This window comes from Salvia splendens, chromosome 20 (genome assembly GCF_004379255.2).
Source record: "Salvia splendens isolate huo1 chromosome 20, SspV2, whole genome shotgun sequence".
NCBI classification, from domain to species: Eukaryota; Viridiplantae; Streptophyta; class Magnoliopsida; order Lamiales; family Lamiaceae; genus Salvia; species Salvia splendens.
Window position 1 is genome coordinate 3,455,312 of NC_056051.1, and position 108,359 is coordinate 3,563,670.

Genomic DNA, 108,359 nt, shown 5'->3' on the forward strand with positions numbered 1-108,359 from the left:
TTTTAAAAGTTAGAAATTAGAATAAAATGGATGAGTTCGATCATATTACATTTATTACTTTATACAGAATTAAAAGGTTAGTGTGTGAAACCAGTAAGATTCAAAGATGTTTTTTAAATCGCAAAAATTGACAAGTTCAAGCCACTAAGATTCAAAGATTTATCATACTACAATTAGGATTAGCACGTCGTCTTTTAACGAAATACTACATAATAAAATATATATTCTGAAAAAAGTCTACTTATTATAAGCTTCTTAACTATATTTACCCAATTAATTAATTAACTTAGTAGTGCTTTTTAAAAAATTATACCTTTGTAATAAATGAACATGCATTATGCTGCAAATGCAGCCACTCAAGATTAAGAACAGCTAGGTATAGTACTATTAGGAAACAATCAATTACTTGCCAAACCATTAATTAAGGCTAATTAATAGTGCCAATGTTTCATACATAGTTCATAGTTAGACACAAATTAATTTCTCTTAGAAATGTTAATACTTACTACTTTGAATTGGTTCAACCGATAGTTTTTCCATTCCAAAACGGCCCAATTGTTCAATGATTTAAAACATTGGGTAGCACAACATAGTATAATTGATATAGTCAATTAAAGTTGTTCACTTTTAGAGTTACGATTATTTTGTGCCTAAAAATATAGGTCTAATTATCCGAACTGAGTTTTATATATGGATGAATGTCAATTAGGCCATTACATGTGACACAATTCTTTTGTGTACATGTTTTTAGGTAGTGTAGTTTAGTTGTTAAATGAAGAGATAATAAAGTAAGAGTGGTAAAAATGTATAGAAAAAAATAGAATGGATGATAAAGTAAGAGAGAAATAGAGTGTTGTTTTATTGTATTGTCATAAAAGGAAGTGTGTCACTTATAGTGAGACGGCCCGAAAAGGAATACGTCTTACTTATAATGGAACCGGGGGAGTACTCCACATTATAATAGAATAGTTCAATTATGAAGCACCGGTATGCAACTAAATTACTTTATTAATCCTTAAATGTGCAAACAATTCATTCCCCTTGAATTTTAAAAATTTACACCATTGTAATTTCGATCCAAAAGGACTAAATGTGCAATAAAATGCCAAGATAGGGATAAATAGATAACATAACCACAATTAGAGGACTGATTACCTTTTAATACCTAGTTTGTGACGGATAAAGATTAAAGCTTAGGTACATATTCAACTAAAAAAACTTAGGTGTATATATTCAAATAAAAAAATCCTTAGGATATACTCAAACCAAAACAAACAATCCTAGGATATATCTAACGAGATGGTATCGGGATCAATATTTGATTAATTTAATTTGTATCGTTATTAATTAGTATAATGTGGATCTATTTTGTCAACAATTTGTCTTTGAAATTGGGGGTCAACTAAAACTTTATTGAAAGAACAGTTGTCTTTTTGTGCTGGATCTGTCGGAAAGTTTTCATTTTTCTTCATATATACCCAAATAATTTCAATTTTATAAGTGTCCATAATTAGTTCAAGAGTCTTTATCAGAAAAACTTTCGATTTTAGCTTTTATATATGTTTCTAGAAGAAAGACACATTCGTTTAATTAATGTTAGAAAACTACTATGAAGTGGAGTAATTTTTATTTGTCTCTCTGAGTCGTGTTTATCGAGTTGGTTCTTCACATTTATCTTACTGAATGTTGGAATCTAAGCCCATATAAAATCATAGTTTGATCAGGTCGTACAAATGACGAAATATTCTTATATAATCAATTTAAATTTTAAATAATGATTGTGATATATTTATTTTCTTAAACCGATTCTCAGTAAGTATGAAATACTATATTAAAGTGTGCCATAGTAATATGGAGTTATAAGATTAATTACTTAATCCTACATTGGACACACAAGCCAAAACAAAACATGTGGCAAATAATTCGTGGCTTCACACATAACGGTCCATGTGTTCACATAATCACATTGATCGGGTTGTCCAGATACATCTCTGATATGAACAACTATGTGAGAAGTGTCTAAATACATTCATACAAATCCATATTCCACGATATACGTTTGTAATATTTGTAACATCCGACCGATATAAACCAACATTAATGGGCAAAGTTGACTATGCATGATTCCATAGCCTCCACATATAGCAAGCTTGGACTATATAAATAGGGAGACATACTCATGGATTCTCTACAGCAGTAGAAACCAAAACACACTTGAAATCTCACATGCATTAGCATAAGATATCTCTCTCTCTTGGCATTCTTCATTTGTCGAAGCTTTGCTCTCACCTTCGTCCGGTAAGCCAGAGCTCTGCTGTTAGCGGTGCTGCTACTTCAGAAACGACACACCAATCCGAGAACATTACATGGGTGTATCTCATATTATGGAAAGATGACTACTCGACTTGGCTTATTTTATCCTCCATCAATCTCATAAAAATTGAAACATTTGAGAGATCATAAGTTTGAACGTATAATTAGTAAAATTATAAAAATATAGCAAGAAAAATGTTAGTGAAAAATGTGGCTCATCTCGTTAAAAAAAATGATAAGAAGAACAATATTTGAAAATGTACGTGTCAATGAGATCAAGCTAATTTCAATTTATTTAATTTCTAAAAAAACAATTTATTTAGTTAATGGGTAAAATTGGGTTAAAATGGGCCTTAATAATTGAGTTCAGATCAGCCTACTACGTAAATAAGTAAATGGGCCTAAATAATTACTTCAATTAGTAATTAAACTTTTATTTGTACTAAAACTGAATTTATAATCGAGATTATGTTATTCATAATATAAAAAAATTGATTTTTCTTTACAATTATACTCACTGTAATAAAAAAATAGAAACATTTGAAATAATACGGGTTTTAATGCACAATTGGTAAAGTAAGTGAGAAAAATTGGTAACGTAAGAGAGCGGAAAAGAAAAAATGAGTAAAGTAAGAGAGGGGAAGGGAAAAAGTAGTGAAAGTAGAGTTAGTGGATTGTGAGGTTCATGTTCTACAATAAAAAAATTCTAAAGTTTCTATTTTTAAGGAATGACCTAAAATGGAAATAGTTGTTATTTTTAAAAGAGAGAACATCATTTTTGGTCCACGAACTTTGCCAAAGTATCATTTTAGGTCCGTGAACTTTGAAAATATCATTTTAGGTCCGTGAACTTTGAGTTAGTATCATTTGATGTACTTTTTACTATTTCCAGGTTTTTTTGGACGAAAATACCCTCAATACCTTAAAGTGTATATATTTTTAATAAATTTATCATATATTCATATTTTTTTATAAATATCTTTACAATATATTTTTGACAAATTTTCTAAATATAATTTGACCTTAAATATTAGAGTGAACTACATCAAATATCCCTAACGTTTCCGAAAGTTTCGTTGCAGACCCCTAACAAAAAAAATATCTCCACATAACCCTAACCTTGAAGGTAATCACAAATCATGTTTTTGTAGCCAATTTTTGGACCATTTTGCCCAAATTCCTTCAGGGGCTTTTTAGTAAACTTCCACATAATAGGGGGACATGCACCGCAGATCTAATCTGGCGTTGCAGGGCTACCCTATGTACTACCACTGTTCACAATCATTTCATTCCCACCATTCGACCTATACATCTGTAATGCACAAATAGTATGATTCTTAATTCCCCATTTTCACTCCTGCACTCATTCACTCATTGTTGCACTCTTTCCTTCAGGCATCCATATCGCTGAGTTTGACATCGTAATTTTTAGGTGAGTTATTCCACTGTTCTGTGACCGGTTAAAATGTAGGATGTTTTTAGTTCACATTTGGGGGTTTTTTGTTCAATTGGCGGCTGATTTCGGTTTTGTTCAATTGGGGTTTTTTTCCCTATCGCTGAGTTTCACGTCGCAATTTAGGTAATTTATTGGGTTGTGACCGACCGGTAAAAGGTAGAGTGTTTTTAGTGAGTTCATGCGGCTGATTTTGGTTTTTTTTCAATTGGGGTATTTTTTCCCTATCGCTGAGTTTCACATCGCAATTTAGATAATGTATTTCCTTGTGACCGGTAAAAGGTATGGTGTTTTTTGCGAGTTCATGCGGCTGACGTTGGTTGTGTCTTAGGGTGTGTGTCATTCCAATTTTTGGGCATTCGTTTGTCAAACATTGTTGGTTACTGAGGTGTGACAACATTGTTGGTTAACATTTTCAAATCAGGTCCTTACTGCAATGTCTGCCTCTAGTTCACAATCTTTCGGCTCAAGTTTCAATTGGGATTGGCCGCGTCCTCAGACTGTGTACTGTCAGCATGATCTTGAGGCTGAGCTTGTGATATCAAGGTCGGCTGCTAATCCTGGGCGACGTTACTATCGTTGTCCAATATGGAAGGAAGACGATTGCAGATTCTTTCGTTGGTTTGATTCGGGTCTATCGCCAAGCCAGGACACGTACTTTCAAAGAATCAAGCACGAACGAGACAGGTTTGAAGAACAACTCTGATGCAAGAATAATGAGGTGTGTGATCTTGAAGAAAAGGTGCGCAAGAATAGTGAGGAATGTGAAGAGTTGAAGTTAACTTTGAGCATGAAGACTGAGGAGTGTCAACGTGTTAGTGTAGAAGTTGTTAAAATCACCAAAATGTGTCGAAAAATGAAGATCTTAATATTGGTTTTATGTGTTGTAATTTTTTTCCTAATGTAATGGTACCACTTGTGCATCACCGAACTTATAAGGGGAATTTTGATAAGAGATTATTGTACACGATTGAAGTAGGTTCCCACTTGAAATTTAAATTATAATAACAACTTACGTACCCCGCTTTTTCGTTAAATACCACCGTAAGTACCCAGCTTTTGTTGAATACCACCCGATGGACAAAACTTCCTATGAAATAACATTTTGGGTACATAGTTAGACTATATGCAGTACTCAATCAATTACTCTTTTTCGCGAAATACCACCGTAAGTACCCTGCTTTTGTTGAATACCACCCGATGGACAAAACTTCCTATGAAATAACATTTTGGGTACATAGTTAGACTACATGCAGTACTCAATCAATTACTGAACACAGAAGAAGGTTCTAAACCAAAAGCATACACAAAAGTATACACTGAATTAATAGAACAAAAATACTGCTTGTAAAAAACAACCATACTTGATCCCACAGTTAAACCAACACTTAAACCATACTGTTTGTCAAAACAACCACACTTAAACTAACACCATTTTGAGACATTTCAGGTTCCCACACTTGATCCCCGCTAACATTCAATCCCGATCCCCGCGACGGCCACATCGTTGCGGCTGAGTCGTAGCGCGACGTGTGTTGGCCCTTGTACCAGTGGGATTGCTCTGCAACCAACAACAACACGATCAAATTGACTACCAATGGATAGGAAACGAAAAGCGAAAAATTGATAATGGAAACTACCTCTTGGGTTGGACGCGTAGACTGACGTGTGCGAGGTCGTCCCCGACGAGGTTGATTGGTCTGTAACAAACAAGCCATTAACATACATGGCAACGGTTAGGGCATTAATATAACTAACGACATAATTGTACCTCTTGGTTTGCACAATATGTCACATCGCCGGCGAACCCAACCATCTCCTACATCAGCCACAGTGACCGTGACAGCAGGGCAGCCCAGGCTCATGTCAGCCAATGGACCCTTTAAGGCCTAAAGGGAAATATAGTCACAAAAAACACGATTTGTGATTACCTTGAAGGTTAGGGTTATGTGGAGATATTTTTTTTTGTTAGGGGCCTGCAACGAAACTTTCGGAAACGTTAGGGATATTTGATGTAGTTCACTCTAAATATTATCACTTAATTTTGTGATATGCAAGTCAAATTGCTTCTTCAATTTTTCATATTAATTTTTTTTTAAAATTGAATAGAGAACTTTCTTTAATAATAAAAAATTGAATAAAGATCTTTTTATAAATATCTTTAAAATATATTTTTGATAAATTTTTTAAATATAATTTGACCTTCAATATTATCATTTAATTTTGTGACATGCAAGAAAAGATCTTTATTCAATTTTTTATTATTAAAGAAAAGTTCTTTATTCAATTTAAAAAAAATTAATATAAAAAATTGAAGAAGCAATTTTACTTGCATGTCACAAAATTAAGTGATAATATTTAAGGTCAAATTATATTTAGAAAATTTGTCAAAAATATATTGTAAAGATATTTATAAAAAAATATGAATATATGATAAATTTATTAAAAATATATACACTTTAAGGTATTGAGGGTATTTTCGTCCAAAAAACTTGGAAATAGTAAAAGTACATCAAATGATACTAACTCAAAGTTCACGGACCTAAAATGATACTTTCAAAGTTCACGGACCTAAAATGATACTTTGGTAAAGTTCGTGGACCAAAAATGATGTTTCCTCTTTTTAAAATAACGGATGGAGTATAAAATTATAGTATAAAAAATAATGAAAAGTAAAAATAATTAAATTGGGGCTGACATGGGCTGAAATATAGATATTCTTAATGCAGAAACTCTAGGTAAAAATTGGGAGTAGATAATTTGACAGATGAAAAATGAAATACTATAATCTAGTTATGTGGATATTATAAACCCACGAAAACAAGAAAGAATATCGGATCCAATAAGTTTGACTGGATCTTGCTTCATTGGAATTTGTCTTATAAGTCATATGGGTCTATTTGTGCATTGCATAGGGTGAACTGTCAAGACTATGTCAAAAATAGTTCAAACAGCATTTTGAAATAATGAAACAAGAGTCAAACGACTTTGTAATCTAACTACAAATTTTAATGTTCATATTATCTCCAAATCAACATTCAAACGACTTTGTAATCTACTAGAAATTTGAACTTTCGAACATGGTTGATTACTAATTAGAGGAGCCTGAGTGGTTCCCTTTTTCATTGGGCAGAAAAAAGGAACAAAAATACTTTGTTTGACGGTCTATATTAATGGCTTTTGTAAGTAGTACTAGTATGAGTTCTATATAAATGAGGACAAAATATGAGGATGACAAAGTATATTTGCAAATAAATAATCTGAATTAGTATCTTATCATCGCAGTATAAAAGGTGATTCCGTCGCCTTGGCAGTCCCCACACTCTGACCGGACATTATGTGAGGGAGTTCAATCAGGATACGCAGTAATCCATTAAAGGGGAGGCGTAACCCACTGGCTACCAGAAGCTCATTTCCCAAGGCCTCATACTATTTGTAGTATCATATATATGTATTCAAATTTAAATTTTATTAAATTTATGTGTTTATACTTTAAAAATAAAGTTCACATGTATATAGCCAAATAACTCTTTTATATAGATATAGATATAGATTATTAGATTGCCAATTTTCATTTCATTTGACTGTATTAGTAGATTATTTTAAAAGGGATTATAATTATTTAGATCATGATTTTTGATCAAATTCTAGAGCTTCCTCCGTCCAACTAAGTTGAGTCAAAAAATTTTAGGCACGGAGATTAATAAATTGTATTGAAAAGTAGGAGAAATGAATAAAGTAGAAAAATAAAGAGAGAGTAAGGTAGGTGATGAAATAAAGTAAGAGTGATTGTATGTTTTATTTTTTATCAAAAAAGGAAATGACTCAACTTAGTTGAGACATCCCAAAAAAGAATATGACTCAAATAATTAGAATATTAAATTATCATATTTAATTTTTTTTTCTCAATTGTACCATCTCTGCACTAAGTCGTCTTTTTTAGTGATATTAATATATTCAGTAATATATGAAAAAAGAAAATGAAAATAAAGAATATTCAACAAATCAACGAATTATACTACTAAGTACTATGTAAGTATTGGCTATTGCCATTCGCCTTTATTTTTCTATTTGCTAAAACGCCAAATTACTAAATTAATTTATTATACGAATTTTTTAAATTTCAATTTTTTTCCATGCCACGTAGTTGCGGTCTAGTTATGGAGTTCATGAGTACTAGACTTGTACGACTACCTCGACAAGTCCTTATCTTGTTTTATTCAGAAGAAGAAGAAAAATCTACACAAAATTTAGTACTACCCTCTCATTCCATGGTACTGGGGTCATTTTATCATTTTGGTACATTCCATAATAATAGAGTCATTTTTTTTCTAATAAAAGTCAATACATTTCTTTTCACTTACTTTACTCTCCTTTCATCTCTCTACCTTTTTCATTTTCTACTCTATTCTTCAATTATTTAACTCACTTAACACAATTTTTCTTAATCTTCATGTCGGAAAGAAATGTTTCCATTATTATGAAACTGAGGGAATAAACTTATTAATAACCTGTGTGCACAAAATAAAAGTTGTATTGTTAAATGGTTGATGGCCTATCAATATTTGATTAGTAGTAAGTAAACACGTGAGAAGAAAAAATATTGAATATATACCAGAAAAAAGAATGTTCTAAAGAACAGTAGTCTAGAAGAGTTTTGGTCATTGTATATCTGAAGAAAATAAGATAATATTCCCTCCTTCATCAAATCCTCAATATGAGTTTTAAAAAATATAGAAAAAATGAATGAAATAAATAGTGATTGTAAATCTATGAATATGACCTATTTATTATTTTTAATAAAATTAAACCGGGACTCTTAATGGTGAATATAATAAAATGACAAATCAGAGCTCGTAATCGTGGACGAATGAATTAGTATAGTGAACAAACTTTTTTCTTGACAAATATAATCAGCCCATTTGAATTAACCCGCTATAAGGGCCGAGCCTCGTTGAATTAGCCCATTTGAATTAGTAAGCTTATCAATCGACTAAAATTAAGAGAAGATAAAATTGGCCTAAAATTAGTAAGCTTATAAATTAACCTATATTTATACCGGGCCCGAATTGTAGCCCACTTAATTGTCGGCCCAACTAAGGAGTGGAGATAAAGCCCACTATGGTAGGGGCACAAAAGACGATAGAATTCTCTATTTTATTTTCGTATTCTTTTTTAAATCAAAATATCATATTATTTGATACAATAAAAAAATAAAAAAGTAAAAAAACTATCTTTATTTATTATTTATCATATATATCCCGCGGCGTCGTCTCTGTTGCATTTCATATTTCGTATACTTTAACATGCAATCACGGATTTATAAAAAATATTAGTTAAAATTTAAAATTAAAATGAAAATAAACAATAGGAAAAGCCGTACAAATATTTTTTCGATATTCAATTAATGCACGTACATGTACGGATAAACCAAAGAAAAGGCGAGAAGATGTAAAAAGTTGATGAAAATGATAGTTTCCCTAATGATGAAAATGAGATTTCGCAGATAAGATAAGCATGCTTTCATAGCTAAAGTTGGAATTGCGCACACGGTGCTTACACTCTCATTATGCATTAATTAATTAACTACATTGCTAAAATAGTAAGCTCCTAATCAAGAACCAATCATTTTCCACCACTAAGAGGGTATGTTTATAAAACTCATATTTTTTTAAAGTTGCAAACATGTACTAATATCTTATTATTTTATAAATTCCCAAAATGTTTAAGTATTTATTTATACATTATATTGAAAAGTGATATTTTTTATTAATAACAAAAAGCGGAGATTGCAAAAATCATTATTATTATGAATAAAAACGATATTTTTCATGAACAACGATAAATTATTAAATGTTCCAAATAATAAATTTTAACTCCTCTCGTGATTAAAAGTGGTATAAAAAATAATTGCTGTTATCGATTTTCAATTATAATGCGCGTGCAGGCATGTTTGTCTCAATTTAAGCATATAAGTTATATAAAGACTTGTCAAATGGGTCGGTCCGACCCGGCCTAGCTTGACACAAGTCCCGTATGAGTTGTCCTTGGACCGGCACTAGAGATAAACATAAAAAGCTTGATCTAGACTCATCAATTATAGTAGACTCTAATTGATTTTTTTTTCATAAGTATTAGATCTAGTCTAATACAGTACTAATCTCTTACGGGGTGTTCGGTTGGCAAGATTAAATCTCATGATTAAATATGTATCATGTTTGGTTCATAAGATTGAACCCTTCAACTTAATCCTAGATGGATAGTCTCATGATAATTAGTCATAGCCTCCCCCTCCAAGTAAAATAATCCCTCAACTTAATCCTAGATGGATAGTCTCATGATATTAGTCATGGCAACCGAACGCCACCTACATGTACAATTACACTGAGTCTTCATATTTTTTACTTTCTAAAGTTACACAAAGATAGGTTAAAATTCAACAATTAGCACATCTCAGTCATGCCCAACCCACTTCAGACATGGGTTAGGTCTAGTCGGGTTTCAACCTGGCCGAGCCTCACCTGACCTAGCCGATCTAAGCCCACTTGACAAGTTATATATAGAGGGAAAAATTACTGTAGGATTATTTTTGTGCATTAATAATTATTGCTTATAACATTATGTAAGAATAAGACGAGAAGAAGTAATTATATCTTTAAATTTTAAAAATAGTGTCTCGGATAACTCAAACCTAAAACCTTAGTCTAGTATATCAATAACTTTACCTCTAGGTGAATTTACTCATACGTAACTATAACTTTGATTTTGAGCTTATACACTATTTGTGAACTTATTAGCACGTTCATGTACGTAAATGGAATGTGTGGAAGTGGTGACACCAATTTAAGGTAAGTGAAGGCATCAAATATCTGTTTCTTTGCTTGTAGCAAACTGTACTTTGCCGTTGATGCAAAGAAACCCCTCAATTGTCTTCTTTCACACCAAAGATTGTAATATTTCTCTAATTATGAAATTGTCAGATGTCAATATAGGTTGTATAGTACTATGATATGACTGTGGTGAACTACAAACTCCTATGCAAGAAAATGTGGTTTGGCATTTCTCATTAAATTATGTATTGTCTATTTATAAAGGTGCTTCCAAGAATCTGATGGAAGATTTTCAATCACGCGTCGTTGTACAATTTAGGGTACATGTTTCTTTATTTCTCGAGATGTCTATTTTTCACTGTTTTGAAATTGGAAGATATGAGATAGAGACCATCACTTATAAATTATACTCCATCGTGGGCGCTTTTAATATTACAAGACCAAAAAAAAAACTGCATTGAACTCTATTATAATAACATCGCTGGCTCGCCAAATGCCCCTCCACGTCCTCCAGAAACTCCACGAGACGAGCCTGGTGCAATGTGGTCTTGCCATAGCTCGTCTCGCCAAGACGAGACTGAGCGAGACGCATTGCGCATGCCCTGTCCAAATAATTAACTGAAGAAAACCTAAAACACCTCTATTACTCTCTCCGTCCACCAAGTGTCTCATTTTGTCATTTTCGTCCGTCCACCAATAAATATCTCATTTGTATTTTTATTAGTTTTGTAATGGATCTCACATTCAACTAACTTTATTTCACTCACATTTCATCATAAAACTAATACTCCATTAACTTTTTTCCGCTCACTTTCTATGATACGACCCTACGTCGTATCCCCTTTCTCCGGCGTCCTAGCGAAGGATCGGCGGTAGCAAGAACCGGCTGTGCGCGGGAGTTCCTCTCCGTCGGGCAGCACGAGATCTTAGCAAAAGATAATTCTCAACACGTTTGTTGGGCAAAATATTGATTTTCATTCATTCATTGATTGATTCATTCCATAAAATGATAACAATCTATCCTATATATAATACTAAACCCTAACTAACAAGAAAGATTTGGTGAATCAAAGATTACTAAATAATTGTTCCTAAGATATGGGATCGTATCAACTCCCCCACGGTTGAAATCCGCCTTGTCCTCAAGGTGGAAATTACGAAGCAACGACGATAGTCGGAAGCAAAAGCTTTGGTGAGGCGTCTCCTCCTGGATCGAACACACGCCAAATAGGCAAACGTCTCCTGACATAGTAATCCCCATCAAATTCCTGAACATTCGTGAAGACAACATGATTTGCCGGCATGTTTAGCCCGATGTTAAATGTCTTTGTGGCTAGCAAGCACTTCATAAATCCTCCATGTGGCAACTCCTTATTATCATCCGATTTCCCCTCCTCCAGAGATTTCACAATCTGCTTCCTCAGCTCCTTCTGCTCGTGCGAATAACTCTTCAAATTATTGTTCTCTCCATCATCCCCACTTCCATCCTCTTCATCACTTAGCTCTGGACCCGCCTTAATCAATTGCTTCGAAACGACGTCTTTCAAATACATTGGCTTCCCTTTCTTCATACTTGCAGTATCCTCCTCTTCATCACTATCCTCGTAATCGGATTCGAACAATTTCGCATCTTGCTCCCTCACAATCGGGTCTTGATTTTTCACCTTAATCAATACCTCAAAAAAATTGGCGTCAGTCTTCTTACTCGGTTTCTTCAACTCCTCCTCCCCAGACGACGATTCCTCTGAATCCGAGGCCGACGAGTCGACTCTGCCCTGCTTCTTGAGCGCTTCGTACCTATGCAGTTCCTCTCGCTTCTTGTTTTTGGCAAATTCATGGTTGATTTCAATTTTGGACAGGTCGTCGTCTGAAGAAATGTCGTCGCTGTCGAAAAGCTTCAAACGATCCATTTCTGGGGGATTTCGTGGTGGTACGTCCGACGAATAGGTGGGTTGCCTAATAGTCGAGGTCTTGTATTGCCTCGGTGGTACATATGAGGAATCCCTGTTGGTGAAGTACGACTACCCATATATTGATGAGGACTCCACGTTGGTGAAGCGCGGCTGCCACGGCGGTACATATGAGGAGTCTGAATATTCTCGCGATGCACGGCGAGGCGGTGGTTCCCAACAAGGGGGCCTCTGTGACTGTGGTGGGTCGTACAACTGGCAACTCGGCCGTGGTCGATCACCGGGAGGATACCAACAGGTGGGGCGACGGGTTTGGACCGATCCCATGTGGTGATTACTATTCCAATTACGTTTGCGACGATAATCCTCATACTCCCATTCATCGTCGTCATCGCAGGAAAGCGGCTGGCTGAACACGCGCGGGATTGCAAGTTCTAAATCCTCAAACCGCCGGTCCGTCTCCTCTCTCCAAGCATCTAATTTTTCCATCCTATCCATCAATCGATCCAGTTTGTTGCCAACCGAATCATCGGGACGCATCTCGTCCATGGGTCTACTCTCGAATTCACTTTCGTCAAACTGCTGGCGTTGGTAATTGGTGGGATCGCGGCAACCAACAGGGTGTTGGCGACGGGAAGATCCGTTCGGGAAGGTATCCGGGCGAGAAGCACCCCAGCGCTCCCTTCCGTTGTTGTTAAATCGTTTCATGAGTTACACAGGATGAAAGCACCAGATGATACGACCCTACGTCGTATCCCCTTTCTCCGGCGTCCTAGCGAAGGATCGACGGTAGCAAGAACCGGCTGTGCGCGGGAGTTCCTCTCCGTCGGGCAGCACGAGATCTTAGCAAAAGATAATTCTCAACACGTTTGTTGGGCAAAAGATTGATTTTCATTCATTCATTGATTGATTCATTCCATAAAATGATAACAATCTATCCTATATATAATACTAAACCCTAACTAACAAGAAAGATTTGGTGAATCAAAGATTACTAAATAATTGTTCCTAAGATATGGGATCGTATCATTCTACTCCCTCAATCCCCAAATAGTATAAACTTTGGTTTCGGCACGAGTTTTAATAAATGATGAGAACATTAAGAGAGAGAGAAAGGGTAGTAGAAATAATGGTCTAAGTTGTAAATAAAATAATGTGTAGAGGTAGTATGTTGTTTGATTTTTTTTAAAATTAGAAAGTTCATACTCTTTAGGAACGGAGGAAAAAGAAAATAATTCATATTTTTTGGAGACGGGGAGAGTATTACATTTCTTAAAATTCGTGTCCGTTTAAATTGGCCTTGTATTGATGGAGAGAACTAATTTGACAAATTATTTTTACATGATCTGCATTCGTGGATCCCTAAGTACTCATCTCGTTTAACTTATTAAAGATTTAGTGTCCAAAATATGTACAGTGGCAATAATACGACAAATGGGGATGAAAAATATGGCATTCACAATTTCACATCACACACGTTGTTGTGGACTTTGTTAATTAATTTTTATGTTTTCAAATATGTCATGCAAAATAGTAAAAAAAACACCACAATTTAAGTGAAATCCTACATTACTTAATTTTTTTAAAAAATTACAACGGTGGAAATAAAAAATAAGTTCAGTACACATAAAAAACCTGGTCTAAAGCATTCCCAACTTGCGGCGCAGATCATCGATCATCTACTTGAGGTATTCGGCTTCACCCGGGTCCTCGCACTGCATGAGGGCATTGTGCGTGTCCAACAACGTCCTCCGGTTGGCGGCCGCCACCAACTCCCCGTAGGCATGAGCCGCAGCCGAAGTCAGGGTCTGGGTCGCGGTCGGGGCCGGGTTCTGTGAGGACGTCGCCTTCGCCTTGCCCTTGTTCTTGGCAGCCTTGTTGCCAATGGGACGCCGGGAAGACATCGATGTGCCCGAACTCTCATCCTCGTACATCGGCTGGTTGAGGTCCATCGGAGGGGCGCCGCTGTCGCTGCTCGTATAATCACCGGCGGCGGTGTTCTTCGTCCTCTTCGACGCAGACGATATGGGCAGAATCCCTCCTTGGAACTTCTGTTTGTCCTTCACGATCAACCAGGAGGAGTAGCGCTTGAACTTGCCGTGCAATGAAATGTATGACGCAAGCGCTCTATCACGCACATCAGTCAAACTCTCGCCGCTGCCTTGCTCCCTCAAGCACCTCTCGTACTCCACCGAGAACAAATTGAGCTGCTTCTTCATCTGATCCCAGTGCTTGCGGAGCTGCTCCCTATGGCGCTTGTAGGTCGCCGCCGGCTTGGCCTTGTTGTAGCGTTCAGTGATGTGCTCCTAGTACGCGACTTGCTTTTAGTTGTTGGCAAACACCGGGTCCTCTGAAATATCAACCCAACACTTCGTCAGGAGAATGCTTTCTTCCTGGCCGTAGTTCGTTCTCCCTGGGACGAATTCTTCATTCTTCTCTAGAGGCGGCAACTTCTGGGCTCTTTGCATGTTCCTCTTCTTCCTAGTGACGGAGCCTGAGGCGACGGCGGCGGTGGAGGCAGAGGCACGGCCGCGGTGTGGGGGGGTGGGGGAGGGGGAGGGGCAGGTGGGTGACGGCTCCATGTCTGACGCCACCATCCGCGGACGATGTATAGGGCGCGGACGATGCATCGGACATTGTCAGCAGGGCAACAGTGGCGGACGATAGCCCGCCCGATGCATTGGGCGGACGTGGATGCTCTTATATTGAAAGTAAGAGTTACTTTTACGATGCTTGGTTGAGGATTTTAAAATGTTTATGGGCCATTTCGCAATTTCCATATTGAAAAGGATCGTATACAAAAAAACATGACACCTACGTGCAACTAACTGCATGGAAGTGATCGTAGATAACATTGTCGAAAATATTGATTATTGCTAAATTCAACTTCGTTTGTTCCCAAAACGTATAAACATTTAATTGACACTAAGTTTAATGAATAAATAGTAAATAAAAGAAATAGAAAAAATAGTGGAAATAGTATTAATGCAAGTGAAGTCTACATCATTAATAGTGTAGTTGGGATTTACAAAATTAAAAAAGTTTATACTTTAATGGGAATTGATTGGATGCATATTTATAACAAAATAGAGTTCTCACTACAACAAAAAGAAAGAATAAATGCACTTTTTAATGCTATTAGGAACGTTAATTTGTGTATCTAGTTATAGCACCAACATTTCATAAAGTGTTCTTATTGCTGGTGTCCTAGCTAAAACTAGGGGACACAAATAGAAGCGTAAAAAAAAAGATTAAGATAATATGTCCTCAACTTAGGGGACGCTTTCTTTTGCACCCTAAAATCATGGTTATTTTTCCAAATTTCCAAATGTTTGTAATTGCGTTTTAATTTTTGTGTCTTTAAAAGATAAGTTTTTTGTAGTGTCTCTTCTCAATCGAGATGAAATATTTTAGTGGCGCGACGAGTGGTCAGCATGGAGTTTAGTGACGGATGCAGAAATATTTTGAGGAAACGTTTTTTATGCATAATGAACATGCATGAATGATTGACATATTCCGATTGCAGCAAGCTATATAAGTGCAAATTTTCGAATAGTGACAAATTTGTAATTGTAGAAAACAAAAAAATAATACTCCCTCATTAAATGTCTTATATTTCTTTATTTGGACGGTTCTCAATAAATGCCGCATTTCACTTTTACCGTTTTTAGTAGTTGACCCTACATTCTAGTAACTCATTTTCATTCATATTTTATTATAAAACTAATACTCCACCGTCCTATCTCAAATCCTTGCTGCTTTTCTGCACGTGTGTTTAAGGAAAATGATACTATAATAAATAGTTAACGACATGAAATAAGTGTTTACAGAATAAAGTAGTAAAGTAGAGTAAAAATAACTATTATCCATTGCGAAAAAAAGAGTCAAGCACGTACTAATGACATGAAATAACGATTGAATATTATACAGAAGAAATTAAGTGTTTACTGGAACTGTTTCCTACTAATAAAGATAAAGATAAAGATAAAATCCACAGATTAAAAAAATACAAAAAATGTTGAAAAAAATGGTCTATATCTATTAACCAAAACTGGTTAAGGTTCATCATTCTGCGCACAACTGCTTCTCATTTAGTCTTTGTATTAGCTCTCTATCTTAGTCTTGTACTAGTATTTAATTTCAATATCTCTTTACTTCTGAATTAATACTCATCAACTTTTCTTCTTGGCAAATGCAGCTCAAATCTTGAACTTCTCCAAGCAATGGAGGAGACACCATCAGCTCTTGACTTGCCCGAAAACTTGGCCAAGATCAACGTTTTCCAAGCTAATGCAAAACACGATGAATCGAAGAAGCTCATGTTAGCTGATGAAGACAACTGCATGAGTAAAACTAGAAACTCTAAGATCAAAAGGAGAAGCCTTGATCTGATCAGAAACAACAATACCTCAAAAATCAAACACCTGTGCAAAGCTAAGTCGTTTAGCTCTCATTTCGTCGCAGAAACATGTGATGAACAATGCTTGGAGAATCCTCCCACCAATGAGAAAAGAGGACTCCACTCACTTTATCAGTCTAATTCATCCTCATCCCTTCATGGCCTTCCTGATGTAACAATATCAGGCAAGTTCTTATTGTTTGTTAAGTACTTTTTTTTAATCGAAAAACTATGTTTAGTGTGGTGTTTGTGATGATCAGATACAATTGAGGCAGCATTGGGAATTTCTCTCAAGGTAAATTGTAGTACTAATACAGTTGATGTTTTGTGGTTCAAGTAATTAATTCCTTGCATTTTTTGTAGTTTAAAAATGTGGATTACAATGTGAGGTTGAATAGCTCAAAGGTAGTTGAGAAACACATTGTGCAAGGTGTGAGTGGTTCGGTTTTTCCAGGCGAAGTTCTTGCTCTGATGGGGCCTTCTGGATGTGGCAAAACTACTCTGCTGAATCTGCTGAGTGGGAGAGTGAAATCAGATGGTGGAGTCATAACTTATAACGATCGGTTATACACTAAATCGTTGAAACAAAGGTAGCTCCGTGTGCATTATGTGGTTGTATAGTTGACTAAGCATTCATGAATGTGATCTTTATCTTTGCTTGTTTTGTGAGTGAAAAAGGATTGGATTTGTGCTGCAAGATGACACTGTGTTCCCACACCTAACTGTGAAGGAGACGCTGACTTACTCTGCGTTGCTTCGCCTTCCCAACTCACTGTCGAGCCAGCAGAAAACTGAGAGAGCAATGGATGTGCTCTCACAGCTTGGCCTAGAGAAGTATGTATTACTTTTTCTTTTTATGGTTGTTGTGTTTGCGAAGTTGATTTGTGTTGATTAAACCATGAAATTAGGTGCCAAAACACAATGGTTGGTGGGAATAAGTCTGTGAGAGGGGTGTCAGGAGGTGAGAAAAAGAGAGTGTGCATTGGCAATGAGATTCTTCTCAATCCATCACTTCTGTTCCTGGATGAGCCTACGTCCGGATTAGACTCCACGACCGCCCTTCGTATCGTTCAGATGCTCCAAGTCATTGCTCAGGTAAAAATTTAGTACTACTAACATTTTGAAGAAAAATATTAATGGTTGCATTGCATAGGGTGGGAAGACAGTGGTTACCACAATCCATCAGCCCTCGAGCCGGTTATTTAGCATATTCGACAAGCTGATACTGCTCAGCAACGGGTGCTCGTTGTACTTTGGGAAGGCGTCCGATGCAATGAGGTACTTCTCGTCCATTGGGTGCTTGCCACTTATCGCGATGAATCCAGCCGAATTCTTGATTGATCTTGCAAGTGGCAATGTCAAGGATAAATCCCTTCCTTCAGAACTACAACACAAGCTCCTCCCTTCTGATGTGCATAAGGTCATCAACACACCAAACCAAAAATGAAAACATTTTGGAATCATCATCTCAAATAGTTTCTTGATTTGCAGTATCTATTAGGGGCTTATGAGTCAAGAGCCTCATCCACAATGGAGAAGATGATGAAACTAGACGAGATCACAATGCTCAACCAAAAGCCCGGGAGGCGCAGCAGCATGACTGATGCAGGGGAATGCGGGGCATCTTGGATTGCACAGTTTTGCATTCTCTTCCGAAGAGGCCTGAAGGAGAGGCGACACGAGTACTTGAGCAGCCTCCGCGTGATTCAAGTCATATCCACAGCTGTTATCACAGGCTCAATCTGGTGGAATTCTAATGCAACAACAACATCTTCTACTTCCAATAGGCCTCAAGATCAGGCAGGGCTGTTGTTCTTCATCTCTGTGTATTGGGCCTTCTTCCCTGTATTCACAGCCATTTTCACATTCCCACTCGAAAGGGCAATGCTGTCGAAGGAGAGATCAGTGGGGATGTACAAGGTGAGCGCGTATTTAGTAGCTAGGAACGCGAGTGATCTGCCTCTGGACCTCCTCCTGCCCGTTGTGTTCCTCGCGATAGTCTACTTCATGGTGGGACTCAAGCACACCTTCGCCTCGTTCTCACTAACTCTCCTCTCCTTGTTCCTCAGCATCATTGCTGCTCAGGTAAATTTACATCACCATTTAAAGAAAAAGTTGGAAACAAGAAGTCATGAACATGTAGCATATGTTTGTAGGGGCTAGGACTAAGTATTGGTGCAGCATTCATGGATGTGAAGAAGGCAACAACTTTGGCTTCTGTCACAGTTATGACATTCATGCTGTCTGGTGGCTTCTTCATCACTGTATGTTACTATATCATATCAACACTTGAGATTATTTTTATTTTTATGTATGAAGAGTGATTAACTTAATTAGGTGGTGTTGGTGTGCAGAGAGTCCCGAGGTTCATGCGTTGGGTACGATACATGTCGTTGAATTATCACACGTATAAGCTGCTGCTGAAGATACAGTATGGGAGTGGTGGGGAAGGAGGAGGAGGAATGGAGGTTGGAGCAATGGTGGTGATGATTATAGGATACAGATTGCTAACTTATGTTTTGCTTAGGAGAAAGAGTTTAGCACCTACTTAATTAATTATATAGTATCTCCTATTTTGCTTTTAAGAGTTGTGATGATCTATCTAATTTTTCCCAATGTCATTTCACATTTTCCCCATCAATAAACACAGAAAATAAGAGAACAACTAATGGCTATATTTGGCTTGCTTGCTTGATTGATTGTTTCTCTTGATGACAAAATATTAGTAATATGAAATAAAATTAGTGATCTTTAAAGTAAATTGCCCTGCAATATTGTTCTCTGTCAAATGTCATGAATTGCAATATGATGTTTTTGTAATTGATATTATTAAAGGTTTTGATTTGGCCAGTTAACGAACGAGGTTTTATGCATCAAAATCAGGAGAAATAATACTACATACATATAACATATATGAGCACCCTCTCATATGCATGTACCTTTATTAATCTTCTTTTATATACTAAGATTTGATATTAAATTTTCAAAATTGTTATCAATATTAGTATTTTATTTATTTATTTAAAATTTTATAGAAAATATATTAATCAATCTAAATTCGTTAGGAATAAAATGTATGTGAACTAAACAAGAGCGGTGTTTTTAAGTCTAGTTGTTTGATTTGAGATGTTGCAGTTTGTTGTTTTAGTGGGAATGTGAAGTTTCTGATTTTGAGGAGTGTAGGTTGGGAGTTGTAGGTGTTACTGTTAGTATTGTTGTGTTATTTCTTCCTTTTGTTTGGTCTTTCGTTTTTTGACGGACTTATCATTTTCATCACCGTTAAAACTCTTAAATCTTGTCCCACATCGATTTAGTGATGATCCTAACTCCTTTATATAAGTATGGATAACCCTCCCCTTATAAAATATTTTAAGGGGTGAGTGACTCATTTCTAATAATCATTTTTGTTGAATTGAGCATATCTCTCTAATATTTCCGAAACCAAAATCTAATCTATATCCTTAATTTTGTAATTTTGAAAAATTAATTCATACCGTTAACCATGCATACTGTCGGGATGATTTCGGTATATATAATTTGCCAATTGATTTTAATTAGCTCAATAGCGCATTCAATATTAAAAATAATTAAAAATATAAATATGATCATCCAAATTGTTTTTTGATCACATGATTACCTAATTGCAAGTATATAGTTAATGATGTAGGTAGATGATAGAAATGGCACCCTCGAATTAGGGACACACCCAAATTAGACCAACATCTCCCACATGCTAACCATTTCTAAATCTTTATTCCATCAACACACATCATGAGTTCTATTGCAATCCCTACACCTTCCAACGTTCCCACCATTCTATAACAATATCTAATTTCGTATTTTAAATCACAATTAAATTAATTAATACTGTCTTCATTCCTGCATCGTTCATGGTTAATTATGCGTCTATCGTGTGTGTATATATACTACAGTCTACACATGAAAAAAACACATCCATGTACAACGCAATATTGTTTTACACTTGTTATTCGATGCGCATAGTAGGAGGGAAAGTAGAGTAATTATTCGATCCGTGGAAGGAATTGTGTGTTGATCAATTTCTTGTTGCACATCTCATACACGAAAATGACCCAAAACACCCACATGAATTGCCCACTGCCTACTTAAGACTTTTGCAACTACTTGAAAATATTTGACCATACCTTCTTCAATTTTGTACTTTTTACTTTTCTTTTATATTGTCAAGAATTCGAGGGATATGGAGATGATCAAGTTTGCCCATAAACCAGCTGGCGTTCAGCTCATTCCTCAACATTACACGGAATTTCATATGGATTTTAGATGAAAGGGGAAGATTGAGAAGCCAAATAGATATGAATGCATATGTTTATTTTCAAATTGAATGATATATAATATGTTATTGCTCTTATGATATTTAAGTATTCATTTTTCAAAATTTGTTGAAATAGTATTATGCATGAAGACTTAAGCTGTTTGAAAGCTACTAATACATATGCATTCCTGATAAATGACAATATGATTACAAAAAATATGCATATCAATATATCAATCTGATGAAACATGCATACATAGTATTAGGGAGTGGTTGTTGTGATAATTTTTTTTAAATGAGAGCTCTGATAATTGAAAATCATATCAGTTTTCTGATATCAGTTGACATTATAAAACATCGCAGTTTTTAGTATTGAGTCAAAATATTCATGGATTAGTGAACTAATAATGACTTAAAAATTGATTTGTTTTATGATGCTAACTGATAATAATGTAGTATTTATGAACAGATATAGTCAGGTGTTCTGACTTTAAAAAAAGTTATGCCATGATTCATCTTTCATAGTAGTAGTATAACATCGATTTTTAAAAATTCAAGTACCTAATATATAGTACTCCATCTGTTCCACATAATTTGACCCAGTTTTCTATTTTGGGCCGTCCCACATAATTTGACCAATTTCACTTTTACCATTTTTGGTAATGGACCTCACATTCCACTAACTCATTCCTACTCACATTTAATTATAAAACTAATATATAAAAGTGGGACCCACATTCCACTAATTTTTTCAACTCACTTTTCATTACATTTCTTAAAACCCGTGCCCGGTCAAAATGTCCCAAATTATGTGGGACGGAGGGAGTATAATGTAAATAAGACGGTGAAATAAATAAAATATTGTTATACATTGCTTGAGCACTAGAAAAAGTCAGAAAATCTTCGAATGAATAGCATTAAATGATCGGTTGTTTTGACTCAAATCGTTCAGCATAAGGACATGAACCCTCCACGAGGTTTTGAGCCTTTTAACGATAAATTATTTAAATTTCTTAATGTTGTGATAAGAAAAGGGTTCACTTTAAATTGAAGTCGCAATTAATTGAGGAACTAAATCAGGGGGGAATGAAGTACTGAATTCAACAAAGTACTAGATCACATTTTAGGGGCTTTTTTTACTGTCATTTTTAAATGATTAAACAAAGCAATTTTAATGTAATCGTGTAATTAATAAATCAATTCTTTACCGATCCCTAAGTTATTAAAGTTGCCAACACATGTGACTAAAAATATTTTGGACGGGTGATTAAAAAATAAAGAAAAAGGATTGAGTTAGTAGGTGAATTTTATAGATTTGAGTTTTTGTTTAGTTTGACACTTGAAGCCGTGAAAGAACTTCAAAAGAATGTATGTACTACTACTACAAATTTTTAGCATTACTTTTTATTTGCCTTCAACTGTGGCTTTTGCCTTTTTTTTATAACTATACGTCGTCAAAATATTAAATAGCCATGTTCATCTAATAGAATAAAATGTCAACTAATGAACAAAAAAACAAAAAACAAAGTTTTGTACCCCACGCAATTTCATATACTTCATTACTTGTACTTATGATAAATTAATTATTTCAATTCAATAATATAGAAAAAACTAGGTTAAAATCATAAAGTTCTTGAAATAGTATAGTTTTTTGGATAAATTATTCAAATTAAGCTACTTTACTTCCTACTTTAACTCTACTTCCTAAATATCAACTGAACTTCTTAAAAAATTAGAGAGCGCAAATATTTTGAAAAATAATTAATTCTGCTTTAATATTGTAGCTGTAATATAATGCAATAACTCACCGATGCAATATATTTGGACATAATCCAGCATGTGTACAAGATATGTTGGTTTCTGGGATTACAAGATAACAAAACCGGGCGTAATACAACCCAAAAGAAAGAAAAGGAGAAACTGAACTAAAGAGATTACAATAGAAATCGAAACAACTAAACCAGTATGATTAGCCGAGTCGAGGAGGCCTCTTCCCGCAAGACGAGATACGCCCCGGTAGTGCTCTTCGGTTTGGCGTGTCGTCCCCAAAGGTAAAACGGCTACGTCTCTATTGATGCAGCACCGCAATCAGCAGAGCTCCGGCGAACTGGATGGAGGAGAGGGCAGAGCTTCGACAGAAAAACTATGCAGGAAGAGGGAGAGAGCTTATGATGCAGAATGCTTTTTGAATTGTGTAGTGATGCATGGAATGGCTGGCCTATTTATAGGCTCAGTCCACTGCAGGGGGTCAACAGCCATGATGGCTGTCATCATGGCAATTCGTAACCGACGTCGGTTACAGACGTGTGGCAGGAGTGTGCCATCCGTGTGTGGAGCGTGTGGATTTCTCACGTGGCACCCGTGACTGTGCCTCGCTTGACGACGTGTCAAGCCACTTGGATTGCTGACTCGGCGGTGGTCCAAAAAGAATAGTTTGGGCCAAGCACCAAGCCCAAAGACCAATTGCCAAGATCCAAGTCCAAGTCCAAGATCGGGATCGGGCTCGGGCTCGGGCTCGGGCCCGAGGCCCGCGACCACGAGCACGGGCACGGGCTCGGGCTCGGGCGGGGGGCGGCGGCGGCGGCGGCGGCGCGCGCGTGCGCGCGCTTGTGGGCTCTTTCACCCATCTTGGTCCACTATAATTATTAAGTAACATAAAGTCACTTAATTTATACACATTAAAGACGTGTTAATCCTCCAATGTGGGATAATTAACACTTAGTTAATTATTCCCTAAGCTCCAACTCTAAGCTTTAATTAAAAGCTAATTATGCCCAACTTTAATCCACTATTTCTCACTCACCGGAAATCGGATTTGAGAAAGTGAATATACTACATTTACCTACGTAAAATGTAGAACGACGCTATGTCATTTAATTTCACAAAATTAAATGTCTCGTCACATTTATTATTTGGTCAAAATCCATTGACCGGGCATATTTAATCCATGATTTTTACAAGATATTAGTTCAAATTAGCGTCGGATTTTGAATTGTGAGATTAGAAAAAGTAAAAAGGCCGTTGCTGGCATCGGAAGACCGAGACGATACAACAACAACCGTAGCTAGTAATGATGTGCATATGAAGAATAGAAGTGACTCCTATTTAGAAGGATTAGAATTGTAATAGCATTTTGGGTCAGCCATAGCTTTAAGTTTGAATTCAATAAAATTTTCCCACTTAATAGCTAGCGATGCAATCGATCAACTCTCAGTATAATTATTCAAATCGAAAGCAATTCAAAGACAGAAGAAAATGCATAATAATGGCATTTGGAATTTGCAAGCGATGTAGAATAATAGATGTGGAAATATTACTGAAAAGAAACAAGATTGTTGATGAGAATAGTGAGTGAGTCGAAAATGAAACTGCAGCATAAAAAATGGTAAAATTGGGGAGGATGGCATTGACCAATGGCATCAATCGCGGTCATCAACAACCAATGGGGAAATGCCACATTACCCAAACGTAAACTATTTGCCACACAATAAAAACATGATAATGTCTTAGCATATCATTTTCCCTCACATGGCTCACTAACCGCCCACGCCATCATTTTTTCCATATACTTTTATTTTCATTATATCATTTTTAAGTTAAACGAATATAAATTTAAAAATTACACTAGAAAAACTTAAATCTGAGACCTTTGGCCTCAGACATTATTAACCTATCTACTACTTGGCCAACTCATACACAGTTAAGGTCATCATATAGCCACACTTAGAGGTCAATTTAGCCAAACCTAATAGACTAACCAGAATAGACCACTAAATTTACAGGATTATAGCTGAAAATCTATAAACCGATAGTAAATCGGGCTAGGCCGATCATGCTGCCGGGTTAGCCCATCGAGCTATACATAAAAACCTTCAAAATTAAATGTGTGAGTCTTAAAAAACCATACTCCTATGTAGACGGTCGGAGTTGGCCCGCACAGGGTTAGCCGACCTGACCGTCGATCCACGAGTATCGAAAATTTTAAATAAAAATCAGTCTTTTTTGAGTCGCTATCGATCCCACTTCTTGCAACTTCGGTGTGAGTCGCTATCGATCCCACTTCTTGCAACTTCGAAGTTCGGTCTCAGTGTGTTTTATTTTCTATATCTATCACTAGGATAAATTTATATATTAACTTTTAATTTGAACAAAAAATTTAATAATCACTTCATATCTTTCTATATTATGGCATTGACTACAAATCACCATTGAATTTAACCCATTGAGTACAAAATACGGAGCCATGCCGCTGCACTTTCGATAGGATATTTAAGTTTCCATTTTGAATTTTAAACTTCGTAAAATAAGTACTAGCTACGTCAGTCAATAAAATAGTAAAATCTTTTATTTTTATATTCCTAGTATAATTTTTTATAGAAATTTGAATAGAATGAGTTAGTATAGTAACGAATATTCTTAAAATTATATGTGATGATATTTATCGGCGGCCGATATGAGCATCAGTAATATGGAGTACCTTTTCATCTTTAAAAATAAAAACTAGTAGTATTTTATTTTGTTGCGTTTCTGAAAAATATTAACTTTTTATTTTAGAAATATAAATGAAACTAGTACCATTAATATTTTAATCACTTTTCTTTTTTTATCTCTTTTTTATTTTATTAATTTTACATCAAAACTTGTGTTGTTTTAAAAGTTATTATTTTTCGAGGACGAATAGAGTAAAATATTATACTCCCTCCGTAGCAGAAGAATATGCACTCTTTTCTTTCTAGTCCGTCCCACAAGAATATGCACTTTCTTATTAGGGAAAGTCTTTTTTCTCTAATGAGGTGGGACCCATTCTCCACTAACAATACATTAATTAGTTTTTCTCTCTACCCCTCTCTTAGAGCATCTCCAATGCCCGGATGTCCCACTCGGACATCCACTAGGACTTTCCAAAAACACCTCATGCCACGTCACTAGGACTTCCCATCCCACTGTCACGTCACTAGGACTTCCCCTGCACAATCCGCCCTTCCATCGCCCTTCCCACTAGGACTTCCCGCAATAAAAAAAATCACAAATTCACAAATAAAATAATTTACGTTTACGGAAATAAAATTTCAACACGAATACGAACGGGAAAAATTTACGTATATATAGAGTTTTTTTTTTTTTTAAATTAAATACCGGACGTCTGACCCACGCCACAATGGGTACGTTCACCCACCCGTCGCCCGCACGTCCGAGGACATAACCGACTTGCCACGCCACAATGGCGGACGTCCTAGTCGCCCGTCGCGGATGTCCGACCGGACGTCCGCCATTGGAGATGCTCTTACTTTATCAATTTTATATTAAAACTCGTGTCGACCCCAAAATGCATATTCTTCAGGGACAGAGGGAGTACTACCTGTCCATAAAAAAATAGATATAGTTGTGTATGACACGGATTTTAATGTGCAATTAGTAAAGTAAGAGAGAAGGGGAAAAAGTAAGCGAGAAGTAATGTTAGTGGATTGTGGGGTCCGCATTATTTGTGATATTTCAATGTTTAAAAATTTTTATATTTAGAAATTGATCTAATTTTGGTGAAATGTTAAAATTAGTCTATTTTTTGTGGACGGACGTAATAATAAAATACTCCTATCATTATATGGGTATGAAAAGCATCTACAACCATGCTCTTGGCAAAGAGCATGGATGTAGGTCCGACCCCATATTTATTAATTTTTTACTCCATGCTCTTCCATCATCCATGCTCTTCTGCAAGGACATGCTCAAGGGTCCCACCATTCTATTATCCACAATATTAAAATGCATTAAAAATATCCAAAATACTATTACTAATTACTAAAAAATTAAAAATTACATAATTAAAAGCTTAAAAATTAAAATTTTCATAATAAAGTCTAAAAAATAAAAATTATATTATTTAAATCCTAAAAATTAAAAATTACATAATTAAATTCATAAAAATTAAAAAAAAACCACTACTCGTTGCCGAATTTCACCCAAATGTGTTTGACTAAGTCATTTTGTAGTTCAGTGTGAGTTTTGGTATCGCGTATTGTGTGTCTTGTTTGGATCCTCTCGCGCACCTTCGTATGCATACCTCGGCCGGGGGGAGACCTTGCGGTTGAGCTTCCGGCTTCATCCTCGTCGTTAAAGTTAGCCGTCATCGGTCCTTCGTTGGCTATAATCATGTTGTGCAAGATAATACACGTGCACATGATGTCGGCAATATTCTTAACGTACCACAACCGAGACGGGGCACTCACAATGTTGAATCGGCCTTGAAGGACCCCAAAAGCTCTTTCGACGTCTTTTCGAGCAGCCACTTGACGCTGCGCATAAAGAACCCGTCTCGGGTCTTGCGGATTGTTGAGCGTTTTCACTAAAGTCGACCACCTTGGGTAGATACCATCGGCGAGATAGTAACCCATCTGGTATGGATTTCTGTTGACGGTGAAATCGATCACCGGTGCCACACCATTCAATACATCATTGAAGAGTGGTGAAGAATAGAGCACGTTCAAGTCGTTGTTGGATCCGGCAACACCAAAATATGCATGCCAAATCCATAGGCGGTAATCGGCGACCGCTTCAAGGATAAACGTTGGGCCGCCGCCTTTGTGGCCGCTCAAGTGTTGCCCCTTCCAAGCATTCGGACAATTCTTCTACTTCCAATGCATGCAATCAATGCTGCCAAGCATACCGGGAAATCCGTTGACTGTTTCGTGAAGATGAAACAATCGTTGACAATCTTCGGTGGTAGGTGTCCGAAAGAATTCCTCACCAAAAGCAGAACAAACGTCGTCGCAAAAATTTTTGAGTCATTCGATTCCAGTTGACTCACCCACATGCAAATACTCATCGAAGAGGTCAGTCGTTTGCCTTGTAGCAAGTTGTCGGATGGCACAAGTACACTTCTGCAATGCCGAGAGACTTTGCCGACCGGTTGCGTCTCTGCGTGATTGAAAGTATTAAACACGGGCGGACAATGTGTTGACAATACGCATAAACAACCGTTTTGACATGCGAAAATGGTGCCAGAAGTAATCTTCCAGAAACCGCGGCTCGTCGGAAAAATAGTCGGCAACGGGCCTTTCGTGGGCTCCCTCCCGGTCACGAGGGATGTAGCGGCGATTTGATCTAGTTGGTCGAGGAGGAGGGGCGGGGGTAGCGGCGGCGACATAGGCTTCATAGGCGGCATGGTATTTTTCATAGTATTCTTAATTTTCGCGGTCTGCTTTCGCAATGATATCGCTAAAATCCATTTTTGAATTTAGAGAGGGTATGAGTGAGATAGGAAGATGTAGATTAGTTGTATGAAAAAATATGAATGAGATAATTTGATGTGAAAAATGGATGATGAATGTGTGTATTTATAGATGATTTTGGGATTAAAAAAATTCAAAAAAAGGGTAATAAAATGACTATATTTTTGGGAATCCAAAAATATATTTTTTAAAATTTTTAATATTATTTTCAATTTTTTTAAAATAAATAAATAAATAGAAATTGCAACAGCTAAGCCGTTGGCCAATTGTGTGCTGTCACGTCGCCCTGCTCAGCGGCACGGACGTGCTCGATGTATTGAGCAAGTCCCGTGCCGTCGGCAAGAGTGCAACGGCGGATAGGAGGGTGCCGCACCGTCGGCACGGACGCGGTCCTTCAGCAAGAGCACCGTTGGGATGCTCTCAAGTCTAGTAGTTTGCTTTAACAGTTGCTATATATATACACCCCCTCTTCACCTAAACTATTCCCCTGTCTTCATTTTTAAACTATTCCCCTCTCTCATTTTGTGATCTCATTCTTGATCCTCACTCTCTTTCTCAAGACAATTAAAAAAAAAGTTTAATAATGTTCTCAACTTCCACAGCCACTAGCGACTACTCCAATTCAATGGGCTTCATCCGGCCCATTGCATTGGACAGCGCCGCCGCCGCCAAATGGAAATACACCACCACCGCCGCGGAAATCGCCCCCAACTGCCCCCGCTGCGCCTCCGCCAACACCAAATTCTGCTACTACAACAACTACAGCCTCTCCCAGCCCCGCTACTTCTGCAAGGCCTGCCGCCGCTACTGGACCAAAGGCGGCTCCCTCCGCAACGTCCCCGTCGGCGGCGGCTGCCGCAAATCCCGCCGCGCCCGCGCCGCCGCCGCCATCCGCCACCCCACCCCCTCTCCCTCTCCCTCCCCCGCAGGAGCCTGCATTGACGTCGGCGGCGCTGGCGGAGACGATTCGTCGTCGGAAAACGCTCAGGCGAGCGCGTTTGGGGAGGCTACGGCGGCGCTTGAGTATGAGACGCCGCTGGAATTGGTTGGAGGCGATCAGATGCAGCAGCAGGGGATGCCGCAGATGTCCATGTGTCAGGATGTGAGTGGCCAGCAGTTTTTGTTTGAGATGGGGGAGGATATGTTGTGGGAGGAAGGTACAACTCTGCCGAGCTTTGCGTACCCAGCGGTGCAGGTTGATGACTGTGGGGTGTTCGTACCGGATAATTGGAGTTCTTTTGATCTCTCTGCGTATGAATTTTAAATTTTAATCCGCCCCTTGATTTATTAACTATATTAATTTAATTTCTAATTATTTTTCTTGATTCTTGGAAGTTAACTGTCACAATTCCGTGAAAGAGACTATTGGCAAAATATGTTGATGTCTATAAACATATAATATCATACTTTATGAGAAAATAATGAAATTTTGTCCTATTTCTTCATTACTTGCCACTCTTTTCTCACACGCCAAATAAATGAATAATTATGGCACATGGAGTTACTAATTGCAATTTATTTCTGATCTCTTTTTTCTTTTTCTTTTTCTTTTTCTTTTTCGTCTTCGCTTTTTGTTGGGTTGAATTGATTATTATTCTGGTAGGTGGATGGTGATGCACATAATGTTGATTGAGCTTCAGCATAGGTATATTTAAAAATTATATTTACTCGTGAGAAATTTACAAATCACTACAATTATATTCTCTCTGTTCCATAAAAGTACGTACTTTTTCCTTTTTAATTCCTTTCGTAGGAGTGTATACTTTTTAATTTTGGAAACTATTTTCTCTCTATTAAGGTGGAACCGATTAATAATACTTTAATTACTTTTTTCTTTCTATTTCTTTCTTACTTTATCAATTGTGCATTAAAATCCGCGTTCAACCAAAAGTGCATACTCTTGTGAGACGGAGGGAGTATTACTTTTATCTCAAGTTAGTGAGACTAGACATGCCCAAGGTCCCGGAACCGCTGATTCCGGTTCCGAAAACTCTCTAACCAGAACCGAACCTTGAGCGTATCAATAGAATGTAAATTGTAGTAAATGATACTATATATTCCACACACATGTATGTGTGTGTGCATGTCCCGTTTGTTAAGTCGACTAGGATATATGACACATGCAATATGAGTCATATGACCAATCTCTCTGAACATATACATCAGCGGTATCAGATTCTTAACATTGAGGGTTCAATGAGATATTTCATAGCTTCATAGGTAAGTCTTTTTTGAATCAAAATAAAAATTAAAACCACAACGTAAAATATTTTGTAAATATTGAAAAGTCTTCCCTTGTGAATTAATTGCCTATATAAATATACATAGTACACCAAGATTTTGATTTTTAACCAATAGTACTATAATTTTTGGTAGAAAAGTAGTTGAATTCTTAGAATTTCGTAAGCTGACATTAGTCCAAATTGCATTAGCCAGCAAGTTAATATTTCTATGTGAAACTCGAATGTATTATCAAAATCTCTCGACAATACATTTGTAATGGCATGTGGAACAACTCCATCAAGAAAGATTCAAACTTCCCTTGTGGAACACTTGGACAGTCTATCCTTTTGATTTGTCACTTCAAAGCAAGTGACAAATTGTTTCGAGCCATCACCGGACCAACTTCACTCTTGGCTAAGCTCTATGAGTGATGGTTTTTCAATCTAATTTCTCACTTGAATGAATATGACGATAATCAATGGGAAAATACCATACAAACTCTCATCTATTTTATATTTTTTATTATATTCATTTTGCTAAGCTAAAAAGAAAGAGTGGTTGTAGAAACAGGAAGAATAAGGGACCATTATACTCCCTCCGTCCCATGCTACTCGCACTTTTCATTTTAGGCCGTAAATTTGGGATTGATTTTTTTGTGTAATTAAAAAAGAATTTTAGGTGTAATGAGACATCACTTAATAAAAGAGCTCTTAACTTAAACTAACATATTAATTAAATGCATTAATTCTAACTTAAATTATAAATAGTGTAAGGACTTTGTGACGAGCCGAAAAGCAAACGTGCGAGTAGCACGGGGACGGAGGGAGTATTAGGGTAGGGTGAATTTATTGCATAATTGACTTGTTGCAAGTTGTAGCTAGGTAGTTGCGATTCAAATAAATAAGAGACAAACACCTAATTAGGTAGTTCACAATATTTTTAAGTGTGTGATCAAATACTAACTTTTTATAGTAATAACTAATAACTAAATATCAATTTTGTATGTTAAAAATATCAACAGACATAAATTTATCAATCTTTTTATGTTGATAAACTTATGTCTTGTGTTGATATTTAAATTTACATATTGTATTAATATAATTATATCTTTGTGTTCATATTTAAAATACACAGAATTGAAAGTTATTAGTTATTACTGTAAATTAGTTAGCACACTAACACAACACTATTTGTAAGTCCTTAAATAGTAATATCACCCGACCTTATCTACTAGTAATGATTATTAAATACACACTTAATAGCTGAATGCTATTGGAATGCTGTGCTACTTAGATGAACATATTATACTGTTCACCTTAAATACAAAAAAATGCACAATACAATGCAACAACGTGTACAAATTCATAATCATAATAATACAAACATATCGTTTTATTTTTCTATGTTACTTACAACACTATTGGACGTCAAACAAAACAACACCACATCATAGGCAGCAAAATGGTGTTGTTTTATACCAAATTGAATGCTCATTTGTTTTACTATCTTCCATCTCGCTTTTTCATCTTCCCCCTTCCATCTCATTCTTTCTTAATGTAAATTCAATTTCAACTAATGAAATTATTTAATTTTGTATGATACTACATCATTTTGCTACCTAAAGTGTGACATCATTCAAACTATGTCAACGTCAAACTTTTGGATGATTGCGGAATCAGAATAAATCTATAGTTGGACAATTTGGATGCAGATTTTAAAGATGTTATGCGAAAGTAAAATTTGGCTAAGTATAGAAATTTAAAGGCAGAATACGATAATGTGATCAATTTATCACGTGAATATGTGCAAGCACGTCAACCATAATATTAGACAAAATTCTGTAAAACAAGCACCACCTAGAAGCACTTGAAAAAGGCATGCTGGTACAACACATAGTAGAGCAAAATATAGCATACAGACTATTATGGAAGAAGTAAATATGAAAATAGAGCTACCTCTGGCCATTTTGAAGTTGAATACTGGAAATGAACAAATGATCGAGCGTTTTTCCCGTGCTAGGTAATCAGATGGTAGTCAGCCATCAGACTATAATCCCAGCAAGACTGGCAAAGGCATATTCTGAAGGGCAATGGAATTTCGAAGGTCAAAATAAATACATGTATTTATGTCTCAACCTTCAGGCTTCCACTTTATACTGCATCCGACGCTGGTGATAAAGAAATTGCAAGAGCTTGGTCTCAGTCATGTAACAGAATATCATCTGTAAACAACAAGAGAAATAACAAATGGCAGATTGAATAGAAACAGTACCTAGGCTTCTGAACAGACGATACTGGTTGTCCACTTAACACATTGTCTATCGCTAAGCTCAAGTCCCTACATTACGCATCACTTATAATTTGTTAGGAACACATGAAGAAGCCTGAGTACATGACTTTGTCTCGTTGTTATATTTCTAAAATTTTACAAGTGCAGAAGTAACCTTCCAGTGATGCGCATATTATTGCTCGGCCGTGAATCATCAAACTGCCCATGATATACTAACTCAAATGGCCTACGACCGTCCTGTCACCAGAATAGCGAATCAGATCACAACCAATCCAAAATGAAACCCAAAGATATTTCAGAACATAGCTAAGCTCTCTGAGCAAATGAGTTCAGAGAGCTAGTGTTCACGGATCTAATAATTACCTTTTTAAACAAGAAAAACTCGGGTGTACAAACAGCTCCAAAGCTTCTTGCGACATCTTGGGACTGTAAATTCATGTAGAGCTAACTAATCAGTTGTTGTTTTGTGTGAAGCAATATCTTCAAATTGTCATCTTGGGAATACTCGACAACAACTAGTATAAGGAACTCTCCAACATCAAGCGCCTCAAAATATAAAAATGCTTACCTCATCATAGAGATAGGGAAAAGGATACTTAAATATCTTAGCATCCTCAGCCATAAAGTCTGGTCCATCCTGTGAGGAATATATTAAAGGTGGAGGAATCATTCAATGGCTTCAACACTGCTCAATTTGAAGATACAAGGTCATCTGAACCTGTGGATGAGTAGTAACAGAGTTTGAAGAAATTGCAACCACCGCAAGTCCTTTCTGCCCCATAAACAATACACACATAAATAACAATTAACGAGTTTTCATTTGCATAAATGTTGGTAAGGGTGCTATTCAAAATACTGATAGTGACAGAAATAAACAAGATCATAGCTTTACCTTCATATAGAAGTTTGAGAGTTTTACAATATCATGCTTCAAGTGTTTGACAAAAGGGCAATGGTTGCAGATGAACATCACCTGCAAAGATCAGAATGTTTAAAATAAGTTTCCAGGGGCACACGCTCCCCTGATAGGGAAGTTGTATACTTTCTGTGGATGCTAAATAACGCGATTGTGGTATACATTTCGTCAACGAAGCGAGTATTATTCATGCATTCACTAAGCATTTTGTAACTCTATCTCCCATGCCTCCTTTGTTTTTGTTCAATTGATGTGATATGAACTGTTAAAGATCGTGTGCTAGCATATAGAAACTCGTGTTTCTGAAGTACATTCACATATTAACATGTCGTACATGATTTCATAGCATCCAAGTAAAACCAGGGACGGATCCAGCTACTAGTTAGCATGGGCAAATGCCCCACCTCAAATTTCATCACATATAAATAAATTATACATTATAAAATATATTTGTTTTAATTTCTCACTAATTGCCCCTCTTAAATCTCTTAAATTTTGTTTATGTAAATTTTTGCCCCTCTTCATATAAATTCCTGGATCCGTCCCTGAGTAAAACATTCTAAGTTTTTAATCAACCAAGGATGAAATAGTGCATTATGCGATGTTAATGAATATTGATGTGGGATTTCATGTTAAAATAATTTTGGTAAGAAGAGTGTGTGTGGCTACAGCTGATGCTCGATCCAATACTCACCTAACTAGCTGTTGGGGTTAGTTATTCATAGCAAAGGTTTCGGTAAAAAGCAGTTTAAGACTTTTGAGCTGCATGCATTGACGTCGAGTCTATAAATAGCCATACAATGATGGCAGTTAACTACTTCTACATAATTCAATTGTTGAGAACTAGCCGAGAGATCAGTATATTGAGAGAAAAGATAGGAAATACTATTCTCGTTCCAGTCGAGTATTCTGTGAATAGAGTAGTTGTTTAACTTGTTTTGTGTTGCATTGTAATTGTACATTCCTTGTGAGTATTATTCAATAAAATAAAGTAAAGTCATCTTCTCCATGGATGTAGATCGAAATATCGAACCACATATTGCATTTTTGTTCTTGATCATTCATTTTCAATAACATGATATTTACTGTAAATTAACTTCGAAATCGACCTGCCACTGACTAAGTGCCTCCAGGCTCCAATTCTCCAAATAACAAAACAGGATTATGCTTCTTTGATTCAAGTCATACTAACATATAACCAATCAGGAAAATGAATAATTACCAGCAATGCAGGGTAGGAGTCAAAGTCGTCCAGCTTCCACACTTTTCCAGTAAGAGGTTCCGGAAGCTAAAACTCAAACACAGCAAATCCAAAATTCAGGTCACAATAAATTCAAACAGAACTCATTTTCTCTCAATTTCCAGAAATTCTATGTTTACCTCGAATTCCGGTGGTCTGAATCCAAGAGAAACCCCTTCGGACTCGACCCTGGCAGCTCGAATCACGAGTTTTCTGGAGGGGAGCACCGCGGTCCTGCGCCGCAGGGGATTCCAGCCCCCGATCGAGTAGCATTTCGAAGATGAAGTAGACGAAGGCAGATATTTCGTCGCCGGAAGCGAGCGCTCGACGGCGAGAAGCCGCCGACAGACGGCGGCTGATGACGCGGCGACCGTTGGAACACCCGCCATTGTCAATGAAAATTCTGGTTTCCGATATTCCTCATATTCCCACTTCGTTATCTAAAACAAGGGTATGCTTGTCATTTTGATTCTTTGAATTGGGCTTATTGAATTATTAACTGGGCCGAGTTTTTGGACCCAGAAATCTTCTTTTAAAATAGATTTGGAACTTCTATAGCAAACTAATAATTCTATGTCGTTGATTTTATTATATGCATATGTTCTGGATTATTATTACTTAGTGGCAGAGCTAAGAATTTAATTCTGCGGCCCAAATTACTAGTATTAAAATATGGTGAATTTTTTGCGGCACTAACGATGTGAAAATGGCTCGGACATGATAGTAGAAAGTTGCGATATTGAAATTAAAAGATGGGTAATGGAAATAATTAAAGAACTCAGTTTCAATACTACTATCATTGATATCATAAATATAAGATTAGTACCACGTACGCGTCAAACCTTTCACTATTGCCTAGCGTGATTGTAGCACAACAAATGTCAGCTCAACATTCTTCCTCGCATCCTATTGTCTTTTAGCAAATAAAACTCCATTCTCATCAGTCAGACATATAATTGACTTCATAAACACAAGTCACTTTGGGTAGATGTCATCTGCCAAGTAATAGTACCTCATATGATTTTGTCAGCTGTTGGCTGTGAATTCGATGTCCGGGGCTCTACCAGCACACAAAATCCTTGAAAATGAGTGATTGGTTCAAGACATTGATGTCGTTGTTAGACCTTGTTAGACCTGGTCGCATCGAAGAAAGCATGTCATATCCAAAGCCATTGGTCGACAACAACTTCATGGACCAGGGTCAGGTGTTTGCCCTTGAAGCCACTCGTTAATGTAGTCGGATAGTTTTCCCAAACCCAATGCATACAATCAATGTTTCTCAACATACCAGGGAAGTCATGAGTTATGTCATGTAAATTCATCAGTGATTAGGCATCAGTGGCAGACATACATCGTAGTATGATAAATGGGGATCCACTGAATCCCAAACAATTTTAACATTTATGAGTGTGTATAATCTAAAAAATTATGCTCTAGTATCAGTGCATATGGATTTGTAATTGGTCTTAGAAAGCTTCTAGTTTAGTTGCCTAAGTTCGAGGATGGACCTTCGCAAATATGTGTCGTGGAACGCCTCCACAACTCCTCGACAAAACGTTCACACACATTTGTCTACACTACAATGCCATTGTTTATTCATATATCGGTGAATTGTATTTTACATTCTAGGTTTACTCCTAGTTAATAGAAGTAGAATTCTATGTACATAGGGAAAGTATCACTACTAAAATTACAATGATTCTAGGACTCCAAAATTGACGCGATTGTGAATGAATTGATTCTTATGATTTCTCCCTTATGTTAACAATTGTGAATGCCCTAAGAGGCCCTATATCCCACTGTCGCTCCGCCAGTTATAGAAAAAAATACTACTGCTCTTTTTGTCCAATATAAAAAATTCACAAAAACTCAAGTTGTTAGCTTGACTTTTTGATATAGAAAAAATTGAGTCTTTTTAGATCGGAAAATAAAATGTATACCAGAGGCGGACATACGTTATAGGATGGGGGATCCTTGGGACCCCCAACTATTTGCATTTCGAGTGTATATTATATATGAGTATGATATATTATATATTCATTCACTTGCTCAGTTGGTTATGGAAGTCGACTGGGAACCATGAGAACATGGGATCGAATCCCTCTTGCCCCCATATCTAGTGCATTATCTACTTATTTCTTAAGATAAAAATATTTTGGTGGAATGTAGTTCATTATCTAATACTTCATAAGATGATACTATTTTGGTGGACGGATGAAAATGAAAAGATGAAACTATTTTTTATGGATGGAAAAGATAAGACGAAGTAGTAATTTGGACCCAGATTATGGGTTTTTAGTATAACAGAACTTCATATCTAGTTCATTATCTAATATTTACTTCATAAGATGAGACTATTTTTGTGGACAGATGAAAATGAAAAGATAAGACTATTTTTTGTGGATGAAAAAGATAAGACGGAGTAGTAATTTGGACCCCAATGTCAAAATCTTGCGTCCGCCACTGATGTATACAATATATCAAAATTGATAGTTTGTCCTAAATCTGAACATTAAAAGAAAATTAAGTTTCAAGGTGCAATTTTTTATATTTACTTGCATCAAAGTATAAATAACATAATACTAGTACTTACTAGTGATCCACTTGCGTATTTACAAGAAATTGAAGTTTGTTACGACAAACGACATTTATACAATTCCAAACGACATTTTTTTTTCACGTTTACCCATTGATCGAAGATAATAAAACTCAAAATTTATACATCGTCCTTTTTTTAAAAAGGCGTGTAACTTTTTCTTTTACCAAAACACATGAGGTTTGGCTTTTCTGCGTAATACACTTTTGGATTTTTGGGACCATATTTAAAAAAAAAAGATTCCTTCATATTTCTTTGATGGAAATATGAATTGAATTATCATGGACACGATTAAGATTAAAAGTTCAACCTTTAGGAATAAAAAGAGAAAAAGGAAAAATAATGCATAAAGTGGTCATATATTATTGAACCATTGCTAGTTTGCTAGTAGTTTGCTACTAGGATTAACGATTGATAGCTGACGCCAGTTGACAAATATAAGACGAGTAATTGTAAATTTTGCTATAAACTTTTTTTTCATAAAAATTAATCATTATTGTCAATTTAATACTATGTCCTACAAAATTAGTTACTTTCTTATTTTTAAAGATCTTTTCACCCTATATTATATTATTAATTAGATATCTTCATTATTCATTAACGATATTTTAATTATTTTTCTATTTAACTCTCATACTTTATGAATTTTGCATTAATATATAGATATACTCCCTCCATCCCGGCCTAAGCGAGATGTTTCAATTTTGGCACAAGAATTTAGGTAGTAGTGTTTAGTGAATTAAATTATTAATAGTAAAGTAAGAAAGAGAAAGAGAGAATAAAAGAAAGAGAGAATAAAGTAAGAGATAAGATAAAGTACGAATGAGAAACAGAGAATAAAGTAGGAGAGAGAAGTGAGTTGATTGTTGCCAAAAAAAGAAACGTCTCACTTAGGTTAGAACGTACCAAAAAGGAATACGTCTCACTTAGGTTGCGACGGAGGGAGTACATTCATACATCTTTCAAAATTTACTGATTGTATCAAAGAAAGTAGAACAAATCATTATAATTAAAATTCACATATAATGCTATAATTTGGTGTGAATAGGTTAAATAGGTTATCCGGCTCAATAGGTCAAACCCTCAAACAACATACACACTTAACATCCAACGGCCGAGCGACAAGATCTACATAGAGGTGCTAGGTGGCGGCCATCGGGAGCACACGGGTGAAGCCAGCTTGAATCAGTCATTGGGCCACTCACACACATTTTGGGCCGAATCCAAGAGAGAAATAAATGAACAAGGCCCGATCGAAAGTTAATACTTGTATTTCCATTAACTTTAGAAAGTTAATCAAAACAAAATTTTTTAATTAGCAATAACATAAATGATAAATCCACGATCATTCATTTATTTTCTATTCAATTTTGAATAAATTCCTCAACAAAACATCTACAAATAGGTCCCCGCATTAGATCCCATCTCAAGAAGAACCAACATCAACCGATTCTTCTCTATTTAGGGTTTAAATAGAGAGTGATTTTGATTCATTTAGGGCATGTTGTTTATGTGATTATTTGTATTATCATTTTTTTGTGTAACGTTTGATTTCAGTATGTATAAACGATACATTAAAATGTGTGCAGTATTTATTTCCTATTGTGGGAATATGATAATAATAACAATATATGCTAGGATTGGCAATTTTTGGCCCGACACGATAACGCGACACGAATTCGCATGAAATTAATGGGTTTGGGTCAGAGCTTATTGGGTTCGTGTCCTTATCAGGTCGACCCGTTAAGAACACAAAAATTTTGTGTCGTGTTCGTGTTACCCATTAAAAAATAATATTATTATATTATTAATTTTTATTATTTTAAAAATGATGTTTTTTGTTAGATTTCGGTGGATTTTGTTGCTACGAATCTATTGATATTATTGTTCATCAAATCAAATTGTGTAATTAGATTTTAGATTTTAATTGGATTTTTAACGATCAGATTCAAGGTTTTGTAACTTTTGTTAATCATGAGTAGTTGTTAACAGGTTCTTACCGTGTTATGGGTTCTAATAGTGTTATCATGTTGTGTTGCTATAGTGTCGTGTCATGTACGTGTTGTTATTGTGTCGTGTTGACCCAAGATGGTTCGTGTCATTAATGGGTTCGTGTCGTGTTCGGGTTTAAGGGTAGCAGGCCGTGTTCATGTTCGGGTTTGGGGTTTTCTTAATGGGTCGTGTTCGTATTTGTTCTTGTTGGGTCGTGTCGTTAACAGGCTAACCCGATAACGACCCAACTCGCACGATTTGTCAAGCCTAAATTATATGCCATATTGTGAATGATGTTTCCTATTGTTGCTGCATGGAATTTTACAAAAATCGGTCTTTCCTAATTTTTTTGGCGATTGAATTAACATAGGATGGTATGGTATATATTCAGTATTAGTATATTAATTTTAAATAAAAATATGAGTGAAATATAATAGTGGAATCAAAGATTACTAGTACTACCTATATTGTATTACTAATCGTCAGATGACACATTTAATAGTGGAAGGATAAAAACATATTGAACATTTGGCAATGAAATAATTGAAAAAAAACACTATTTTCATTACTCCATCCGTGGTTCAGTCCCACAAGAATATGCACTTTTGGTTGGGCACAAATTTTAATGCACAATAGGTAAAGTAAGAGAGATAGAAAGAAAAAATTAAATAAAATATTGTACTACATGATTATATAAAAAATAATTATACAGATTTATACATGTATAAAAATGACATATTATGATGGATAGGTTGATATTCAACTAATTATAGAAACATACGAAAAACTGTGGTAAATCTTAAATGTTGAGCTTGTTGATTTACTAGTATACATAGTCAAATACAGATAATATGCAGTAATCCAATTCTAGCGACAAAGAAGTAACTTTAAATTTGCACGATACATATTCTCTTATTTTAAATTGAAGAATACAAGACTAATCTTGATTGACAAATTTATTCAATAACAAACATAACACAAAGGCATTCCCTACATATCTTACAAAACCAGACAGCAAACAGATCACTTCCCTCTCACTTTCATGATCAAGCCATGACGGGGCAGACGGAGGGCGTTGCAGGTTCGGCCTTGATGAGGGCCGCCAGCAGCTCACCGCGGTCATGGAAGATCTCAACCTTCACAATCTTTGATTCTTCATTCAACTGTTTGCAAATTGTACAATTGTCAACAACACATACAAAAAATACAAAGAAATGATAAGATAATTCCTAACCTCAAAAATGGCTATTCCAAACACCTCGATCAACTCCCCTGTTGGAGGGATGTCTTTGTAAGAGCCCTCCATGTAACCCCAGTGCCTGTACTTGTATACAATCACCGGTGGCCCCGAGTAAACTTGAATGACTTCAAGGGCGAATCCTCGAGGGAAAACTTGCCTGAATGCAGCCATGGAAGACTCATTTGTCTCCTGATCGGGGTTGTACACCCTCAATTTTGGTGGCAATGATGTTTGGAGAAACATATTGTAGCCTCCCCCAATCTTCCCAACTTCCTCCAAAGTCAAGCACTTTTTGCCTGCAATTTACTTGTTAGCGCTCACTGATAGGGGCAGACGCACGAAAAAAATGTTGGTATAGACTTTTTTTGAGTTTTTTTCTTATCTTAAAATATAGGGATATTGGCTTCTAATATCATGGAACTTTCAAATAGTTGAGTTTTTCCCACGAACTTTAAACTTAAAAATCATGCTCCCACCAACGAAAAAATTTCGGCTATATTAATGGATTGGAAAACAATTTTGGAGGTTGTACTTCAAGAAAAATGTTAAGGATAATCTCCTTAACTTGATTCAATTCCTTCGTGGAGTCGCGGGAATCTTTGCCCGACGATCAACAACGATAAGAATTAGGGTTTCTTTGTGAAGAAGACAGAAAAAATAGCGTAAAAATATCTTATTTCGTAAAGAGTGAAATAAAATACACGCATATTTATACTAGGACCCTAGAGTTGATTCGACCTACGATCCGGGAAAGAATCAACGAAGAAAACCCTGAAAGGAGCTTATAATTCGCTCGACGCAAAATAATTTAAATAAATCCGAAAAATACTAATGACAATAAAATAAGGAAAAATAATAAAAGAACTGCTAAAGTCTTCCTCATGGTTTGGTCACGTCGGCTAGGCGAGCCGGCGGCCGTCTCTGCCGACGAGTGCGATCTCTGGCAATGCTTCTCTCTGTCTCCTTGATTCCTCTCTCTCTCTCTCTCTCGTGTTCCCTTCCAATTCTTCTATCAACTCGTCGTGAAAGGTCTCCTCTGGGCGATCAGACGAATGCTCCGTAACAAAAACTATCCTAAAAGATTGAAGAACTTGAGGCCCTCGAAGTTGTTGTCGAGAAATTAGGGAAAAAATCCGCATCATGATATTATTTGCCATAATTTTTTTGCATGTTGGAAATAACAAACTCGGGTAAAGTTCGTGATATTATTTGCCAAGTTTAAAGTTCGTGGGAAAAAACCCAACTTTTTTAAAGCTCCATGATTTTAGGAGCCAATATCCCTAAAATATAATAGGACAAGGTTAACCAAAAGTAGGAAAAATAAAGTGGAACAATTAACAAGGGTCGAACCAAAAACCTATAGTTGGGTCCTACTTCTACATCAAACCTCTACTAATTAGGTATTCAGTAACGTCTACTTAGCAATGGATAGTGATATCTTTCAAGCAATTTCTACAATTTCAACACAAAAAAATAAGTTGGTAGGGCCTTACATGTGAATATGCATATGCTCACAGATTGGCATATCGTCTCAAAACACAAAAGGTCTCACTCACCAAAAATCAATTTGGTGAAAACAGATATACAACGATTATCTCAATCAATCCTAGCTACACTAGGAATTAAAGAATCAACCACCACAAAACCATTTTTATAGCATGAAAATAAAAGGGAAATGCATGTACCATTGACACCAAGAACACAATTTTTGTGATCAAAAGTTTTGTATTGATCTGGATTGGCCTTGTGCACCAACTCCATCTCCCATGTCTTGACAAGATTCTGAACATACTCTTCCAAGGATTCAGCTGGCCACACCTGCGAAACGACGAAGATAACTCAATCTTGAATGCAAGAAAGGAGGGTTATGGTTTCATGTAAGCATACTTTAGTTCTTCCCTCTTCGAAGAACTTGTCGATGATGGTGTAATCGGGAGGTCCGGCTATCCATTCGGTGGCCTCGATATCCTCTGGCGTCAAGTATGACCGGTATTTGTTGCCACCAACGTTGGAAGTTGCCATGTTTTATGTCGAATAGGACTGAGCTTATGCTGCTATAAGTGAGATGTATTTCGTTGAAAGCATTGAAATGCAATGTCATTTATAAGAAGAAACGGACTCGGAAATTTCCATCCAATTGCAAGTGTCAATTCGTTTGCTTATTCATTGCAAGAAAGGTTAAATTTTTTTTATAAAGTGTGGTTAACCATGCAAAATAACAACTACTAGTATTCTAATGATCGAACACACCAACAATCCATAGAAAAGTAGATATAAAAATAATAATTTCTCGGCTCTACTCATATTGAACTGTTTAGGGTGATTGGTCATTATTTTTAGTCAGCGTTATTATGTTTAGAGTAAACTACAAAAATGGTCTATGGACTATGAGTTTATCTGGTCATAGTCCCTGACTTTAAAAATATCGCCAGACATTCCTGGACTAAGGGTTTGTCTCGAAATTGGTCCTTTTGCCATTTTTTTATACCAAAATACTCTTTTGAGGGTTTGGGCAATTTGGTCTTTTTACACTTTTAACATTTTAAATCTGATATTATTTCAGAGATATATTAAATCTTATATTATTTCAAAATTATCATTCTTCTTCCCTTTTGTCATCCTTCACTTTGTTTCTTTATTTCAATATTTTATTTAATTTTATAAAATTAAATTTAAATTTAGATTTTTAAATACTAATAAATTTTTATTAATTATTAAACTTATTAAATAAAAAAAATTAATAGTTTTAATCAATATTTGATATTGTCTAATATTTAATCAATAAGGTATGCCGACGTCAACTTAGTTTTAATCAATATTTAATAGTTTTAATCATAAATAGATCATATAACACGATTATTCTAAAATAAATATGCATGTAATGTAAGACTAATATAATTTTCGTTTATTTATTTGAAAACAACCAAAATTAACTAGAAAATTTAAGCAAAATACTCCTATACAAAAAAATTAGTAGTATCAATTTTTTAGTTAACTTCATAATATATAATCACAAGCAATTATAACAACCGAACGAAGGTTAAGTAGAATACCTCTTACTTTCCATCATGATTAATATTATTTTTCTGTACTTCTTTGATTCAACTAAATATTGTATTAAATAACAAAAATTAATAGTTTTAATCAATATTTATAGTGTCCATGAATTAATAATTTAAATTAATATAAAGTTATTGATATTTAAAAATCTAAATTTAAAATTTAATTTTATAAAATTAAATCTAATATTGAAATAAAGAAACAAAGTGAAGGATGACAAAAGGGAAGAAGAATAATAATTTGGAAATAATACCAGATTTAATACATCACTGAAATAATATCAGATTTAAAATGTTAAAAGTGTAAAAAGACCAAACTCTCAAAAGGATATTTTGTTATCAAAAAATGGCAAAAGGATCAATTTCAAGATAAACCCTTAGTCTAGGGATGTCTGGCGATATTTTTAAAGTCCAGGGACTATGGGCGAGATAAACCCATAGTCCATGGACCATTTTTGTAGTTCACTCTATGTTTAATTAGACAATTATTCAAAGATTCAAGTTTTATATACTCCCTCCATCCCACTCTGAGTGAAACATTTCTTATGCGACACGAGATTTTATATAGTACTGTTCTGTGAGTTAAGTTGAGAAAAATAAAGTAAAAGAGAGAACAAAAAATAGAGAAAGTGATATTCTTATTTTAAGAATTGTGTCATTTAGAGCGATACATCCAAAAAGAAAAATGTGTCACTTAACTGGCTTCAGAACCGTGGGCCGATTCAGGAACTTGCCGGAGGCCCCAAGTAAACTTGAATGACTTCAAGGGCGATTCCTCGAGGGAAAACTTGCCTGAATGCAGCCATGGAAGACTCATTTGTCTCCTGATCGGGGTTGTACACCCTCAATTTTGGTGGCAATGATGTTTGGAGAAACATATTGTAGCCTCCCCCAATCTTCCCAACTTCCTCCAAAGTCAAGCACTTTTTGCCTCCAAAATGTCTGGCGATATTTTTAAAGTCCAGGGACTATGGGCGAGATAAACCCATAGTCCATGGACCATTTTTGTAGTTCACTCTATGTTTAATTAGACAATTATTCAAAGATTCAAGTTTTATATACTCCCTCCATCCCACTCTGAGTGAAACATTTCTTATTCGACACGAGATTTTATATAGTACTGTTCTGTGAGTTAAGTTGAGAAAAATAAAGTAAAAGAGAGAACAAAAAATAGAGAAAGTGATATTTTAATTTTAAGAATGGTGTCATTTAGAGCGATACATCCAAAAAGAAAAATATGTCACTTAACTGGCTTCAGAACAGTGGGCCGATTCAGGTTCCAAAATTCTAGAACAGAATCAGGTCGTAAATGCCTGTTCCGGGCGGTTCTAAATTGGAACTGCGAAAAACCGCCGAAAAACCATGAAACCGAGCTAGAATTGCAAACAACCACCGGTTCGGAACCAAAACCGGAACTGTAACCGTAACCGCGAAACACCCTCGTGGTTCGGTTCCGATTCAGAAATTTCCAAACCGAAACCCCTAGTTCCGGACTGTAACTGCCGGTTCCGGAACCATGTCGTGGGCATCTCTAACTTAGAGTGGAACAGAGGGACTAATAAATAAATCAGCGCTACGAGAATAATTAAACTAAAATAGTACGTTGCAAGTTCGCTACGGTCTATATAAGGAGGTGATTAAAGTATAACTAATATTAAGTGCATAACTAGAGAACAAATCTCAGCCATTAGATCAAAACGATCTAGTTCACTATATGAGCGTTTTAGTTCAGAATACGAATTTGAAAACAAAGAGTGAACCAAAACACCATTATCGTGAAGTAGTATTTACTCCGTTAAGGATTAAGTTCACTGTAATGACGTTTTGGTTCACTCCTTCGTGTAATGAACTAAATCACTCTTAAAATGAACTAAATCGTTCTTATGGTGAACTAAATTTGTGTTATCTAGTTATGCATTTAAATAGTGGTTTACGTAGATTAGTACTCATATATAGTTAGTTATAAATTATATAATGCGTCTCTGATTTTATAAGGACTTTTTAAATTGAACTTAAACGTATACTATTAGTGAATAAAGCTTGTATTTATCAATATTATTTATTACATATAGGTTTTCAGATAACTTAAAAGAATTTTCCTTGATTTTTTGTCATTTAAAGAAGATTTAAAAATCAGCTTAACGCCTTAACCTATATAGCCTAAAATTTTAATTTGGTCTAAGTGAACAACAAAATACGAATTGCATTTGTAATTTTTTAAAAATAAGACTTCATTGTACGCTTAAGGATTGAATTGTAGTAGAGTAGTAATTAAAAAAATAAGCATGTAAGACTTCATTGTACGATGAAGAGTGTTAATTATTTTAAGAAACGCAAAGAATTTTCAAACTCGATAGTGTATAAAATTGGGGTTAATATATTTTTTCAAGATATGCTTTTCAGTTTTCAAACCCAATACACATATTTTTTTCAGAAATGCTTTCAGCTTTCAAACCCAATACACATATTTTTTCAGAAATGCTTTCAGTTTTCAAACTCGATAGATAGTATTCTAACTCTGCATAGTCATAAAAGATTGTAGTCAAAGACAGATAACTTTTTTCTAAGTATTATATTTTGGAATAAATTAACCGGTAAATAAAAATAAGTTGTAAAAATAAATTTTTCTTTCGGGTAAATTTTTAGAGCTGGCAATTCTCGGTTACCAAAGAATCAAATTGCAAATCGTCAAACTCAAATTCATTATCCTAAACATGTAGCACTAAAGTCTCCTTTCTTAATTCAATTGATTAACTACTTTTCTAGTGCTACTAACACCATCCACATTCGTGTCTTAATACCGTCTCTTAACTGTCTCATCTCATCACTATTCATGGGCCCCACTGCACTTTTTAACCAATCTCTTAACTAAGAGACGGCACATGCATCACTCCATCTCTTAACTATCTCATCTATTAACTATTCATTCAATTTCATTTTTTTATTTTTATTTCCAACAAATTCAATTAATATTTCATTGAAATATTAAATTAATACTAATAATTCATAAAATCATTAAAAATCACAAAAATTGCAACATCCGAAAATACGAAAAATACATAATTGAAATCCTAATATTACAATTTATTGAAATCCGCATAATCATGGAAAGTGATGCGGTAATCGTCTAACGGTTGCCAAAATTTGCCCAAATGTGCTCCATTAGATCCTCCTGGAGTTGGGCGTGGGCCATAGAATCACGTGTCCTTTCCCGAACAGATATTCGCTCTTGCAAAGAAGGATGCACTCCACTGCGAGGCGGACTACTTGCGGAAGAGCTTCCCGCGGTTTCAGGGTCGAACCAATTTCCCGCATTAGGTCCTTTTTGGCGACAATCATGTTGTGCAAGATTATGCACGTATACATGATGTCGACCATATTCTCCATAAACCACGTATGGGCCGGGGATTTGATAATGTTGAATCGAGCTTGTAGAACCTCGAACGCTCTCTCCACATCCTTGTGAGCGGCCTCTTGCTTCTGCGCAAAAAGAGCCTATTTTTCGTTTATCGGCCTGTTGAACGTCTTCACGAAGGTTGGCCACTTCGGATAGATGCCGTCGGCAAGATAGTACCACATTTTAAACTGGTGGTTGTTAGCGGTGAAGTTGATGGTCGGCGCTTTACCATTCAAAACTTCGGTGAAGAGGTCGCATTGGTTGAGCACGTTGATGTCGTTGTTCGATCCGGGGACCCCGAAAAACGCATGCCAAATCCATAGCCGGTAGTAGGCAACGACCTCGAGTATAACGGTGGGGTGGGTGCCTTTGTGGCCGCTCGTGTATGATCCCCTCCACGCCACAGGGCAATTCTTCTATTGCCAATGCATGCAATCGACGCTGCCAAACATCCAGGGGAACCCGTGCGCTTGTTCGTGAAGTCGGAGCAGAAACTGACAATTTGCGGTGCTTGGCTTCTTCAGGAATTCGTCGGTGAAGGCTGCCCGGACGCCTTTGCAGAAGTTCATCAAACACAGTCTCTCAGTGCTATCCCCAATGTGCAGGTACTCGTCGAACAAATCTGTCGTTTGTCCAGTAGCAAGCTGACGAATTGTTGCAGTACATTTCTGGAGCGTCGTGAGATTGGGACGACTAGTAGCGTCGAACCCTTCTTGGAAGTACTCTTCCCGGACCGCCAATATATTTGCAATATGCAGAAATAGTTCCCACCGCATGCGAAAACGGCGACGGAAGTAGGGATCTCCATATACCGGGTTCTCACAAAAGCAATCTCGTACTAACCTTGCGGCGGCTTCCTCCCGGTCACGACGGATGTATTTCCCGGGTTGTTTTTGACGCCCCGTGGCGGCCTCCTCCCTACGTCGCTCTTCTTCTAGCGATTCTTCCATTATTCGACTCATTTGTTCAAATGGATCCATGAATGGATTAAATTTGGGAGAAGAATTGGAGAGGAAAGAGAGATGATATGATAGTGATGAGAATAAAAAAAGATAAGGGATAATGTGTTTGTGCGTAAAATGAAAAGTATGAGTATTTATAGAATAAAAAAAAAGAAAAAACGATAATATTGCCGTTAAAAAAAATTGATTTGGGAGAAGAATTGGAGAGCAATGACAACGCCCACTCAAGGGGCGGCGAGTGGGCGTCACGCCTCGCTCCAGAGCTTGTCACGTGGCGAGATGGCCCGCCGACCCTCCCTCCCTAATGAGCTAAGCGACGAGACGGATAGGCTGCAGCGGCGTCTCGCTGCGGATGCCCTAAAACCTATCCATAAAAAATAATTTAAGAGTTAATGCAAAAATGTCTTTGGAGAATGTAGGATGCATATTTGTGATACTTCATGAAATAAAATTACAGCCGAATTGTTTAGAGCATTTCCAAGGGGAGAAGGTATATAGAAAATGTATATTATGTATTTACCTTCTTAAAAAGTGAAATTACAACAGAAGTGTTTAGAGCAACTCCAAGGGGAGAAGGTAAAGGGCGCTTTAAAAAAAAGGTAAAGGGCGCTTAGATACCGCGTCCATTCTGGAGGTCACAAGTTCGATCCCTAGGAGGCGCAACTTGCGAATCAATTTCCTCTTGGGGGTGACAGTTTACTAGCCATTACCCATGTTTGGGCATGGCAGTTTACTTGTCAGTACCCAACCAGACAACGAAGCGCAGCTCGGTGGTAAGACGCTTCACCTCTAACCTATCGGTCGGTGATCCGAGTCATCTCGGGGGTAGATGGGGAACCATCGTTAATCCTCCTTATAAAAAAAAGAAAAAAAAAAGTATATACAAAAGGTATATTATGTATTTACCTTCTTAAAAAGTGAAATATACCATTTTAAAAAGTAACACATTTCAAATGGAAAAATGTATATAGAAAGGTAAATTATTTTTTTAAAATAAAATGGTAGTACAAAATGCATTAAAAAACATAAAGTGTAATACCTTCTCAAATACCTTTCCCCTTGGAGAAGGATTCTTCATGAAAAGAAGGAAATATGGTAGTTATAAGATTTTACTTCCCTATTGATGGGGAGATACCTCTTCAAAATGGGAAAAAGATATAATACTTTTTCAAATACCTCTACCCTTAGAGAATGATTTTTCATTAAAAAAAAGTAAATATAATAGTTATATCAGTTTGCCTCTTCATAGATTCTTCTAGAGAAAACTTTTAATTTATTTGATGTATTTTTCACGTTTTTATACCTTTTCAATTCTCTCATTTTACACTTCAATCTGAAGGGCACTATTAACTGCCACTGGCACATTTAATGCGGCTGCACATTTGTAAATTTGTAGGAGAACTTATTTTGCCCAACACGTCTAATTAATGATTTGCTAAGATAATAAAAGTATTTGATGATCATATGTTTTCACTTTTCAACTTCTCATTCTCTCAACATTGGTCGATAGGGAAGAAGTTGTATCCTCCCTCTTGCGTTGGTCGATAAGAAAGAAATTGTATCCTCATTATCTTTGTTATAGTGGAAGTAGTTCGGAGTTGGACCCATTGGTGTTTTTCACATAAATCTTGGTGTCCTTTTCGTTATTGTATTTTGGGAATTTTCTACTAGATTGTCCGGACGAGGAAGTGATAATTATCTTTGGCCTTTTATTTATCTTTTCTTGTTTTTGTTGCGCCACATAATTAACGGTTTTTCTCAGAGCATCCGTAATGGTGCCTAGCGCACAGCCTAGCCGAGCGCCGGCGCTAGGCGGTGCGCTAGGCGAACCATTGCAACCGCCTAGCGGTTTTCGGATAAAAAACCGCCTAGCGCTAGGCGATTTTGTGGTGCTGGGCGATCCGCTCGGCGCCATTGCAGCGTCCGGATCGCCTAGCGCATTGCCAAGCGGATTTTTATTTTTTATTTTTTTTATTTTCAAAACACTATATATACGCGGTTTGCACACGTCACTTTCATTCGCACCACTTGTTTTAACGAGTACTCTCTCTATCTTAATTTCTGTACAAGATCAACATCGAGAAATGAGTAACGCGGGTGGTAGTAGTGGGGGGATGCTGAGGAGTACGAACGTCGAATGGCCGAAGCGTTAGAGGCCTATACGACCCGCGAGATAAACCAATGGATGCAAAGGGCCTTGCAGCCGGCGGTACCTCGACCTCGCCCGGTGGTCCACCGCCGAGAAGTGATTGATCGTGATCACGTAGCTGCACATCAGCGCCTATACGAAGACTACTTCGCACAGGAGCCGCGGTTCAACGCCAACCTTTTCAGTTTTAGGATGAGCAGAGCCCTGTTTATGCGTATTGTTAACGCTTTGGAGCATCGATATCTGTATTTCCGCTTCAGGCACGATGCGGCTGGTAGACCCGGCCACACACCTATTCAAAAGTGCACTGCGGCAATCCGGCAGTTGGCCTACATAGGCGCGGCAGACATGTGGGACGAGTACCTCCACATCGGTGAGACGACTGCCCTGCAATGTATGAAGTTTTTCTGTCAGGGCGTGATTGAAATATTCAGTGATCAGTACCTTCGAAGCCCTACCCCCGAAGACTGCCGGGATCTGATGCGGATGCACGGGGAGCAGCATGGGTTCCCGGGGATGTTAGGCAGCATAGATTGTATGCATTGGGAGTGGAAGAATCGTCCCGCTTCCTGGAAGGGGTGTTCTACACGACCGACTACAAGGGAAAGAATCTCACGATGATCCTCGATGACGTAGCTGATTACCGGCTGTGGATTTGGCATGCGTATCTTGGGGTAGCCGGTTCGAACAACGACCTCAACGTCCTCAACTCGTCGCCACTTTTCAATGAGCAGTGCCAGGGCGTCGGCCCGGCCATCAGTTTTGTCACCAACGGCAACCAACATGATATGGGCTACTACTTGGCGGATGGGATATACCCTAGGTGGCCCGTCTTTGTGAAGACGATCCGATGCGCATCGGATGAGAAGAAGGTCTACTTTGCGGCACGGCAGGAGTCGGCGCGCAAGGACGTGGAGCGCGCATTTGGTGTGCTCCAGTCTCGATGGGCGGCAGTTAGGGGTCCAACGCGTTTGTGGCATGTCGACTGCATTGCTGATATAATGTACGCCTGTATTATCATGCACAACATGATTGTCGAAGATGAAGGTGTACAACTGACTAATTGGGCCAACGACGATAATGAAGCCGGTCCAAGCCACGGCGTGGCCGCCCCCAACGTACGGAGTGGGGTGACTCACGATGAAGCCCGCCGCCTCCAAGCACATGCCGACATGCGCCAAACGGATGCTCATATTCGACTTCAAAAGGATTTAATTGAAGAGTTATGGGCGCGGAGGACTGCAAGGCGTTAGTTTTTTTTAATTATGTAATTTTTTTTAATTAATGTACTTTTTAAATTTTAGTAATATTATTGAATTTTCTCGTATCTGTGTCGTAAATTTAATTCAGTATTTTTTGTGATTGTTAATTATTTGTTTTATATAATTTTGAGTGATGTGGATAGACTATGGCTAGGCTATTGTTGGGCTATTTGCTTGTCTTGATGATATGATAGGAAGAGTTTATGGCTAGGCTATTGCTGGGCTATTCCCATTGTGGATGCTCTCATAGACATTTTCTAAAATATTGACTTTCATTTTATTTAGTTACTTCATTTTTGCGTGGATAGAAATCACAACATATTAACTACGTGATGAATCAAAAACAAAAGGTCAATAATGTCATTGGGGCTCGAAGGGGCAAAATGAGTAAGAAAAAGTGGAATTGTATCTTAAGTGATATGAATTTTTGTTTAGATACCTTGGCTGTAATATATTTTCATGAAGTACTGCAAATTTGCATCGTATATTGTCTAGAAATCTAAGTAGATGGCACGATGTTTTAATGTAGAATTAATGAAGCACGAGAAAAATAAATAAAGTGTTCGAAGTGATTACGTAAGGACACGTGTCATTAGGGCCACTATTATGTGCTCAATATCCAACTCCATCTCCATCTCCATCTCCATCTCCATCACCATCTCCTTCTCCATCTCCATCTCCATCTCCAGTAATAAAATGATGCAACTGTGATCTGCTTATAAGGTGTCATTTTCGACTACAACACACTAGGTCTGAAAAAACTGATAAAATTGGCCAAATACATAGCAATCCAATTTAGCCAGAATGAAGAAAGCTTCGAATATGCAAGACAAAGATTTCCATTTCCAAATTGAAGAATACAAGACTAATCCTGATTCACAAATTTATTCAAAAGCCAACACACATACACATTCCCTACATATTTCCAAATTAAATCCATAAAACAAAAAGCAACACATCATTTTTCTCCTCAAGCCATGAAGGGGCAGCCAACACCCTCCGAAGGTTTGGCCTTAAGGAGGCCCGCCAACAGTTCGCCCCGGTCATGGAAGAACTCGATCTTCACAATCTTCGATTCTTTATTCAACTGTTTGAAAATTGTACAATTGCCAACAACCTTAGATCTCACAACATCACATGAAAAAACATACAAAGAAATGGTAAGATCATTCGTACCTCAAAAATGGCCATTCCAAACACCTCAATCAACTCCCCTGTTGGAGGGAGGTCTTTGTAAGAGCCCTCCATGTAACCCCAGTGCCTGTACTTATATGCAATCACTGGATGCCCCGAGTAAACTTGAACCACTTCAAGGGCGAATCCTCGTGGGAAAACTTGTCTGAACGCCGTCTGGGACGACTCATACGTCTCCTGATCAGGGTCGTAGAACCTCAATTCCGGTGGCAGTGATGTCTGGAGAAACACATTGTAGCTTCCCCCAATCTTCCCAGTTTCCTCCAAAGTGAAATACTTCTTCCCTGCAATTTACTTCCACTTTTAATACTCAGTGCTCACGGATTGACATATCATTTCTACACGAAACATTGATCAATCCTACACTAGGAATTAAACAATCAATTAACAAAATTACACAAAAAGAAATCATTTTTCTAGCATGAAGAGCATAAGAAATGCATGTACTATTGATGCCAAGAACAAATTTTTTGGGATCAAGTGTTTTGTATTGATCTGGATTGGCCTTATGTACCAATTCCATTTCCCATGTCTTGACAAGATGCTGAACATACTTTTCGAAGGATCCAGCTGGCCATATCTGCGAAATTGATGAAAAAAAAATCAATCTTGAATGTAAGAAAAGGAGGGCTATGGATTCATGTAAGCATACTTTGGTTCTGCCTTCTTCGAAGAACTTATCGATGACGGTGTAATCGGGAGGTCCAGCTCTCCATTGAGTGGTCTTGAGATCCTCGGGGGTCAAGTAAGATCGGTATTTGTTGCCACCGCCGTTGGAAGTTGCCATGTTTTCTGTCGAATAGGATTGAGGTGATGCGTGACTGAGATGTGTTTTGGTTTATATAAGAGTAATTTCATCGAACAGTTTGTGTGCATTCTCATTGGCGGAGTTCGGAAATTTCCATCCACTTAGGAGAAGTCAATTCCAAAAAAATTTTAAAAGATTCTTCAGCTACCCTGCTTTGAAAATCCACATGGCGAATTCATAATTTAACTTTGCAATGTCTTCTAACACAGCAATTGTTACCAAATTATGTGGATCCATCTTAATTCAAATTTCATCAATTTTCTATTAGAATTTGTTGGCCTGAATTGGGTGTCGATTAAAAATTTAAGATAGATGAACGACGCATGCCAAAAATTAATTATTGACCATATACAGAACTTTTAATTAATTTTAATAACTACTCCTACAACCTTAATTAATTTATCTCTATTTTTGAACAAAAATAGAGTCTAACACAATTACTCCATCAGTTTATGTAGATGACAACGAATATATATAATTGGTGGTAATAAATTAAAAATTAAACACATTTTGAGAAACTTGAAAACATATTTTCAGAATTAAAAGGTAGAACCGAGGTTCCACCGTTTATTATACTCGAATTAAAATAATTCAAAAATTATTATAAAACTAATATATAAAAGTAGAACCAACTTTTAACCATTCTTTTACCAACTTTCTTTAAAAAATCTTAAAACTCATGTCAAATTTAATTAAAGACTTCTAATGTGGAACGGGGAGAATTTATTATAAAAATTATTATTGAAGTATTGAATTAGTTGTCTATTTAGAAAAAAGAAATTACAAAATCGCAATTAGGTCTAACCCTACTCAGGTTGCAAGCTAATCAAGTGTAAACTAATCAAGGTTGTAATTGAGGCAAGAAATTACAAGTGTAGAATAAATTGGGGCAATCAAGTTGATTATGAATCGAACTAGGTAATATAGAACTTCAAGATTTAGGTCAATAATGACTCCAAGAATTAATTAAAAACAGTTCAAAAAATAAACCAGTAATAAGCTTAGATATTAATAATATGTAAACCACAACAAATTTAAACAAGCAGTCCTACATTAATTAGTATAAATAAAAACTAGTAAATTACTTAATTTAAAAAAACAACTAATTCTAATTTAGATGCAACTTCATCGAGATTATCTCAATCATCTAGATCCAACTCCGCCCAGATTATCTCAATCATCTCGTCAAAAGATTTAATCACAGGCCATTGATAAACCGAAAATGGAAAGGTAAAATAGGAAGAATTTCTAAAATGAATGTTTTTCTCATGGCCAATCCCAAGGGATAAAGGCGGTGATGAATCGGCGAATTTTTGATGGTGATGAATGCAGGAAGATGCAGATCACGACACAGAGATTTTACGTGGTTCGATTTACTGAGGTAAATCTACGTCCACGGGAAGAAATGAGGGCAGAGTTGTATTGCTTGATCTGTTTTCTTACAGCTTACAATACAGACTTGCTATTTTGTATTTGATCTCTAGAAAGCGAGAGAGTCTTAGAACGTAACCCTATCTATCTGATCTAGGTTCTATTTATACATTGAACCTAGATCGTGGCATGCAGCCATTTACTAGGTAGTGGATGTCGTGGAGATCGTGGCGATCTTGCATGGGTCCACTATCCTGCATGAGTTAATGACTGCTTGACACCACTAAATAGATCGTGGGTGTAGTGGAGGTGGAAATCCTGCATGAGTCCACTATCTCCTAGTTCGGTCGAATACTGAGACCGAACTGCTGAATGATTGCCGAGCAGCTTTTGCCGATCTGAGAGTAGAGCTTGATGCCGACCTGAGAGCAGAGTTTGATTGGTTGGCTTTTACCGAGCTGTAGGCTGGGGCCGAACTCTTTGGTTGTGCCGAACTGAACTCTTTAGTCATGCCGGACTGATACTCTTTCTTGGGCTTTAGGCTGATGGGCTTTACTGCTGTTGGACTTGTTTAGTTCGTACTCCATCACTACCCCCCCCGGAAAGCGAAGTGAATTACTTCGGCATTCTGGATAAAGGTACGGGGTAAGTTGATGTTTGTCCTCGGTCTTATGAAGTGAACTCTTCTTTGACCGGACTCGTCTTTGGTCTGATGAAATAAACATCTTTGACCGGACTCGTCTTTGGTCTGATGAAATAAACATCTTTGACCGGATTCGTCTTGTGTCCTAATTTGGCGAGTTTTATCGCTCGGATCGGACTTTCCGTTGTCCTAATTTGGGGATCGGACTTTCCCTTGTCCTAATTCGGCGAGTTTTATCGCGTGGATCGGACTTTCCCTTGTCCTAATTCAGGCAAGTTTTATCGCGAGAATCGGACTTTTGTTGCAGTTCGTTTCAGACGAAGTGCTTGATTTTTAAGCCGAATTGTGGTCTTGTATCCTCTTTAGAAGCTTGGACTTCACAATCGTTGGCTTATTGCAGCTCGTTTCAGACGAACTGCTTGTTTAAGCTGAATTGTGGTCTTGTATCCTCTTTAGAAGCTTTGACTCACAATCGTTGGCTTGTTGCAGCTCGTTTCAGACGAACTGCTTGTTTAAGCTGAATTGTGGTCTTGTATCTTCTGTAGAAGCTTTGACTCACAATCGTTGGCTTGTATATGTTCTAAGAAGGGGATCAGCCTTCGAAGAACAAGATACCTCAGTAACATTTGTAAGAGACGACACGCACAGAGACAGACAAAACACAGATAAAACGCACAGAGACAAATAAAGACCAAGTAAACCAAATAAAGCACATTGACTGAACAGGACTCAAGACTGACTGACCGGACTGTCTCTTACAAATGGAACTTTTTGAGGTTGGAAATGTGCCATGTTCGGGGTACCTGTTCTCCTGACATGTGAGCCAATTTGTAAGACCCTTTGCCGAGGACTTCTGACACCCGATACGGACCTTCCCATGTGGGTTCGAGCTTGCCCAGCTTTTCTGCTCGGCTTACTTCGTTGTTTCTCAAGACGAGATCTCCCACTTGAAATTGCAGCTTCTTCACCCTTTGGTTGTAATACCGGGCTACTTGCTCCTTGTACTTGGCTGCTTTTATGCATGCCAATTCTCTTCTTTCTTCGGCAAGATCTAGCTCAGCTCTCAGTCCGTCGTCATTCATTTCTGAGGAGAAATTTAGAGTTCGGGGACTGGGTACGCCGATCTCCACCGGAATTACGGCTTCAGTGCCGTACACCAGACTGTACGGAGTTTCACCGTTGGAGGTTGTGGGTGTAGTTCGGTAGGACCATAGGACTTGAGGGAGATTTTCTACCCATTGTCCTTTGGCTTGTTCTAACCGAGCTTTTAACCCTTTCACCAGGATACGATTTGTTACCTCCGTTTGTCCGTTTGCTTGTGGATGAGAGACCGAAGTGAACCGCTGTTGAATATTCAGCTCTTGGCACCAATTCTTGAACGTCTTGTCGGTGAACTGAGTCCCGTTATCCGAGATGAGGATGTGGGGTATGCCAAATCGGCACACTATGTTCTTCCAGACGAAGTCCAATGCCTTTGAGCTCGTTATCGCAGCTAATGGTTCAGCTTCCACCCACTTCGTGAAGTAGTCCACGGCAACGATAAGGAATTTCATTTACCGAGGAGCTTGAGGAAGTGGTCCCACTATGTCTATGCCCCATTGCATGAAAGGCCAAGGGCTCTGCATAGTGGATAGATCGGTCTGCGGCATCCTTGGGATATTTGCATGGATTTGGCACTTCGGGCAGGTCTTGACGAGCTGCACTGCTTCTTGTACCAAGGTTGGCCAATAATATCCCCATCTTAGAACTTTTTTAGCTAAAGCTCTAGCTCCGATGTGGCTGCCGCACGATCCTTCATGAACTTCTCTGAGGATGTAGTCCGTCTCTTCTGGTCCTACGCACCGCAATAACGGCTGGAGGTAAGACTTTCTAAAGAGGACTCCTTCATGAAGTTTGTACCGAAGTGCTTGGCACGTGATCTTCCGAGCTTCTCTCTTATCCTCGGGCAATTGTCCTTGATCCAGATACTGCAAGATTGGCGTCATCCAGTTCGGCGAGCTGGATACTGAACGTACCTCGGCTTCATCAATGCTTCGATGCATTAATTCTTCCGCCTTTGAGCTCGGATCTGAGGCCAACTTACTTAAGGTATCTGCTCGGCTATTTTCCGCTCTGGGAATGCGGATTATCCGAAAATAGGAGAAACTTCGGCTGATGCTTTGCGCTTTGTCCAAATACTTCTTCATTCTCTCGTCACGAGCTTCACTTGTACCCAACATGTGATTTACTATGACTTGTGAATCACAATGGACTTTGAGAGATTTGATGAGCAGACTTTGCGCTAACTGGAGTCCGGCCAGGAAGGCTTCGTACTCGGCTTCATTATTAGTAGTGGGGAATAGGAACCGAAGTGAGTAGGTTACCTCGTGTCCGTCGGGAGCGACAAGTAAAATACCAGCTCCACTTCCCATCTTGTTTGAAGCTCCATCTACGAATCCGCTCCAGCAGTCCGGCGGCTCTACTTCGGATTCCAAGGGCTGTGCTAGTTCGGCATTGGCAGAATTCTTCTGTTCGGCAATAACAGGAATTGCTTGATCGAACTTTGCTTCTGTAAGAAAATCTGCCAAGGCTTGTCCCTTGATGGCTTTCCGAGGTAGATACTCGATTGAGTGTTCTCCCAGCTCTATGGCCCATTTGGCGATTCTGCCTGATGCTTCTGGCTTAGTCAAAACTTGCCGAAGAGGCAGATCGGTTAAGACGCATACCTTGTGAGCATAGAAGTATGGCTGCAGTCTCCTTGCTGCATTTACTAACGCCAGAGCAATTTTCTCCAGAGGTTGATACCTTGTTTCTGGACCTCTTAATGCTCGGCTTGTAAAGTAGATGGGAAACTGCTTTAGGCCTTCTTCTCGTACAAGCACCGCGCTGATGGTTTGATCCGATGCCGCTAAGTATAAGAATATTACTTCGGCTTCGGTTGGAGCAGAGAGAATAGGAAGCTCGGCTAGATAACTTTTGAGCTCGTCAAAGGCCTTTTTCTGCTCGGCTCCCCACTCGAACTTAGGTGCCTTTTTCAACACCTTGAAGAACGGCAGTTGCTTTTCGGCTGCTTGGGAAAGGAATCGATTCAGTGCGGCTAGACATCCGGTTAGCCTTTGCACGTCATGTATGGACTTCGGCATTGCCATGTTCTGAACGACTTGAACTTTTGAGGGGTTTGCCTTGAGTCCGTCCTTTGAAACCCAACAACCCAGAAACTTTCCCGAATCTACCAAAAAGGTACACTTTTGGGGATTAAGTTTGAGGTTGGCTTTCTTGAGCACGTTGAGAGTGGACTTAAGGTTGTGCTCGTACTCCGAAGTGCTTTTGCTTTTGACGACTATATCGTCAACATACACTTCGACCTCCTTTCCAATCAGGTGCCGAAAAAGCTTGTCTACCATCCTTTGATAAGTGGCTCCGGCATTCTTTAAACCGAATGGCATCTTTTTATAAGCGAAAATGCCGAAATCGGTAATGAAAGCTGTTTTCGGAGCGTCACTCTCATCCATCAACACTTGGTGATATCCTTTGTATAAATCAAGAAAACAGAAAATTTCGAAGCCGATCAAAGCTTCTACTTTTTTATCTATATTCGGAAGGGGATAGCAATCTTTAGGACAGTGCTTGTTTAGATCGGTAAAATCTATGCACATCCGCCATCCTCCTTCTTTTTTCTTGATCATCACAGGATTGGCCACCCAAGAAGGATATTTTACCTCGAATAGTACATCCGCTTTTAGTAATTGGCGGACTTCGTCATGGATGACTTGGCTTCTTTCTGCCGCAAAGAGTCTTTGCTTCTGTTTTACTGGCCGGATTGAAGGATCAATATTTAACCGATGAGTGATTACCTCGGGGGGCACTCCGGTCATGTCCAACGGAGACCATGCAAAGACATCTTTGTACTCCTTGAGGAGCTGAATGGTCTTTTCCCGGAGTAGAGGCGTTCCTGCGAAGCCGATCTTGACCGTTCTGGATGGATCATCTTCGTATAACTGAACGGTCATTGAGTTCGGCTCTGAAGTGACTTCGGTCATCTCGCTTGCCTCTGACTCCGGTTGCTGTGATTGCTATGCTTGATGGTGCCGAACTGATTGTTCGGCACTTTTAAGCGCAATCTGCAGACATTCTTTTGCTCTCTTTTGATCACCTCGGATGACCGCTATCCCACCTTTAGTGGGGATCTTGATGGTGAGGTGATAAGTAGAGCAAACGGCCCGAACTGTGTTGAGCCAGTCTCTCCCCAGGATGATGTTGTACGGGGACCGAGCTTTCACCACAAAGAACTCGATCATCGTATTGGAGCTTGTAGGCGCTTTTCCCACCGTGATTGGAAGGCTGATAATACCTTCAGGGCGGGTGTCCTCCTGGGCGAAACTTTTCAGAGGAAGCGGAGCCGGACTGAGCCGAGCTGGATCCACTTCCATTTTATCGAAACATTCTTTAAAAAGAATGCTGACTGACGCTCCTGTATCCACAAATACTCTGTGGATCAGTTTGTTTGCCACTCCGGCTTGAATGACAATAGCGTCTTGGTGAGGAGAGATGGCTGGGACGGGATCGGCATCTGAAAATGTAATCACTTCGTCTTTCTTCAGCCTTTTATGTGTTGGCTCCTCTTGATTGGAAACTCTGCGTTCTGCTTTTAGGGACGACTTAGTCTTCCCGGCAGGGAGAGCATCAATAGTCAGGATTACTCCATCATATTGCGGCTCGTCGTCGTCTTCGGGATCCTCATGCCTTTTCGGATCCTGAGGATTGCAGTTCGCACCTCTCTGTCTTTTGTTCTTTTTCGGCTGCTTGCTTTGGTATTTTTTTAACGTTCCTGTTTTCACAAGAACATCAATACCTGCAGCCAAATTTCGGCACTCCTCGGTATCGTGACCGTGGGTTTGATGGAAGGAGCAATATTGATCCTGAGGTCGGCGCGCGGCCGATTTCGTCATCCGCCTTGGTTTTTCGAACATATCGGAATGTAGTTCGAAAATTTCCGCTCTTGACTTGTTTAAGGGTACGAACTGAGCGGGCGGCTTCTCAGGATTGAGACGTGGTCCCAATCTGCCTTGTACCGGTGCCCTTTGAATTCTTTCAAAAGGAGTTCGGCGAGAAAGCCTCTGATCGCTATGATCGGGCTTCTTTTCGTCTCCTCTAGATGAGCTGTCTAAAGACCGTTTTCGACGGTCTGCCTCATCGGCACGGGAGAACTGGTCCGCAATGTCCCACATTTCTTGAGCTGTTTGCGGACTGCATTCCACGAGCTTTCTGTAGAGAGCTCCGGGCAGGATTCCATTTTGGAATGCCGAAATGACAAGTAGATCATTGAGATTATCTACTTGTAGGCATTCCTTATGGAATCTCGTCAGGAAGTCGCTGATCTTTTCGTCGCGACCTTGACGTATAGAAAGCAGCTGAGCCGAAGTGATCCGGGCTTCCGCTTTCTGAAAGAACCTCCTGTGGAAAGCATCCATTAGATCTCGGTAGGATCTAATGCTGCCTTGAGGAAGGCTGTCGAACCACCTTCTGGCGTTCCCGATGAGTAGCTCGGGGAACAGCTTGCACATATGGACCTCATTGAGACCCTGGTTCGCCATATTATATTGATAGCGTCCCAAGAAGTCATGAGGATCCTCTAGCCCGTCATAAGTCATTGACGGTGTCCGGTAGTTCCGCGGCAAAGGAGTTCGGGTGATATCGTCCGAGAACGGAGTCTTTAATGCTCCGTACATGGCGAACCCGACATCTCTTCGGTACGGAGGAGATGGAGTTCTCCTGTGGTTCCGGTACCGAGGAGGAACAGGAACATGTCGGGGTTGAGGATTCTTTCTCCTGGAAGACACGTCACTACTGCGGTAGTGACTTTCATGTCTGGATGAGGAGGGAGAATCCGCCGTTGTCTTCTCCGGCTGTTGGCTCTTCTGCAGGAAGGTTAAGAACTCCTCCTGCTTCTCGGCCAAGAACAGCTTGACAGCTTCATTTAAATCAGGCTGCTGGGAAGACTCGGTGTGTGGACCTTTTGAGCGGCTTGTTCCTTCTCCGTGAGAACTGGAAGTAGATTTTTCACGAGGCTGCTTTCCAGGCCTATGGGCTGCTGGATTAGCTTCCTCATGGTTATCACGAACGGAGGCAAGGGTGTTATGTGATCTGGTATGCATTTTTTTGGTAGAAGAGGATCAAAAACTCGCTTTATCACAAATTTGGTTCTCTGGTTCCCACAGACGGCGCCAGTGATGAATCGGCGAATTTTTGATGGTGATGAATGCAGGAAGATGCAGATCACGACACAGAGATTTTACGTGGTTCGATTTACTGAGGTAAATCTACGTCCACGGGAAGAAATGAGGGCAGAGTTGTATTGCTTGATCTGTTTTCTTACAGCTTACAATACAGACTTGCTATTTTGTATTTGATCTCTAGAAAGCGAGAGAGTCTTAGAACGTAACCCTATCTATCTGATCTAGGTTCTATTTATACATTGAACCTAGATCGTGGCATGCAGCCATTTACTAGGTAGTGGATGTCGTGGAGATCGTGGCGATCTTGCATGGGTCCACTATCCTGCATGAGTTAATGACTGCTTGACACCACTAAATAGATCGTGGGTGTAGTGGAGGTGGAAATCCTGCATGAGTCCACTATCTCCTAGTTCGGTCGAATACTGAGACCGAACTGCTGAATGATTGCCGAGCAGCTTTTGCCGATCTGAGAGTAGAGCTTGATGCCGACCTGAGAGCAGAGTTTGATTGGTTGGCTTTTACCGAGCTGTAGGCTGGGGCCGAACTCTTTGGTTGTGCCGAACTGAACTCTTTAGTCATGCCGGACTGATACTCTTTCTTGGGCTTTAGGCTGATGGGCTTTACTGCTGTTGGGCTTGTTTAGTTCGTACTCCATCAGGCGGCAACCCGCTACCCAAGGCGATAGGATATGACAACGCTCGCCGTCGGAAATCGCAATCTCAACAACGGCCAAAGCTTTCTCTAGCGACGAATCACATTGAGTTATACGAACATAGATAATTGCTCGCCTCAAATTTCAATAAAACGTCGCGAAAAAATCGATCTAAATCCAAATTCGATTTCAATTGGAACAGATTGCAAATATATGTAAAGCGAAGGAAGAACCATCAGAGACCAAAGTTTATCCCCAGAAGCATTAAGCTGATGTACGGTCCGCATCATGGTTTGAACTTTCTTTTAGAAGAAAGATCGCATCATTTGGCTCAAATCAATTTTCCAAAACATGAATCAATTCACGAAAAAAAAAACAGATCAGGAAATTCGATTGAAAATAGAATTGAATTAGGCTCAGAAATTGTATGGGTTGAGAGATTATCATCACTAGATCAGAGTGGTGCATGACATTCTCGAAATTCCAATCACAGCCAAATTCCAATACGAAATCAAACACAAAATCCAAAGAAAAAATTCAGTAACCAAAAGGGGCACGGTGATAGTACAATGCTTTCGCAGATCTCAACATATATATATATACATTTACGCACATCTTGAAGAGGAAACCCTAGTGGTTTATTAGGCCCATTCAAGTATAGGGCCTTTTGGGCCCAAATTGAAAAGTTGAAAGTCTAATTGATCATACTCAAGGCCCCATAAGTCGAAATGTCAAATTATGAGTGGGTCACGTGAGTACTCTAGGGCTGGCAAGTCGGATACTGAGTATATCCCGATATGTGAAATTATAGGTTCACATACGGGATCGAGTATTTCCGATGCAAAGTTAAGTACTCCCTCCGTCCCAAGTTACTTGAGTCGTATTCTATTTTGGGTTGTCCAAGTTACTTGAATCATTTATCTTTTTGACTAAAAATAAAACATCTAATCATACTTACATTATTATTTCTTTTACTCTATCCTCTATCATCTCTCTTACTTTACTCTCTTTTATACTTTATTTAATTCACTAAATACAACTTTCTTAAATCTCGTGCCGAAAAGAAACGCCTCAAGTAACTTGGGACGGAGGTAGTATGTAATCAGGTCGACGTGCTAGGGTCGTCGGGATATTCGATTACGGACCATTCAGGTTATAATTTTTTAAGTTTAATCCCAAATTTAAGGTTTTGGGTTAGCCCTTCGATTTTATCAAGCTCGAAAGATTTACTCCCTCCGTCTGCGAATAGGAGTCTCATTTTTCCATTTCAATATGTTCGCGAATAGGAGTCCCGGTTAATTTTTTACCATAAATGGTAATAGAGTCACATGTTCCACTAACTCATTCCACTTACATTTTATTTAAAATTAATATATATACAAGTAGGACTCATATTATGCTAACTTTTTTCACTCACTTTTCTTAACGCAATCAGCCTTGAACGCGATCTTGAAGGAAGAACAGAGATCGGACCTGTCGACGCCCCCAGATACCCTAAAGCGAAAGAAGAGGGATGGTGGCTGGTGGTTGGCTACACCAAAACCAATCAGTTGGTTGCTATCAAAAGGGTCACTTTCCAGAGGAAGTCCAGGGTGAAACTCGACTTTGATGCACCGACCGAACCTGGAAAAAAGACATACACTCTATATTTTACGTGTGATTCTTATCTAGGTTATGATCAAGAGTAACATAATATCAACATCTCCTGATTCTTTGTTATGCTCTGCAGACTTGTCATTGTAGCGCGTATCGTATTTCTAGATGATTATACAACTGCTGGCAGCTGTTGCAAGTCCCTCAAACCCGACCGCGTCGTGCTTCTGCATTTTCTTTGTTGGTTTGAACTCGAACATGCAAATATCTGTGCATGAGTTACTACTAGTCCTCTTGCAATTTTTGGCTTAGCCACTATAGATAATTACTAACTTTTACTTTTATATGCTTACACTACATAACTACTATTATGTTTCTGATTTCATAGCAAGTACTTAAAAGCTAATGATGCTAATCACATTCTATTATTTTAGTTTTAAACTGATAGGTTCTTTTGTTAGGTATAATTGTTTGCTGTTTAAGTTATTTTAAATTGGGGATGAATTTTTAAATTCTAATCCTATAGAGATCCAAAGCTAAAAACAAGCATGTAGACAACAGAAAGTAGATTCTAAAAAGTTTGGAGGCTATTTGAATTACAACTTCTGTGTTAAGTGGAGTAGGTTATCCCTTTCTGCACCTATTATTAATTTATATCACCACTCTAAATTTTCAAAAATTTTAAGCTCTTCTAATTTTGGATTAATGGTCTTTTTTCAAAGCTTTTTTTACTATAAGCATTATACAATGGCTTCTTTTAACGGCAGCATTGAATTGGCCTATTCTTTGGCTTCTTCTGCATCTTAATAATTACTCTAGTTTACATTACAATCAATTTATTTATTTAATTTTGGGTTTGTGATCTATAGTCATGTACAACTAATAAAGCTCGTTTCTTTTCTTATTCTTGAGTATTTATGAAGAGGAAATTTCTAATCGAACTTGGACAATTAAACTCATTTTAAACTTTTGGAAACTACACATCCCTATCTCTCATGCTCTTATGTACAAATTCATGTTTAGTGATAAAACTTGATGTAGCTGGAGTATAATATTTCTGCCAAATTTCTTAACCCCAAACCAAATCAAATGGAGTACTATAATTCCACCAAATTTTATAACCAAAGTGGAAAATTGATCCATCTCTGTTAGTAGTAGGTGTAACTTTTACATATTTACTAGGTTGTATAAATAGATATGATTGCCCATATTTTATGCACTAGAACTAGACAACAACTTTATTAACATAAAGCCACTCATTACAAAATAAACAAAATAAATCGACCATATATCCATCTACTTCATCTTTAATGCTTTTTGTGCGCTTCACTATTAATTAGGAGTAGAAATTATTATCCTTAAAATGATGGTCGTCAGATCACATTCAAAACGTCACGTCTTTAAAATATAGCGATTACTACTTGCAATTCGAATTTGAATATAGGTCAAATTGCATAAAATTGAAAATTTGTAGTACTAGTAGTATAGTCTCTGGGAAAAAATAGCAGTTTCAATCAAAAACCAAAATTAGACTTGTGGCGTGGGCTTCTCCACCATTAGGATGGACAAGTTTTTTTGTGCTCCTGAACAAGTTTTCTTGGCCTTGGCCAAGTTTTTGTGGCTTGGACTGGCCTTCCTATTATGGACACCCTTAGAGGACATTTCCTTGTCCTAAAATTTGGATTTGATAGCATTATTCCACTGCAAAAAAAATTTCATCGATCGATATATAATACTCCTTCCATCCCATAGAAATACGCTGAATTTTCTTTTCCATTCGTCCCATATAAGTTGTCGTTATCCATTTATGGAAATATTTTCTCCTTCTCTTTTACTTTATCATTTATGGGTCTCATCATTCACTATATTATTTAAACTAGTATATTTTTTTCTCCTTATAACCATTAAAATTCATGTCATTCTCAATTAGCCTATTTCTATGGGACGGAGAGAGTATATTATTCATATTTTTCAATTAAACGATAATATCTTTCGTATGAAAATACGATTTTGTTCAACTCACCCACAATAACATCCATATTTATTATTCAACTATCATATCAGATCATTTTACGTGAGGTAATTATGGACAAAATTAAACTTAAAATAATTTTTTATAAATTTTTACGAGAACAAATCAAAATTTCATCAAATTTAGTGACTTGAAAATTATATGCACAAATCGCACGATTACTTAAGAATATGTAAAATGTACTATCAACCTTAAAATCTTATATTCGTTCACAAATTACATATAGGCCATGTTTGGTTGGCGGGAAAGTAAAGTTGGTAAGGAAAATGATTCCTGGGAAAATGATTCCTGGGAATATGATTTCTAATAACTTTACTTTCCTGTGTTTGGAAAATATCAAGATTTGAAAGTATATATTTGATTTAAACACTAAACTAAAAATATACTTATCATTTTTTATTTATAAAATATAATAATACATATTATTTAATAAATTATTAATTACAAATGATAATAATTATATTATTTTATTTATTATTACGATGAATAGTTTAAATATGGATTATACATCATAATATATAATAATATAATAATAAATAAGATTATTATTATTATTATTATCATTATATTTACTTAATTTTTAATTGAATAAATTTTATAATTTAAAATTTCACTACAATTTTATTTTTAATTACTAATTTATAAATTAATAATTATTATATTATTATATAATTATAATTATATTTAATTATTTAATAAATTATTATTATTATGATAATAAAAATAAAAATAAATATTAATAATATAGTTATAATTATGATAATTTGAATTATAGTTATTTATTATCCTGAAATTAAGTATGGTTTATGCTTTTAAATTATTTTTAAAACATTGTAATAAATAATAATAATAATAATAATAATAATAATAATAATAATAAATTGTACTATATTGCATTAAATATGTAAGAATCCTAAAACTGGGAAAAAGAATACCTAAGAAAAGTTAGGATTCAGAATCCTGGAAAGTTGTACTAACTTTCTTTGTTTCAGGATTTTGATTACTTTCCCAGTTTGATTAAAAACGGAAACAAACACAGGAATTTAAAATTTAAGGAATCAGATTACTTTCCCAGACAGAATCCTGGCAACCAAACATGGCCATAGTACTATATAGAAGCTTTAAAACCCTCTTCCAAAAAAAATACTACTTCATCCGTCCCTGAAATTTTATCACATTTTTTCATTTTATTCCGTCCCACAAAATTAGTTACATTTCACCTGTTACCATTTTTGGTAGTGAACCTCACATGCAACTAACTTATTTTCAATCGCATTTTATTATAAAACTAATACTTTAAAAGTAGGACTCACATCCTACCAACTTTTTCAACTCATTTTCTATTATTTTTTTAAAATCGATGCTGGTCAAATTGTGACAAAATTTGGGGAATTGATGGACTAAAAGTAGTTAATCTTGATTGATTAAAAAGTTAGTTTTTGAAAAGAATTGAATGCAAGTGGCCCCGCATTAGATGCATTTGTTACGCCGCAGCTTATTTAGAGCATCCACAATGGCGGCGAGCGAACCGGCTAGCCGATCTCCGGCGCTAGCCAGTCCGCTCGCCGAACCATTGTAACCGGCTAGCCGAATTTCGGTAAAAAAATCGGCGAGTGCACGTCGATTTCCGAGCGTTGGCCGATGCGCTCGCCGATCCGCTGGCCGCCATTGAAGGCTCCGGATCGGCGAGCGAATTTTTTATTTATTTAATTTTCGAAACACTATATATACGCGATTTGCACGTCATTTTCATTTGCACCGCTTGTTTTAATGAGTATTCTATCTATCTTAATTTATGTACAAGAGCAACAACGCGAAATGAATAGCGCGGGTGGTAGTAGTGGTGGTAGTGGTGGGGATGCTGAGGAGTACGAATGGCGAATGAACGAAGCATTGGAGGCCTAAACGTCCCGTGAGATAGACCGGCTGTTACAGAGGGCCTTGCAGCCGGCAGTACCTCGGCCTCGACCCATTGTCCACCGCCGAGCAGTGATTGAGTGGGATCACGTAGCTGCACATCAGCGGCTATATGAAGACTACTTCGCACCGGAGCCGCGGTTTAACGCCAACCTTTTCAGGCGGCGTTTTAGGATGAGCAAGGTCCTGTTTATGTGTATTGTTGAGGCTTTGGAGCGTCGATATCTGTATTTCCGCTTCTGGCACGATGCGGCTGGCAGACCCGGCCACACACCTATTCAAAAGTGCACTGCGGCAATCAGGCAGTTGGCCTACGGAGGTGCGGCAGACATGTGGGACGAGTACCTCCACATCGATGAGACGACTGCCCTTGAATGTATGAAGTATTTCTGTCAGGGCGTGATTGAAATATTCCGTGATCAGTACCTTCGAAGCCCTACCCCCGAAGACTGCTAGGAGTTTATGCAGATGCACGGGGGAGAAGCATGGGTTCCCGGGTATGTTAGGCAGCATAGATTGTATGCATTGGGAGTGGAAGAACTGTCCTGCTGCCTGGAAGGGGTTCTACACGTCCGGCTACAAGGGAAAGAATCCCACGATGATCCTCGAGGCCGTAGCTGATTATCGGTTGTGGATTTGGCATGCGTATTTTGGGGTAGCCGGGTCGAACAACGACCTCAACGTCCTCAACTCGTCGCCCCTTTTCAACGAGGAGTGCCAGGGCGTCTGTCCGACCATCAATTTTGTCGCCAACGGCAACCGGCATGATATGAGCTACTACTTGGCGGATGGGATATACCTTAGGTGGCCCGTCTTTATGAAGACGATCAGATGCGCATCCGATGAGAGGAAGGCCAACTTTGCGGAACGGCAGGAGTTGGCGCATAAGGACGTGGAACGCGCATTTGGTGTGCTCCAGTCTCGATGGGCGGCAATTAGGGGTCCAACACGTTTGTGGCATGTCGACTACATTGCCGATATAATGTACGCATGTATTATCATGCACAACATGATTGTCGAAGATGAAGGTGTACAACTGACTAGTTGGGCGAACGACGATAATGAAGCAGATCCAAGCCACGACGTGGCCGCCCCCAACTTACGAAGCGGGGTACCTCACGATGAAGCCGGCCGCCTCCAAGCACATGCCGACCTACGCCAAGTGAATGTTCATATTCGACTATAAAAGGATTTAATTGAAGAGTTGTGGCGCGGAGGACTGCACGACGTTAGTTTTTTTTAATTATGTAATTTTTTTAATGCACCTTTTTTTGTAATTTTTTTAATGTACCTTCTTTTTTTAAATTAATGTAATTTTTTTAATTAATGTACTTTTTAAATTTTAATAATATAATTGAATTTTCCCGTATCTGTGTCGTAAATTTAATTCCGTATTTTGTGTGATTGTTAATTATTTGTTTTATATAATTTTGAGTAATGTGACTAGGCTATTATTGGGCTATTTGCTTATTTTGATGATGTGTCAGGAGGATTTTTAGTGCTGATGTGACGGGAGGAGTTTGTGGCTAGGCTATTCTTGCTCTGATGCTTTTTTTTTTACACACACAACACGCAGTGAGAGAGTGTGCGAGTGTGGCTGCTTCTTCCTCTGCTGCTTTCCAACGTCTCTCTGCCTCTCGCCTCTGATAATTCAATTCCACACACTCTCTCTCTCTCTCTCTACATCAATCCAAATATCCTTGCATCAATGCGTAGCAGCAGAAGCTCACATTTCTCGCAATTCACTCACGTAAATATGTATACACACACACCCCACTCTATCTGTTTATAGGAAACAAAACAAGAGAGCCACTTTACCCTCTGAAGAATTTCAGGTCTGCACTTTTCAATAGAATTCACGTGCCCTCTTTCCCAACAGAATTCATTATACATCTATATCTATCTATATACGTGTGTATGCATATCAAATTCAACTCCCATTTCTCAAAGTTTGAATCTTTTGCAGAAGAAAGGCGGTTTCTTGGTTTAATTTTGTGAGATGTGGTGGCGGCTGGCGGTGGTGCTGGGATTGGTGGTTGTTGGGGGTGTTTATGGCTTCCCCGAGGAGAATCTAGTGGTGGGACTGCCAGGTCAGCCGCCGGTGAAGTTCAGGCAGTATGCAGGCTATGTCGACGTGGATCTCAAAAATGGGAGGAGTTTGTTTTACTATTTTGTGGAAGCTGCTGAAGACCCTCACCACAAGCCCTTGACTTTATGGCTCAATGGAGGTACATTTTGCATTTAGACCTCTAACATTTTTTGCAATTTTCAAGATTGATATTTTTTGCAGGAGTGAATGTGTTAGTTTGTATTATACCTTAATTTCCAATCCTGTTCTATTGAAAATCTTGAGTTGGAGATGTTTAATTGAGTTCATGTTCTGTGAATTTTGAAAATTGGGAAATTGGAAATGGTTGTGTCCTTTATGGTGAGAAGAGGAATGTTTGGTTGGAGGATAAACTGTGCTTATCCTTGGCTGTGAGGTATAGAATCACTCATAATGAATCTAGTGCACTAAGTGCTCTTGGTGTAGGAAGGTATGTATTTGTTAGTTTTTCGTGAAAAAGCGCGTCTGGTGCAGTGCATCGGGTGTAGTATCGAATGAGCCATGAAGAATTCTTAAGGAATAGGTTTTTTGTTCTCTCTGTAGTCATCTCTATGATCTTTCCTTATTATGAAGGAATGTGATGGTTACATTAGTCCTAATTAATTCGGTTTCTGAGTTATTAGCATCTGTGTTGTTAAGGTCCGGGTTGCTCATCTATGGGAGGAGGTGCGTTCACGGAGTTAGGCCCTTTCTTCCCTAGAGGCGATGGTCGCAGCCTCAGAATAAACTCAAAATCATGGAACAAAGGTAGGACTAATTAAGCATGTACTTTTCTTAAAATGACAGAACTTTAGATTCAGTAGACTGCCACAAGTAATTATTTTTAAGTTAACCAACAAATTCTGTTTTCTTGTTTGTGTAGCGTCGAATCTTCTGTTTGTTGAGTCTCCAGCGGGTGTAGGATGGTCGTATTCAAATACCAGCTCAGACTACAATTGTGGCGATGCATCCACAGGTAGCGAGTTGCTTAGTTCCCTACTTCATTCTGAGAGGCATTTAGATTTGATGAAGTTATTAGCATAAACAAATCATATGCCTACTCTTGAATCTTTTTATAAGAACCACACATGTCCGCGTATTTTATGATATTCAACCATCTAGAATTGCTCGAATTTTATGTTGTATGGCAGCAATGGATATGCACATGTTCATGATGGAATGGTATAAGAAATTTCCTGCGTTCCGAACCAGAGATTTATTTCTCACTGGTGAAAGTTATGCTGGTAAGGAAGCATCAATTAGTATTTGATCAAAGTTATCTAGGCAGCTTTTTCTAAACGAAACCGTATTTTTGGTTTGTTCGTATAGGGCATTACATCCCGCAATTAGCTATTGCTCTTCTCGACCACAACGAGCATTCTAAATACTTCAAGTTTAATATCAAGGGTGTTGCTGTAAGAACACATATCTTTTTGTTGGATTTGCATTTTACCAAAATCTTGGAAACATGTTCACAATCGATTCTTGTTTGGCCAGATTGGCAACCCGCTTCTGAGGCTTGATCGTGATGTCCCAGCAACGTACGAATTCTTCTGGTCACATGGAATGATTTCGGATGAAGTTGGACTTGCCATCATGAATGACTGTGATTTCGACGATTACACATTCGCTAGCCCACACAATGTGTCTAAATCCTGCAACGAGGCCATATCCGAGGCAAATGAGATTGTTGGTGAATATGTTAACAATTATGATGTAATTCTGGATGTGTGCTATCCATCCATTGTAGAGCAAGAACTGCGTCTCAAGAAACTGGTAAAGTTCGAATCTTTTTCATAAAATCTAGACCTTGACCAACAACACGAATAACACTACATGTCGTTGCAGGCTACCAAGATCAGTGTTGGAGTAGACGTCTGCATGAGCTACGAGAGGCGCTTCTACTTCAACCTTCCCGAGGTTCAAAAGGCATTACACGCAAATCGAACCAATCTACCATATCGGTGGTCTATGTGCAGTGGGTAAGCCTAGCAAATGCCTCTCTCCATCTTTGCTACTAAAATTTGCCAGATTTTTCATTTTGTTACACTATGCAGCGTTCTGAATTACAACGAGGCAGACGGTAACATTGACATTCTTCCTTTGCTAAAGAGGATCATTCGAAACCACATTCCTGTTTGGATTTTTAGGTAAACTATTCCTCACCTCAACAAGAATGCGAATCTCACACTTCAAGAACTGATGAAAACTTTGCACATGATCCAAATTTCAGCGGGGATCAAGATTCCGTTGTACCTTTACTTGGTTCACGTACATTAGTGCGCGAGCTTGCTCATGATCTCGCGCTCAAGATCACAGTCCCGTATGGAGCTTGGTTCCATAAAGGACAGGTACGCCCTTTCATCACTGCTCCTTTCTCAGAATGCCGTTTAACTTTGGCGAATGCAGGTGGGAGGTTGGGTGACTGAGTATGGAAACTTGCTGACTTTCGCAACGGTTAGGGGTGCTGCTCATATGGTGCCATATGCACAGCCATCAAGGGCTCTGCATCTCTTCAGCTCGTTTGTCCGAGGCCGGCAACTGCCAAACAGCACCCGGCCTTCCATTGATGAATAAGGATGACTAAAGTGAGCTTGGTGTTTTGGATTTGATTCAGAGTTATTTATGTTAGAGTTTGATTTCTTCTGCCATTTCTTAGATGTTGTAACAAGAAAGGAAAATCACATAAATGATGGTGTATTCATTTTTTCTTTGTGAAAGTGAATGGTGATACTATATAGATTTAATCATTATAAGTATTTAACTTATAATAATTGGTCAAACTTTGATATTTCTTACTTTGAAATTGGTCATTTTGTTTGTTATTTAATTATGTTTTCTTAGATTGTAGCTCTATAAACAATGTGTAATAAGATGTGGCTGAGTTTGATTTTTCTAAGTTAATGACTCAAGAGTTATTAGACTGGAATGGAATTTGTAACATATAGTAGTGAAATAGAGACAGTCCAAAATCAATTTTTTAATCACAAATTCGATAGCAAATAATAAAATATCACATCTAGAAATTTTGTTATGGATCGAATGGTTAAAGATAGCATTTGAGATTAACCAACATCTTTATTCTAATTTTATTTCTAATTAAGTAATTAATAGTAACACCTAATAATATCATAAGAAAGCCAGTTTCTCATTGTATGAAAACAAAATTTTGACATATAAAAACGAACAGTTAAACATATATGTGTATGAAAATGAAATCCTAGACAACTACATCAAAGGAATAAATGATGGCATCTACAATAAAATCAACAGATGAGTGAGGCAATTGAGGCCTCAAATCCTTGCACAGCTGTGATTAAAATCTTGATTGATAGTCATTCTAAATTTATTTCCACCAAGTGATTTAAGACTAGCCAACCAATTGCACCATGCCACGAGTGGCCAAAATATCTGAAACATTTTAAGAATTTGAGAAAAGACCTTTCATTAATATATTACTAAATAAATAAATTTTATATTAGATTCGTCCACCAAAAATAGTCTCTTGTTGGTATTTTTGCATGTATGATGTTAAAACAAGAAAATAGTACTATCATTTTGTTTCCATCACACTGACACATGCCAATTTTGCATTTGTCGTCTCATGACATGTGGGATGGAATCATTAGCCACTAATTCTCTCCTGAAATCTATGCTTTTGTCCACATTCTAATCTCCTTTGCTATCGTGTCCCACAAACATTTGTTCCTGTCGTTCTCATTTAAATTTAAAGGTTAGTTCATATTGATTCTTTATTGTCAGTAGCTCATTACTGTGTTGCAGCTTCTTGCATTGGTAAGTTCAGGCTCAGTTTTGTGTGTGTGTTTGTTTACTAATGTTATAGACCTGTCTGTAAAATTTCCCATATGAAATGTGATGATGTTCTTGAAATTTAGAGAAAAGATTGGTTTTTTATGTTTAATTCAATGTGATGTCAGTTCTTGAAATTTAGAGAAAAGATTGGTTTTTTATGTTTACTTCAATGTGATGATGATCAGTTCTTGAAATTTAGAGAAAAGATTGGTTTTTTATGTTTACTTCAATGTGATGATGATCAGTTCTTGAAATTTAGAGAAAAGATTGGTTTTTTATGTTTAATTCAATGTGATGTCAGTTCTTGAAATTTAGAGAAAAGATTGGTTTTTTATGTTTACTTCAATGTGATGATGATCAGTTCTTGAAATTTAGAGAAAAGATTGGTTTTTTATGTTTACTTCAATGTGATGATGATCAGTTCTTGAGATTTAGAGAAAACATTGGTTTTTTATGTTTACTTCAATGTGATGATGATCAGTTCTTGAGATTTAGAGAAAAGATTGGTTTTTTATGTTTAATTCAATGTGATGTCAGTTCTTGAAATTTAGAGAAAAGATTGGTTTTTTTTTTTGTTTACTTCAATGTGATGATCAGTTCTTGAAATTTAGAGAAAAGATTGGTTTTTTTATGTATACTTCAATGAGAATATGAGTGATCATAGTTGATAAATTACAGTGTGTAAACTGTTTATGGTGACATATTTTCAATTCTTTGATATATGAAGGGAGGAATGTGATTTCTTCAACTAATTTTTAACAATGGCTGAATCATTGTTCCTCAAATATAAGTTGAAGCTTCCAATAAGCTCTAATCCGCGAAGCCTAGGCTCATTTCCGCGTGCTCAACTACATTTTCGAAGCTATGAGCTACACTTAAAGAAGAGTAATTGCTTAGGCCAATCCATCAGTTGCTCTAGTAGGCCTACACCGGTCTCTGCTGTAAGCTCAGACCGTGCACATTCCATAACCCGGGTATTTTTCGTCTCAGAGCTAATCTATGACTCTTTGCTTCCAAATTCTTGCTGAGTAATGATTGTGATGAATCTAGAAACCTCTGCGAGTGAAGCACAAGAGCTTCAAGGAATGGGATACGGCCACAGCAAAATTTGCTGGAGCTGCGAATATCCCGTTTCTGTTACTGCAACTGCCTCAGATCATGCTCAATTATCAGAATCTGATGGCAGGGAATAAGTCTGCACTTTTGGCTGTTCCATGGCTGGTGAGTGGTGAGAGATTCATATGCATTCCTTACCTTTTTCGAGCATGAAGTGTTGTATTCATTTCATCATTGTTGTTTGAAGGGTATGCTTACTGGATTGCTCGGGAATCTGTCTTTGCTCTCGTATTTTATCAAGAAGAGAGAAAGTGAAGCAGTGGCGATCCAGTTGGTAGGAGTCGTGTCCATATACGTCGTCCTTTTGCAGCTGGCTATGGCTGAAGCTATGCCTCTTCCTCATTTTGTGGCCACTTCGATAGTGACTGTATCCGGTGTCGTTATAAATTTGATGAAACGCTTCGATTTGCTTGATCGTGGAGTCTGGAAACATTGGGAAGACTTTATTACCATAGCCGGCCTATCTGCACTTCCACAAGTAAGGAAACTAGTTGCATAAATTTGATTCTTTGGGTGGTGTTAACTATGTTGTGGTGCAGGTAATGTGGTCGACTTTCGTCCCAATCGTCCCAAACACTGCCTTGCCCGGCTGCATTTCCCTTTTTACTGCAACGCTCGCCGTTTCTATGGTTAGTATGTGAATCAGTGAATAGTTCCAAAAGATATGAAAGTCTTCTAAGAAGCTTGTTACTTTTAGGCGCGGATGGGGAAACTGTCGAAGAAAGGTGGATCGATATCTGGATGGACAGCCACTCTTCTGTTTATGTGGATGCCTGTTGCACAAATGGTTATATTTCTTCTTCCAAGATGTGTATATATGTAATGCAATGAGTTATTGTCTTAAAGAGATGTGCTTCTTTCATCCTTCTATTTCAGTGGACAAATCTTCATAATCCTGCAAATGTAAAAGGTCTATCTGCGGTCACAATGTTGCTGGCCATGGTTGGCAACGGCCTGCTGATCCCACGAGCACTACTCACTCGAGACTTAATGTGGTATGTTACAGTCACTTGCATTGATTCTCATCATCAACTGAGCCTCCAAAGTGACTATAATCTCTCTGCAGGTTCACTGGTTCAACTTGGGCATGTGTTTTCTACGGATGGGGAAATCTCGTCTGCCTGTACTGGTAAAAAACTATACACAAACACAACCATATGCGACCTTATTAAGGATTCGTTGAACTTAATGAAACTCGGTTGTCGTTTCAGTTTCAATAGTATCAGCTGGGAGTTGTTCTTGACTTGCAGTCTTGGCTTTCTTGCTTGGATAGGTATGTTTATGGTCTCATTTAATTTTTATGCATATATATTATATAGTCCAAATTCAGTCATGAATTTTTGTGTTTGGACAGGAATCACTTTGTGGAGAGATGCACAAGTGCATGGACATTCCTCATCCTTCACTTCTTTGAAGCATCTCATTTTTGAACATTGATCTTGTTTCCATCTTTTTACTTGCTGATGCTGCTGCTGTGTGTACCGGTTGAGGTGTTCGAGGCGACTACATGGCCGTGCCTCCGCGCAGAATATACGGTTGCAAACTTACAATGCTTATTGATACTTGGAGCAAAGTGAATAAGGTGTAGAGGGCATGTGCAGTTTATGAGGTGCCAATATACTTTGGTAGATTACTTGTGGATGATAGAATGGATCTTCAGCAAAGTACTACTGCTCAAAAACAATAGCATGACCCTTCTCACGTGTTGTTTCAATGTATAACTATGTAGCTCTAATCATATTGGTTTAGGTTGTAAATATGGAATTGTTGCACAAATGGTTACATCTTCTATCATTCGATCTATTTGTCGATTTTGTTCAACAATGCTTTCTTCCCATTCATCGTCTTGAAGAAGATTGGAAGCATCAAGATTAGGACTTGATATCATTTTTTAGTAGAGCTGATTTAGTAATTGTGAGAGGATTTGTGTGTTGTTTTGACGAAGCATAGATAAATATGTAGGAGTTGTTTGTTGAGCATAGGATTTCAAAAACACTTGTGAAAAAGAACTTCATTTTTAGTAATGTGTTGATTTTCGTGAGCACATAGGATGTTTGTTAAGCATAGGATTCCACCTCCTCCCGTAAAATAAATAAGGAGTTGTTGAGCACAGGATTCCACTACCACTTGTAAAATAAATAAAGACTTGTCATTTTTAGTGATTTATTGATTTTCGTGTGTAAAACTATAATTGTTCTTTCATCTGTCCGTCAATAATCGTCCTAATTTGTATTTCCTTCGTATGTGAATAAGTGTCTCATTTGCTTCATAAATATTATATTTCATTTTCAAATGCTATGAGATTAACAAGAAGTCAACAAAAATATATAAAAAAATTATGATTCAAATGACAATTTCCCTAAAAAAAATTAACCCTCCATTATAATATTACCTCCGTCCACAAAAAATAGTCAAAATTATAAATGTCAAGGGTTTTAATGCGTAATTAGTAATGATGTATAAGGTATTTGTTTAAAACTTTCCATATTTAGAATTAGTCTAATTTTGATGGACAACAAAAAATGGTAAAGTCTAATTTTTTTTGTGAACGGAGGTAGTACTACATTACACTCTTCAATTACTTTTTAAAAATTAACTTTAGTGTAATATTATTTTAATTGAGAGATAAAATTAATTTTTAGTGCAGTATTGTCATACTTGTAAAATTAATATTGAACAAATTATTAATATTATATAAGTAAAATCACTAATGCAAATTATAAATACTTCTACATTTGTTTTTAAATTATATCATATTTGAAGTTAATTAATGGAACTACTTCAACATGAATAAATTATTGAAAAAGTGGGAAGTTAAATAAAAAAACTTCAACATTTTCTTCTCGTGGAAGTTAAATCAGGATCTTCATCATTTTCTTCTCGTTTTGTGTTTTCTCCGCAACAGAGGATCCACGCCCCTTTTTCTGCCCGTGCATGCTTTGACTTATCAACAAAACAGTTGAACACTATATTGGTAGCAACATTAGTATGAAAATAAGATATAAATTAATATGTATACGAATTTCAAATTTGGCATATTATTTTAAACTTAGCAAATTAATTTAACTTGTTAAACTTAGTTTAATTGGTATATAAAAAACACAATATTTTAAATTTATTTATGAAATAAAAAGAATCATATTGGACTTGGCTTACATCTTAATGATATAGTAGTATGTATTTATATAGGGGACTAGGATGCTTCAAATTTCTTCCAATCATATCCAAATAACTAAATCTAAAGCGTTCATGTTGCATAATAAGCACATTGTGTGTTGATATCTTCCGGAAAAATCCGCATAATCAATCATAAATTTGTTTGGAAACTTCTAGGATGGCTTCAAATTTCGAATTGAGATTATAGGTTAAAATGGACTTCAAACTTATGTTTGGTTATTCTTTTCAATTAGTTAATTCAATTACAGATAATTCAATTACAGATTGAAGCTTGTGATGCTGATAAGCAACAACACTACAGATAATTCAATTACGTTTTCTTAGATTGTAGCTCTATAAAGAATATGTAATAAGATGTGACTGAATTTGAGAACTGCACCAAAGTGTCCTAACTTTTCGCCTTGTAACATCAGAGGCCTCTAACTTTTAAAAATACCACAACAGGGATCTGACAAAACATATAATCACAAATCGTGTATATTTTGCCTTTTTCGGATGAAAATGCCCAAATGGGCTGAAGGGCAGTTTAGACCTTTTGATTGCATTAGGCTGCACCCCTATGCCTGCATTTGCAGGTGCTGTCTTGTCAAGCAGAATTGTAATCATAATTTCATTTATAGTTTTCAATTCCGTTTCATTATTTCTTCCCTCCATTTCCGTTTCATCTACCGTTTTCAATTTCTACTGGATTCATATTTCCCTCTCAAAACATAATAGGCGATTTTGACTTCTTCGGCATCGGGCAATTTAGGGGATTTCATATCTTCGCCAGCTGTTCGGGATCTGGAATTTAGGAGATTTCATCTGGATTTTGCTGAATTTAGGGTATCAACGAGGATTTTGCAATTGTTGGTTGATTTTTTTTGTTGTATGGTTACTGTCGGACATCTGAAAAAGTATTTTGCAATTCTTGGTCGATTTCAGCTGGAATTTTAAGTGTGGAAATTTTTGCGCCTACTTGGTTGAAGTATGCATTTGGGCGGAAGAATGATTTTAGTTTTTGTGCAATGTGCTAGGTTCTATCTGCTATATTTCGGCGAAATTGCATTGCTGATTTGAATTTTGTACTGTCGAATTGAGTTCAGGTCGTTACGCAATGTCTTCTTCTTCTTCTTCTTCTTCTCAATCGTTCGGCTCAAGCTTCAATTGGAATTGGCCTCGTCCCGAAATTGTGAAGTGTAATCACGATCTTGAGGCTGAGCTTGTGACATCTAGGACGGCTGCTAACCCGGGTAGACGTTACTATCGCTGCACTATATGGAAGGTTAAAACCATGTATTTTGATCGTGTTGTCCATTACTTTTGTTGGCATAAAGATTAATGAGAAATTATTATGCAGGACGATGACTGCAAGTTTTTTCGATGGTTTGATGCGAGTCTATCCTCAAGTCAAGACAGTTATTTTCAGAGAGTGAAACTTGAGCGAGACCAATTCGAAGCTGAACTTCGAAGCAAATCTCTACTCGAAGGTGTGCTGCACGAGAAATTGCGCTTGAAAATCGTGGAGTTTGAAGACTTGAAGCTACAACTGGGTATGAAAACTGAAGAGTGTGACGCATTGGCGGTGAAAATTGGTCAGATGGCAACAACTCTCCGACGCTTAAAAATCACAATCTTGTTGTTATGTATTGTAATTTTTCTATTGTTATAACAATGCTATGTCGTGTTCGCTCCGTCGTTCATTTCTGATCCTGATCGACTACGCTTTGCTTTGTTGTTTTTCATTTATGTCTGAAATCACGCATGAGGTTACACAACTATGACTGAAATCACAAACCATGTACACAAATGAATACTACCCGACTATGACTGAAATCACAAACGCCTGATGTTGATTGAATGAAAGCGTTTTGTTTTTATCTATGCCTGAAAACACGAATGAAGTTACTGAAATATGATTGAAATCACAAACCGACGAAGTACGCTATCCACAAAAATACCACCAAAATTTTTCATGATATTTTTCCACCGAACTATACTTCCACCAAAATACTAGTCTGTTACAAAATAGTCTGTACCATACAAAACATACATATCATATCATCATCACTGCCACAAATTGTTCACCCATCCCAAACAAACACAACGTTTTAAGATTAAGTAAAGGCCATCAATCTTGATCACCGCGGCGGCCGCATCTCTGAGGCTGAGTCCTTTTCCGAGTGCTTGGTCTCGGATTCGAAACATTAGGCTGCAACAATTAATAGTGTAGTAAGTATACATGCTTAAGCACTGTGTACAATTACATAATATAGTTGCATATGCTTATTGCATAGTACCTCTTGGCGTTGGGGATTGTTTGACGATTCAGGTAAAGTAATGTCACCATGTTCACGCGAAGTCTCCCCAACCTGAGAACGGGCATCTGTCCGAGGATCATTGCTGCATGTCCTCCTATTATGACCTTCTTGACCGCACCGACGACATTTCATCACGAATGTGCGACGCAATGACTCACCTCCATCTGCATGAAGACGAATCTGGGGCTCCTCACGTCTCAGTTTCTTCGGCCTACCACGCTGTCGCTTTGACCTCGGGGCGCCAATTCCACTGAACCATCCGCAGTACTCTTCGGCCAATTGGCTACCCCATTGATGGGGTAGAGGACATTCTCGTACAACATGATCATTGTTGACTTCAAATAATATCGGGAAACGAATCGCGTCACGTCGTCGCCATTCTTGTTGATTGTTGCGATAGCATGCGTGCATGGGATTTCGGTTAGCTGCCACAATCTGCAGGAACAAGTAATATCGCGTATGTTGACAACATATTGGCCAGACGGCCCAGACACTTAGTACGAAGACTGTCCGTTCCATGTAGCCCTCCACGATGAAGCCCTCGCGTACCACTTATCAACAAGCTCCTTGATAACAGGAGGGACTGCGTGATCGTAGCTTTTGATCCACAGGCCTCTGATCTGAATTCTTTCCATTTGACTTGTTCGAATGTCCTCCAACATGCTAATAATTGCTTTATCTCGAACCAATGCAATCTTCGAATTGAATGTCTCACAGATGTTGTTCAGGTTCACATCACAACAGGTGTGTGGAGAGAAAAATGCCTTGACCCACTTTTCTTTGGGGGCTACTCCAAAAAGCCACTGGTGTGCACTGGGATACTCGGTCTGCAAAGCATCCATCAAAGCCACGTACTGTTCGACGGTGGTACTCGAGGCAATCTCCCACAACCGGTCTTTGAAATCTTCACCAACAAATCTCTTCTTGAAATTGTTGTATATGTGCTGAACACAAAAGCGATGCTCGCTCTGTGGGAATTCCTCAGCAAGCAACTTTGCAAGGCCCCGATGCAACACAACAAAACATTACCACAAAATCACAGTTCAGTACATAATATATTAATCAAATCACAAATAAAATTAAATCACATATCACGTACATGATAAAATATTGAAATAACTGATGGCCTACCTTTTGTTGGTCAGACATAAACACATAACGTGGGTCATTTGCATGCAAGTTTAGGTCATCAGACAAGTACTCCACGAACCACTTCCACTGGACATAACTCTCGGCCTCAGTCACCGCCCAAGCAATCGGCCACCAGCCATTGTTGGGATCAATCCCCATTGCTGTCATTAGCTGGCCTTTGTACATCCCTCGCAAGAAACAAGCGTCGAAGAAGATAATCGGGCGACATAACTCCATCCATCCCTTTTTCAATGGCCTTAGACAGCAGTAGAACCTCATGAATCTCGGACCAACGGTGCCAGAATCCCTCATACTCTCATAATGTATATGAATGCTGGATTCAGGGTGCGTCCGCTCCAATTCGGCTTTATAGTAGAACAAGTTTCTGTATTGGGTCGCCGCAGAGCTAAAAATGCCGTCCAGTGCGTGCTCTCTGGCCCGATATGCCTTCATCCTACCTATCTTCAGGCCAAAATCTTCATCGACACACTGCCGTATAGCTGCAAGTGGAATGTGAGGGTTAGCTTTGATCTTCTCCATATAATGCTCCCCTAGCCACTTGGCCGTCAGCCACTTCGAATCTAATACTTGAGAGCATGTGTGCGCGTGATCGCGTTGCATATTCATCACCACATAATCATGACCATTGTGTATTTCGTGCTTCCTCAAGTACGCATACCACTCACATCCTTTCCCTTTACAAATCGCACGAAGTTTGTCGCCGTCGTTTCTTTTCACGTGCACCCGCATTCTTGACATTATTGCGTACTGCCTCAACACGTCATAGAAGAAATCTCTATGCTTAAAAACATCACCAGACTTCCACAACGGAAGCTCATTTCTGACAAACTTGAACGGGGTAAACTTTATGCCACTCTTCTTCAATGCCTCCAAACCCTCCAAATCCTCAAGGTCATCAACATCTTGTAGCTCGTCCACAACTTCTTCCCTCTTCCATTCGCGACGTTTGTCTTCTAAACTTTTGGTCAAATACTCTTCAAACTCAACATCCCTAGGGTACCACTCAAGCAACAATAATGGTGCCGATGGTTTCCTCTGCTCCTCGTGCTGTTGTTTCTTCCTTTTCGGTTTACTCTTCGGCACAATTGGGTTCGGTTCGTCAAGTTCTTCAATGACCACAGTGGGTTTTTTACTAGCATTTACAAATTTTAGCAACTCCTCCGCTTCTTCCTTTCGCTTCTTCAGCAAGGCGGCCGCCTGTGTTATCTCCACAACATAAATGTGAACTAGCTTTGTGGTAGTAGCCGCGACTTCGAGAAAGGGACCCAGATGTACATCGTCAGTTATGGGCAGCAATGGGCCTCCTATTTCCATGCTCCTACAACCATCACTGTACGTTGGATGAACGTAATAGAACTCATATATGAGTTGCCTATTGTAACCCAACCGCAATACCATGCTGGAAAGATCTACGAGCTCGAACTGACGAATCCATCAATAGTCAAAGAATGTCAATTGCACCCAACATACAGTCCATTGATTTCGAAGATTGACCCTCCGTGATGAAAATCGACGGAAAACATCCCGGGATGGTCCCCTGTTAGGGTTTGTACAGAGTTAGCAAACATCCAAATTTAAACCAAACTTATTTCACATATAAAGTCCTACAACACAGTCAAAACAATTTCACAAAACAACCAATTTTCGGAGCCCTAAATCACAATCAAAAACCTTGCTAGGAATTTTAAATTTGAACGTACTATATTCTTCTTTCGGATAGAAGAAATCAAGCAGAGGATCGCGAATGCTCCACGTTTCTGGGTCTACGTCGATTATCTTCGGCCCTCGACCCCTTCTACTGTGTCTAGGTGATGCCGGAGGTGATTGTGACGAAGACGATGGCGATGGCGTTGCCGGCTTGTTTTTGCGCCTTGAAGAACTACGAGCGGAGGACGCTCCAGCAGCACTTCGTCTCCGTTTTGGAGGCATTGATGAAAAGGATGAAAATGGCGTGCAAGATAGAGGCGATAGGCAGAGGCTAATTATTTTGGCGAAATGGCAAAATGATGAAGTGAAAGTGGAATTGGAGGGGAAAAAATATAGAGTTGAACCGGCTAAATGTTTTGGAAAGGCAAAATTTGTGAAATTTCAATGCAGGTCCGAAAACTATTTTCACGCGTGTGAAAATATTAGGGGACAACACACATGATATCCTGTCACATCTATTGCAATTCGATGTCCCGTCAACAGTGCTGCAGCTGACACAGTAGTGACGGCCATGCAAAAGCCTGATTTTACCCTTATAGGCCCTGAGGGTCTAATGGTATGAAAAAACACGATTTGTGATTATATGTTTTGTTAGATCCCTGTGGTGGTATTTTTAAAAGTTAGGGGCCTCTGATGTTACAAGGCGAAAATTTGGGCCATTTGGTGCAGTTCACTCTTTTCTATATTATTGACTCGAGACTCAAGAGTTCTTAGGATCGGAAGGAATGTAACATATGTGATATCGAGACAGTCCAAAATCAAATTTCATATAGCAAATAGTAGTAAAATATCACATGAAGAAATTTTACTATGGATCGAATGGGTAAAGATAGCATTTGAGATTGACCAACATCTTTATTTTAATTTTACTTATAATTAATAACACATCTTTAACCAACACATATAGGTTGCAATTTCTCATTTTATGAATACAAAATTTTGACAAGAAATAAGAAAACAGTTAAACATATAATCCCTCCGTCCCAATAGAAATGAAACATTTTTTATTTTATTTTGGTTGTCCTATCATAAATGAAACGTTTTTCTTACAATGAAAACAACATGATTCCTGCTTTTTCATTTCTCTTAATTTACCCTCTCTTTATTAACTCATAACACTGAATATAATCTCGTGCCAGAAATCAAATGTTTCATATTTATTGGACGGAGATAGTATATTTGTGTGAAAATGAAATCTTAGACAACTACATCAAAGGAATAAATGAGGGCATCTAAAATAAAAAAGACTAAAGTCCCAAAATGGTCCCTAACATTTGGCGTTTTTTTTTATTTTGGTCCAAAATATTATCTTTTAAATTATTCGGTCCCTCAATTGACACAATTGAGGTGGCCGTCAAATTTTAACCATTCCGTCAATTTAGGACTAAATGTGGTCCGATTTCAAATGTGAGGAACCGAATAATTCAAAAGATAATGTTTTGGATCAAAATTAAAAAAACGTCAAATGTTAGGGACCATTTTGGGACTTTATTCAAATAAAAATCAACGGATGAGTGAAGCAATTGAGACCTCAAATCCTTGCACAGCTGTGATGATGGCTATTTTAAATTTATTACCACCAAGTGATTTAATTCTAGCCAACCAATTGCACCAAGTCACAAAACATTGCTTCTTTCAATTCATAGCTTATGTTGGAACAAGCACGAGGGGCCAAAAATATATACTATGTAACAATTCCAGAACATGGGAAAAGAATTTTGTTTATATATTAAAACAAATAAATTTGAAGGTTGCATCATATTGATTCTTGATTTCCACTAGCTCATTACTCTGCCAGTTGTGTTGTTTACTACTGTTATAGACCTGTTTGTAAAAATTCACATATGAAGTGTGATGATCAGTTCTTGAAATTTAGACTATTATAGTCTAAATTTAGTCATGACAAATGCCCTTAATTACATACTTCTATGACTAATTCGACCCTATTTACAATTATATGAGGAAAACTATACTATCACAAGTTTCCTTTATTTATATTATTTTTAAAAGTACGTAATTATATTTTTTTTCTTGAAAATATCCATGTTCCTTAAAAGATTCACAATAAAAAATTAGATAGAATAATTACTCATATTATTTTAATGGAATAGATTTTTTATTCATTTTATTTGAATTGTCACTATGATACGAAGATAAATAAATTGTTCCTTTTTTTATAAAGATAAAATTTGGCAAAATACTCTTTTATTTCAAATTTCTCTCGTGTTATGCCATATTTATTTTTAAAACTACTGATATATATATTTTTTAATTTCTAACTTTTAATTTTGCAAGTATTTTAGTACATATTGGTAGATATTTCAAAAGAGAACAAAATTTTCGTTTGCAAAAAAAAACATTTCATTTAAACTTCTTTAATATACTATTTCTTTGTAATAATATTTTTGTATGCTTCATAAATTTTATTTTGATAGTATATAATATTTATGTATTGTATATAGTGTAATATCCATTGATAAGATTTCAAAATGAAAATTTCATATAATTAAGAAACTATTATTGTTGAATGAAAAGTTGAAATTATATAATAAAACACTATGATTTCAACATTTCACTGAAATATTTTAATATAAATTTCACAATTATCTTCGTAGTGCGTTAAATAATACTCCATCCGTCCCTCAAGAATATACACTCTTTCCTTTTTAGTCCGTCCCACAAGAATATGCATTTTCTAATTTTGGAAAGTCTTTTGTCTCTAACAAGGTGGGACACATTCTCCACTAACAATACTTTATTTACTTTTTCTCTTTACCTCTCTCTTACTTCACCAATTTACATTAAAAGTCGTGCCGACCCCAAAGTGCATATTCTTTGGGGACGGAGGGAGTTCATTATAGGGATGATTCGATGATAGCAACCTATGACATAACATGTGACATGTCCTTTAATTGTATGGCTACCAGATAAATTGTAAATTATATAATAAATCTCTATAATTTTTAAACTCATATTATAAAATATTTTGTGATTAGCATAATAGAGGTAATTCGATTATTTAAGATCGTCACACTCAGCGACCCCATATGCTCGTGATACATTCTTCAAGTGTAATTAATTATGTATTCAAAATATATAGTACTAGGTAATTAAATCTTCATTCATGTAATTTGGATAATAGCACCAAATGATAATATATTGACCTTTCGATTATTGAAGATCGTCGCACTCAGCGACCCCATATGCTCGTGATACATTCTTCAAGTGTAATTAATTATGTATTCAAAATATATAGTACTAGATAATTAAATCTTCATTCATGTAATTTGGATAATAGCACCAAATGATAATATATTGACCTTTCTTTGCATATTTCTCCATGTACTGTATAATATATAGAAAATATTTGAAATCATAAGCTTTAAATTATATCCAAATCACACATATTAAAATAGTTGAAGAAAGTGAAATAAAATACAATGTATATACGGGATCCAAATTCAAAAATATTTTGTATATAATAAAATTTTGGAATAAAAAGATAATTTAAATAAATTTATGAAAATAAGTTTATAAGAATTATTATTTTATAATTAAAAACTTTGAGTATTGAAGGAAAGTGGAAATATTGGAGTAATATACTATCAAAATATATCTTCAAATAATATTATAATATACTATATTATAATATTCTTTTTTAAAAATAAATTTTATTTAGTCATTTTTAATTTAATCATCAATATTTTCTCTGTTTTTTTCTATTAACTTATTTTCATAATTTTTACTAAAACTATAAAAAAACATGATGTAAAATATTTGTTTAAATTCTGAAATTAAATATTTTTATTAAAAATTTAAGTATTTTCTTTTTGATGTTTGGTTTCATGAATTATAGTCCATTCCACAATTGACATGAGGGTTATAATGTAAAATTAAAGTATAATTAAAATAAGTAACTTCCTTAATCATTGCAAATGATAGAAAATGACAAATATACCCCAACTTTGTATATACAATCTTTGTTAATTTGTCACTACTCTTAACAAATTTGGTTCATTTTTAGTGATAATTAAAACACTTTTTAATCTTCTCGGATGATCAAGGTGGATTCCTTTCTGAGCATTTATTTGATTTGATTTGTCTTGCAAATTTAGAGTTTCTTAAGTTGTACCTGTAGAATAGGAAAACTAAGTTCGTGGACATAATGTTTTGAGTTTTTATCGCATTTATATTGAGATTTATCTTCATTCCCTATTTAAAAATTTTAATCTATGGATTTATTTTGTAACTATACATGGAACTAATTTATCTGTAGTACTATATTAGATTTAATCTTTGAAATTAATTCAATACATACAGAATAAATCATATATTCCAAATTACAACTTCATAGATGCATAACAATATGAGCTTTTTTATGCCCAACTCTATATGGGCTTCATAACTCTTATTATTTGATTACAAAGTGCTATGCGTTGCATCACTCTAAACCAATGTCTTAATGAAATGCACTACAAGTTCGTCTAATATGCCCATTTGATTCCTACTTCACACCAATCCGACCCATTCTCACCATCGCCCTAGCAAAATCTAGTGCAAATTGCGAGCCTGCGGCATAGAAATCCACCACCTGTTTGGTCAAATGATCATCGTATAATCTAGCATCCGATGCTATCACTGCAAACCCCTTCTTGATATTTCGCATAATTTGATCATCGAATTTGTCCTTAGTCACTTGATCCATAGGGATTCTGACATTAATATCTCCATTCTTTGGGCACATTCGTCTCAACTCCGGTAAAAATTTAGGATTGAACTGAGGGTCTGAATCATTTGTCTCATTGAACTCATATAGCCTCTTCGGCATAAAGAAACATGCAGTTGTCCCAATCGTATGTGCTCCTATAATGCACAAGTGCATATAAATTAGTGCATATGTAGATCTAAATTGCTACAAAATAATTAGTACGAGAACTATACCGCTGAGTATGACAAATTAAACTTAGACTTCAGAGTTTCAATTGAGTCATTAACATCAGGCATGTCACTTGCAAGCTCTAGGGACGAAACTCTTCCATCTCTTCTCCCAGATTCAACTGCATATTTTGGCCATCCGGCCTAAAAATAAAATAAAGTCATAATATTGGTTTAATTTCATTAAATTATTACGTATGATATGACCTTTTTGCCATAAATTTCAAACTGTCTCCTCACACACTCTATTAATAACCCTCTAAATATAAAAGAGTATGCATAAATGACATCATAAATATCACCAGAGCCACCGCATCTCTAGCGGCCATGGCGACGATGACGGCGCATGACACAACTCCGGGGCACTGAGTTTCAATCTCCTGTTTCGCTTTCTCAATTTGTTCAAAACCTCTTACGCCTTCATGTCTCCGAGTTAGCTCCGTCCTCAATCAGGATTGAACCATCACATCCCTAATCACATGCATGTGATGTAGACACACGTAAAGTAAATGCGGAGAGGCTTAAGCCCCTACCAATTTTTTTATTTGTTGAAAACAATTAAATTAAATTGAATTTGAGAGATAAACAAGTAAAATTGAGAGCTCCTACCAATATTTTTTCTATTGTCCAAAAATGAAATTTTACATGCAAAAAGTGAAATCGCGAAAACGGACCTCAACAAAGCAGTCATGGAAATGAAGTCGGAGAAGAGAAGGGGGTGATGGAGTACGTACTAAACAAGCCAGCACAAAGCCCGAGAAAGAGTATTAGTTCGGCATGACCAAAGAGTTCGGCTAAGAGTTCAGTTCGGCACAACCAAAGAGTTCGGCCTCAGCCTACAGCTCGGTAAAAGCCAACCAATCAAGCTCTGCCCTCAGGTCGGCATCAAGCTCTACTCTCAGCATCGGCAAAAGCTGCTCGGCAATACCGAACTGGGAGACACGATCTATCTAGTGGTGGACCCATGCAGGCTCTCAGTTCTCCACGACATCCACGACATAATTACTGATGATGTAAGCCACCGCCTAATTAGTGGCCATGCAGGATCTCATGACCTCCGTGACCTCCACGACTTAGGGTGGTGATGCAAGCCACGATCTCAGTTCTATATATAAACGGAACTTAGATCCGATAGAGGATTCACCAACTCTAGAGAGAAAATATCATATAGCAAGCTTGTATTTGTAAGCTGTAGAAAACAGATCAAGCAATACAACTCTGCTCTCTTTTCTTCCCGTGGACGTAGATTTACCTCAGTAAATCGAACCACGTAAATCTCTGTGTTGTGATCTCTACTTTCCTGCATTTACTACCACCAAAAATTCGCGGATTCATCACTGGCGCCGTCTGTGGGAATCAGAGAACCAAATCTGTGATAAAGCGAATTTTTGACCCTTTTTCCACTACAAAAAAAAAAAAAATGCATGCCAGATCGCACAACTCCCGTGCCTCCGTCCGTGATGACCATGAGGAAGCTAACCCAGCAGCCCATAGGCCTGGAAAGCAGCCTCGTGAGAAGTCTGTATCCAGTTCTCACGGTGAAGGAACAAGCCGCTCAAAAGGTCCACACACCGAGTCTTCCCAGCAGCCTGATTTGAATGAGGCTGTCAAGCTGTTCTTGGCTGAGAAGCAGGAGGAGTTCTTAACCTTCCTGCAAAAGAGCCAACAGCCGAAGACGAAAACGGTAGATTCTCCTTCCTCATCCAGACATGAAAGTCACCACCGCAGTAGTGCCGTGTCTTCCAGGAAGAAGAATCCTCAACCCCGACATGTTCCTGTTTCTCCTCGGCACCGGAATCACAGGAGAACTCCTTCTCCTCCGTACCGAAGAGATGTCGGGTTCGCCATGTACGGAGCATTAAAGACTCCGTTCTCGGACGATATCATCCGAACTCCTTTGCCGCGGAACTACCGGATACCGTCAACGACTTATGACGGGCTAGTGGATCCTCATGACTTCTTGGGATGCTATCAATATAATATGGCGAACCAGGGTCTCAATGAGGTCCACATGTGCAAGCAGTTCCCCGAGTTGCTCATCGGGAACGCCAGAAGGTGGTTCGACAGCCTTCCTCAGGACAGCATTCGATCCTACCGAGATCTAATGGATGCTTTTCATAGGAGGTTCTTTCAGAAAGCGGAAGTCCGAATTACCTCGGCTCAGCTGCTTTCTATACGTCAAGGTCGCGACGAAAAGATCAGCGACTTCCTGACGAGATTCCATAAGGAGTGCCTACAAGTAGATAATCTCAATGATCTACTTGTCATTTCGGCATTCCAAAATGGAATCCTGCCCGGAGCTCTCTACAGAAAGCTCGTGGAGTGCGGCCCGCAAACAGCTCAAGAAATGTGGGACATTGCGGACCAGTTTTCCCGTGCGGATGAGGCAGACCGTCGAAAACGGTCTTTAGACAGCTCATCCCAAGAAGAGAAAAAGAAGCCCGATCAAAGCGGCCAGGTGCTTCCTCGCCGAACTCCTTTTGAAAGAATTCAAAGGGCACCGGTACAAGGCAGATTGGGGCCACGGCTCAATCCTGAGAAGCCGCCCGCTCAGTTCGTACCATTAAACAAGTCAAGAACGGAAATTTTCGAACTACATGCCGATATGTTCGAAAAACCAAAGCGGATGACGAAATCAGCCGCGCGGCGACCTCAGGATCAATATTGCTCCTTCCATCAAGCCCACGGTCATGATACCGAGGAGTGCCGAAATTTGGCTGCAGGTATTGATGCTCTTGTGAAAACAGGAACGTTAAAAAAATACCAAAGCAAGCAGCCGAAAAAGAACAAAAGACAGAGAGGTGCGAACTGCAATCCTCAGGATCCGAAAAGGCATGAGGATCCCGAAGACGACGACGAGCCGCAATATGATGGAGTAATCCTGACTATTGATGCTCTCCCTGCCGGGAAGACTAAGTCGTCCCTAAAAGCAGAACGCAGAGGTTCCAATCAAGAGGAGCCAAAACATAAAAGGCTGAAGAAAGACGAAGTGATTACATTTTCAGATGCCGATCCCGTCCCGGCCATCTCTCCTCACCAAGACGCTATTGTCATTCAAGCCGGAGTGGCAAACAAACTGATCCACAGAGTATTTGTGGATACAGGAGCGTCAGTCAGCGTTCTTTTTAAAGAATGTTTTGATAAAATGGAAGTGGATCCAGCTCGGCTCAGTCCGGCTCCACTTCCTCTGAAAAGTTTCGCCCAGGAAGACACCCGCCCTGAAGGTATTATCAGCCTTCCGATCACGGTGGGAAAAGCGCCTACAAGCTCCAATACGATGATCGAGTTCTTTGTGGTAAAAGCTCGGTCCCCGTACAACATCATCCTGGGGAGAGACTGGCTCAACACAGTTCGGGCCGTTTGCTCTACTTATCACCTCACCATCAAGATCCCCACTAAAGGTGGGATAGCGGTCATCCGAGGTGATCAAAAGAGAGCAAAAGAATGTTTGCAGATTGCGCTTAAAAGTGCCGAGCAATCAGTTCGGCACCATCAAGCATAGCAATCACAGCAACCGGAGTCAGAGGCAAGCGAGATGGCCGAAGTCACTTCAGAGCCGAACTCAATGACCGTTCGGTTATACGATGACGATCCATCCAGAACGGTCAAGATCGGCTTCGCAGGAACGCCTCTACTCCGAGAAAAGACCATTCAGCTCCTCAAGGAGTACAAAGATGTCTTTGCATGGTCTTCGTTGGACATGACCGGAGTGCCCCCCGAGGTAATCACTCATCGGTTAAATATTGATCCTTCAATCCGGCCAGTAAAACAGAAGCAAAGACTCTTTGCGGCAGAAAGAAGCCAAGTCATCCATGACGAAGTCCGCCAATTACTAAAAGCGGATGTACTATTCGAGGTGAAATATCCTTCGTGCGTGGCCAATCCTGTCATGATCAAGAAAAAGGAAGGAGGATGGCGGATGTGCATAGATTTTACCGATCTAAACAAGCACTGTCCTAAAGATTGCTATCCCCTTCCGAATATAGATAAAAAAGTAGAAGCTTTGATCGGCTTCGAAATTTTCTGTTTTCTTGATCTATACAAAGGATATCACCAGGTGTTGATGGATGAGAGTGACGCTCCGAAAACAGCTTTCATTACCGATTTCGGCATTTTCGCTTATAAAAAGATGCCATTCGGTTTAAAGAATGCCGGAGCCACTTATCAAAGGATGGTAGACAAGCTTTTTCGGCACCTAATCGGAAAGCAGGTTGAAGTGTATGTCGACGACATAGTTGTCAAAAGCAAAAGCACTTCGGAGTACGAAGACAACCTCAAGTCCACTCTCAACGTGCTCAAGAAAGCCAACCTCAAACTTAATCCCCAAAAGTGTACCTTTTTGGTAGATTCGGGAAAGTTTCTGGGTTGTTGGGTTTCAAAGGACGGACTCAAGGCAAACCCCTCAAAAGTTCAAGTCGTTCAGGACATGGCAATGCCGAAGTCCATACATGACGTGCAAAGGCTAACCGGATGTCTAGCCGCACTGAATCGATTCCTTTCCCAAGCAGCCGAAAAGCAACTGCCGTTCTTCAAGGTGTTGAAAAAGGCACCAAAGTTCGAGTGGGGAGCCGAGCAGAAAAAGGCCTTTGACGAGCTCAAAAGTTATCTAGCCGAGCTTCCTATTCTCTCTGCTCCAACCGAAGCCGAAGTAATATTCTTATACTTAGCGGCATCGGATCAAACCATCAGCGCGGTGCTTGTACGAGAAGAAGGCCTAAAGCAGTTTCCCATCTACTTTACAAGCCGAGCATTAAGAGGTCCAGAAACAAGGTATCAACCTCTGGAAAAAATTGCTCTGGCGTTAGTAAATGCAGCAAGGAGACTGCGGCCATACTTCTACGCTCACAAGGTATGCGTCTTAACCGATCTGCCTCTTCGGCAAGTTTTGACCAAACCAGAAGCATCAGGCAGAATCGCCAAATGGGCCATAGAGCTGGGAGAACACTCAATCGAGTATCTACCTCGGAAAGCTATCAAGGGACAAGCCTTGGCAGATTTTCTTGCAGAAGCAAAGTTCGATCAAGCAATTCCTGTTATTGCCGAACAGAAGAATTCTGCCAATGCCGAACTAGTACAGCCCTTGGAATCCGAAGTAGAGCCGCCGGACTGCTGGAGCGGATTCGTAGATGGAGCTTCAAACAAGATGGGAAGTGGAGCTGGTATTTTACTTGTCGCTCCCGACGGACACGAGGTAACCTACTCACTTCGGTTCCTATTCCCCACTACTAATAATGAAGCCGAGTACGAAGCCCTCCTGGCCGGACTCCAGTTAGCGCAAAGTCTGCTCGTCAAATCTCTCAAAGTCCATTGTGATTCACAAGTCATAGTAAATCACATGTTGGGTACAAGTGAAGCTCGTGACGAGAGAATGAAGGAGTATTTGGACAAAGCGCAAAGCATCAGCCGAAGTTTCTCCTATTTTCGGATAATCCGCATTCCCAGAGCGGAAAATAGCCGAGCAGATACCTTAAGTAAGTTGGCCTCAGATCCGAGCTCAAAGGCGGAAGAATTAATGCATCGAAGCATTGATGAAGCCGAGGTACATTCAGTATCCAGCTCGCCGAACTGGATGACGCCGATCTTGCAGTATCTGGATCAAGGACAATTGCCCGAGGATAGGAGAGAAGCTCGGAAGATCACGTGCCGAGCACTTCGGTACGAACTTCATGAAGGAGTCCTCTTTAGAAAGTCTTACCTCCAGCCATTATTGCGGTGCGTAGGACCAGAAGAGACGGACTACATCCTCAGAGAAGTTCATGAAGGATCGTGCGGTAGCCACATCGGAGCCAGAGCTTTAGCTAAAAAAGTTCTGAGATGGGGATATTATTGGCCAACCTTGGTACAAGAAGCAGTGCAGCTCGTCAAGACCTGCCCGAAGTGCCAAATCCATGCAAATATCCCAAAGATGCCGCAGACCGATCTATCCACTATGCAGAGCCCTTGGCCTTTCATGCAATGGGGCATAGACATAGTGGGACCACTTCCTCAAGCTCCTCGGCAAATGAAATTCCTAATCGTTGCCGTGGACTACTTTACGAAGTGGGTGGAAGCTGAACCATTAGCTACGATAACGAGCTCGAAGGCATTGGATTTCGTCTGGAAGAACATAGTGTGCCGATTCGGCATACCCCACATCCTCATCTCGGATAACGGGACTCAGTTCACCGACAAGACGTTCAAGAATTGGTGCCAAGAGCTGAATATTCAACAGCGGTTCACTTCGGTCTCTCATCCACAAGCAAACGGACAAACGGAGGTAACAAATCGTATCCTGGTGAAAGGGTTAAAAGCTCGGTTAGAACAAGCCAAAGGACAATGGGTAGAAAATCTCCCTCAAGTCCTATGGTCCTACCGAACTACACCCACAATCTCCAACGGTGAAACTCCGTACAGTCTGGTGTACGGCACTGAAGCCGTAATTCCGGTGGAGATCGGCGTACCCAGTCCCCGAACTCTAAATTTCTCCTCAGAAATGAATGACGACGGACTGAGAGCCGAGCTAGATCTTGCCGAAGAAAAAAGAGAATTGGCATGCATAAAAGCAGCCAAGTACAAGGAGCAAGTAGCCCGGTATTACAACCAAAGGGTGAAGAAGCTGCAATTTCAAGTGGGAGATCTCGTCTTGAGAAACAACGAAGTAAGCCGAGCAGAAAAGCTGGGCAAGCTCGAACCCACATGGGAAGGTCCGTATCGGGTGTCAGAAGTCCTCGGCAAAGGGTCTTACAAATTGGCTCACATGTCAGGAGAACAGGTACCCCGAACATGGCACATTTCCAACCTCAAAAAGTTCCATTTGTAAGAGACAGTCCGGTCAGTCAGTCTTGAGTCCTGTTCGGTCAATGTGCTTTCTTTGGTTTGCTTGGTCTTTATTTGTCTCTGTGCGTTTTGTCTGTGTGTTTTGTCTGTCTCTGTGCGTGTCGTCTCTTACAAATGTTACTGAGGTATCTTGTTCTTCGAAGGCTGATCCCCTTCTTAGAACATGTACAAGCCAACGATTGAGAGTCAAAGCTTCTACAGAAGATACAAGACCACAATTCAGCTTAAACAAGCAGTTCGTCTGAAACGAGCTGCAATAAGCCAACGATTGTGAAGTCCAAGCTTCTAAAGAGGATACAAGACCACAATTCGGCTTAAAAATCAAGCACTTCGTCTGAAACGAACTGCAACAAAAGTCCGATTCTCGCGATAAAACTTGCCTGAATTAGGACAAGGGAAAGTCCGATCCACGCGATAAAACTCGCCGAATTAGGACAAGGGAAAGTCCGATCCCCAAATTAGGACAACGGAAAGTCCGATCCGAGCGATAAAACTCGCCAAATTAGGACACAAGCTTAGTCCGGTCAAAGATGTTTATTTCATCAGACCAAAGACGAGTCCGGTCAAAGATGTTTATTTCATCAGGCCAAAGACGAGTCCGGTCAAAGATGTTTATTTCATCAAGACCAAGGACCAAGTCTGGTCAAAGAAGAGTTCACTTCATAAGACCGAGGACAAACATCAACTTACCCCGTACCATTATCCAGGATGCCGAAGTGATTCACTTCGCTCTTCGGGGGGGGTAGTGATGGAGTACGTACTAAACAAGCCAGCACAAAGCCCGAGAAAGAGTATTAGTTCGGCATGACCAAAGAGTTCGGCTAAGAGTTCAGTTCGGCACAACCAAAGAGTTCGGCCTCAGCCTACAGCTCGGTAAAAGCCAACCAATCAAGCTCTGCCCTCAGGTCGGCATCAAGCTCTACTCTCAGCATCGGCAAAAGCTGCTCGGCAATACCGAACTGGGAGACACGATCTATCTAGTGGTGGACCCATGCAGGCTCTCAGTTCTCCACGACATCCACGACATAATTACTGATGATGTAAGCCACCGCCTAATTAGTGGCCATGCAGGATCTCATGACCTCCGTGACCTCCACGACTTAGGGTGGTGATGCAAGCCACGATCTCAGTTCTATATATAAAAGGAACTTAGATCCGATAGAGGATTCACCAACTCTAGAGAGAAAATATCATATAGCAAGCTTGTATTTGTAAGCTGTAGAAAACAGATCAAGCAATACAACTCTGCTCTCTTTTCTTCCCGTGGACGTAGATTTACCTCAGTAAATCGAACCACGTAAATCTCTGTGTTGTGATCTCTACTTTCCTGCATTTACTACCACCAAAAATTCGCGGATTCATCAGGGGGCATTGTTGGATCTTCGAGAGTAGCTTCACTCACAACAGATTTGACGATGGACTCCGCATTAGGGCATGTTTGGGAGTAAAATCCGATTTTGAGCTGCCCTTGTGAGATATTGATTAATAACGAAAGGAACACAAGAAACAACAAACATAAATTCTGTGTATTCATTTAGTATACTTTTTGTCAAAAAACAATTCAGGGAAGAAGAAGATAGGAGAATACTTGGGTTGAAAATTTATGAAATATTTGCATGATTTAAATACGTGAGCGAGAGGTGGCTAACAGCCTCATGAATGCTTTTTTGTTTTTTTGTTGAGTATTTAATCTAATTAGGTGGATATTCCTATCACAAATCTCCTATTTATATTTTTAATAAATCAATTGTATGTGTGATGCTATATTGCTATGTCTAAATTTCCTCTCTGGCACGTTAGCTATATTTTTGCATTCGAATTAGAATTATAGTACATAATTTTCCACCTTAGTTAAAGAAAATCTTAAGTAATTTTTGTAACATCCCATCATATTGATGATGGGATGACAATTAATAAGCCTAGACTTGTTGATCCTTTGCCTTTATCGAGGAGGAAATATTTGGCAAATTACTTAGGTCGAGCACAAGGGAAGGTTGGTCGTCTTCGATTGATAGAACTTGCAAAAGAATACCCTGATAAGGTACATCTTCCATTCTTCTTTCTGATCGGATCTTTCTTAATATTTACCATCATCAATATAAAAAATCCATAGGGAAAAAAACTATGGAAGGGGTACTGGCTATCAGTAGCTTGAATGGTCAGTGGATATAGTATTCCTTAATTAGATGTCAAAAGATTTCTCCCCAAACTTATATACCGGCATTTCACATTTCATTTAATTATTCGAAATCCTTGCACCCCCATCTATGCTCATAAACAATATGTGGATGAAAATAATCCCTGACCTCAAAGAAAAAGGAAAATGAGAAGAGTTCTTGACAGTTGATACTTAGTAGAAAATCTTGGCCAAACTTGAATAAATATGCCAATAGTGTTGATTAAGAAAGCCGACCCTGATCTAGCACTTACAATAAATTCCATTCATTCTGATAATACTTGTGGATATATCCAGAGAATAGTTGACTTTCACATAATTCTTGCTCCTGGTCGACTTCACCGTGGTTATAGTTAGTGTCAATAAACACTCATCTGAGAGCAACTTGTGTTCATTCCTGCTGAGAAGCTTCACTTTGTTACTATGTTTCTTAGAGCACCCACAATGGGGCGCCTGATGGCACGCCCTACGCCCACGCCCTAAGCTTCGGGCGCAGAAGAAGTGCGGACGATGGCCTATCGTCCGCGCCATCGAGCAGCATTATGGGCTCTGCGGACGATGGCACGCGTTTTTTATTTTTTTTAAAAATGCTAAATTTGAAAAATTTGTATAAATACCCCCTACCCCTGCTTCATTTGTAACATTTCATTTCACGATTCCACTCTCGAAACTCACATCTTCATTACTACGAAATGGATTCAAGTCCCAATAGTCCGATGTTTAGTGGTGATGTGCGTTGGCCGGGTACAGAACCCGACGAATATCGGCCGTTCGACGCCAACACGCAGTACGATCCCGAATTCAGTACGGAATCATATGGTTTGTCTGACATAGAGCCGTCTCCAAACCGATCCGCCACCCCCTCCCGCCGCGCAGCCGACGCCGCCGCCGACGTCCTCCCGGCGTCCCATAGGCGTCAAGGCTGCGAAGAACAAGGGGAAGGCGACGACGACATCATCCTCGACCGCCGCCACCCAATCGCCGCTCCCGGTCCCAACCCCGACCCCGAGCCCGGCGGCCGCCGCGTATGTGGGGTTGGCAAGAGCCTCGATGGCGCGGACGTTGTTGCAGACGCACAAGGCCCTCGAGAAGTGTACGGACCCCGCCAAAGCCTAATACCTCCAGGGGTTGATCGATGAGCTGCGCCGGGAGTTGGGAATTGCGTAGATTAGCCAACTTGAATCGTGTAACTTTTGTTAATCAATGCAGTATTCGTCGGTTTTTAGCTACTCGTTGTGTTTTTTAATTAGTTTGCATTATATATTTGAAAACATTTAAATTAATTAACTAAATAATAGTAAAACATATAGGACGCGTCTTAGGGCGCCCTACTGCAGGTGGGAGGATAGGAGGATAAAAATGATGACGTGGCGATGCATAGGGCGTGCCTTAGGGCGTCCCATTGTTAATGCTCTTAATATTCTGAATCATGCTTCTATTATCACTGCAATTATTCCATCGAAAGATATGCATGTTGATCCTGTGAAGAGTTGGAATCTCCAATGTTGAAATTCAGTGGCCCAGAAAAACTTGGGAAGACTGATTACTTTCTACATCTGCGAAATGCAAAGTTCTGCCTTGCTCCACGTGGAGAGTCATCATGGACGCTTCGCTTCTATGAGTCATTCTTTGTGGTTCGTATAAACACTTTTCTGCTCCGCGTGTGTCTAATGTATAAACATACGACTACTGGAGCTCATTACTGCGGTTGTTTTGCACGGAACAGGAGTGTGTCCCAGTTATCCTATCCGATCAGGTGGAGCTGCCTTTCCAGGACGTAGTCGACTACTCTCAGATATCAATCAAATGGCCATCCACTCGGATAGGGACACAACTTTTGGATTACTTGGAATCAATTTCAGGTCATACTTGCCTACTCTGTGTTTCTCTCAGGGATACCACTCTTACTATCGTCTAACAAGATTTATTTCTCACAGATACGGAGATAGAAGAAATGATCGCCCGAGGTCGGAGAGTGAGTGAGGTGCTTATGGTGTATGCTCAAGAATCAGAACCATGCTCGGCTTTCAGTGGAATTCTTGGGGAACTTGAGAAGAAAGTGAGGCAATTCCATCAGTCAGCAGAGACGTTTTTGGTTGCATGATGGAAGTTTGGTGAATAGAGATTTGGTGGAGTTTAGCAAATGGAAACCACCCATGCCATTGCCTTAGTTTGATGGTAAACATGCTTTTTCTTTTTTGTTCCACTATTTGTTACACTTTCTTCACATACATACGCTTCCCCTCTAGCCAATAGGACAGGGGTTCAAATCATCACGGATAGATGAGGAACCATTGTTGATCTTCTTTATAAAAAATCACCCTTTTTAGGGGAAAAAAAAGAAAATACAAACAAAAAAGAAAGTCTGGATGAGTTTGTTTAATAGATTTGTGTACTATTTTCTTCATGTTTAAAAGTCCTTACATTTTTATACTACATGTCCACAAATCATATTTAAAACATCTATACATATATAAAAGTTGAGTTTTGGGGGCATTTTGGGAATTAAAAATTTTGGTTTTGGATTATAATGTGCCATTATAAATATTTAAATGAAATTATAATGTGTACGGTTTTTATTGTTGTTATAATAAATTAATAATTTAGGGGAGTGGAAGTGGAAAAGTTATAGATAACGTTAAGATTTTCAAGAGACATGACAATATAAGTAGTTTACGTGAATATTATGAAAGATTCAATGGCCAATCAACATTTTTGAACAGTTATACACTAATTAAATTTATTTAATTCAGACCGCCATTAAAAAGGAAGCCATTAATAAAAAAATGTAACGGCTATACAATAATTAAAAATTGTTTAATTTAGGCTGTCATTAAAAAAATATAACTGCCACAAAATTAAAATTGCTGAAACCACAAATTGCACTAAATTTAATTTTTGACTTTATTATAACATAATTACAAAAAATAATGGCAGTTGACGTTATAGATTTATTATGAGTGATGGTTAACACATGAATTGAGCTCTATAAATATAAGCTCAAAAACTTGAATCAACAAATCATTAGACCGCATGAGACTCCAGAATGGTGACATGCAAAAACGAGGAAGAGTCTCAAACATCTAAAAACGAGGAATTGAGGGAAAAAATCAAGGCAACTGCGCATCGCTCCCTAATTGGGAAGACTTGTCTAAAGAAAGTAAAGTAAGTGGTGGTGGTGGTGGTGGTACAAAGGTAGAAGTGAGTCGCCTAGAAGTGGGGAAAGAGAAAGAGAAGAGGGCTGCTTGCTGGTGGCAACTAGCTTTACCTGTCGGTGAAAAAAAGGGCGGCAGGTTGGATTAGCAGTGGAGGGAGGGCTTTGAGACAAAGAAGAGATGCCGAGAATGAGACGGTTCTATTTAGTTTTCAAATTTGAGATTTTATTTTTTAAATTAAGACTAATTAAATGGGTGAAATGTTGATTGATTGACAATTAATGAATGTAAATTCATTAATTTATGGGATTGACGAGATTATGAGGTTGAAATTATGAGAACAAAAATAAAGAATTCAAAATTAGTTAATTGAAAATCACCTCAAAATGCTAAAGTGGCAATAAGATCCCGACTAATTGGCGTAAAGTATAAATGTAAAGTAATTGCGATTAAAAAAAAAGAAGTAATTGCGATTAAAATCTAAATAAATGTGTGACATTGTGATAACGCTTTTGTGCAAATAAAAATTATAAATATAATTGAAAAGATTGATTACATGCAAATGATAATTGCAAATAAAGTGTGGCAAATGATTACTATGAAATAATTCTTGGTAAGTGATGATGAAATGAAAATGGAATTTTCATGTTGATTCCAATTCAATATATGAACCATAAATGAAAAAGTGAAAGAAAAGGAGAAAAAAGTTGAGATGAATTGTCTTGACTTGCCGGTATCGTTTTATGAGAGGAGTGGGTATTCGGTTAATTGCCTTAATATCTATTTACATGATAAATTAGTTACAATGAAATCTTTAATAAGGATACAGAAATCCATTTTTTATGAGTGATTTACTGATACACAAATTATAACCCCTATTCAATTTATTTTATTAAGTAATTTAGGGATCATGATTTTTCCACTAACTCCTTCTCACTCGCAAATAAAACAATAAAGTGTACACTATATATGAGTTAGGGATCATGATTTTTCATGATCTTTTTAAAGTTGTAATAGAGATCCAAAAGTATTATAGTCAAAATATATCGGAGTATGTATTTGCGTTATTTAAATGTCAAATTGATTGAGTTTTATGTTTTTTTAAAATTCTTATACATTTTCTTAGTTTTAGATATTTGTACAATGATATCATTTTCCATTTCAATTAATTAATCGATAATGTGAAGTTAGTACCAAAAAAATAAATGAGACCCATATTTCTTATTAACGTTGTTTCACTATTGAAGTACACGTGTTCTTGATTATATATTGTTGTGTTTGTAGTTTTTGCATTAGATATAAAAAATATTTTAGTCACTATTTATAGGTTATATTTAATAAATGATTTTTTTTTATATTCTTACTTTTGCGCATAATAATTTCATAATATAATTTTGAAGGAAATACAATGGGTCGTGCATATAATTGCTATAAAATACTACTATGTCTTAGTGAGGAAAGTCAAATGTTTTCCCAATTGTTATGATATATGTTTAGAGCTTAGGGTTTAGGATTTAAATTTTTAAAATAAAAAGGTTTTTAAATCAAATAACATAAATGGCTATTGAAATATCAAATGTTAAATATTAGAAGTAATAGTACATTTATTTAAAAGATTTCTTCAGTTACAATATTATTAGTATTTGATTAAAATGACAAGCCAAAAGCTGATATGAGCATATAAACAAATTTACAGACAAAATTCAGGTAAAAAACCTCCACTATCAGTAAGGATTATCAAGTAGGCCGACCCAATCTAAAATATCAAATACAGATCTAAAACCCCCAAAATAGAATAAGTGATCAACAAAGTACAATTGAACTGGAACGGGGGGAGAATTTTATTGATATTTGTCTCATTTGTTGGTCATGATGAGTATATTTTGAATAAGTGATCAACAAAGTAAAATTGAACTAGGGCAGAGGGAGAATTTTATTGATATTTGGCTCATTTGTTGGTCATGATGAGTTTATTTTAAAGTTAAGGGTTTATGATTTAGGTTTCAAGGTTTGGGTTTTTAGTGTATAGGGTCACTATATTGCAATGAAATGAAGCTCGACTAGGAAGTGTCTCACCAGTGCAATCTTAAATTATTGCAACGTAAACTTGCTCCTGCAGTTATAACTCAACGGTTAATTCATATTTTCACAGAATTAAAATGCTTTTTTAATTTTAAGTATGATATTTAAATGTCAAGGCAGTTTATTAAAATGTCAACACAAATATGTGTTGAAATTTTAATGTGATCGTATTGACATTTTTAAGAAAAGTTAGAATTTAAACGCACTCTTGTGGCCATGTGGGGTTAATGTGATTGAAAAAGTATAATCCAAAGTAAGAGGACGTCGAATATTCTTTTGTTTATCATTTCACAAATTTTATTTCGCATAATGAAATAAATATGAAGAAATTAAAATGACTCGTGCATCGCACGGGCGTGATACTAGTTCATTTAAACAGTAAGTAAGTTAGCTAAAAAAAAGAGAAATATAACAGTAAACTTTGTTCTCTAAGCTGGGTCACAAACCGGGACGGATCCAATTAATGTTGGGCCGGGCCTGGGCTTGGGCTTATACCTATTGACTAATTTTATTTGATTGAAGTCATGTTGCCTGTGTGAAAAGAATTATAAATAAAACAATTAAATTCTAATGTCAAATAAATGTAATTTTGTACAATGTAATAGTTTACCCCATAATATGACATAGGAAGTGAGGCGAGAAACAAATATTGATATGCTTAGTGAGAAAATTGAACGCAGTATACATGATTGCTTTAAAATATCAAGTCTAATTATTAGCCTAATTAAGAGTACTATTAATATGGAATTAACTAGGAGAGTTGATCTCCTCAACCTCAAACTGTTAATGGCACTATAATGGTGAAAACTTGATCTAATCTAACGTGATCCGATAACTTTATTTGATGACAAATTAATCTTCTTTATACCAAAATTTAAATACTCTACTATACAAAATTATTATGAAGAAAATTGAAAAAAATAAAACGCTAAATAACTTTTCTTAACACTGCAAAAAAACGGCCGTTTGCGAGCACAATGCTGCTAGCAAAACTGTATTAGAGTCCTCGCAACAATCAGTTTTGCTAGCATATTTCAAGCACTAAATCTGCTAGCTATAGCGCTTGTAGCAAATTTGATAGCAGTTTTGCTAACAGAAGTTCTTTTCCGACCACCTTTTTGCTCGATAATGGGCGATGTCGCCCAAGCTATTTATGTGCTCGCAAAATTGCTAGCACCTCCATCGTGCTAGTAAGTTTTCTAGCACCTCCTTTGTACTCACAATTTTTAGACTTTAATTTCAGCTCTTTTTATGAGCACAATGTGCTAGCAATTAATATTCAGAATATATTTTTTTGTTTGCAAATTAGCATTCTAATATTATTTTTTTTCAAATTATTATCTGGATGATTTACTAAATAAAAATAATAATGAAACGAGAATGAAAGGTTATCAAAATTCAAAACTTACATAAATTTAATAAGATTGTGTTACACTGAGTTTTTACTAATTCTATTAACCTTTTCACTAAGGGTAAACAATTGTTCTAATACCCTCTCATTTTCTTTCACAAATTCCGCGAGTAACTCCACATTTTCCTCCCTTTCTTCCTCTTCGACATTAATTTCTTCCTCAAGAGCATTTTCTTCCGCGCGTAACTCTAGAATCTCCATCAACCTCACCTGTCTTTGAGGCTGTGCATACAGGTTAGATGGAACACACATCCAATTGTATGAAAACAGATGGCCTAATAGCTAAAGATCCATTCATGTGTAAGTCATGTTATCAAGATCATACTAGTAGAAATAATGTTATGTTAACTAATAGTAGTTACTTAGAAGAAAAACCTGATTCTTTTTTATTCCTGATCACATCATACATGGGACAGAAACTTACATAAGATTTCTGATCACTTGATAACAAATATGGGGAAAGGTAACAAATGAGAAAGAAGAAAGTAGATCTGCATAAGAATTAAAGTTTTGCTAGCACCTACTTCTGCTCGCTAAATTGCTAGCACATGTATATTTTGCACCGTTTGCTAGCACTGTTTGCTCAAAAACTAGCGACCATTAAATATGTGCTCGCAAAGCCCCTCGTTTTATTCCCCCCTCCAGAAATGGGTCGCTGTTTGCATTTTTGCTCGCTTTTTGCTAGCATATTTGCGAGCACCGTGGTGTGCTAGAAAAAAAAATTGGTAGCAAATGGGTGCTTTTTTTGTAGCGTAAAATCCAGTAATTCCTTTTCTGAATGAGAATTTGAATGAATATAAGAGCAACAGATATATAAATATTAGCCAATCAATATTACATCCCTGCATGCATTCACTTCAGATGTTAACTGACAACATTAGATTCACATTCCCGAGAGAGAAATCCGTGTTCTTTTAATAAAATCAAGTTTATACACTACTATAACTTTATGAAAATGCAAAACATTACATTTTAAAACAATTAATTGAGGATTGGATAATTCTTGTGTGCATAACTCTATAAATTATAATACACACTATTAGAAATGGGCCACTCACCCCTTAAAAGGGGTCATAAGGGGGAGGGTTATCCACACTTATATAGATTAGATGGGATCTTCACCAAGTCGATGTGGGACAGAATTTAGAGAATTTAACACGCCCCCTCACGTGTGGGCCGGAAAGGACATCGGTCTTCCATCACGTGGGTAGGCAATGCAAGAGAAACCATCATCGATGTGGGCCGGAAAGGACATCGGTCTTCCACTCGTGAGGTAGATAAGAGATAAAGAGAAAACCATCATCGACTTGGGCCCGCTCTGATACCATATTAGAAATGGGTCACTCACCCCTTAAAAGGCCTCATAAGGGGGAGGGTTATCCACACTTATATAGATTAGATGGGATCTTCACCAAGTCGACGTGGGACAGAATTTAGAGAATTTAACACATACTCCCCATTTTCAACAATCAGAGTGGCTTGATTTTTAGAAAAATAAGAAATAAAGTTTTGATTGACGAAATATCGAAAAGGAACAATAAACAGAAGTGACAAAACCCAAGTTTCAATTAAATCAGAGGTGAACAGGCAAAATAAGTTGTAGACTACAGCAACAAGTCTCTGAGTCACGCATTATGTTATCATTTTCTTGAATTGTATTTGGAGTTAATAATTGGAATTGATAGCAACACCACAAGGTTGCTCCCAATTTTTTTTTTACCATAGTTGCTCACATTAAACTTTAAAATGTTCACACTATTTTTATAATTTTAAGTAAAGTTAAGGCTTTTTTATATTTTTAAAGCTTGGAGTCATTTTACATCTTCTATAAAAGTTTATTCCATTTTCTAGATTTTTGAAATTTAGACGTTTTTCGAAACCACTCCAAAATTTGCACCAAAAACTTAATCATTGGTTTAGGTGCCCCTTCCGAAAAAAGGAAAAAGGGAAAGAAAATGGACAGTTTTCCAATTTAAATCACAAAATTGGACTAAAATTACTGATTAATTTTTAAAGTGTGACAAAAAGTACTCTACATTTCTATTTTTGCAGATCAATTAAAAATTTCAAATTCTCCTCGTTGTGGACCTTGATTTGATATCAATGGTTGGATTTTGATAAGTTTAAGAACAATATTGTGATATATTTGTCGATATTATTCTTTCTTCAAAAACATTTAAGAAAGATGAAGAATTAACCTTACCTCATAACTGCATAATGATCAATTATTAAAAGCTTCATAATACACATAAAATGGTAAAAAATGTAACTTGTAGATAAACCATATTCCCCATCTAACCATAGATCCCTAACTATGGTTTATGATACAAAACATATTGAAAAGACTATACCTAATCATATTCTCTCTACCAAAAATACTTGAATGGAATAACATTAGCTTTATAAAAGAGCACCAACACAATGCATATGACCTAAGAGTTAAGCTTTAACACAAGATTGCAGTTACAAACTCATATTCAATGCATCACTCTACAAAAGTTGATTGTCTAAATTGGAAAATATTCCTTGGGCATATATAGCCATTGGGATTGGCTGTGTCTTAATTTAGACTTGGGTTCAATTATTTGGGACCATCAAACACGATTGTATACTTTGTCATTCAACTTTAGCAATTGAAACCTTCTAATTAACAATTTGGTATATTGGTGTGACACCACCGTCCAACGCCTAGTGATTGGCTTGGCTCAACCAAGAAAGCATCCACTAGAACCAATTCATGGAGATTACATAATCCTCTAGTTACAATTGATGCATACTTCACTCACACATGCAAGTTGGGTGACTCGAACTATACTAGTTAGAGGTGAAACGTCGTACCAATGAAGATATGCTTCGTAATTTAGTAAAAGTGTTTTTATATATAAAACCATCTCACTTAGTTGAGTCGTGATCCTTTTCGGGAGATCCAAACTTAGTTCAGTTAGTTCCGTCTAGGGTTTAGGTATATATATATATATATATATATATATATATATATATATATATAGGGGTGTGATCAAATACAAACTCATATTATAATACAAACTACAAACTTTAATCCTACACACTCCTTGTAATTGATCAACGGTTCACGTTTGGGATGCATATGGGGATGTCAACGCTTAACACAAATTATGTCACTGGGGGTGTTTATGGAATGTGATTCATGCATCGGTTACAAAAAGCCCTCATTTCACTCCAACCATTCCTTAACTTTGTCAATAACATTTCACTGATCTGTTCTAGATATGTTCCCAATTTCGTGTTGTCATTTGTGTGGTGCCTTTGTGGTTCTACTGATATTCCGTTGACATTACTCAAATATTCTGCTGACATTATCCACTGCCCATGATATATATATTCTGTTGACATTGTGGTTCTATTGATATTCTGTTGACATTCCCACATAATTAGGCGTTAACATTGCAAAGTAAACACACTACCCAAATAGTCTGTTGACATTATCCACAACTGACATTGAACTTTTTTTTATGATGGCTAATGAGATTATGTATAGAGAATTGGTGCATTTTTGGTATGTTGTTGTTGAACTTTGCACGCATAATTTACAAATATGATACTGACATGATAATGTTTTATTCCTCTACCTAACTTTTAAAATCGAATTGAAATCACGAAGATTAAAATTGGTGCAAAGGTCACCGGAGAACTCATGTCACCGGAGCATAGGTCGCGTCAACACAGATTATTAGCACTCATGTCACCGAAGCAGAGGTCGCGTCAACACCGATTATTCGAACGATTGCTGGAGGCTTGGTTCCTTGAAGAAACGCGATTGACTGCAGTAGATTATCGAAGGGTTCGAATGGAGGAAAGGGGGGAGAAGAAACGTGATTAAGGGGTGGGTGTTGAAAAGGAGAAACTGACTGGATTCTCAATCACAACTTAACACCTAATTATGTGGGCTGCTTAGTTACATCACTAAATTACCCTTAGTGAACAATTATATAGGTAATGTTGACATTATATATACAATCTATACTAAGCGTTGATTATTTCTAATAAATGTGTAGGATTAGAGTTTGCATAGTTTGTATCTTAGGGGGTTTGTAGTTTATATATATATATATATATATATATATATATATATATATATATATATATATATAGGGTTTTGATCTATGCAAAACTGGATTTAAATACAGAAACGCAGAACAATATCATAATTAGGGCACTTTTAGGTCATAATTAGGTAATTTGTAGGTCATGCTAACAAAGCATGACCTAAAACGAT

The 108,359-nt window shown here is 37.7% G+C and overlaps 7 protein-coding genes, 1 non-coding gene and 2 pseudogenes across 9 annotated transcripts; 5 read left to right on the forward strand and 5 right to left on the reverse strand.

The window, feature by feature from the left end:
• Window positions 1–16,447: 16,447 nt before the first annotated feature.
• LOC121781306 (ABC transporter G family member 22-like) lies at window positions 16,448–19,570 on the forward strand. The gene is made up of 10 exons (XM_042179051.1): window positions 16,448–16,606; window positions 16,705–17,090; window positions 17,166–17,200; window positions 17,269–17,495; window positions 17,584–17,739; window positions 17,814–18,000; window positions 18,059–18,325; window positions 18,397–18,990; window positions 19,062–19,169; window positions 19,260–19,570. Exons 2-10 carry the CDS (start codon window positions 16,730–16,732, stop codon window positions 19,455–19,457), a joined length of 2,133 nt encoding a protein of 710 aa, XP_042034985.1. The 5' UTR covers window positions 16,448–16,606; window positions 16,705–16,729; the 3' UTR covers window positions 19,458–19,570.
• Window positions 19,571–28,704: 9,134 nt separating this feature from the next.
• LOC121781144 (dof zinc finger protein DOF1.2-like) lies at window positions 28,705–29,865 on the forward strand. The gene has a single exon (XM_042178843.1). It carries the CDS (start codon window positions 29,012–29,014, stop codon window positions 29,690–29,692), a length of 681 nt encoding a protein of 226 aa, XP_042034777.1. The 5' UTR covers window positions 28,705–29,011; the 3' UTR covers window positions 29,693–29,865.
• A 2,543-nt stretch (window positions 29,866–32,408) lies between these two features.
• LOC121780803 lies at window positions 32,409–35,509 on the reverse strand. Its single transcript, XM_042178435.1, has 9 exons — window positions 35,237–35,509; window positions 35,079–35,144; window positions 33,833–33,913; window positions 33,659–33,712; window positions 33,509–33,577; window positions 33,304–33,366; window positions 33,095–33,177; window positions 32,923–32,988; window positions 32,409–32,818 (listed from the first exon to the last, which is right to left on the reverse strand). The coding sequence occupies exons 1-9, from the start codon at window positions 35,483–35,485 to the stop codon at window positions 32,782–32,784; spliced, it is 768 nt and encodes a 255-aa protein (XP_042034369.1). The 5' UTR covers window positions 35,486–35,509; the 3' UTR covers window positions 32,409–32,781.
• Window positions 35,510–40,477: 4,968 nt separating this feature from the next.
• Window positions 40,478–43,079, reverse strand: LOC121781175 (pathogen-related protein-like). Its single transcript, XM_042178892.1, has 4 exons — window positions 42,812–43,079; window positions 42,610–42,742; window positions 40,919–41,220; window positions 40,478–40,847 (listed from the first exon to the last, which is right to left on the reverse strand). Exons 1-4 carry the CDS (start codon window positions 42,944–42,946, stop codon window positions 40,731–40,733), a joined length of 687 nt encoding a protein of 228 aa, XP_042034826.1. The 5' UTR covers window positions 42,947–43,079; the 3' UTR covers window positions 40,478–40,730.
• A 9,495-nt stretch (window positions 43,080–52,574) lies between these two features.
• On the reverse strand, window positions 52,575–54,451 carry LOC121780856 (pathogen-related protein-like). The gene is made up of 4 exons (XM_042178498.1): window positions 53,600–54,451; window positions 53,395–53,527; window positions 52,930–53,231; window positions 52,575–52,840 (listed from the first exon to the last, which is right to left on the reverse strand). Exons 1-4 carry the CDS (start codon window positions 53,732–53,734, stop codon window positions 52,724–52,726), a joined length of 687 nt encoding a protein of 228 aa, XP_042034432.1. The 5' UTR covers window positions 53,735–54,451; the 3' UTR covers window positions 52,575–52,723.
• An 8,597-nt stretch (window positions 54,452–63,048) lies between these two features.
• On the reverse strand, window positions 63,049–63,132 carry LOC121783131. Its single transcript, XR_006046546.1, has one exon. It is a non-coding gene; the product is annotated as a small nucleolar RNA Z221/R21b (small nucleolar RNA).
• A 6,648-nt stretch (window positions 63,133–69,780) lies between these two features.
• On the forward strand, window positions 69,781–73,023 carry LOC121780567 (serine carboxypeptidase-like 42). The gene is made up of 11 exons (XM_042178162.1): window positions 69,781–70,013; window positions 70,145–70,406; window positions 70,925–71,032; window positions 71,148–71,240; window positions 71,416–71,508; window positions 71,594–71,679; window positions 71,762–72,040; window positions 72,113–72,246; window positions 72,322–72,414; window positions 72,498–72,615; window positions 72,674–73,023. The coding sequence occupies exons 2-11, from the start codon at window positions 70,178–70,180 to the stop codon at window positions 72,839–72,841; spliced, it is 1,401 nt and encodes a 466-aa protein (XP_042034096.1). The 5' UTR covers window positions 69,781–70,013; window positions 70,145–70,177; the 3' UTR covers window positions 72,842–73,023.
• Window positions 73,024–74,014: 991 nt separating this feature from the next.
• LOC121780634 (maltose excess protein 1-like, chloroplastic) lies at window positions 74,015–77,014 on the forward strand. 2 transcript variants are annotated; one of them, XM_042178250.1, is made up of 10 exons: window positions 74,015–74,059; window positions 74,805–75,051; window positions 75,128–75,298; window positions 75,381–75,671; window positions 75,733–75,822; window positions 75,891–75,980; window positions 76,070–76,188; window positions 76,260–76,322; window positions 76,405–76,466; window positions 76,548–77,014. In XM_042178250.1, the coding sequence occupies exons 2-10, from the start codon at window positions 74,839–74,841 to the stop codon at window positions 76,628–76,630; spliced, it is 1,182 nt and encodes a 393-aa protein (XP_042034184.1). In that variant the 5' UTR covers window positions 74,015–74,059; window positions 74,805–74,838; the 3' UTR covers window positions 76,631–77,014. The 2 variants fall into 2 exon arrangements, with proteins under 2 accessions (XP_042034184.1, XP_042034183.1); XM_042178249.1 differs by lacking the exon at window positions 74,015–74,059 and having other exon boundaries at window positions 74,190–75,051.
• A 10,974-nt stretch (window positions 77,015–87,988) lies between these two features.
• On the reverse strand, window positions 87,989–96,937 carry LOC121782783 (annotated as a pseudogene).
• A 94-nt stretch (window positions 96,938–97,031) lies between these two features.
• LOC121782784 lies at window positions 97,032–99,627 on the forward strand (annotated as a pseudogene).
• The last annotated feature ends 8,732 nt before the right edge of the window (window positions 99,628–108,359 follow it).

What these genes read in the sequence shown, in the direction of transcription:
- LOC121781306 (XM_042179051.1), top strand. Translation starts at nt 16,730, where the DNA reads ATGGAGGAGACACCATCAGCTCTTGACTTGCCCGAAAACTTGGCCAAG. An exon ending in ACTAAATCGTTGAAACAAAG is followed by an intron (nt 17,496 to 17,583) that starts GTAGCTCCGTGT and finishes TGAGTGAAAAAG; the next exon opens with GATTGGATTTGTGCTGCAAG. An exon ending in TGCTCCAAGTCATTGCTCAG is followed by an intron (nt 18,001 to 18,058) that starts GTAAAAATTTAG and finishes TGCATTGCATAG; the next exon opens with GGTGGGAAGACAGTGGTTAC.
- LOC121781144 (XM_042178843.1), top strand. Translation starts at nt 29,012, where the DNA reads ATGTTCTCAACTTCCACAGCCACTAGCGACTACTCCAATTCAATGGGC.
- LOC121780803 (XM_042178435.1), bottom strand. Translation starts at nt 35,485, where the DNA reads ATGGCGGGTGTTCCAACGGTCGCCGCGTCATCAGCCGCCGTCTGTCGG. An exon ending in TCAGACCACCGGAATTCGAG is followed by an intron (nt 35,145 to 35,236) that starts GTAAACATAGAA and finishes TTTGAGTTTTAG; the next exon opens with CTTCCGGAACCTCTTACTGG. An exon ending in AGTTTTTCTTGTTTAAAAAG is followed by an intron (nt 33,178 to 33,303) that starts GTAATTATTAGA and finishes TTCTGGTGACAG; the next exon opens with GACGGTCGTAGGCCATTTGA.
- LOC121781175 (XM_042178892.1), bottom strand. Translation starts at nt 42,946, where the DNA reads ATGGCAACTTCCAACGTTGGTGGCAACAAATACCGGTCATACTTGACG. An exon ending in TCGAAGAGGGAAGAACTAAA is followed by an intron (nt 42,743 to 42,811) that starts GTATGCTTACAT and finishes GTCGTTTCGCAG; the next exon opens with GTGTGGCCAGCTGAATCCTT. An exon ending in TTGTGTTCTTGGTGTCAATG is followed by an intron (nt 41,221 to 42,609) that starts GTACATGCATTT and finishes AGTAAATTGCAG; the next exon opens with GCAAAAAGTGCTTGACTTTG.
- LOC121780856 (XM_042178498.1), bottom strand. Translation starts at nt 53,734, where the DNA reads ATGGCAACTTCCAACGGCGGTGGCAACAAATACCGATCTTACTTGACC. An exon ending in TCGAAGAAGGCAGAACCAAA is followed by an intron (nt 53,528 to 53,599) that starts GTATGCTTACAT and finishes TCAATTTCGCAG; the next exon opens with ATATGGCCAGCTGGATCCTT. An exon ending in ATTTGTTCTTGGCATCAATA is followed by an intron (nt 53,232 to 53,394) that starts GTACATGCATTT and finishes AGTAAATTGCAG; the next exon opens with GGAAGAAGTATTTCACTTTG.
- LOC121780567 (XM_042178162.1), top strand. Translation starts at nt 70,178, where the DNA reads ATGTGGTGGCGGCTGGCGGTGGTGCTGGGATTGGTGGTTGTTGGGGGT. An exon ending in TTGTGGCGATGCATCCACAG is followed by an intron (nt 71,241 to 71,415) that starts GTAGCGAGTTGC and finishes GTTGTATGGCAG; the next exon opens with CAATGGATATGCACATGTTC. An exon ending in CGGTGGTCTATGTGCAGTGG is followed by an intron (nt 72,247 to 72,321) that starts GTAAGCCTAGCA and finishes TACACTATGCAG; the next exon opens with CGTTCTGAATTACAACGAGG.
- LOC121780634 (XM_042178250.1), top strand. Translation starts at nt 74,839, where the DNA reads ATGGCTGAATCATTGTTCCTCAAATATAAGTTGAAGCTTCCAATAAGC. An exon ending in TTTTGGCTGTTCCATGGCTG is followed by an intron (nt 75,299 to 75,380) that starts GTGAGTGGTGAG and finishes TGTTGTTTGAAG; the next exon opens with GGTATGCTTACTGGATTGCT. An exon ending in CTCACTCGAGACTTAATGTG is followed by an intron (nt 76,189 to 76,259) that starts GTATGTTACAGT and finishes ATCTCTCTGCAG; the next exon opens with GTTCACTGGTTCAACTTGGG.